Here is a 114,437-nt window from a genome sequence, read left to right as displayed (position 1 = left end):
GCAAGAAGGGTTAAATTAAGAAAACACCAATTCTTCAAGTACCTTAAAGATCCAAGACTCTTTAAGAAGTTTGGTTTGATTTCCAAGGAAAGCTTTAGTCTCTTCCTCCTACCCTGCCACCCCCGCCAGGGCCGTCCTTACCCATACGCAAACTATGCGGCTGCGTAGGGCACCAGGAAATTTGCCCCAAATTTCCTGGTGCCCTACGCAGCTGCATTCTGTTCCAGCAGCCAGCCCGATCCCCTGGCCAGCTGAGCCAGCCAGGAAAGCTGCCCCCTATCCTGCCCTGCGCCCACTCCACCCCTTCCCCATAGTCCCTGCCCCCGTCCCACCTCTTCCTGCCCCATCCCCGCCCCCACTCCACCCCTTCCCCTGAGCTATGTCCCGGGGGACTGCAGTAGGGGTTGGGCATGCCCTGCACTCACTGGGCAACAGGAAGTGGAGTGGTCCAGACCCAGCCCGCTCCACTCCATTGGCTGGTGCTGGAGGGCAGTTCCCCACTGCCCCCTAAGTCCCAAGGCTGGGAGCCAGGGAAACAAAGCAGAGCGGGCGGGGTCACTCCACTTCCCGCCGCCCTGTGAGCGTGGGGTCAGGCCCACCCTGCAATCATCAGGCGGCAGGAAGTGGAGTGACCCGGCCCCAACCTGCTCCATGTCGCTGGCTCGTGCTGGGGGCAGTTTGCCCCATCCCCCACAAGCCTGCTCCTGCCCCCACAGACCTTGGGTGCAATCGTCCGTCCCCTCCCCCCCGCAGAGGCCTGGGACCAGCCCCCCCCCACGGGGGTGCTGTATAGGGTACCACAATGTCTAGGATCGGCCCTTCTCCCGGGGTAAGTCTAGATTTAATTCTCCTTCTCCCCTTTGTAATCTTTGTAAAAACCCTCTGTGTTCCTCCCCTTGAAAATGCAGCTACTTTTTCTTTGGACAGTTTAACTTTTAAAATTGCTTTCCTAGCAGTTATTGCATGCACTGGAAGTACAGGTGAATTAGCAGATAACCTCCTAGGTGAAAAGCCAGTGATTCTTTTTCTACTTTTCTCCTAAAAGTTTTATTTGCATTTCACATGAAGTATAAATACACCTTTTCCCCCTTCTGTGAGTTACACCATTCCTTAGATTTTTTTTTGCATTCTAAGGGCACATCCACATGCCAACATTTAACTCTGTGTAAGCCAATTAGTAACATGGTCGGCTCTTAATATAGATTAGCATCTGTCAAAGGTTCATAGAATATCAGGGTTGGAAGGGACCTCAGGAGGTCATCTAGTCCAACCCCCTGCTCAAAGCAGGGCCAATCCCCAACTAAATCATCCCAGCCAGGGCTTTGTCAAGCCTGACCTTAAAAACCTCAAAGGAAGGAGATTCCACCACCTCCCTAGATAACACATTCTAGCGCTTAACCACCCTCCTAGTGAAAAAGCTTTTCCTATTATTCAACCTAAACCTAAACCTCCACCACTAAAACTCGAGACCATTACTCCTTGTTCTGTTATCTGCTACCACTGAGAACAGTCTAGATCCATCCTCTCTGGAACCCCCCTTTCAGGTAGTTGAAAGCAGCTATCAAATCCCCCCTCAATCTTCTCTTCTGCAGGCTAAACAATCCGAGTTCCCACAGCCTCTCCTCATAAGTCATGTGTTCCAGTCCCCTAATCATTTTTGTTGTCCTCCGCTGGACGCTTCCCAATTTTTTCACATCCTTCTTGTAGTGTGGGGCCCAAAACTGGACACAAGTACTCCAGATGAGGCCTCACCAATGTCGAATAGAAGGGAACAATCACGTCACCCCTAGGTCCTTTTCCACAGAACTGCTGCCTAGCCTTTCAGCCCCTAGTCTGTAGCGGTGCATTGGATTCTTCCGTCCTAAGTGCAGGACCCTGCACTTATCCTTATTGAACCTCATCAAATTTCTTTTGGCCCAATCCTCTAATTTGTCTAGGTCCCTCTGTATCCTATCCCTACCCTCCAGCGTATCTACCTCTCCTCCCAGTTTAGTGTCATCTGCAAACTTGATGAGGGTGCAATCCACGCCATCCTTCAGAGTATTAATGAAGATATTGAACAAAACCGGCCCCAGGTCCGACCCTTGAGGCACTCCATTTGATACCGGCTGCCAACTAGACATGGAGCCATTGATCACTACCCTTTGAGCCCGACAATCTAGCCAGCTTTCTATCCACCTTACAGTCCATTCATCCAGCCCATACTTCTTTAACTTGCTGACAAGAATACTGTGGGAGACAGTGTCAAAACCTTTGCTAAAGTCAAGGAATAACACTTTCACTGCTTTCCCCTCATTCACAGAGGGGGTTATCTCATCATAGAAGGCAATTCAATTAGCCAGGCATGACTTGCCCTTGGTGAATCCATGCTGACTGTTCCTGATCACTTTCCTCTCCTCTAAGTGCTTCAGAATTGATTCTTTGAGGACCTGCTCCATGATTTAACTGGGAATTGGTCCTGCTTCGAGCAGGGGGTTGGACTAGATGACCTTCTGGGGTCCCTTCCAACCCTGATATTCTATGATTCTATGATTTTTCCAGGGACTGAGGTGAGGCTGACTGGCCTGTAGTTCCCAGGATCCTCCTCCTTCCCTTTTTTAAAGATGGGCACTACATTAGCCTTTTTCCAGTCGTCCGGGACCTCCCCCGATTGCCATGAATTTTCAAAGATAATGGCCAATGGCTCTGCAATCACATCTGCCAACCCATTTAGCACTCTCGGATGCAGTGCATCCAGGCCCGTGGACTTGTGCTCGTCCAGCTTTTCTAAATAGTCCCGAACCACTTCTTTCTCAACAGAGGGCTGGTCACCTCCTCCATATGCTGTGTTGCCCAGTGCAGTAGTCTGGGAGCTGACCTTGTTCGTGAAGACAGAGGCAAAAAAAAAAAAAGCACTGCAAACATTAGCTTTTTCCACATCCTCTGTCACTAGGTTGCCTCCCTCATTCAGTAAGGCACTTCAGTAAGGCATTCAGTAATACACTTTCCTTGATTTTCTTCTTGTTGCTAACATACCTGAAGAAACCCTCCTTGTTACTCTTAACATCTCTAGCTAGCTGCAACTCCAAGTGTGATTTGGCCTTCCTGATTTCACTCCTGCATGCCTGAGCAATATTTTTATACTCCTCCCCAGTTATTTGTCCAGTCTTCCACATCTTGTAAGCTTCTTTTTTGTGTTTAAGATCAGCAAGGATTCACTGTTAAGCCAAACTGGTCACCTGCCATATTTACTATTGTTTCTACACATCGGGATGGTTTGTCCCTATAACCTCAATAAAGATCCTTTAAAATACATCCAGCTCTCCTGCACTCCTTTCCCCCTCATGTTATTCTCCCAGGGGATCCGGCCCATCAGTTCCCTGAGGTTGTCAAAGTGTGCTTTTCTGAAGTCCAGGGTCTGTGTGAAGTCCCTTTTGGTGGCACATTTTCACTGAACTGGCTCTCCTCTATTTAACACATGCTAGCCCAGTCCATCAACTTAAGATAAAATGAATCAATCAGCCCTTAAACTCCAGGAAAGTCTCCTTTATCAGGTCCTTGGAGGCAGCCTAGTGCAGGGCTGTTGTCCCTCTGTCATCCCAGGCTCTTCTGCCTCCCATCACGCTCTGTTTTCCTTCCTTTATAGCTGGGCTTGTTTTTCTTATTGGTCTCAGCTGCGGTGTATCTCTCCATGATTAGCAGTTCTGACAGCTGTGCTGAGATGTGGTCAGCCTAGTGGCCTGCAAGTGGAGGATGTTTAACCCACACACCTCCTAGGTGTGATGCTCTGTCCCATCGAGTGCCACCAAGACCACTTACAGAGAGGTTAATGAGTTTGCTCTACAACCTTAGCTAAGGGCCCTGTGGCTTTTAGCTCATGCAGTAGAGGCTCATGCATTTAGCTCCAGAGGTCCCAAGTTTGATCCCACCCGCCGACGACCGGGGTCTGTCAGTGTTACAAATGCTCTCCTCTGTGTTCTGCATGGGGTTTGTAAACCCCATTTCACAATGGCATGGTTAATACTGGATGAGTGTCTCTGGCAGTTAATCATATTTCACCCCTATTAGAGGCAAGGCTAGTTTGTGGCTCAGAATTAGGGCTTGAGTCGTGCTGGAATGTCATTCTGACACTTTTTGATAGACTTCCAGTACTAACATTTAGGAGTGTGTTCTGACACACCTGTGTGCACACTGTGTGCATATATAGACCTAAGTGGTCATATAATTGGCTTTCCTTTCTCCCAGTTCTCCTTGCAGTAAGAAATATCATAATGCATTGTCCCATGTGCAGCTGGTTCTGGTCTGCTGAAGCAATATATGCTAGCTGCCCAAACTTTCCTCAAAAGCACTGGCACAAACATGAATTGGCAATGAGGTGAAAGTAGTGATGTGACAGGGTCTATCAGGCATCCTCTGATCCCTGCTGGAGGCATCACCACCATGACACCAAGGAAAATCCACTCAGATCAGGTGACCAACAAGACAGTCCTCCAGAGGTCTAGAAAGGCCAGGAGGAAATATTGACCAATCAAGAACCATCAGGCTAGTTAAGAAGACTTGCCTGATTTTGCTCAGTGGCAGAGCTGGGTGAGTCTGGGACAGAGGAAGATCTCCTCAGGGCTAACCAGGGTTTTGGCCTACACACTTGCATTTTTAAGGGATATTTTCCCCTGTCTTTGTTTAAAGATGCAGATAGTCAAACCCTGAGTTGCTATTTTGATACTTGATTGTTTAGAGGCTGATGCCAAGTTTATGGCACAGGCTACACTACCCCAAGCAGGCAGCCAAACCATGCAGACTAAGCTGGGGAGTGGTTGCAATACCAGATGTGACCTTGAAGGGGCACTGCAGAGCAACCCCACCTCACACAAATGCACCTATGTAAAATATGGTGGCAGGTAAGTAAGCCCTTTCATTTTCAGTTTAAACTGATTTTTACAAAAAAATCCCAAGTTTTATCAAATATATTATTCAGTTTTTTCTGATTTTCACCTTACTTTTGTATCATTCAAATATATAAAAAATAACTTGTTTTATTAGGAAAATTCAATACATTGCATCATATATAACGATAATACATTAGTTTGTGTGTATATGCAAAGCTGCCTGTTGAAGTAAGGCTATGTATTAGTCTAGAAGATACACACAATGTATTGGTCTAGAAGATACACACAATAAACAAACAGGCACACACGCAATCTATGAAGTGTGTGTGCATCTGAATGTACTGATAAATCTTACACCCACCATGTATACATTTCAAGCTGCTAGCAGATAACGGTTTAAAGATTTGACACACTAAAATGGGAAGAAAAAAATCTGTATCAGAATACATTTCAGAACACAAGGAAATATTCAGAAGTTTAAAATAAAACAACCCCAAAACAGAAGAAAAGGATGAAGTTGAGTGTATGTGCTGCAAATGGTGTGGCCCAATTATTAAATGTAAATATTTATAGGCTAAAAGTTCTAAGTCTACAACAGTAAACTGTTTATTCAAATGAAAAGTTTTATTTGGGGGTCAGAGATATATTGTTTTCTTAAACTCAGAGGTGGCATTGTGTTTTAAGTTCTGTTTTAGTTCTGCAGCAAACCACATTGATGAATGGAATTCAAAGCATTCATCTACTGAATACTTCTCCCCCACCCATCTTTCCATCCAACAAAATAAACTCTGATATTTACCCAGAAAAATTATTAATAATTTTTTGCACTGATTTTCACCAGTTTTTGTTATGGTGATAACAAACACTGATAAATTCCTGGGAAAAATTAAATAAAATAAAAAGTGAAAACTAAGGACCTTACAGACCAGCTGCTGCGCTGGCCCAGACTGAACCCATGACTTCTGAGCAGATAATATGACTGTACTAACTAGTCACAAAATCACTGTTTTTGGTGGTTGTTGTGGTTAGGCCCTTAGTGTTCTATTCAGCTTCAACTAAAGGCTCAGACTATCAGACTCCATACCTCAGCCTTGGTCTTATCAAGTCCCATCACCCTTGCTTTGTGCTCACTCCCCATGGATAGTTCCTGCTCTCCTTGCTTCCAAGGTCAAACCAATTTTTAAATGCCACAGTTCTTAGGACCCCAACTCAAAAACTCATGTAGAAAGCAGATTTTGAAGCTCTGATCGTACCAGATGACTGCTTTGTGCAACAGATATGTTCCTGTATGGAATCTTGTATCTGAAACTGTTTCCTATTCAGAAGCCCAGGACTAGCTTAGGTAGTACTTCCAGTCAGTGTAAAACAAATGTTTTGGGGAAAGACTGTGATCATAGCACTGTTGGGAACACTGGGGCATGGCCACTAGGTAACTCGAGGGGATGGAAGACCACAAGTGTCGATGAAGCCCCCTCGCACTAGGCCCTGGTGTCCTTGCCCCCCCCCCCCGCCTGGAGGCACACACAGCAGTTATGCTGAGAATCTGCAACAGTATGTTGCAGAGTCAGACTGCCTGAAACTAAGCAAGGCCAAACAGGGGAGATATGGAAGAACAATGCTGAATAAAGCAGCTTTATGTATAGTTTAACAAATGATACAGAGAATCAGGGAACTAGCTGGGAACTGGATTGGCTGGCTATATGGATACTTGGAGCAGCTTGCTATTGGATAAGTATGCTGGGAAAAAGGATGTATAAAAGCCTGTGTAACTTCCTGCTCTGTTGTGCAGGATTTGAGATTTTATTCTCCCTGTACCTTTTTGCAGCTGCAAATAAACTTTTCTGCTTCTCCATCCCGTTGTGATTATTGGGTGTAGCACACCGGGTAACGAACCACTCAAGCTGTTGTTCAGCCTCTCGGCACTGGGTGCCGGCAACAGCACTGTGGCCTTCGCATTATTTCTCAGCAAGACGAACTTAGCAGACCTAGATAGCCTGAGGAAAATCTTCAGAGCCACTATTCTGAGATTCTTTTAAGAGACAAAATTATACCTGCATGAACTATAATGTATCTGTAACACCGACAGACTCTGGTCATCAGTGGGTGGGATTGAATCCGAGATCTCTGGAGCTTAGTGCATGAGCATCTGCTGCATGAGCTAAAAGCCAACTTGCTGTTAACTAAAGCTGTAGAGCAGACTCATTAATCTCTTTCTCTTTAAGTGGTCTTGGTGCCACTAGATGGGATGGAGCACTACACTCAGAAGGTGTGTGGGTTACATACCATCAGATATGTACTAATTCTGTCTAATCTATCTCTGCTGCACCCCACCCTGTAAACTATCCATCTGTTCATCCCTGCTTTCTCCACAACTATTCATCTGTCCCATGATTATTTCTGACTCACTGTGGCTGCGAAATAGCAAAGCACCAAGCGGGAGGGGTCAGGGGGAGAGATCATAGCTGATGCCAACAAGAGTCCAGAAAAGTAATGGTGCAGCTCCCTCTGCAGCTGGGGTTGAGGCTGCTTCATATACTGAGATCAATTCATGGTGATGTTCAGTTTGCCACAGAGTACCCAGGGGCTTGGCTACAGGGTACATACACACTACCTGTGACTGGAAGTCTCTGATTGCTGGAAGAGGGAGCTATTACACTTTAATATATGGAATTTTGTTTGGCAGAATAGAAAAAGAGGAGGGAAGATGACGGACAGTTACTGGTACATAATATATTTACTCTGAATTACAGCTAAATGATTTACTGATTCACTTTGTTTTTGCCACTGCCAGCCACATTCTAAGTTTAATTTAAAATAAGAAATTGGATATTTTAAAGCCTATAGGATATTATTAAAATTAGGCATCCCTAAACTCTTGGTGTAATTACCTTCTTATGCATGGGCAATCAATGTTTGCCAACAGTCTAAACTTTAATAGGCATATTTATTTGTATTTGTGCATTAAAATGGTCATCTGTGTCCATAATTTTTAACATTTTTATCTGAACTAGAAGAAACGCAAAGAGAACAGTGGATTTAGGCAATGTGTAGCTGTCTGTTTGCTAACAGGCATATGAAGCTATCCACTCAAGGTCCAACTCTAATACAGTAGCAGCTATAGGCAAAATTGATCACCATATAGATCACCTTCAACTGTCCTGAGACCATTATGGTCACTCATCAACAAGCCAGTTTTTGCACTGTTCCATCCCTGTAGAGTGTCTGCCACCTATTTCCTTCTCCCTTGGGGGGTAGCTCAGTGGTTTGAGCATTGGTCTGCTAAACCCAGGGTTGTGAGTTCAATCCTTGAGGGGGCCATTTAGGGATCTGGGGCAAAAAAAATTGGGGATTGGTCCTGCTTTGAGCAGGGGGTTGGACTAGATGATCTCCTGAGGTCCCTTCCAACTCTGATATTCTATGATCCCTGCTCATAACTGGGCATAAACCAGATACCTTGTAGAGGAGGAAACAAAGCAGCTAAGGGACAGAATGTATTACTGAGCTGAGTGGGAGGAAAGGGAAATTAGGAAAGCTTCCAACTCCCTTTCTCACATGGGCTAGCCCTACTCTGACATCTCTAAGGCTTTGTCTTTACTAGGACATGAGTTAGCTAACTCTGGGTAAAATCCTAGGGAAGACAAGGCAGTTTACACATGAGTTATCAGATCAACTAGAAGAGAGGGAAGAGACTCTATGAAGACTCACTTCTAGTGTCCTTGTAGTGTAAGCAGGACACTACTTACTCATTACCATTAGAAGGTACAGGAGAGGTTCACTACCCATGATTAACTCAAAAGGGTATTTAACGCCTAATCCAAAGTCATATTAAAGCAAATATCATTATAAAGAGCCTGGAGAAGAAACCGATCCATAGTAAATATAAAATCAGTTCAATGGAAGTGAATCAACTCCGGCTCCAACTGAAACTGTATTTAATATCTAGAGAGAAGGAACACTGCATTTGATTTTTGTATATCTTTCTGTTTTAAATCCCACCAACCTGCTCATCACTTTTTGTTGTCTGCCATTTCTAAGAGAAACATGGAACCATGGTCAACCTTGTGAGGTCAACGCAGTGTGAGTGTAGAGACATCATGGCAGTAAACAGGTTAGTGGCATATGGGTCTTGGCAGTTTTGGCACACCAGCGGCAGCGGTGTTCTCTGTGCCTTCGTTACCCTCGGGAGTGAGATTAGCTAGAATCACCACCACTTGTGGAAAATAGTGCCAATATTCAGTGCCATTTTCCTATACTTGTACCTACAGAAATAGGGAATGAAATTGTATTGTTTCATACAATCAAAAATCTTTCCCCCTCCTCCTCCTCCTCCTCTCCCCCCATGCACCCCCTTCCCCCCACTCCTGGCGCACCATGGCTGGGGCTGGAGAGTGGTACTGTGCTGCTGGTACCCTGAAACTGCTCAGGCCCATATGCCTGACAACAGATGGCAGACAACAAAAGAGGGCCAGGCGGATTTGTGAGCTTTAAAAAAAGTTGTGAAAATTAGGTGATGTGGCTGGCATTAGAGGATGGAAAACATTACATGATGGGAACATGATGCCTAGATCCCTCTGTGACTCATTCCTACCCCACAACATGTTGCAAAAATTTCCCAAATGGCATTGCGCCAGACAGTGGCACACGGGGAAACCTACCCTTAATGCACCACACTTCATTGTCACAAGCATTCCTGGTGAATATGAGAAGTGCCAATGTAAGCACTCAAGTATACCTGCGCACGAGCGATTTATTAACTTTGGTGGCTGCACGCCAATGTAACTTGCGTCGACCAAAGTTTTTAGTATAGACATGGCCTAAGAGAGGTTTTCCAAATCTTTTCTTAAGGCTGTGCCTACACTACAGAGCCTGTGCCTGCATAGCCATGTCAGAGTAGCTATGCCAGCATAACCCTATAGTGTAGATGCAGCCTACACCAATGAGAGGGGTGCTTCTGTCTGTGTTGGAATACCACCTCCCTGAATGATGATAGCTACATGTATGGAAGCATTCTTCCATTGACATAGTTGTGTCTACACTGGGGGTGAGGTTGGCATAGTTACATCCGTCAGGGGTGTAACCTTGTTGACCTAACTTTTAAGTATACACCAAGCCTCAAATGTTTCCCAACCCTTTACATGTTAATAAATGCCTCAACGATCAGCTTCCCCCTGAGTCAGGTTTATGTGAATTACCTCCCTTCCCTTTTGCATCCCTGTGACAATTAAACTGATTGCTTTCATGGAAAAGAAATGGGGAAAGCTTTTATTGTAGTGTTCTTTCAGTGTAATTAACCAGCTGGTAACAAGTCGAACCAGTACCTGTGACAAGCCAGCTTTCCGTTCGTATCCAGCAAGTACTCTATGCACTACTGTTTGGAAACCTCAGGTGTAAATTACTGAGGGAGAGGGGCAGGGAGGAGGGTTGTGAGATTAAAACTAGAGCTGGTGAATCTCAAAATTTCCATTCCACAGGAAATTCCAACATTTTAAAATCTCTTTTAGTCCTGAATCAGAATGAAAAAAGTAAAAATTTCAAAATTTCCTGCACAACAAAAGTTTTGAAATTTTTGTTTTGGAAATTTCAACACTACTTTATCAAAACTTTTATTTATATTATAACATAAAAGTCAGAATGATAACATTGAAATGAAGCACTTTGCAAGAGCCAGAAGAGGGAGCTGAGGGCAGCACACCTTCAGGGCTGTACTGTGACAACAGGGTACTCTATGACACCCCTTGGTCACAAACCAACAGCTATTTAAGGCTACATCTACAGTTAATTTCCTCGATCAGGTGTGTTTTTCTTCTCATAGTCATTCTTGACGTGGTCTGAAGCAGCAACTGGAGACAGACCATAAAAAGGTTTGTGACACCAGGGCTACATCAGGTAGGTCCTCTCTAGTTGTAGACTTCCAGCTTTCTTTAGATGTTTTAAATAACAAAATCTTATCTTTTTGGGGTGGGGGTGGGGGAAGGAAAGAAGGACAGGAAGGGAACCCCTTCCCCCTCAAACCACTCAAACTAAACAAGTCAAAAGGAACCAAACTCCCCAGTAGGCAACTTCAATCCAAATATTAAAAGTAAATGGAAAGGTTTGTTAAACTGAGAGAAATCCATTGGAGATACTTAACCACATGATAGCAGACAACTTTATCCTGACATAAAAAGTTAGAGCTTATGTAACATTAGGAGAACACAGTGGAAAGCTGATTATAGTTGGAGTTTATAGAGGGAGTCAGCATCACAAAATTGGTTTTACATCTGTTTCCCCTTGTTGATGGCAGAAAGACAGCCCATGTCCAGACTAGATAAGACATAGATATGTTTTAAGAAAAATTATATGATTATTTCCTGCATGTATTTTGTAATATCTTGTGGGGAGAAAAATTTTAATTTTTAAAAGTAAAAGTTACAGTAAATTATGTAGTTTTCAATATTTTACAACAAAATATGTAAATTTAAACATATGGTCATCTTTCCAAGTCAATTGACCCGGGCTCTGAGACTCAGCACTGCAGGTTTTCTTTGCGGTGTTAGACATACCTTTGGTACCAAGCCTACTGATCCCAAGGAGCCAGGGGCCACAGTTCCAGAGAGGATACATTTCTAGTACAAGAGTCAGAACTGCTGAGGTACACATCCACATCCCTGAGGTGTACCTGACTGAGTAATGTAGTTATACTGACCTAATCTCCTAGTGGAGACCATACCTGAATCAGTGCAAACTTGTGTTTAGAAAAAAGCCTTTGTTTCATAAAAAGTAATGGACTGTTCAACACTGATATATTTACAGAAGGATATCTCCTATTTCACCTACCTTTCTAGTGGATTTAATAGTGGCGAGGAAAGTAAATTTTAAAGATAAACCTGCTTTAAAAAATATTCACCCTAACCAAATTTGAGCCCTCCACTACCCAATATAACCAAAACCTGTCCATTCTGTCCGTACCACTGTGCACAGGGTTTGCTTTAGGAATTCAAGGAGGGCTGAAGAGCAGGGCTCCCAAGTCTCATGAATCTCACATAACATTCATACAGTCAGCAGCCTTGTCACACCTTCCTGCAGTCCAGCTGGGATGTCACACTCCTCTTGCAGTCCTATGAGATTTCCTCTGCAGTACGTCATCCCGCACACCAGGGGATGCTCTGGCAGTGCACAGCTACAGGTGGCCAGGTGTCCCCTTTCTTTCACCTCATGCTGATGTCGGGTTCTCGGCTGGACTGCAGCCAGCCAGGCAGCGAGTGGGGAGGGGCGTCTGCACACCCATGGCCGGCGACGGTGAGGAGAGTGCAGGCCTCGCCGGCACCAGCACCTGACTCCCAGCCCTACGCTTCGCCTCCCCCACCCAACTGCCCCGACTCCCAGCTGCCCCGACACCCCCACCTGCCTGCCTCCCCCAACACCCCCACCGAACTGCCCCCGACGCCCCCACCCAACTGCCCCCTACGCCCCCACCCAACTGCCCCCGACGCCCCCACCCAACTGCCCCCGACGCCCCCACCCAACTGCCCCCGACGCCCCCACCCAACTGCCCCCGACGCCCCCACCCAACTACCCCTGACGCCCCCACCGAACTGCCCCCGACGCCCCCACCCAACTACCCCCAACACCCCTACCCAACTGCCCTGACACCTCCCGCCCAACTGCCCCCTACGCCCCCGCCCAACTGCCCCCGACGCCCCCACCCAACTACCCCCTACACCCCTACCCAACTGCCCTGACACCTCCCACCCAACTGCCCCCGACGCCCCCACCCAACTACCCCCAACGCCCCTACCCAACTGCCCCCTACGCCCCCACCCAACTGCCCCCTACGCCCCCACCCAACTGCCCCCGACGCCCCCACCCAACTGCCCCCGACACCCCTACCCAACTGCCCTGACACCTCCCACCCAACTGCCCCCTACGCCCCCGCCCAACTGCCCCCGACGCCCCCACCCAACTACCCCCTACACCCCTACCCAACTGCCCCGACGCCCCCACCCAACTACCCCCTACACCCCCACCCAACTGCCCCCTACGCCCCCACCCAACTGCCCCCAACACCCCTAACCAACTGCCCTGACACCTCCCACCCAACTGCCCCCGACGCCCCCACCCAACTGCCCCCGACGCCCCTACCCAACTGCCCAGACACCTCCCACCCAACTGCCCCCTACGCCCCCGCCCAACTGCCCCCGACGCCCCCACCCAACTACCCCCTACACCCCTACCCAACTGCCCCGACGCCCCCACCCAACTACCCCCTACACCCCCACCCAACTGCCCCCTACGCCCCCACCCAACTGCCACCAACACCCCTAACCAACTGCCCTGACACCTCCCACCCAACTGCCCCCGACGCCCCCACCCAACTACCCCCAACGCCCCCACCCAACTGCCCCCTACGCCCCCACCCAACTGCCCCCTACGCCCCCACCCAACTGCCCCCGACGCCCCCACCCAACTGCCCCCGACACCCCTACCCAACTGCCCTGACACCTCCCACCCAACTGCCCCCTACGCCCCCGCCCAACTGCCCCCGACGCCCCCACCCAACTACCCCCTACACCCCTACCCAACTGCCCCGACGCCCCCACCCAACTACCCCCTACACCCCCACCCAACTGCCCCCTACGCCCCCACCCAACTGCCCCCAACACCCCTAACCAACTGCCCTGACACCTCCCACCCAACTGCCCCCGACGCCCCCACCCAACTGCCCCCGACGCCCCTACCCAACTGCCCTGACACCTCCCACCCAACTGCCCCCTACGCCCCCGCCCAACTGCCCCCGACGCCCCCACCCAACTACCCCCTACACCCCTACCCAACTGCCCCGACGCCCCCACCCAACTACCCCCTACACCCCCACCCAACTGCCCCCTACGCCCCCACCCAACTGCCACCAACACCCCTAACCAACTGCCCTGACACCTCCCACCCAACTGCCCCCGACGCCCCCACCCAACTGCCCCCGACGCCCCCACCCAACTACCCCCAACACCCCTACCCAACTGCCCTGACACCTCCCACCCAACTGCCCCCTACGCCCCCGCCCAACTGCCCCGACGCCCCCACCCAACTACCCCCTACACCCCTACCCAACTGCCCCGACGCCCCCACCCAACTACCCCCTACACCCCCACCCAACTGCCCCGACGCCCCCACCCAACTGCCCCCAACACCCCTAACCAACTGCCCTGACACCTCCCACCCAACTGCCCCCGACGCCCCCACCCAACTGCCCCCAACGCCCCTACCCAACTGCCCCCGACGCCCCCACCCAACTGCCCCCGAGGCCCCCACCCAACTGCCCCCGACGCCCCCACCCAACTACCCCCAACGCCCCTACCCAACTGCCCCCTACGCCCCCACCCAACTGCCCCCGACGCCCCCACCCAACTGCCCCCGACGCTCCCACCCAACAACCCCCAACACCCCTACCCAACTGCCCTGACACCTCCCACCCAACTGCCCCCTACGCCCCCGCCCAACTGCCCCCGACGCCCCCACCCAACTACCCCCTACACCCCTACCCAACTGCCCCGACGACCCACCCAACTACCCCCTACACCCCCACCCAACTGCCCCCAACACCCCTAACCAACTGCCCTGACACCTCCCACCCAACTGCCCCCGACGCCCCCACCCAACTGCCCCCTACGCCCCCACCCAACTGCCCCCGACGCCCCCACCCAACTACCCCCGACGCTCCCACCCAACTACCCCCAACACCCCTACCCAACTGCCCCCGACGCCCCCACCCAACTGCCCCCGACGTTCCCACCCAACTGCCCCCAACACCCCCACCCAACTGCCCCCGACGCCCCCACCCAACTGCCCCCGACGCCCCCACCCAACTGCCCCCGACGCCCCCACCCAACTGCCCCCGACGCCCCTACCCAACTGCCCCCGACGCCCCCACCGAACTGCCCCCGACGCCCCCGCCCAACTGCCCCCGACGCTCCCACCCAACTGCCCCCAACACCCCTACCCAACTGCCCCCAACACCCCTACCCAACTGCCCCGACGCCCCCACTCAACTACCCCCTACACCCCTAACCAACTGCCCTGACACCTCCCACCCAACTGCCCCCTACGCCCCCACTGAACTGCCCCCTACGCCCCCGCCCAACTGCCCCCGACGCCCCCACCCAACTGCCCCCGACGCTCCCACCCAACTGCCCCCGACGCCCCCACCCAACTACCCCCTACACCCCTACTCAACTGCCCCCGACGCCCCCACCCAACTGCCCCCGACGCCCCCACCCAACTACCCCCAACACCCCTACCCAACTGCCCCCTACGCCCCCACCCAACTGCCCCCTACACCCCTACCCAACTGCCCCCGACGCCCCCGCCCAACTGCCCCCGACGCCCCCGCCCAACTGCCCCCGACGCCCCCGCCCAACTGCCCCCGACGCCCCCGCCCAACTGCCCCCGACGCTCCCACCCAACTGCCCCCAACACCCCTACCCAACTGCCCCGACGCCCCCACCCAACTACCCCCTACACCCCTAACCAACTGCCCTGACACCTCCCACCCAACTGCCCCCTACACCCCCACCGAACTGCCCCCGACGCCCCCGCCCAACTGCCCCCGACGCTCCCACCCAACTGCCCCCAACACCCCTACCCAACTGCCCCCGACGCCCCCACCCAACTACCCCCTACACCCCTACTCAACTGCCCCCTACAACCCCACCCAACTGCCCCCGACGCTCCCACCCAACTACCCCCGACGCTCCCACCCAACTACCCCCAACGCCCCTACCCAACTACCCCCTACACCCCTACCCAACTACCCCCTACGCCCCCACCCAACTACCCCTGACGCTCCCACCCAACTACCCCCAACACCCCCACCCAACTGCCCCGACGCCCCCACCCAACTACCCCCGACGCTCCCACCCAACTGCCCCCAACACCCCTACCCAACTGCCCCGACGCCCCCACCCAACTACCCCCTACACCACTAACCAACTGCCCTGACACCTCCCACCCAACTGCCCCCTACGCCCCCACCGAACTGCCTCCGACGCCCCCGCCCAACTGCCCCCGACGCCCCCACCGAACTGCCCCCGACGCCCCCGCCCAACTGCCCCCGACGCCCCCACCCAACTACCCCCTACACCCCTACTCAACTGCCCCCGACGCCCCCACCCAACTGCCCCCGACGCCCCCACCCAACTACCCCCGACGCTCCCACCCAACTACCCCCGACACCCCTACCCAACTACCCCCGACGCCCCCACCCAACTGCCCCCTACACCCCTAACCAACTGCCCTGACACCTCCCACCCAACTGCCCCCGACGCCCCCACCCAACTACCCCCGACGCTCCCACCCAACTACCCCCAACACCCCTACCCAACTACCCCCGACGCCCCCACCCAACTGCCCCCTACACCCCTAACCAACTGCCCTGACACCTCCCACCCAACTGCCCCCTACGCCCCCACCCAACTGCCCCCGACGCCCCCACCCAACTACCCCCGACGCTCCCACCCAACTACCCCCAACACCCCTACCCAACTGCCCCCTACGCCCCCACCCAACTGCCCCCGACGCCCCCACCCAACTACCCCCGACGCCCCCACCCAACTGCCCCCTACACCCCTAACCAACTGCCCTGACACCTCCCACCCAACTGCCCCCGACGCCCCCACCCAACTGCCCCCGACACCTCCCACCCAACTGCCCCCGACGCCCCTACCCAACTGCCCCCGACGCCCCTACCCAACTGCCCCCGACGCCCCCACCCAACTACCCCCTACACCCCTAACCAACTGCCCTGACACCTCCCACCCAACTGCCCCCGACGCCCCTAACCAACTGCCCCCGACACCTCCCACCCAGCTGCCCCCTACGCCCCCACCCAACTGCCCCCGACGCCCCTACCCAACTGCCCCCAACGCTCCCACCCAACTACCCCCTACACCCCTAAACAACTGCCCTGACACCTCCCACCCAACTGCCCCCGATGCCCCCACCCAACTGCCCCCTACACCCCTACCCAACTGCCCCCGACGCTCCCACCCAACTACCCCCTACACCCCTACCCAACTGCCCCCGACGCTCCCACCCAACTGCCCCCTACACCCCTACCCAACTGCCCCCGACGCTCCCACCCAACTACCCCCTACACCCCTACCCAACTGCCCTGACACCTCCCACCCAACTGCCCCCCGACGCCCCCACCCAACTGCCCCCCAACGCCCCCACCCAACTGCCCCCGACGCTCCCACCCAACTACCCCCTACACCCCTACCCAACTGCCCCCGACGCTCCCACCCAACTACCCACTACACCCCTACCCAACTGCCCCCGACACCTCCCACCCAACTGCCCCCGACACCTCCCACCCAACTGCCCCCCGACGCCGCCACCCAACTGCCCCCCGACACCTCCCACCCAACTGCCCCCCGACACCTCCCACCCAACTGCCCTGACACCTCCCACCCAACTGCCCCCGACGCCCCTACCCAACTGCCCCCGACGCCCCCACCCAACTGCCCCGACTCCCACCTGCCCCGACACCCCCACCTGCCTGCCCCCAACACCCCCACCCAACTGCCCCCGATGCCTCCCACCCAACTGCCCCCGACGCCCCCACCCAACTGCCCTGACACCTCCCACCCAACTGCCCCCGATGCCCCCACCCAACTGCCCTGATGCCTCCGACCCAACTGCCCCCGACGCCCCCACCCAGCTGCCCCCGACACCTCCCACCCAACTGCCCTGACACCTTCCACCCAACTGCCCCCGTCTCCCCCACCGAACTGCCCCGACTCCCACCTGCCCCGACAACCCCACCTGCCTTCCCCCAAAACCCCCACCCAACTGCCCCCGACACCTCCCACCCAACTGCCCCCGACGCCTCCCACCCAACTGCCCCGACTCCCACCTGCCCCGACACCCCCACCTGCCTTCCCCCAACACCCGCACCCAACTGCCCCCGACGCCTACCACCCAACTGCCCCCGACGCCTACCACCCAACTGCCCCCGACGCCCCTACCCAACTGCCCCCGACGCCCCCACCCGACTGCCCCCGACGCCCCCACCCAACAGCCCCGACTCCCACCTGCCCCGACACCCCCACCCGCCTGCCCCCGACGCCTCCCACCCAACTGCCCCCGACGCCCCCCACCCAACTGCCCCCGACGCCTCTACCCAACTGCCCCCGTCGCCCCCACCCAACTGCCCCCGTCGCCCCCACCCAACTGCCCCCGTCGCCCCCAACTGCCCCCGTCGCCCCCACCTGCCTTCCCCCGACGCCCCCACCCAACTGCCCCCGACGCCCCCACCCAACTGCCCCCGACGCCCCCACCCAACTGCCCCCGACGCCCTACCCAACTGCCCCCGACGCCCTACCCACCTGCCCCGACTCCCACCTGCCCCGACACCCCCACCTGCCTTCCCGCAACACCCCCACCCAACTGCCCCCGACGCCCCTACCCAACAGCCCCCGACACCTCCCACCCAACTGCCCCAACACCTCCCACCCAACTGCCCCCGACGCCCCCACCAAAGTGCCCCCGACGCCCGCACGCAACTGCCCCCGACGCCCCCACCCAACTGCCCCCGACGCCCCCACCCAACTGCCCCCGACGCCCCCAACCAACTGCCCTGACACCTCCCACCCAACTGCCCCCGACGCCCCCACCTGCGTGCCCCCGACACCCCCACCCAACTGCCCCCGACGCCCCCACCAAAGTGCCCCCGACGCCCGCACGCAACTGCCCCCGACGCCCGCACCCAACTGCCCCCGACGCCCGCACCCAACTGCCCCCGACGCCTCCCACCCAACTGCCCCCGACGCCTCCCACCCAACTGCCCCCGACGCCCCTAACCAACTGCCCCCGACGCCCCTAACCAACTGCCCCGACTCCCACCTGCCCCGACACCCCCACCTGCCTTCCCCCAACACCCCCACCCAACTGCCCCCGACGCCTACCACCCAACTGCCCCCGACGCCTACCACCCAACTGCCCCGACTCCCACCTGCCCCGACACCCCCACCTGCCTTCCCCCGACGCCCCTACCCAACTGCCCCCGACGCCCCTACCCAACTGCCCCCGACACCTCCCACCCAACTGCCCCCGACGCCCCCACCCAACTGCCCCCGACGCCTCTACCCAACTGCCCCAACACCTCCCACGCAACTGCCCCCGACGCCCCCACCCAACTGCCCTGACACCTCCCACCCAACTGCCCCCGTCGCCCCCACCCAACTACCCCGACTCCCACCTGCCCCGACACCCCCACCTGCCTTCCCCCAACACCCAAACCCAACTGCCGCCGACGCCCCTAGCCAACTGCCCCCGACACCTCCCACCCAACTGCCCCCACGACCCCACCCAACTGCCCCGACTCCCACCTGTCCCAACACCCCCACCTGCCTGCCCCCAAAACCCCCACCCAACTGCCCCCGACGCCGCCACCCAGCTGTCCCCGACACCTCCCACCCAACTGCCCCCGACGCCCCTACCCAACTGCCCTGACACCCCCACCCAACTGCCCCGACTCCCACCTGCCCCAACACCTCCCCCCACCTGCCTGCCCCCGACGCCCCCACCCAACTGCCCCTGACACCTCCCACCCAACTGCCCCGACTCCCACCTGCCCCGACACCTCCCCCCACCTCCCTGCCCCCAACACCCCCACCCAACTGCCCCCGACGCCCCCACCCAATTGCCCTGACACCTCCCACCCAACTGCCCCCCACGCTCCCACCCAACTGCCCTGACACCTCCCACCCAACTGCCCCCGACGCCCCCACCCAGCTGCCCTGACACCTCCCACACAACTGCCCCCGACGCCCCCACCCAACTGCCCCGACTCCCACCTGCCCCGACACCCCCACCTGCCTGCCCCCAACAACCCCACCCAACTGCCCCCGACGCCCCCACCCAACTGCCCCCGAATCCCACCTGCCCCGACACCCCCACCTGCCTGCCCCCAACAACCCCACCCAACTGTCCCCGACGCCCCCACCCAACTGTCCCCGACACCTCCCACCCAACTGCCCCCGACGCCCCCACCCAACTGCCCTGACACGTCCCACCCAACTGCCCCCGACGCCCCCACCCAACTGCCCCCGACGCCCCCACCCAACTGCCCCGACTCCCACCTGCCCCAACACCCCCACCTGCCTGCCCCCAACACCCCCACCCAACTGCCCCCGACGCCTACCACCCAACTGCCCCCGACGCCCCTACCCAACTGCCCCCGACGCCCCTACCCAACTGCCCTGACTCCCACCTGCCCCGACACCCCCACCCAACTGCCCCCGACGCCTACAACCCAACTGTCCCCGACGCCCCCACCCAACTGTCCCCGACGCCCGCACCCAACTGTCCCCGACGCCCGCACCCAACTGCCCCAACACCTCCCACCCAACTGCCCCCGACGCCCGCACGCAACTGCCCCCGACGCCCGCACGCAACTGCCCCCGACGCCCGCACGCAACTGCCCCGACTCCCACCTGCGTGCCCCCGACGCCCCCACCCAACTGCCCCCGACGCCCCCACCCAACTGCCCCCGACGCCCCTACCCAACTGCCCCCGTCGCCCCCACCCAACTGCCCCGACTCCCACCTGCCCCGACACCCCCACCTGCCTTCCCCCAACACCCAAACCCAACTGCCGCCGACGCCCCTAGCCAACTGCCCCCGACACCTCCCACCCAACTGCCCCCACGACCCCACCCAACTGCCCCGACTCCCACCTGTCCCAACACCCCCACCTGCCTGCCCCCAAAACCCCCACCCAACTGCCCCCGACGCCGCCACCCAGCTGTCCCCGACACCTCCCACCCAACTGCCCCCGACGCCCCTACCCAACTGCCCTGACACCCCCACCCAACTGCCCCGACTCCCACCTGCCCCAACACCTCCCCCCACCTGCCTGCCCCCGACGCCCCCACCCAACTGCCCCTGACACCTCCCACCCAACTGCCCCGACTCCCACCTGCCCCGACACCTCCCCCCACCTCCCTGCCCCCAACACCCCCACCCAACTGCCCCCGACGCCCCCACCCAATTGCCCTGACACCTCCCACCCAACTGCCCCCCACGCTCCCACCCAACTGCCCCCCACGCTCCCACCCAACTGCCCTGACACCTCCCACCCAACTGCCCCCGACGCCCCCACCCAGCTGCCCTGACACCTCCCACACAACTGCCCCCGACGCCCCCACCCAACTGCCCCGACTCCCACCTGCCCCGACACCCCCACCTGCCTGCCCCCAACAACCCCACCCAACTGCCCCCGACGCCCCCACCCAACTGCCCCCGAATCCCACCTGCCCCGACACCCCCACCTGCCTGCCCCCAACAACCCCACCCAACTGCCCCCGACGCCCCCACCCAACTGCCCTGACACCTCCCACCCAACTACCCCCGACGCCCCCACCCAACTGCCCCCGACGCCCCCACCCAACTGCCCTGACACCTCCCACCCAACTGCCCCCGACGCCCCCACCCAACTGCCCCGACTCCCACCTGCCCCGACACCCCCACCTGCCTGCCCCCAACACCCCCACCCAACTGCCCCCGACGCCTGCCACCCAACTGCCCCCGACGCCCCTACCCAACTGCCCTGACTCCCACCTGCCCCGACACCCCCACCCAACTGCCCCCGACGCCTACAACACAACTGCCCCCGACGCCTACAACCCAACTGCCCCCGACGCCCCCAACCAACTGTCCCCGTTGCCCCCACCCAACTGTCCCCGACGCCCGCACCCAACTGTCCCCGACGCCCGCACCCAACTGTCCCAACACCTCCCACCCAACTGCCCCCGACGCCCGCACGCAACTGCCCCCGACGCCCGCACGCAACTGCCCCGACTCCCACCTGCGTGCCCCCGACGCCCCCACCCAACTGCCCCCGACGCCCCCACCCAACTGCCCCGACTCCCACCTGCCCCGACACCCCCACCTGCCTTCCCCCAACACCCAAACCCAACTGCCGCCGACGCCCCTAGCCAACTGCCCCCGACACCTCCCACCCAACTGCCCCCACGACCCCACCCAACTGCCCCGATTCCCACCTGTCCCAACACCCCCACCTGCCTGCCCCCAAAACCCCCACCCAACTGCCCCCGACGCCGCCACCCAGCTGTCCCCGACACCTCCCACCCAACTGCCCCCGACGCCCCTACCCAACTGCCCTGACACCCCCACCCAACTGCCCCGACTCCCACCTGCCCCAACACCTCCCCCCACCTGCCTGCCCCCGACGCCCCCACCCAACTGCCCCTGACACCTCCCACCCAACTGCCCCGACTCCCACCTGCCCCGACACCTCCCCCCACCTCCCTGCCCCCAACACCCCCACCCAACTGCCCCCGACGCCCCCACCCAATTGCCCTGACACCTCCCACCCAACTGCCCCCCACGCTCCCACCCAACTGCCCTGACACCTCCCACCCAACTGCCCCCGACGCCCCCACCCAGCTGCCCTGACACCTCCCACCCAACTGCCCCCGACGCCCCCACCCAGCTGCCCTGACACCTCCCACACAACTGCCCCCGACGCCCCCACCCAACTGCCCCGACTCCCACCTGCCCCGACACCCCCACCTGCCTGCCCCCAACAACCCCACCCAACTGCCCCCGACGCCCCCACCCAACTGCCCCCGAATCCCACCTGCCCCGACACCCCCACCTGCCTGCCCCCAACAACCCCACCCAACTGCCCCCGACGCCCCCACCCAACTGTCCCCGACACCTCCCACCCAACTGCCCCCGACGCCCCCACCCAACTGCCCTGACACGTCCCACCCAACTGCCCCCGACGCCCCCACCCAACTGCCCCCGACGCCCCCACCCAACTGCCCTGACACCTCCCACCCAACTGCCCCCGACGCCCCCACCCAACTGCCCCGACTCCCACCTGCCCCGACATCCCCACCTGCCTGCCCCCAACACCCCCACCCAACTGCCCCCGACGCCTGCCACCCAACTGCCCCGACGCCCCTACCCAACTGCCCCCGACGCCCCTACCCAACTGCCCTGACTCCCAACTGCCCCCGACGCCTAAAACCCAACTGTCCCCGACGCCTACAACCCAACTGTCCCCGTTGCCCCCACCCAACTGTCCCCGACGCCCGCACCCAACTGTCCCCGACGCCCGCACCCAACTGCCCCAACACCTCCCACCCAACTCCCCCCAACGCCCGCACGCAACTGCCCCCGACGCCCGCACGCAACTGCCCCCGTCGTCCCCACCCAACTGCCCCGACTCCCACCTGCGTGCCCCCGACGCCCCCACCCAACTGCCCCCGACGCCCCCACCCAACTGCCCCCGACGCCCCTACCCAACTGCCCCCGTCGCCCCCACCCAACTGCCCCGACTCCCACCTGCCCCGACACCCCCACCTGCCTTCCCCCAACACCCCCACCCAACTGCCCCCGACGCTCCCACCCAACTGCCCCCGACGCCCCCACCCAACTGCCCCGACTCCCACCTGCCCCGACACCCCCACCTGCCTGCCCCCAACACCCCCACCTGCCTGCCCCCGACGCCCCTACTCAACTGCCCCCGACGCCCCTACTCAACTGCCCCCGACGCCCCCACCCAACTGCCCCCGTCGCCCCCACCCAACTGCCCCGACTCCCACCTGCCCCGACACCCTCACCTGCCTTCCCCCAACACCCCCACCCAACTGCCCCCGACGCCCCTACCCAACTGCCCCCGACGCCCCTACCCAACTGCCCCCGACGCCCCCACCCAACTGCCCCCGACGCCCCCACCCAACTGCCCCAACACCTCCCACCCAACTGCCCCCGACGCCCGCACGCAACTGCCCCCGACGCCCGCACGCAACTGCCCCCGACGCCCCCACCCAACTGCCCTGACACCTCCCACCCAACTGCCCCCGTCGCCCCCACCCAACTGCCCCGACTCCCACCTGCCCCGACACCCCCACCTGCCTTCCCCCAACACCCCCACCCAACTGCCCCCGACGCCCCCACCCAACTGCCCCCGACGCCCCTAGCCAACTGTCCCCGACGCCCCTAGCCAACTGCCCCCGACGCCTACCACCCAACTGCCCCCGACGCCTACCACCCAACTGGCCCGACGCCCCCACCCAACTGCCCTGACACCTCCCACCCAACTGCCCCCGACGCCCCTACCCAACTGCCCCCGACGCCCCCACCCAACTGCCCCGACTCCCACCTGCCCCGACACCCCCACCTGCCTGCCCCCAACACCCCCACTCAACTGCCCCCGACGCCCCTACCCAACTGCCCCGACGCCCCCACCCAACTGCCCCCGACGCCCCCACCCAACTGCCCCCGACGCTCCTACCCAACTGCCTTGACACCTCCCACCCAGCTGCCCCCGACGCCCCTACCCAACTGCCCCCGACGCCCCTACCCAACTGCCCCCGACGCCCCCACCCAACTGCCCTGACACCTCCCACCCAACTGCCCCCGACGCCCCCACCCAACTGCCCCGACTCCCACCTGCCCCGACACCCCCACCTGCCTGCCCCCAACAACCCCACCCAACTGCCCCCGACGCCCCCACCCAACTGCCCCCGAATCCCACCTGCCCCGACACCCCCACCTGCCTGCCCCCAACAACCCCACCCAACTGCCCCCGACGCCCCCACCCAACTGTCCCCGACACCTCCCACCCAACTGCCCCCGACGCCCCCACCCAACTGCCCTGACACGTCCCACCCAACTGCCCCCGACGCCCCCACCCAACTGCCCCCGACGCCCCCACCCAACTGCCCTGACACCTCCCACCCAACTGCCCCCGACGCCCCCACCCAACTGCCCCGACTCCCACCTGCCCCGACATCCCCACCTGCCTGCCCCCAACACCCCCACCCAACTGCCCCCGACGCCTGCCACCCAACTGCCCCGACGCCCCTACCCAACTGCCCCCGACGCCCCTACCCAACTGCCCTGACTCCCAACTGCCCCCGACGCCTACAACCCAACTGTCCCCGACGCCTACAACCCAACTGTCCCCGACGCCTACAACCCAACTGTCCCCGTTGCCCCCACCCAACTGTCCCCGACGCCCGCACCCAACTGTCCCCGACGCCCGCACCCAACTGCCCCAACACCTCCCACCCAACTGCCCCCGACGCCCGCACGCAACTGCCCCCGACGCCCGCACGCAACTGCCCCCGTCGTCCCCACCCAACTGCCCCGACTCCCACCTGCGTGCCCCCGACGCCCCCACCCAACTGCCCCCGACGCCCCCACCCAACTGCCCCCGACGCCCCTACCCAACTGCCCCCGTCGCCCCCACCCAACTGCCCCGACTCCCACCTGCCCCGACACCCCCACCTGCCTTCCCCCAACACCCCCACCCAACTGCCCCCGACGCTCCCACCCAACTGCCCCCGACGCCCCCACCCAACTGCCCCGACTCCCACCTGCCCCGACACCCCCACCTGCCTGCCCCCAACACCCCCACCTGCCTGCCCCCAACACCCCCACCCAACTGCCCCCGACGCCCCTACTCAACTGCCCCCGACGCCCCCACCCAACTGCCCCCGTCGCCCCCACCCAACTGCCCCGACTCCCACCTGCCCCGACACCCTCACCTGCCTTCCCCCAACACCCCCACCCAACTGCCCCCGACGCCCCTACCCAACTGCCCCCGACGCCCCTACCCAACTGCCCCCGACGCCCCCACCCAACTGCCCCCGACGCCCCCACCCAACTGCCCCAACACCTCCCACCCAACTGCCCCCGACGCCCGCACGCAACTGCCCCCGACGCCCGCACGCAACTGCCCCCGACGCCCCCACCCAACTGCCCTGACACCTCCCACCCAACTGCCCCCGTCGCCCCCACCCAACTGCCCCGACTCCCACCTGCCCCGACACCCCCACCTGCCTTCCCCCAACACCCCCACCCAACTGCCCCCGACGCCCCCACCCAACTGCCCCCGACGCCCCTAGCCAACTGTCCCCGACGCCCCTAGCCAACTGCCCCCGACGCCTACCACCCAACTGCCCCCGACGCCTACCACCCAACTGGCCCGACGCCCCCACCCAACTGCCCTGACACCTCCCACCCAACTGCCCCCGACGCCCCTACCCAACTGCCCCCGACGCCCCCACCCAACTGCCCCGACTCCCACCTGCCCCGACACCCCCACCTGCCTGCCCCCAACACCCCCACTCAACTGCCCCCGACGCCCCTACCCAACTGCCCCGACGCCCCCACCCAACTGCCCCCGACGCCCCCACCCAACTGCCCCCGACGCTCCTACCCAACTGCCTTGACACCTCCCACCCAGCTGCCCCCGACGCCCCTACCCAACTGCCCCCGACGCCCCTACCCAACTGCCCCCGACGCCCCTACCCAACTGCCCCCGACGCCCCTACCCAACTGCCCTGACACCTCCCACCCAACTGCCCCCGACGCCCTACCCAACTGCCCCCGACGCCCCCACCCAACTGCCCCGACTCCCACCTGCCCCGACACCCCCACCTGCCTTCCCCCAACACCCCCACCCAAGTGCCCCCGACGCCCCCACCCAAGTGCCCCCGACGCCCCCACCCAAGTGCCCCCGACGCCCCCACCCAACTGTCCCCGACGCCCCTACCCAACTGCCCCCGACGCCCCCACCCAACTGCCCCCGACGCCCCCACCCAACTGCCCCCGACACCTCCCACCCAACTGCCCCCGACACCTCCCACCCAACTGTCCCCGACGCCCCCACCCAACTGCCCCCGACGCCCCTACCCAACTGCCCCAACACCTCCCACCCAAGTGCCCCCGACGCCCCCACCCAAGTGCCCCCGACGCCCGCACCCAAGTGCCCCCGACGCCCCCACCCAAGTGCCCCCGACGCCCCCACCCAACTGCCCTGACACCTCCCACCCCACTGCCCCCGACGCCTCCCACCCAACTGCCCCCGACGCCCCTACCCAACTGCCCCCGACCCCCCCACCCAACTGCCCCCGACGCCCCCACCCAACTGCCCCGACACCCCTACCCAACTGTCCCCGACGCCCCCACCCAACTGCCCCCGACGCCCCTACCCAACTGCCCCAACACCTCCCACCCAAGTGCCCCCGACGCCCGCACCCAACTGCCCCCGACACCCCCACCCAACTGCCCCCGACGCCCCCACCCAACTGCCCTGACACCTCCCACCCCACTGCCCCCGACGCCTCCCACCCAACTGCCCCCGACGCCCCCACCCAACTGCCCCCGACGCCCCTACCCAACTGCCCCCGACGCCCCTACCCAACTGCCCTGACACCTCCCACCCAACTGCCCCCGACGCCCCTACCCAACTGCCCTGACACGTCCCACCCAACTGCCCCCGACGCCCCTACCCAACTGCCCCCGACGCCCCTACCCAACTGCCCCCGACGCCCCCACCCAACTGCCCTGACACCTCCCACCCAACTGCCCCCGACGCCGCTACCCAACTGCCCCCGACGCCCCCACCCAACTGCCCTGAGACCTCCCACCCAACTGCCCCCGACGCCGCTACCCAACTGCCCCCGACGCCCCCACCCAACTGCCCTGAGACCTCCCACCCAACTGCCCCCGACGCCGCTACCCAACTGTCCCCGACGCCCCCACCCAACTGCCCTGAGACCTCCCTCCCAACTGCCCCCGACGCCCCCACCCAACTGCCCTGACACCTCCCACCCAATGCCCCCGACCCCCCCACCCAGCGCCCCCGACCCCCCCACCCAGCACCGCCGCCCCCCCCCACGCAGCTGCCCCCGACACCTCCCACCCACCTGTACTGACTCCTGACTCCCAACTACCCCAACACCACCCACCCAAGTGCCACTGACACCTCTACCCAATTGTCCTGACATCCAACTGCCCCGGCTCCTCCACCCAACTGCCCCAGTACTCCGCAAACTGCCCCGGGACCCCACAACTGCCCTAGCAGACCCCATCACTCCCCCACCCAACACCCTCCAACTTCCCCAACACCTCCACCCAACAACCCCAATACTCCTACCCAATTGCCCTGACATCCTCACCCCCATCTACCTGTCCTGGAATCCATCTGCCCTGGCATCCCCCACCCAAATGCCCCAAAACCCCACACAACTGCTCCCCAACCCAGCTACCCGACAGTCCCGCCCAATGTCCTGGTACCCCTACCTAACTACTCCTCCCCTACCTAATTGCCCCAGTTCACCCGCCCACGACTTGACACCCTCATCCATCACTCAAGTGTCCCACCAGATACCCTCACCCAACTGCTCCAACAGACAACCCCATCCATCCCATCCACCCACCCACCATCAGACACCCCTAATCCATCTGCCTCGACATTCCCACACATCACCAACACCCCCACAAAACTGCCCCAACATCCTCACACACCAACTGACATTCTCCACCCACCACCACCACCCAAATACCCTGACACCCCCACCTATCTCACCCACAACTAGACACCCCCAGCAAGCTGTCCCAGAACCCACCACCACACACAGCCCCATCCAACTGCCCAAACACAGCCAACACACCTGCCCCAACCACCCCCACCCAACTGCCTATCTGCACCGACACCCCCCTCCCTCACCTCCTTCATAGGCTTTGGGCAGCAGATTTGGCGTGGCCGTACTTCCACTATGATAGAGGGGTGGCCAGGCCAAATTTGAGTGCCCAGAAATCTGCTGCCCTAGGCAGCTGCCTAGTTTGCTTTCAACTAAAGCAGCCTCTGCCAGCACCCTGCACCCAACTGCCTAACTACCCAACACCCTACTACCCCAGACACCATTAACTCAGCCTGTCCCAATACCCCCACCCCACCCATCTGCCCCAGTCTTCTGCCATATAGCCCAAAACTACACAAGCCCCACCCAATTGCCCCACCACATCCAACTGTCCCACTCCCACAACATCCCTCCCCCACAACTGCCCCAGGCACTTTCCCACCCAGCCCACTAACATCCTCCCACCAATCTGCCTCAAGACCCTCTGACCCAGCCCACTGCCAGGCATTCTCACATGCCAACCAACTGCCCCTTCACAGTTCCACTGATCCTAGCATTGTCCATGCTTTTGTTTGCTTTTCTTACAACTATCTCCCACACTTCCCATGTGTGTGACTCCATCCCCAAACTGCACCTTACGACTATTCATTACCTTCTCTTTCAAAACCCTCTCTAACACCCACTTCTTCTGTGAAAGCTACAAGAAATTATCAAAGACTTAAGGATAGGTTGGGGGCATTAGAGATACAGTTAATATGTATTTATCTGTTATTTTTAAATAACAAACACCTATGTATAGAATATATATAAACATGGAACATATTTTGTATATCACTTGTAGTCTTAGACTCTGATCCTGAGAATGCTTACGAACATGCTTAACTTTAAGCATCTGAGTATTCCTATTGAAGTTAAGCATAAATTTTTGTGGGATCAGAGCTTTGGACTGGAAGTTGCTTGGGACAGAGACAGTGTCTTAATATGTGCTTAATTACAGTGCCCAGTACAATGGGACGCTATCTAATATAAATAAAAAATAACATGTATTTATTAACCATAGTATTAGCCATATCTCAAAGTCCTAGTTTATATAGGACAGTCAGTTAATGTTAAGAACACCATTTAAATGAAATAAAAATGTTTGGAACTTCTTTGCTAGTAGTAAGAATAAAGGATAATGTCATCTTTTTCTAGTGGAAAAGCTAAGAAAGCTGCTATGATTATGAAGAGTTTTGGACTTAGTTTGTTTCATTCTCTTTTTACCAGGAGATGCTAAGCAGAAGTAAATCCAGTATTTCAGAGCAGAAACTTGTAAACTATATGACCTATCTGACTTACACATTGGAAGAATTGACTGGTCTGGAGTACCTTAAGACTATCTGGATTAGGCGTTCTACTTCTTGTCGCAGTTAATTCCATTTATAATGCTGCTTGCATTTCATATCGTTCTGTTTGGTGTTCTCTACCTTTCCAGTCTTCTTCTTCATGTTTACAAGAGAAAGAATGACCTAAAGGGGGATTATTCCAGTAAGTTATGGGACAATGGGAGGCAAATGGTGGTATGCCTCTGGGACTTGTATGGAAAGTTATGGCATGGTAAGCAAGATGTTTTCTTTAAACATAAATCCAAACCCTCTTAGATAAAGTGAAGGCACTAAAGAAAACCCTGGTTCTCCAAACAAATACTAGCTGGCTACTTCCTACCCAACTTTGCCATGCTGGCTGCTCCTTTAACTATTCACTGTCTGGTTCAGTGTGACAAGGTCTTTTTTATGATAAAAAAAATCCTGTGTCAGTGCCCTGTCATTCACTCAGACATCTGTGTTCCAAACTGATGCTTAAGCCTTTCAGTATCGTGAACACTCACTGCTATATTTGAATTGAAATCACTTTCCCTGAGAAACTAAATTTTACAGACTTGAGAAAGAGCATTTAACAATCCTAGGGCTAATATGGTATCCCTCCAGTACTGTCTTTTAATGACAACTTTTACAGATCGTGCTCCATTGCATTAGCTTAATATTTCAAAGGACACCGATTCTTGGGTGATCCAGTGGTATCTAGCTTTGCAGCTGTATGCCTTCCAGGTGCAGGTATGGACATCTTGGTGAGATTGCTTATGGGGAGTAGAACACCAGCCATCCAAGTGGGGAGGTATGTAGTGGGTGGTACAAACACTTTGGGCCCCAAAGAAAGGTGCTCTTGGACCTGGTTCACCACACCAAACCCCCAGTTTCTGTAAAAAGCAAGGCAATATCCACCTAGATCTCTTTGCCTCTCGCAAGGAATGGCTAACCTTTCACCCCCACCCTCACCCCCGATCTTGTTCATGATTCCCAGAACCCCAGGTCTCTCAGGCAGGATCTATAGCTCAGTGGTTTGAGCATTGGCTTGCTAAACCCAGGGTTGTGAGTTCAATCCTTGAGGGGGCCATTTAGGGATCTGGGGCAAAAATTGGGGATTGGTCCTGCTTTGAGCAGGGGGTTGGACTAGATGACCTCCTGAGGTCCCTTCCAACCCTCATATTCTATGATTCTTCTATCCCAATGATCTCAGGGTCATATTCATGTTTCCTATCCTTCCCCACTTCACTGAATCATAAAGGCTGGAGTGCACTGAGCAGATGAGATGGCTTCACAATAGCTATTGTGAAGCCAAGACAGTTTGCTGTGCAGGTTTATTTCCCTCTTACACAGTTTCTTCAGTAACAACATCACCTTATAATCAACATTACTTTGATATCAGTGACATAGCAAACGAGAAGTTAATCTTTGGCACAGTTTCCTCTAAAACTTCCTGCTGGTATCTAGTGAGGAACTTATGTTAAATCACAGCATGATGGGTAGAACACTAATTGCACTTTGTGTACTTGACAGGTTATGAGCTTCATGGTGTGGAAAAAATCCCAGAAGGACCAGGGCTGATTATTTATTACCATGGTGCCACTCCTATAGACTATTTGTACTTTATGGCTAGATTATGTAACCAGAAGGGCAGACTCTGCCATTCAGTAGCTGATCATTTCACCTTTAAAATACCAGGTAAAGCACTTTCATTGTACTGGGCAGGTGAAGGGAAGGGAGGAGAGTTAAAAATATTTTAAATTCAAAGATACTTGGAGAAATTCATACATTAATACTAGAGATACGTACATCAGTATAGGCATTCAGGTTGCTTTCCAGTGTGTACTACAAAAAATAGTGTAATTACAAATGTTTGAGGGAGTCTGAGGTCTCCTGAAGTTCGTAATAGCTATTGGTTCACAGATTTCCAAAAACTTTGCATGTGGCATTAACATAAAGAAGAGGCAGTGTTCTTTCTTCTCTTAAGTATCCCACTTAATATTTTTGGTAAAATTAAGGCTGTTGTAAGTGAAAAGAATACATTATTAAGCTAGTTTTATTATTGACTTTCAAAGTTGTAAACTATATATAAATAGGGCCCTACCAATTCATGGCCCATGAAATCTGGTATCTCTTGTGAAATCTGGTCTTTTGTGTACTTTTACTCTATACTATATAGATTTTACAGAGGAGACAGCGTTTCTCAAACTGGGGGTCCCAACCCAAAAGCGGGTCTTGGGGAGGGTCATAGGGTTAATGTAGGGGGGCCGCCCAGCTCTGCAGGCAGCAGCGCAGAAATAAGGGTGGCAGGATATGGTATTGCCACTCTTACTTCTGCGCTGCCTTCAGAGCCAGAGAGTGGCAGCTTCTGGCTGGGCGACCAGCGCCAAAGGCAGTGCCTTGCCAGCAGCAGTACGGGTGGCAATACCATACCTTATTTCATATTAACCTTGTGACCCCTCCCGACAACCTCCTTTTAAATTTCAAATTTAAATATCAGAAATCATTAAATTTATGATTTTTTAAATCTTATGGCCATGAAATTGACCAAAGTGGACCGTGAATTTGGTAGGGCCCTATATAGAAACTATTCTACTAAATAAACTTTCCGTATCAGCATGATAAAATTGTATATGTTATATTTTACTTATGTAGGAATGTGTGTTATGTATCAACATTCTTCCCCTTCAGACATTGTCCCCCCTTGTCCTCCAAGTGTTCATATTAACTTTCACTTTCTATTCTATTCAATAGATGTTTTTATGCTGCACTCATCACTAGTATCTGAGTGCCTTCCAGCAGTGTATTAAGCCACGTCACTACATATCTGTCACATGTTGTTTGTTCTCTCATCATCTCCCCAGAGGGAGAAATGCGTGCAGCGGAGTGTCTTATTTTGGTAGGGTGTGACTTTTTATATATGTGTGTATACATACATACATACATATACACATATACATATATATATACACACACACACACACACACACACACATATACGTGTTACTATGTGTTTATATTAGAGAAGGCAAAGTCAAAGAAATGCACCTTGCACCTGAATTGATAATGTTTATGATAGTCCTTAGTTCCTGGGGGAGTTCATTCCAAAGTCTCAGACTCCCCCCAGAGAAAGTTTTGTCTCCTGCACAGACAAGTTTTACTCCTATTGTTGAGAATTCCATTGTGCCAGAGGAGTGCAGTCATCAGCCATGGTCTTCCTTCGAGAACTTTAGATGGTTTTTCACATATCCTGGGCCCAGGTCATGGAGTTCTTTGAAGATCAGGACTGAGACCTTGAACTTGATTCAATATTCTATTCAATATGCTATTGGAAGTCAGTCTAGAGAGTGGAGGACAGATTTGATATCTTCCCGGTAGCCTGTGTTGCTGAAGAGATGCACTGTGGCATTCTGTACTAGCTGGAGTTTCCTAAATGCTGACGTTTTCATGCCCAGGTATATTGCATTTCTGTTAGCTAGCCAGGAGGTGATAAAGGCATGAATAACTGAGGCCAGGTCTTCATAGAATCATAGAACTGTAGGGCTGGAAGGGACCTTGAGAGATCATCAATTCCAGCACCCTGTGCTAAGGCAGGACCAAGTTAGCCTAGACCATCCCTGACAGGCGTTTGCCCAACCTGTTCTTAATAACCTCCCAGTAATGGGGATTCCACAACCTCCCTTGGAAGCCTATTCCAAAACTTAATGACCCCTATCGTTAGGAAGTTTTTCCTAATATCTAACTTAAATCTCCTTTGCTGCAGATAATTCATTACATCTTGTCTTACCTTGAGTGGACATGGAGAGCAGTTGATCACTGTCCTATTTGCAACAGTCCTTAACATATTTGACGACTATTACCAGGTCTCCTCCTCAGTCTTCTTTTCTCAAGACTAAACATGCCCAGTCTTTTTAGCCTTCCTCGTAGGTCAGGTTTGCTGAGCCTTTTATCATTTTTGTTGCTCTCCTCTGGACTTATTCTAATTTATCCATATCTTTCCTAAAGTGTGGCATCCAGAATTGGACAGTTATCCAGCTGAGGCCTCACCAGTGCCAAGTAGTGCGGGCCAGTTACCTCCCATGTCTTACATAAGAAACTCCTGTTAATACACCCCAGAATGATGTTAACCTTTTTCACAACTGCATCACATTGTTCGCTCATATTCAATTTGTGATGCACTATAAACCCCAGATCCTTTTCAGCAGGACTACCACCTAGCCAGTTATTCCCTATTTTGTAGTTGTGCATTTGATTCACCGCTCATCTAAGTCTTTGGAAACCACCAGTAATAGAGTGGGGATGAATTTACCTGGCAATTTTTTATGTATGTCAGCACTTTTTCTGGAATAGGTATATTTCAAGTTTTCTTGAATGATATCTTTCAGCTGATGTTCTAAAAGACATCAGCTTGCACTGATCAGGGCTGCTCACTACCAAATTCCTCTGGTAATATTCTAGCCATCTTAGCTGTTTTATTCATTGTAGGACAAAGGCCTCTCTTGACAGTAACCTTGGCCATCATACTATAGTATACTGTACAACAGAAACAACATGTGAGGAGGAGACGTGGGGGTCGCATGCCCCCCCCCCCATTATTCAGTCACATGGTGCAGCCAGGCCCCCTCCCTGCAGGGCAGCTGAGCCAGTGAGCTGCGAGCTGCACCAGGCAGGAAGAAGCAGAGGTGAAAGAATAGCCTGGGAGCTGCAGGAGGGGCTGCTGCTTTCCGGGAGGGGGGCACTGCTTTCCGGGTGGGGATGCAGCCTCAAGGGGCGTGACTCCAGCTGTTCCATGGTTGTGGCCCCCGCCGCCATCAGCAGGCATTGGCCATCTCTGCTGTTCTATGCAATATAGGTTCTTATAGTGACCTCACCACCATAGTGTCTAAACGCCTTCCAGTAGTGCATTAAGTGGTGTGACTAACATCGCTTGCAGTTTGTCACATGTTTATTCTCTCACACTCTTCTCAGGGGAACAATTTTGTGTACAGTGTAGTGTTCTGTTGCAGTAGGGGTTTTTGTTGTTTTTTTTTTTTTTTTTAATCTACACAGTGCTATGTTGTTTATATTAGAGAAAGCAAGGTGGAAGAAATGCACCTTACACTTGGTGCTGAAGATGGGGAGGTCTGTGATAGTCCTTAGTTCCTATGAGAGTTCATTCTACAGTCTCAGACCAGCCCTCAAGAAAGCCTGGTTTGCACAGATGAGTTTTACCTTTAAGGTGGAATGTTTCATTGTGCTGAGAAGTGACACTGCTGACCACAGTCTTCAGCTGTGCCACTGAGCACCTTGAAGATAAGAACTGAGTCCTTGAATGTGACTTGATATTCTACGGAAAGCCAGTGTAGAGTGAAGGATAGGTTTGACGTGATCACTATAGCCCATGTTGCTGAGGAGATGTGCTGGAGCATTCCATACTAGTTGAATTTCCCTAAGGACTGATGGCTTCATGCCCAGGTTGTAGCCAGAACTTTGCTACAGTTTGACGTGCAAATGCCTTTCCATACAATGGTGGCTGAACATGTCAGAGTGTCAGTGTCAATTATATGGGAGGATTTTGTTATGCTAGACTTGTTGCTACTGACTATAACAAAATGTCTTGTTTGATCGATATTTAAAGTGTAGCCAACTATACAAAATTGGTTGACTGTGAGGACTAAAGGGGCAGATTGTGTGGACTACCAATAGGTGGCTTATTAGATTTGTCTTCATTACTACCCTGGTTGTCTGGTCATCCCAGGCACTGATGTCTGGATAAGAAACATCCAGTTCACACAATGTTCCAATTGTATATTAACAAAAATCAAACAATAACATAAAATATAAACAAATCAAATTAAGATTAATCAAGTTAGTATTAATTTATCAATCTAATTATCAGGTTAATTACTGCCAAATACAATCATTCCATATTTGCTTTATCTAATAATTTGGGAAGGTGGCATACCTTTTTTAGCTATCAGCCTTAAAATAACAGGGTACTATCAATCTAAGACCTGTTGATATTACAGTAAAAAAGCTATGTTAAAAGAACATTAAGGTTGAAAAATCAAGCAGTCAAAAGTCAGGAAATGTCAGAATTAAGGTTGCTCGTGCAACATTACTTTGTCCTCCTTGTGCGTACACATTATGATACAGTCTCTAATTACATGATCATATACTATTTTCCCACAAGACCTCTGCCTTATTCAGTGCACAAAATAGATTATGCTCTGAAAATGCATTAGAGTTGTGTAGGCTGTTGGTTGTAAGACCCTGTCCCTATTTGTTGCAGATTTTGGAAAGTGTGTTGTGAAGGAGGCAGGGGGCTGCAGAAAGAGAAGGGGAGGTCTCCTAGTTAAGGCAGCTGAATACCACTCTGGAGAATTAGATTCTATCCCTGCCTCTGCCACAGACTTCCTATGTGATTCTGGGCAAGTCATTTAAACCAAACTTTTCACAGGGGGTCACTAATTGTGTTTTGCATTTTCAGGGCACCCAGTTTGAGATCCTAGGACTGATTTGCAAAAGTGCTGAGCATTCACAGCTCATCTGAAGTCATTGGGAACTGTGCTCTGAACATATAAAGTGATATAGAATGCTAAATACTCTGAAAAATCGGGCCATATCTTTTCCAAATTGGGCACTTCAAATTAGTGGACACTTCAGAGCTTAATTTCTCTGTACCTCTGTTCCTCATCTGTAAAATGAGGATAATAATAGTGCCTCATCTCACAGGATTATTATGAAGATATATTCTTCAAATTCTGTGCAGCACTCAGATACTGAAGTGATGAATGCCTGTGATGGGTATACAAACCTGGCACTGGCCAAGTGAGGGTTAAGGAACAGCTCTGGGCCGGACTGTTCAGCCCCACCTCAATCTTCAATGAGTGGGATGGCCTAAAGGGGAGAACCATAGCTAAAGTAGTGGCATATCTGGGAGAAGACCATCTACCAGAGAAAAGGTTAATTAAGAGCAGGGATTGCTCAAACAATTACTTCCTGCTGGAGTCCTCTGAGGGGAAGGTGGGCCTGATGCAGAATGATTACTTTGGCACTATTACCAATGACTCACCTGTGGGGGCTGTGCAGGCCTATGACCTGCCAGAGGCTTCCTGAAGGAAAAGAATCTTGTGTGTTTGGTTGTTTTCCCTTAGATCTTTGATAGCCCAGGAAAGAGCAGACTTCCACAGGACTCAGTCAGAGGGCTGAGTCTCCCACACCCAGATCCATGCTGTTGACCAGCCAGGCATTGCTGACCAAAGGCTGGGTGTATTCAACACACTGTCACACCCTAAGGGGGCACTATGGGAGACCAACCCCAATAGCAATGCCATGAATTTTCCCAGGGCTTTTTTTATAATGTAGTATTCAGAGCAGGGTCTGAAGAATGCATGATGAGTACGTCATGTGGCCATTAACTGAATGATGACACAGCTAAAACAAAATACTGAATAATTACCTATCCAATGAGTCTATGCTGTACATGCTGAGGCAGGAGTCCTTTGGGAAAAAAATAGTTTGTGGTCACATAATTAGAGACTGTATCATAAGTATACTTATGGTGGGGGCAAATTAAGGTTTCAGAGGCATCCTTAAATGTGGCATTTCTTTATTAGTGCTTGACTTTGCAAACTTAGCATTTTTTGTATGTAACTCCCTGAGGTTTTACAAATGCACAATTCAAAATAAATAGAAATTTCATAATGAGTCATCAAATTCTGCACATAAGTCATCAGCATGGTTGGCTCCTTCAGATCTACAGTTTAGACTTCTGCCACTTGAGCTAATAGAGTAACTGATAGCAGTAGTAGGTTGTCATCCTTTAAGTGGACAAGCCACTAGAGGGAAATGAGACATACATTTTGCCAGGTGGTTTTAGAGATATTTGCTGACAGCAGAGACATATTGAGACTCAGGAATTTTACATTTCAGTCCAGGCTTTGGTGAGGAGTGTGTTATAGTGGTAACAAATCCTTCTACATCTAGCCTGAAACCTCCTATTTCTGTCCCCTCCAGCCGAGCCTTTCCCCAGCCTTCTCCACCTTCCAGCCTGTTTCAGTCCTCCCGCTCAGCTCCCTTTCCATCCCAGCTTCTGTCTGTCTCCCACCCAAACTCCTCACTCCTCTGCGTCTAGTCCAGCAACTTCCTTATCTTCCATGCTGCTTGAGCACCAGCAGTGGGGAGACTGAGAGTACAGGCAAGATGATATCCTTGCCTTCAATTTCAATCCCTAGCAACACAACAATTGCCAGTAGCTGGGGTGAGCAGCTCCAGGAAGAGTTCTGCTCAGCTCCAGGATGGAGAATACTAAATAGCTCTGAGGGGATAGCACATGTGCAGTCTAGTTAACACGTGGCATCCTCACTTACTTTGTCAGTCAGTCATGCACACAAAGGAAAATCCCTTGTTATGACTAAGCAATTGTTCTTTTCCACAGACAGGTATTTAACTTCTCTCTTTATATTTTGGTTCTCATTGACTATCAGCAATTCAACTTTAACAAAATTCCCTAAGACATAAATCTGGGGGAAAGGTTAGACTAATGCTATCAGAAAAAAAGGTCTGTTACTCTTACAAATCATGGGGTTCAGTTTTCACATGCAGGCTTATCTGCTTCACATGACGTTTAGCCACTTTTTTTTTTGTAAGGTAAGCAGTTCTTAATGTAAGGTGGTCTAGAGTTCCTTTATAATGTAAGCTGGACACATTTCTTACAGGTATTAAACTGCTTTTAGATATTTTTGGTGTGATGCATGGTGGAAGAGAAGAATGTGTTCAAATTCTGAAGAATGGCCACTTATTGGGTGTGTCGCCAGGCGGAGTTCGAGAAGCATTCTTTAGTGATGAAAACTACAACCTCTTGTGGGGTAATCGCAAAGGCTTTGCTCAGGTGGCTATAGATGCAAAAGTGGTAAGTACCACCTCCTGCATGTACATACAGACATATTTTATTCTTGAACATGGGATCCACAGACTAACAAAATAGTTGTTTTTAAGTATGTATTATAAAATAATGGATTTCTCTTGCCCACAGTGTCAGAGGGCGTTTCTTCGGCTACCCCATGAGCAGCGCTGACTAGCCTGTTTTCATGGCCTCTCACTCAAAAACACACAGACAGTCTGTTTCTTTTCCACCACATGAACCTTTAATCCTGGCTTTCTAAACAGTATTGGACATAGCACAGGTATTGAGCAGGAGGAGCCTGTCACAAAGCTTTCTTTACCTTCTGAGCTTTTCATGACTGCCTGTTCCTCCCAAATATATATCCACCCAGTTACTGAGTCAATTGTCTCATTAGCCCAGTAGTTACCACCAAAGGTCAGTAATCCCCACTAGGAACATACTGATTGACTCCAGTCAAACCTGCAGCCTTCTCTGTGCTGCACCTTCAGTGAACAGGGGACTACAGCCAGCACACAGTCACACAGTCTATACCTTCATGTTCACCCCTTTTACAAAAATATGATAAATTTTGTAAAAAGTATGCTCTGTGAGGCATCATTTGAAAACTCACAATTTGCTGATCATTATTGTCCTGGTAAAATATGTGTGGCAACATTGCATGTCAAGTTATAAGATTCCTCTCTATGGTATCACTGACATGTTCCACGTCTGGGGAGCAGCCACAAACCAGTTCCTCGGAGACAAAAGGCTAGCCGATTCCTCAGCTGGGTGTCAACAAAATCAAATGGACCATCAGCTGGTTAAGTGGTCATACTTTGGCAGGAAAGAGGATGTGTGAAAAAATTTATATCTTCACAAAGAAACAACTGGGGGTTCCTATCCTGAACCTCAGCTGGAGATGATCCTCAAGGAGGGGGAAAAATTATAAGAAGGGAGAGCAGCTGCCCAAAATTATCTCTCCCTTTCTTTCTAACCATCCACAACACCTGAAGAAAAAAAGAAATAGCTTTGGACTGGGAGAAGGATCCTGACTGAAAGAAATTCAGCTGGTAAAACTGCTGAAATATGTGGTGAGAGAGACCTGGGCTTTGAATTCACTTAGCTTGTTAAGTTAGGCATTAGTCACCTTTTACTTTTATTTTTTTGTAACCAGTTCTGACTTTTATGCCTCGTTACTTGTAATTACTTAAAATCTATCTTTTTGTAGTTAATAAATTTGTTTTATTATTTTATCTAAACCAGTGGTTCTCAAACTTTGTACTAGTGACCCCTTTCACACAGCAAGCCTCTGAGTGCGACCTCCCCTTATGAATCAAAACCACTTTTTTATATATTTAGCACCATTATAAATGCTGGAGGCAAAGTGGGGTTTGGGGTGGAGGCTGACAGCTTGCAACTCCCCATGTAATAACTTCGCAACCCCCTGAGGGGTTCTGACCCCCAGTTTGAGAACCCCTGATCTAAACCAGTGTGTTTGGACTGAAATGTTTGGGAAACTCCATTTGGGATAACGGAATTTGTGCATATCATTTTCTATTAATAAAATGACATTCTTTATATGAGCATGTATTGTTAAAGAGCGAGGTGGGCAGTTCAAGACGTAATTTCTGGGAAAGTCTAGGACTGGGAACTTGCTGGTGTTTCTCTGCAGTGTAATTCGTGAGTGGCTGGCTATAGTACTCATACACTATAACTGGGAGTAACTTACATGCTGCAGGCTGTGTGTGAGCAGACCAGAAGTGGTAACTGGCAGAGCAAAGTAGTGTAAAAGGCACCCCAGGGTGGAGAACTGAGGGGACACAGCTGTTCATGGTCCAGATTATACCCTGGGTAATGTCAGTGACATAAATGAAATTCAAACTCAGTTAACATTTTTAGTTTCATATCAAACCTGAACAAAGATAGCAACATAGCTTGATAAATACACAACCACAACTCTGTGGCAAGCACAACAGCAGGCTTGTCAAACTCTGAGACTGCTCTTGTGTACACAAGAGCAATCTGAATAGAACATTTCAGTGTTTCAATTAATCATCTCCAATCAAGTAATATATTACTTACCTGTCAAGCAATAGTCTCATTTGTTATATAGTCTTGACATTTTAGGCAAAACCACCAAAAAAAAAAAAATCCACCAGGATTATATCTCTGAAGCAGTCTCTTTGGAATGGTTCTGTGCTATTTATGGAATCTATTCTTTCTGCTTCTAAATGTTATGCTGATAACCAATGTTGTTTTAGTGTTTGTGTACTTGGGAACCCTATCCAACACCCCTTTAAATCAATGGAAAGATTCTTATTCAGAATTTCCCCATTTAAGTTAGATCAGGCCCATGGTACATAACTAGCTGTAGTTTTTCTAAGCAAACACAATACTACTTTCATTTACTAATACAAATTTACCAGTTTCATTTCAATTTAGTGAGATGATAACATTTGCTATGACCATGTGATATAGATGGAATGCCTCTCTAGTTCAGAAATGAACTACATTTTTAAAAATTAAAAAAAAAATGAACTAATTTTTAAAAAAATTAGAGTGAAATGTTGTCCAAATCCTCACCACTTTTTTCTCATTTATTAGCCCATCATCCCTATGTTCACACAGAATCTTCGGGAAGGATATAGGACACTTGGAAAAATATGTAAGATATAATACATATGTATCCCTTAAAGTTTAGAATTTTTTAAATATGTGCAATATCTACTATATGTCAGAAATATACTTGTAAAACTATGGAGACTTCTGTTTTAACTCTGGTAACTTTTTCTTGTATTATTATTGTATTAATACGGGTGCATACCAAATATGCATGAGATAAAGCAAGGGTAAGTAGAGGGTTTGTTTCAGCACCATCACCCAAGATTCTATGCTCTGCAAATTGTCTTGCTTATTTCGTCATGGCTTTGGTAAAATTGTCACTTGCAAACTAAGCAATCCAGGCATTATTTGGATTCAGGGACTCAGCTAGCTTTTAACCTATTGCTTACCATTTACAATTTGTTTTTAAACTCACAGGGTCATTTAGGTGGCTTTATGAATATTCTCGACTGCCAGTAGTTCCCCTATACGGAGGGTTCCCAGTTAAATTTCGCACATATATTGGAGATCCCATACCATATGATCCAAATGTAACTGCTGCGGAACTAGCTGAAAAGGTACAGTAATTTGATTTTCTGAATAGTCAAATCTCCAGTATTCTGTATGTAAATTGTTGCTTTTCAAGGGTAAAAGGCAAAAATAAAATGTCTGTTAGTTTTTTGTAAAGTAAATCTTTTTTATAGTCATGTCATCTGTTACATAGTGAACTGTTGCCCACTAACAGACTCCAGTGACTGTAATTGGTAATCTGTGGCTGCCATTGCCTCCTGACCTCATTGTCTTAAATTGTCATAATTCTTCATAGATTTGTACATTGTTTTAATTAGAGCAGGTAAAAAAAATTACGATGGAACAGTTTTGTGATAGGAAATGCTGATTCAACTAAATCAAAAACTTTTGTGGGAATGTATCGATTTCATAAATTTTTTTTTACAATATTTTCAAAGCAATTCATTTTGACTTGATTATTTTGCTATAGCTATAAAACATTTTCATATGGTTGTGTTGATATTTCTGAAAAAGAGTTTCTGGAAATTTTTGTTTGGCAGTAAAGTTTGAAATTTCTATTTTCTTCATTCCAATTGGGACAAAAGGCAATTTTGAAATGTCATAATTTCCTGTAGAATGGAAATTGAGTTTCAACCAGCTCTAGTTTTAATCTCATAACCCTCCTCCCTGCCACTCTCCCTCATAATTTATACCAGAGGTTTCCAAACGGTGATACACAAAGTACTTGCTGGTTATTTATGTAGAGCTCTCACCAATGCTGGTTCGACGTGTTACCAGCTGCTAAATTACGTTGAAAGAAGTAAACATTTCATTAAAAGCTTTCCCAATTTCTTTTCCATGGAAGCTATTAGCTTGTCACAGGGATGTTATCTGGTTTCAAAAGAGAAGGGAGGTGATTCACATAATTATGACTCAGAGTGAAAGGGTTTGGGAAACCTATTTTATACTATTCAGTGGAGTGGAAAACATGATGCAAAGGCAGTCAGTTTCAGGCAACTTGAATACTGTCTGCAGGCAACTGGCCTCTTTAAAGGGAGATGAGGCCAGCCCCACCTGTGCAATAATGAATTAGCATCTTCCCAGACTGAAGGGTAGAGATAAGGAAGCCAGCTGATGCTCTATTAAGCACCTGAGCCTTATAAAAGGACAGAGGCATCGGTCTGGGATTGGAACTACACAGAGCAGAAATAGGCAAAGGTTTCATAACAACTCAGCCTATCTCAGTGATTCTCAAAGCCGGTCCGCCGCTTGTTCAGGGAAAGCCCCTGGTGGGCCAGACCGGTTTGTTTACTTGCCGCGTCCGCAGATTCGGCCAATTGCGGCTCCCAGTAGCCACGGTTCGCCGCTCAGGCCAATGGGGGCTGCGGGAAGCGGCGCGGGCCAAGGGATGTGTTGGCTGCCCTTCTCGCAGCCCCCATTGGCCTGGAGCGGCGAGCCGCGATTGGCCGAACCTGCGGACGCAGCAGGTAAACAAACCAGCCCGGCCTGCCAGGGGCTTTCCCTGCACAAGCGGCGGACTGGCTTTGAGAACCACTAGCCTATCTGACACATCTACTATTTAAATTCTACCTCTAAACCTCATGAATACATAGCAGAGCCCTTCAAAATGTGTAGCAAAGGACCAGAATCCATAGTCTCTTTTTGCCTTCAGAAATAGACTATCACACCTCTGAAAACGATAAACATTTTTCAGTTCTTAATATATGGACCTACCGAATTCCAGCATTCCCAACCGTTACTGTCTGCCACTCAGTTGCTCCCTTAAATATTTCAGTTTTTCCTCCCAGGTTGCCTCTTCTGCATGGGGGAATAACTCCCTGACAAAATTTGATCAGCCACAACCTCATCCTTCTTCAAATTCCTCCTTAAAACTCTCCACTGCCACAATGCTTACAAAAGCCAGCATGCTAATCATAGCTAGTTAGATGACAAGCTATGATTATTACTCTTCACCTATCCTTTTCCTACACCCTTCCTATAAAACCAATTTTAAAAATGCACATAACTGTAAGCAAAGATGAACCAATTCTTCCTGTTATTCATTTGGCTTTGTGCATATCCCCATCCCCTACTTTTCATGTGTTTGTCTCTTTAGATAATAAATCAGGGCAAAGGTTCTCTCTTTTTCTGTTTGTACAGGTCTCAGTAATGATTGGGGCCTTTGGTACTAACATAGTATAAATGTTTACTACTACTACTATTTACAGATGGCTCTAACAATTTTTACTTCCATACAACAAATAATCTGAATATACATTATTCTATCTTCCCTTCAGATAGTCAGTAAATTCAGTACAGGCATGGTCTGCTCCCCTCCAGACTTTCCAAGCCTCCCTTTACTTAATTTCTTTCTCCATTCTCTCCTAGGTTATTTGCTAGTATGGCCTGACAAAAGAGTTCACATGCATAGCTAACACTGGGCGTGAACAGGATATAGGGCACAATCCCACAGTGAGCTCCGTGAGGGCACACCCCATTGCAGGATTGGGATCAGCATTGGAGGCTTTTAACAGCTAAATATCAAATACTTTCTCATCATGGGTTTTAAAGGATTTTGAGGGGGATTCCTCCCCTCCCCCCCAACAGCATTTTCCAGAGACTATTAAAAATACAGACTAATAACAGACTAACACAGCTGCTACTCTGAAACCTATTAAAAATATGTATCTTTAGCAAGCATGATAGTGATTCTGTGAGCTGCAGTGTTCTTATAAAGAAGTAAAATTCTCTGTTCCTTCTTCTTTCTTTCCCTTAACAGACAAAGACTGCAATCCAATCTCTAAGAGACAGGCACCAAAAAACACCAGGAAATATACTAAGAGCTCTATTGGAACGATTTGATAAACATCAGAAAGATGACTAGTGTGTTTAAATATGCTGAAACATTTACGCATTTGGTAGTAAAAGATCTTTATAATTGCATATGTTACTGTAACTTGTGATTTCTTTTAAGAAGCATCATCATTAATTCTTCAATAATTATTGCTGTGTCTCACCTGATGTGCTCTGGACATAAACAGTATCTTTCCTACCTGAAGAAACAGGCTAAAAAAATTTTTTTGTGTGTGTGGTGTTGATTTCCCCATATAAAGTAGATCACTTCCAGCTATAGTTGGTTTCCCCCCTTTGCTAAAGGCTTGTCTACACAGGGAAACTTTCTGGATTAGCTCCACTTGTGGATGCTCTATTTTAGACCAAAAGTCACCTTGTTCCAGAAAAATTTGTGTGCTGAGTGCTAAATAAGTATGCTGAGCAGACTAAAATTTAGCAAGAATGTTTGAAACGGCATTTGGTTGGCTAGTGCTCTTTTGCTCATATTTTTCCATTATTCCTGTGGTAATGCCTTTTACTGCAATGTTGTAATTTATGTTGCAGAAGATTTTCCTTACTGTGAATTTCTAGTTTGTAATTTATTTGTCTTTGACTTAAACTTGAAGGGTTGGAATTTAAGCAGTGAAGATCAATATTCTTTATGCAGAAATCGCAAGAAACTTAACTACAGTCACTTGTCTGTTTCCAATCAAGGGAAGACAGGTACCTATATAATGTTAGAAAATACATTAGATAGTAAGTATCCAATTATCCTATTGCTCTATGGAGATTTTACCCAAACAAGTAGGAATAACAACTGCCCCTACCCCTGGTCTGCCAAAATGATTACTAAAACCAGACCTTTGGTTTTAACATCAATTTTTAAATGTTATCCACCACAAAAGTGTCTTCTTATGGCTCAGTTTTGCATTCCTATGTACCCATGACTGAATGAGTTTGGGTTGAGAAAGAAGGAAGATCAAGGCCTTGCTGTTCCTTTGTAATGTATTTAAAACAAAGAAAGCAATTTACGATTTCTTTACAGTTTCTACTATCAAACTTAAATGTGCAGATCATTTATATCCTGCTTTTGTGCACAGAGAATCAAATTGCCTAACCATTCAAAATGTTTAAATATATTACAGATCAGTTCCTGCAAAGCATTTTGAAATAATTGGGTTTTTATCCCTTTTTGCTTCTTTGAGGTGTAGACAGTTTAGAAGAGTTAATTTTACCGAAAAGAGTTTGGATCTATTGGGTTTAAAAAAAAAAACCCAAAAAACCCTTAGGTCATAAAATGTCAGTTCTGGTTTTGCTGGAGAACTTTTTGCGGATATCTGACGTGTACTGTGAGTTCTTCATTAGAAGTTTGGGGTGTTCCTTTGTTGGAGTGTTTCCATTATGTTGTTATATAGGTGCAGGCAAAAAGAACAAACAGCTCCCCAACCCTGCCCTAGTGCTTTAATTAGTTTGACTTAAAAACCTTTCCCTGCTCAGCTTCCAGTGTCCTGCGATGTCAACATTACTTCTCCAATACCAATCCATTTTGCCTTTATTTTACACAGCCATTGATTTTTAGTATCTATTAATTTTTATTCCCTAAAAGGGCAGACAAATGTTTATCCTGTTATCCTTTGAAATTTAATTTTCATGTAATATCCACTTGATGAAAATGGCAAGAGTAAAATCTTATCGAGCAAAATTAGAAATACTGCATCTTTCAGTACAACAAGGTGTTTTATTTAGTATTTAAAATACGTCCATTGAGTTTAAAAAGTCAGTGGTCATTTTGCATGAAAACAAATGCAACTCAGAAGTCTTTAGATGTTTTGTCTTCTTCAAAACCTGATTTTTAAAGTGTGGAAACAGAACAGTGTTCTGGTGTCAAAATCAAATGCAATAACTCTTCTCTCAATGTTAAATGTACTTGTTTAGTAATTCAAATCAATTTTGTATGTACAATAGATAAAGCCCTAAATAAAAATAAAGTTTCAGTTGGAGCCAGAATTGATTCACTTCCATTGAACTGATTTTATATTTGCCATGTGTGGATTTATTTTCTAGATCATATACAGTGCTATTTACCAAATGTCACTAAAAATCCTGATCCAAAGCCCAGCGAAGTCAATGGAAGTCTTTCCACTAATTTCAATGGATTTTGGATTAGGCCTTAAGTGCACTTTTGAGTTAATCATGAGTAGTGAACCTCTCCTAGACCTTCAAGTGCTTCATTTCCACATCTAAAAGGTGTCTGTTTCTGCCCAATTGTGAGCAATGAGGGAGAAATAAACAGGTAGCAGACACTCCACAGGGACAGAACAATGAAGAAAAAACCTGGCCTTCTGATGAGTGACCATACTGGTCCCAAGACAGTTGAAAGTGATTTATCTGGTGATCTATTTAGCCTGTGGTTTCTAGCATATTAGAGTTGAGCCTTGAGTTAGGCTTCACATGGCCTGCTAGGAAACGGACAACTACACAACACCTAAATTAGTAGGAGGTTATATAAGGGTGCATCTCTTTGGCAGGGGGATCATCCTTCAGGATAGGTTGTAGATCCTTGATGATGTGCTGGAGAGGTTTTAGTTGCGCATCATCAAGGATCTACAACCTATCCCTCACTCTCATAGATCCTGGGAGACAGGCCAGTCCTCGCTTACAAACAGCTCCCCAGCCTGAAGCAAATACCAGCAACTACACACCACAAACACTAACCCAGGAACCTATCCTTGCAACAAACCTCGTTGCCAACTCTGTCCACATATCTATTCAAGGGACACCAGGATAGGACCTAACCACATCAGCCACACCATCAGGGGCTCGTTCACCTGCACATCTACCAATGTGATATACACCATCATGTGCCTGCAATGCCCCTCTGCTATGTACATTGGCCAGACCGGACAGTCTCTATGCAAAAGAATAAATGGACACAAATCAGATGTCAAGAATTATAACATTAAAAAACCAGTCGGAGAACACTTCAACCTCCCTGGACACTCATTAACAGACTTAAAAGTAGCAATTCTTCAACAAAAAAACTTCAAAAACAAACTCCAACAAGAAACTGCAGAACTGGAATTAATTTACAAACTGGAAACCATCAAATTAGGCCTGAATAAAGACTGGGAGTGGATGGGTCATTACACAAACTGAAAACTAAATTACCCCATCCTAATTTCCCCCCTACTGTTACTCACACCTTCTTGTCAACTGTTTGAAATGGGCTACCCTGATTACCACTACAAAAGTGATTTTTCCTCCTGCTGATAATAGCCCACTTTAATTGAATTGTCTTGTTAGAATTGGTAGGGCAACCCCCATCTTTTCATGGACTATGTATATATATATCTTCCTACTGTATTTTCCACTCCATGCATCTGATGAAGTGGGTTTTAGCCCATGAAAGCTTATGCCCAAATTAATTTGTTATTCTCTCAGGTGCCACAAGGAGTCCTTGTTGTTTTTGCTGATACAGACTAACACGGCTACCACTCTGAAACCTGTTGAAGAGTTGTGCATCATCTAACTCAAAGCATTTAGGAAGGAAACAGTACACCATAAATATAAAGAGAGAAGACAAAAGACCTATAACAAATGCAGAAATCACTGAGAGAGACCAACATGTACTTAAAAGGCACAAAGAACAGAAACAATGTGTACTGTATACAAAATGGACAAACAGGCAAGACACCTCTGCCCACTTAAAGAAGACTCTAGTTCTAGAACAAAACGTAGGGCTTGGCTACACTTGCGAGTTAGAGTGCATTAAAGCAGCCCTGGGTGCCCTAGCTCACGACCCATCCACGCTGGCAAGGCACGTAGAGCACTCTGACTCCACGGCTAGAGTGCTCCTGGTACTCCACCTGGGCGAGAAGATTAATGCTTCTTGCACCTTGGCTGAAACCCCTGGGCATCAATGTGAATGAGGTGTTGCATTACTGCGCTCTGATCAGCCTCCAGAAACGTCCCATAATCCCCTTAAGTCAAGTGGCCATTCTTCTCATTGTTTTGAATTCGCTGTAGGAATGCAGATATGCCCTTTGAAAGCTCCATTTCTAACAGCCGGCTGCTTATCTGCTCAGAGACAAAGCAACCATTAGTGTGGAATGTTGTGTGTGTGAGAGAGAGAGGTGGGGTAGAAGGGGGTCTGCTGCTGTCCGAACTTACAAGACAGCATGCTGACATGCTCTCAGCCCCCACCAAAACCCACTCTCTCCCCCCCCACACATACACACAACACATCCCCGTCACACTCCATGCCCCTCCCCCCATTTGAAAAGCACGTTGCAGTCACTTGCATGCTGGGATAGCAACCGCAATGCACTGCTCTCTGTGGCCTTTGCAAGAGCTGCTAATGTGGCAATGCCAGTGTGCTTGTAGCTGTCAGCATGAACACACTGCAGCACTTTCCCTACTGCGCTCTCTGAAGGCTGGTTTAACTTAAAGCGCTCTACGTCTGCAAGTGTAGCAATGCCCTTTATCTCAAGAGAGGAAATCACTGTTGTAGGGACTTGAGAAGCTACGCTCAACCTTGTTCGGGTAATAGAAGAATTTGTTCCTATCAAAAAATCTGGTAGCAATTACCATGCTGCACTGCGCGGGAGCAAGTCTGGCAGGAAAGCTACGCGCTGTGAAGCACATGGGGACCATTTCGGAGGAGTGAAAGGAGGCCTCCAGCTTCCTCCCCTAGTGCCCGGGGCGGGGAAAGGAGCGGGACACGGACTCTGCCCCAAGGGCCAGCAGAGAACCCTGCGCTTCACTGAACACGGGAAGCGCTGGTAACAAAAGGCTCAGCCAGGCATTTTCCCAGCCGACGCCAGGGAGCCCAAGTGCAGGCGGCAGCCCTGATGTGACGACACAAATAATAATCCTCTCCTTTTGCATCTAGGTACAGTTTCTGCCACGCAAAAGTGACCATCTTGGCTACTTCTCGGGACTTGCTACCACCTGGGCCAGGTTCCAAATCAGGAGGGATAGGGTTTTTGGTTGAAAACACTCACGATTTGCTTCCTCCTTGCTAATGTGCCAAATTGATTTATTGGATGATTGAGGCGTGCTGCTTCATTTTGTGTGTGAGTATGTGAAAAGGGAGGTAAGGTTTGGGGGTCCGGAGCATGCCCATGAGCCCAAGGTGATTCCAGAGTGGTCCCTTTGATTTTTTTCACTGGCTTCCTCCTTGCTTATTTCCAATGCCTTGGCTGCCCATGCATTTGTCACTGAGCCAGGGATGGTTGCGAATCAGGAGGGATGGGTCAAAAACACTCACGATTTGCTTCCTCCTTGCTGCTTTTATAATTTGCATTATACACATGGACACAAATACCAAGAATATTTTTTTTCAAATAAAAAACATTTATTATTATAATCTGGTATATAAATTAACACATTTATTTTGGTTGCATTATGTTTTGAACAAGAGGCATTTAAACACAATGGTTTGTTGTTGTTGTTGTTTTATTGTTTTTATTTATTTTGTTTTGTTGTTGTTTTTTTGGTAAAGAAGGGAACTATGCACATTTTTTGCAGTTGTACTCTTTCTTCTCATCAGTCAGATAGTCTTGACTTCTGGAATGCAGGGCATATGTACCCACCTCTTGCAAGAATCACACTGGACCTTTGATATGTAACAATTGAGAAAATGAAATCACAGAAGTTATAAGGTTACACATACTTTGCATTCACTCATGCTATTCCTTCCATATGTCAGCATTAGCTAACATATGCCTATCAGCATGATAAAAATGTTTACTGATGTGGAATTTTTACAAGAATCATTATCCTTAGGCAGTTTATGGCATTTATTTCTCATACAATTCTATGCTTCTTACCATCGTGCAATCCTCACTTTCCTTTTCACAGTTGACAAGCCTGCGGTAGATGCAGGAGTCCTCCACGCTTTCTGAAAAATAAATATAGCGCGATGAAATGATGAATACATTACGACCAACACTGAAAATGCAAATCTTGATTTATTAATGTCAATATTTTAATCCAGTCACTGGTTTTAACATACCTTTTTCTTTTTTGGGAGTCATATTTTCTCAAATTTTTACTTTACTGCACCTATATAAAAATACCAATTTCATTCAACTGGTCGATGAATAGCAACCATTCACCCCATTCAAATTTTTGTGTACTTAAAGATATTATTGATTCATAGTCACCATTACAGAACCAAACCTGTGAGATATCCCACTTTAGGAGTATTAAGATAACTGTCTGCTACGTGACATAATTCCACTCTTCCTGTTGTCTTCACAACTGCCTAATGAGTCCACAGTACATGGTAGAAAGTAATTACCTGACTCCTTCATTAGAAGAATTGCTATATGTCTTCTAAACGCAGTATTAGCCTCTTGTGTTGTTCGTGCTGCAAATACGTTTCTGCAAACTAACAACACTGATATTTAGAATAAACATCATAATTACCATAGGTGAGAGTGGCCTGGTCCAGCATACCGGTAAGAACCGGCCACCGGTACCAACCCGTACACAGCTGATGTTACACTTCCGCTGTGGCAGTGCTTTATGCTTTAACATCACTGCCCCCTTTATCCCATTCCCCCGCCCCGCTCCCCCCACATCAGCGGCCCTGCCATAGGGTCCGGCAACACTGTTGCATGCTACTAGCAGGGCTGCTGACAGCTGGGGAGCAAAAGGGGCCCTGTGTTCCGGCAATTTACAAGGGCCTGGTGCTCCTGGCCACTGCAGCAGTAGCTGTCAGGAAGGGCTGTCTGGTGAAATCTGGCCCCCCAGCACCGCACCTTCCGCCAGAGACCCCATCCCTTCTGGGAGCCACAAGCCCACCCTACACACCTTAGCAAGGACGCTGGTGCAGTGCCCACTGGTAATCTCTGGCATTTACTTTCACCCTGGATAATTACACATACATAACAAATGATAATGGCAATTTGGTGTTCAATACCTTTAAGATGAGTGGTCTGCAGTTGTGGCCATCACTTTGTCTGGGATGCTGAACAATTTTACTATTCCAATCAGATGAGGATTTTCTAGTTAATCATTTGATGAAGTTTCTGAAATTTTTAGAGAGTACATTAGCGGAGTGCATAAATGAGCTTTTCTTTCCTTTTTTTTTCCCCCCTCCGGTTTCTGGACATAGGTACAAATCAGTTCTATCTCTTTTTAATTAATGATTGAAATGACTTATTGCTCACATATATACACACTTGCTTTCATATTATTGTCTCACTCTTACACAGTGTATCACCTGATTTGCCATGCCCCATGTTGATAATAACACATTCTCAATCAGGCAACATGCTACTGTTTCATGTCCACATTCTGTGAAGTCGTTTCCCAGAGTCAAATCGCACAAGTTCACTCAAAGTCCATTACTAAGCATATTTAGTACAAGCACATGCTGTTTCAATTTTTATTTGTAGCTAACAGGAAGATATTCGTCTCACTATTGTTACCTTCCCTTTAAAAAATTTTTCAACGGAACAGTTCATGTCCACTGTAAAAGTAAGTATCTAATAAAACACCTCCAATTCCTCAGGCATGTTCTTTCATATCTCATCTCATCACACAAGGGGTCAATTATTAACAATTCCTTTTTTTCATCAAGGCTATCTGTAAGTGTAAATACATTCACCAATTACATTGGTAGTGTGATTCTTTCAAAAATTTTATACTGATTTATCAAAAATTATTATGCAATTAACATATTCTCGTTTGTAATGTCCCAGTAACACACATGAGGAAAGCATATTGTGAAATCATTCATCAGTTCAATACAGAATGTATTCTTCCAAGTTACATTAACAACGTAACTTGACAGTAGCATTTTATTTTTATCGTTCACATTCCACTTTCCTTTGCATGCACTGAACTCACTGAAAACCCGCAACACGGGAAATTATATCACTGCTAGCTATAAATGTTACAAATAGCGTATTTAATACCACATTTATTGCCCATAATCCAAAGTACAATACAAAACATCTTACCGCAAGAACCCAATGACCTGGTGTGTGGTAAGGAAGCAATAATATATCATTTTGAAGTAATTCACTCTGTATTTATTTAAAAAGAAATTAGAAATGCAATTATAGTTTCCAGTGAAGCAAACCATGAAATGTACATTATACTGAAATTCCCAATTTCATTACATGTATTACTATTAGAGTACTCCTCCACATCAAACATAGCATTGTATTTGCCGTTTCACACTATGTTTAACTCACTGAATGAAATTGTGTTTTGCTCATGCTATGTATGAAAGAGTGTTAGCATTTACCTTCACTTTCATTTGTGGAGCTCTGCTGAGAGAATGACAGTGGAAACTACTGATGAGATGGCTTGTACCTGTTGACAACAAACAACAAAGTTATTTATGCATTAATAATGCTGGCACATCACGAACATAATGAGTTTAATATAGACAGACATGCAAGGGATCCTTAGTGTTACAAATCAGATACGTAAGAGAGTCCTGTAAAAATAAAATGATTTGTAATCAATGTGCTCTGTCTTACTTAATGTAAAAACTGACTAAGCTGTTTGCATACTTGTGTTTAATTAATGGACCCATTCAGTGATGAGCTTTCAAAATCTTAACAACCGGTTCCCTCCTCACCCCATGAGGGGGTCGTGGCCCACCCCCGCCCCCCAGGACTCCTGCCCGGCCCCGCCCCCTGGGACTCCTGCCCCATCCAACCCCCCGTGTTCCTTGACGCCCCCCTCCCCAGGACTCCTGCCCCATCCACCCCCATCCCCTGTCCCCTGACTGCCCCCAGAACAGGGCAGGAGGGTCTCGTGGGCCACCGTAGCGGGTGCCCGCCCCACCCCGCCCCGCCCCTAAGAGCCAGAGGGACCTGCTGGGGGGCGAGGTGGGTAGTCCCGGCGGTGCTTACCTGGGGTGGCTCCCGGGAAGCATCCGGCAGGTCCCTCTGGCTCCTAGGGGTGGGGTAGCGTAGCTGGGGGAGAGCAGGGGGAGCAGCTGCTCCCCCCACTGATCACATCAAAAGTGGCGCCTTAGGCACCAGCTCCGTGGGTGCTCCAGGGCTGGAGCCCCCACGGGGAAAATTTGGCGGGTGCAGAGCCCCCACCGGCAGCTCCCCACACCCGGCCCAAGCTCATCTCCGCTCCGCCTCCACCCCTGAACGCGCTACCCCGCTCTGCTTCTCCGCCCCCTCCCCCACAGCTTCCCGCAAATCAGCTGTTCGCGTGGGAAGCTGGGGAGGGTTGAGAAGCAGGCGGCGGCTTCACACTCAGGCCCAAGGAGGCAGAGCAGAGGTGAGCTGGGGCGGAGGGGGCGCGAGGAGAGCTGCCCGCTGGTTCAGCTATCTCAGCAGGGCTGCTGGCCACGGGGCCAATGGGTGTGGATGGGCTCGGTGGGATCTTGGGAGTCATGTCCCAGGGATCTGCCCCGCTCCCCAGCACTGCTCCAGCTCTGAGCTGTCTCCGCTTCCTGGGACCTGTGGGGCCCCACCTGCCTCCCCAGGCGAAGAGCCACCTGGGACTGGTGCAGAGGCTGGGCCAGCCTCAGCCAGTGACAGGGGACAGTGTGGGGGGCTCAGCTGGGTGGGTCCTGCCAGGCATGTGGGTCCTGAGGGAGCCTGGCCCGGGCAGGCTCTGTTCCTGCTCCAGCTTGGCTGATTGCACCACTCCCAAGGGGCCGGAGTTATCCTGCCCCGGGACCAGCTCTGGCTGCGCTGTCGGCTCAGCCTGGCAGATACAGTCACCTCCCATCAGGGCCGGCTATTGTGGCAGGGGGTCAGGGTGTGGGAGAGTAGGTCTTTAATGGGTCTGGGGGGGTGCTGGGCAGTGGGGAGATCTGTGTGTGTTGAGGGGCTGTGCAGTGGGGAAGATCTGTGTCAGGGTGCTGGGAAGTTTGGGGGGTCAGCGCAGGACACTGTACAGTTGTGGTGGTGGGGGGCACTGGGCAGTGAGGGGATCTGTGGGGGGGCCTCTGGGCAGGGAGGTGAAGGGTACTGTGCAGTTGTTGGAGGGCTGTGGGGGGTGTTTGGCTGTGGGGAACTGGGCAGTGAGAGGAGCTGTGGGGGAGTTCCGGGGGGGGGGGGGACTGTGCTGGGCATAGTGGTCTGTGGGAGGGCACTGGGCATGGGGGTTTGTGGGGGTCTCTGGGTGGTGTGGCACTGGGCGTAGGGGGGCCCCTTCCCAGTGGTGTGGCACTGAGTCAGAGGGGTGCTGGGCAGGGGGGCAGCATGGTGCAGCATGGGCCCGCCCCCAAGAAGAAGCAGCAGCATGGCAGCCCAGGGCTGGGCTGGCCAGTGTGTGTCTGGCAGCTCCCGGTTTGTAAACAGTGGCCTTGTACTGGGCTGGGTGGAGTGGGGCTGTCCCTGCCGTGCCATGACCCATCTCCCATGCCCCCAGCTAGCCCCTCGCTCTGAGGACTCTGCCCCCCCGGCCCCATGTGCCCGTTGCCCCCATGGGGGCCCACAAAAGGTTAATCCGGCCCTTTTTGGGGTGCAGGCTCTGGGAGGGAGTTGGGGTGCAGGAGGGTTGCAGGCTCTGGGGAGTCTGAGTGAGGGGTGCAGGGGAGTGGGGTACAGGAGGGGCTGCAGACATGTGGGCTCTGGGAGGGAGTTAGCAACTCAGCACGTTATATAAGAGAAAGGAGCTGCAGTGATTTCATATGGACACAGGCACTGAGAGAAGACTCTTTTGCGTATTCAGGAGGCGAGGGGCAGAGTCTGAGGGCGGGCGCGTCTGCAGGCGATTGCCCCGAGTCCGCCTCCCGGCCGGAGCACGCACGCAGCCCCGGGGCACGATACAAGCGCGGGGCTGCGGCGCCTGAGCACAGACGGTCTCGGGATTGGGCGGCCCGGGCCTTTAGGAGCCCGGCCCCGGGAACCCGCCCTCTGCGCCGGGGCTGACGTGCAGCGTCCTGGGGGCAGAGCGAAAAAAGCCTCTGCCCCCCCCCTCCCCCCGCCTTGCGAGCACAGCAGGTGGCTCATACCATGGGGTCACTGTCCCCCCCCCTCCCTAAAGGGGGGTTTTGTCCCTCCCCCCCCAGGGTCTGGCACCCCCCCCGGGCTTAACTCCGGCTCCCACCCCCGATTTTCCCCCTTCAGCCCCTCTGCTGCCGCTACCTACAGTAGCTTGATCCCCGCCAGTAAACGTTTTGCCCCCTGCCCGAATCCTGACCCCCCCCCCCCCCCGCCGCGATTTGCCCCCCTTAATCCTTTTCAACCCCTCCAAAGGGGAGGCAGCCAATCGCCAGGAGAAGCGAGGGCAGCGGCAACCGCGACGGTTACTGGGCATGCTCAGTTCGGGAATGGGGCGAGGGAGCTGTTTGTGCGCGGTGCAGGGTGAGCTGCAGGCCGGCCCGCCCGGGCTCTCACTCCCCCGCCCCCCTTTCGGCCCTGAGTCCGGAACCACGCTCCTGCGACTCCGCCCGGACCCCATTGGGTGCGACACCCCAACCCCGTCGAGGCCGCTTCCGGCGGAAGGAACGCGAGGCCATTGCGCCCGCCGCGCCCCTGCTGCAAGCGCGGGCTGAGCCGCGGCCGCCGCGAGACTCGCACAGCAGCGCGTGCCCCTCCGCTGCGCCCCGCCTTTCCCGTTGGCCGCGGGCGGGATGCCCTACGAGCCGCGGAGCCGCCTCGTGGCGGAGCTGCTGCTGCAGGCGGATGAGGGAGCTGGCAGCATCCTGTGCCTCTGTTCCCGGGCCTTTGTGGAGTGAGTACGGGCCCCTCCCCCGGACCTCAGCTCCCTGGGGCGGGCCTAGGGGCGCTGGCCTGGTGGTTAGCGCTAATGCAGGGGCTGCCTCTTTCCATGGGTGGGTCTCTCCCTGTGCACCGGGGGGATCAGGGCTTCACCTCTCTAGTGGGGTTACGAGAAATGTCAGGTCAGCAGGGGAGGTACCTGTGTGCTCCAAAGCAGGGCTGGGCATTGGACCCGTCCAAAAATAATTGGTCAGTGGACTGGCCAAACAGTGGTCCAGTATTTTCAGTGTGTCAAAAATGATAAAATATGTTAAATTGCTATCCTATAACAACAGTAACAAAAAGAGCAAAATCAAGTCTACAAAATTAAGTTGACCTATGATACATTGATGTACAGCTACCGCAGTAATTACATTGTTTTTGCATGTCCACACTATGCTCCTTGTGTTGGTGGTGCATGTCCTCACTAGGAGCGGTTACCAATTTAACTGTCAATGTAGGGCATTGTGGGATGGCTTCTGAAAGTCCACAACAGTCAATCTAAGCAAAGTAGTGTCTACACTGACACTGCGTCAATCTAACTACATAGACTTCAGCACTATGCTTAAGTTATTAAGTTGGTGTGATGGGCAAGTTACATCAGTGGGAGCTATATTTTAGTGTATACACTTAGGTCAACGTAAACTCTGTAATGTAGACCAGGGCCAAGTCTTTTTGTTCTCCAATAGGCTCAGCCTTACTACAAACCGCAAGTTATTTAACTGTTTCAGAGTAGCAGCCGTGTTAGTCTGTATTCGTAAAAAGAAAAGGAGTACTAGTGGCATGCATCCGATGAAGTGAGCTGTAGCTCACGAAAGCTTATGCTCAAATAAATTGGTGCGTCTCTAAGGTGCCACTAGTACTCTTTTTTTTTTTTTTTATTTAACTGTGTTATTTTAACTCAGAAAAATCTCCAAAAAGAAAATAATTTCTTTACAAATGAAAGAATAATTATTATTCGCATTTTAGTCATGTTAGGTGGCATACAAATGAGAATATTATTCAAGACTGAGCAGTGTCAAAGAAAAATAAAATTTAAGCAGTAATAAAACAAACACCTAGCAACTATAAAAGAAAAAAGTCATTTTTAAATGCACGTATGCTAGGTAGGCAGCTGGTCAACTCTTCAAGCATCTTTCTTTTTTTAATCTTCATTTTCTTTGTCAACTTCAGCGGCTTCGTCTATATCTTTGTCCTCATCATTGCATTCATCGGTATCTCCTTCTTCTTTATCTGATGAATACTGAGTCAACTTTTCATCTACATTTTATTCTCCAATCTTACATTGTGATATGTTGTCACCAGCTTCCCAGAAAGAGGATGTCTTCAGTTTCTGGGTTTTGAATGGATGGTTCCCCAAATGGACCAGTTTTGTTTTGCACATGCAGTAATATATGTATGTGTTAAGAAAATCTGCCATTATAGCTATAGTGCAAGGAGGACACAGCCCTTTCCACCACAATGAAGGAGATTTGATTCTACTGCTGAAACTACACTCCATGTTATTTTATGACTGAATGGGCTACCTTTTGCTTTATACTTTCTTACCTGTACATTTGACTATCCTTTACAATTTGCAGAAGCCACTATGAGGTCACCAGTTGAAACAAAGTAATCATCAGTAAGGTCTTGGCCCTGGAAGCAAAGGTCAAAAAGCTAGGCAGCATTATCTGTGGGAATGATCACTTGATTTTTCTGTGGTTTTTTTTTCCCTTCAGCTTTTGTAAGTGGACTGTGTTTTCCCAGATATGTTCTTAAGGAACTCATTCTTGGCATCAGACAACATAGCACTATTTTCCGTATTCAGAGACTGCTGAATTGGAATTAATTTGCAAACTGGATACAATTAACTTAGGCTTGAATAAAGACTGTGAGTGGATGTGTCATTACACAAAGTAAAACTATTTCCCCTCCCCCCCAACTCTCTCCCCCCCCCCCCCCCCGTTCATCACACGTTCTTGTCAACTGCTGGAAATGGCCCACCTTGATTATCACTACAAAAGGTGTGTCTCCCCCCCTCCCCCCCCTGGTAATAGCTCACCTTACCTGACCACTCTTGTTACAGTGTGTATGGTAACACCCATTGTTTCATGTTCTCTGTGTATATAAAATCTCCCCACTGTATTTTCCACTGAATGCATCCGATGAAGTGAGCTGTAACTCACGAAAGCTTATGCTCAAATAAATTTGTTCGTCTCTAAGGTGCCACAAGTACTCCTTTTCTTTTTGCGAATACAGACAAACAGCTGCTACTCTGAAACCTGTCATCTTATAGGCAGTACATCAGTAACATAGAATGTTTGTATTGTCATTTATCAACTAAAAGTCCAAGCAGCTTTCATGTTACTCTGTTGTAGGTCACAACCAAAATAACCTTCCATGGATTCAATTTATTGATTATATTTTTAAACTGGTTAGCGATATATTGGGCTCTGTGGGGTGATGCTCAGTTGTTTACTGGAATGAGTAAACACTTGTTGTGGAGTTGTTATCATGAAGGTGATGACATCCTCATTACAAATATTGCTCCAGACGCTAGAGACCTGTGAGGAGCTTTTGCTATAAAACCAACTCTCTCTTCCTCACATAATTCTCTTTGACATTCAGAAGACTGCCTGCACGCTGCTTCCTAATAGGTACTTTGTAAATTGGACACTATTTATGAAAAAATTCTAGTATATAAGGATCTTTATATTTATGCCATTTCATATGGACATCCAACAAACATACAGTGAAATTTATTTTTCTGGTCCTGGGACATTCTATCCAAAAATCTCTTGATACCAGTTTGATGAACATTGGAAGACTTTCCAGGAGTAGAAGTTTTTGATGCTGAAGCAGATGAGGTAGCAAAATTCTTATTAGAAGTTGAAATGAAATTAGCTTCACTTTCATTGTCACTTATATCACTGTCTTCATCAAAAGATTCCATGCTTAATGATGGTGCTGCTGGAGACAAAGCAGAAGGAGAATGCACAGAAGAAAACCAAATTTTGATGCAGGCCAGTTTTTCTTTTTTTTGCTTGACTGCAATAATCTATCTTTGACAGCAGCTAGACATATACCACAAGAATTCAACAAATGTTTCCCCATTCTACCTACATGTGTCACATACTCAGAAAACCAGAGATTGCACGTAACCTTGACAGTTGTTGCATGTTCATGTCTATTAAAATAAAATGTCCCTGCAAATGATTTTGGCTTCCCCTGACTCTGCATAATAGATTATCAGGTATCTCTTAGAACTGAATAGCTATGCTTAGATTGAAATCTATTTCTAACTCCTACTGTTCTAGAAGATTCCAGACAATTGAAATGTTTTTGGGCATGCTGCCCTCTCCCTCCTAGGACCTTTACAGATTCCCAGATCCCATGGAGAGCAGATGGCCTCTCCTCCCCGCAGCAAACATAAGGGACTCATAAGCAGCAGTTGGAGGAATAGAGCAGGATTTCAGGAAGGGAGGGGCCTCTGCAGAGATGTGGTGTCAACACTCCTCATCAGCATAAAGCGTTTTATATTCTCAGCAAGATTTGTGTGGGAGGGCTTATGAAAGGGATTTTTGTTGAGGGGAGAAATGGGGGGTTATTTACATGGGCGTTTGGTGTGGGTGTGGAAAGTGTTCTGGGGGGGCTTAATAGCTGTGATACTTTAGTTAAGGGAGAGGCTTAATGGCTGCGCATCTTTTCTGTGTGTTGGAAAACGAGGTTTAATGACTATGAACGTGCTTCTTCCTCCCCTACTCCCTTCTAAGTTAACTTCTGTATATTTGTCTGGTCAGTTTAAATCATAAGCTCTTCAGGGAAGAGCCAGAGTCTTAACTTGTTTAATGTGCTGTCTGAAATGCCACGTACATAGATGGCGTTGTGTACAAATAAAGATATCCATATGTACAATGTTCATTAAGATTCCAGCCAATCAAGCTCAGCTTTCCCCCAGTTTACCTTTTTCAGCAACAGATAGCTGTAAGCTGGCGTGGCTGTCCCTCGGCATCCACATATGGCAGGGGGAGGTGGGGCGTGCCTCCTCGCAGTTTAGGTCAATTAGAGCCTTCTCCGAGCACAGGAAAAAAGGGGGGAATTAGCAGTTCTCAAGGGTCCTGTCCTTCAAATGGAGTGGGGTCATAAATAGTCTGGGCTCTAGCCTGTAACCAGGCAGAGCGGCAACAGTCTCTTCGCCCAGCCATTAAGCAGGGTGGGGCAGCAACCACCCAAGGCTCTGGCCTGCAATCAGGCAGATCTGTAGTACCAGCCCAGTGTAGGGGCTCATGTACAGGGTGAGTGTCACATGCAGTCTCTGGGGGCTCAGGTACGGGGTGAGCTGGGGAGCACAGGCCTCCTGGCCTACAGAGGGGGAGTACTGCCACCCCAGTGGTAGGATGGTAGGAGGGACATGGGCTTGCCCAACTCCACTGTGTCCCAATCCAGGGCCCTGTCAATGGTGGAGCAGTCCGCCACTGGGTGAGCAGGGATCCGCCTATGACACACTGACCTGATCTGAGGCTCACTCTCCACCAGGCTACTGCCTAGTTCCCCTCCATTGCATCCTTCTCTTCCCCATCTGGCATACCTGTGTCCAGGGGTCGTTCTCAGTCTCCCCAGCATACACTGCCAGGGTTAGCCGTAGCAGTTCCTCCACATCAAGAACGTTGCAGGTCCCTGGAGCAGCAGCAGCGGTTCTGCTTGGTGCTCGATGCCAGCAGTGGGGAAAAAATATCCATGTCCTCCAGCAGCTCCCTCCTAACTGAGCTGCAGGGCTGGCCTTTTACATTTCCCCTTCCTGTCCTGCCCCTCTGTGTCTGGCTTGCAGGTCGTGGCCCTCCTGATTCAGCCCACCAGGCAGCTTGCGGTGCTCCTTCCATGTCCGCCTCTGAGGGGGGGGGGGGCACACCTCCTCTCTACAGTGGCCTTAACAAGTGAGTGATCAAGACTAAGGCTGTCAAGCGATTAAAAAAATTAATCACGCGATTAATCGCACTGTTAAACAATCATAGAATATCATTTAAATATTTTTGAATGTTTTCTACATTTTCAAATATGGTGATTTCAATTACAACACAGAATACTAAGTGTATAGTGCTCACTTAATATTTATTTCTGATTACAAGTATTTGCACTGTAAAAAACAAAAGAAATAGTATTTTTCAGTTCACCTAATATGAGTACTGAAGTGCAATCTCTTTATCATGAAAGTTTTGAGTTTAGAGCCGGCAAGTCCAGTTCTTCTTGTTCAGCGAATCGCTCAAACAAGTTTGTTTACATTTACAGGCAGTAATGCTACCCGCTTCTTGTTTACAATGTTACCTGAAAGTGAGAACAGGCATTTGCATGGTGTTTTTGTAGCCAGCATTGCAAGGTATTTACGTGCCAGAGATGCTAAACATTCATATCCCCTTCATGCTTCAGCCACCATTCCAGAGGACATGCTTCCATGCTGATGATGCTCATTAAAAAAAAAAAAAGCGTTAATTCAGTTTCTGACTGAATGCCCTGGGGGAGAATTGTATGTCTCCTGCTCTGTTTTACCCACATTCTGCCATATATTTCCCTTTTTATAGCAGTCTCTGAAGATGACCCAGCACATGTTGATTTTAAGAACACTTTCACTGCAGAGTTCACAAAATGCAAAGAAAGTACTAATGAGAGATTTCTAAAGATAGCTACGGCATTCGACCCACGGTTTAAGAATCTGAAGTGCCTTCCAAAATCTGTGTGGGACAAGGTGTGGAGCTTGCTTTCAGATGTCTTAAAAGAGCAACACTCCCATGCGGAAACTAGAGAACCCAAACCACCAAAAAAGAAAACCAACCACCTGCCGGTGGCATCTGACTCAGATAATGAAAATGAACATGCGTCAGTCTGCAGTGCTTTGCACTGCTGTTGAGCAGAACCCGTCATCAGCATGGACACATGTCTTCTAGAATGGTGGTTGAAGCATAAAGGGACATGTGAATCTTTAGCGCATCTGGCACGCAAATCATCTTGTGACTTCGGCTACAACAGTGGCATGAGAGCACCTGTTCTCATTTTCTGGTGATATTGTAAACAAGAAGAGGGCAGCATTATCTTCTGTAAATGTGAACAAACTTGTTTTGTCTTAATGATTGGCTGAACAAAAAGTAGGACTGAGTGGACTTGTAGGCTCTGAAGTTTTACATTGTTTTGTTTTTGAGTGCAGATATGTAAGTAACATTTGTAAGTTCACTTTTACAACAAAGAGATTGCATTATTGCAGTACTTGTCTGAGGTGAATTGAAAAATACTATTTCTTTTATCATTTTTACAGTGCAAATATTTGTAAGCAAAAATAATATACACTTTGATTTCAGTTACAAGGCAGAATACAATATATATGAAATGTAGAAAAACATCCAAAATATTTAATACATTTCAATTGGTATTTTATTGTTTAACAGTGCAATTAAAACTGTGATTAATTTTGATTGATTTTTTTGAGTTAATTGAGTGAGTTAACTGCGATTAATCGACAGCCCTAATCAAGACATTTATGTCGGCTTGCTATCAGCACCATCATGCAATCAAAAGCGTAGTCTGCCACCTACATCAGGGCATTTGTGCTGGAAGATCTGACAATATTTGACTGGTCAAATAGTAGGCGGCCAAGTGACTGCTCAGTTGACCATCTTGCCAAGCCTACTGTGAAATGCAAGCAAGGCAGGATGATGCTAGCAATGAGCTTGGAATTGTGTTAGCAGCGGCATTGGGGGTGGCAAGGCATATTCCACTCAGCACCCTCTCAGAAGAAATCTGAGCACTTGGGCCCTGATACTGCCATAAATGACCACTGATCTTGCAAGGGGCACCCCATGAACAGTTGATTGCAGGCTTGGGGCATTTGGTTTTCCCTCTATCTAGTAGGTGGAGGAGGCCCTTATTTCTCAGTCTTTATAGCTTCTTAGCAGCTGCATTTTCTGTCCATCTTGTTCTTGCTGATTTATTCTGTGATTCATCAGTGGTGTTGCCTTTTCATGGTTGTTGTGTTTTTCTGGGTTTTTTTATGACCTTGATAATGATGATGTGTTTTAATGTTTGGGTTTTTTTTCATTTGTTTTATAGGGATCGAAAATTATACAAATTAGGACTAAAGGGGTTTTATGGTAAAGAAGACTATGACAGTACAGGTAAAGTATGCTTGATAATTAAAGACATCAGGGTTGATTTTAGTTCAAGTGGCTAAAATAATTACTAATTATGTAGTAAATATGTGCTTTGTGGTAATATGTGTAATTATGTAGACGTGATTACATTAGTTATTCAGGGTGCGGTAATGCTGTATAGTTACTAACCCATAATCATACTAATTTCTCATCCATTTCTTAGTGCTTTTGCTAAAGAGGACCTTTCCGGCCTAAGGATAACATAATTATTCCTTAAATGTACATTGTGTTCTGGCAACTGTTACTTCCTCTGCTCTGATTGGCTACCATCCTTAGCACTCCCCATCAAGATGCCTACATGAACATGATTCCCTTGACATGTGATTGCCTCCTTACTATCCTGTCACTCCTACCTGGCCTAAATACTAAATATTTTGTAAAGGAAAAGCTCTGCCTAGAGAGGAGGCGAAACTTTCCACACACATTGAGAAAGAGCAACAAAGTGGAGATTGAAAGAACTTGGAGTTGTCAGAGTGCTGGGGTCAGAAGTGGAGGCAGTCGTATTTCTTTTAGGTATATGGATGAGTTCTGGGGTCAGTCACCAACCAAAGCATAGAGGTGAAAGGAGAGAGAGCACATTTTAGTAGATGAACTTGAAGATGATCCTTGTTATCTGCATAATAAATATACTCTGGGCTAAGAAACTGATTTTTTTTAAATGCTTAAGAATCAATTTTTGCTACAGGATTACAAATGCCTGCATTTAGCCAGCCTCATTAATATGCAGTGCCTACTTTGGCAATTATTTTTGTAGCACTAAACATATTTGTAATTATGTCAATTTTTTTAAATGTAAAGACTGAGAGAAGAGCAAATGGTGAATTGATAGCTGGCTATATCCTTTTTGAGGTGATTTAGTGACATTCTTGGCACACCGTGTTTTGTAAAATTGCATGATCTTTGTTAACCCATTTATGGTACATTTGTAAAGTTACTGACCATCTCCCATGGTTTAATGCAGTGGTTCCCAAACTTGTTCTGCCACTTGTGCAGGGAAAGCCCCTGCTGGGCCGGGCTGCTTTGTTTACCTGCCGTGTCCGCAGGATTCAGCCGATCGCGGCTCCCACTGGCTGCGGTTTGCTGCTCCAGGCCAATGGGAGCTGCTGGAAGCAGCAGCCAGTACGTCCCTCGGCCCGCGTCGCTTCCAACAGCTCCCGTTGGCCTGGAGCAGCGAACCGCGGCCAGTGGGAGCCGCGATCGGCCAAACCTGCAGACGCGACAGGTAAACAAAGCAGCCTGGCCCGGCAGAGGCTTTCCCTGCACAAGCGGTGGAACAAGTTTGGGATCCACTGGTTTAATGATATGCCAAAAAAAGTCCTGTGAAGCATTTACTTTCTGTACTCTCTCCCTTGCTTTTAGATTTTTGGCCAGATACTATCAGGCAGTATGTGTTTTACAAATATTTAAACAGCTGGGACTTGATTTTCAAACTGGGTCTCCATTTTGTAGACATTGTAAGAATTATGCCTGTAGTGAATTGCACCCACAATTCTGTGTTCCCACTCCATTCATGCTTTTTTTGAGTGCAGTTCATTTCAGGGGCAACAATCATGTAGGCAAAAACAGAGGCCCTTATTCTGTTATAATCAATTGAAATAATTACATCATTAAAAAGTTCAGAATTCATGTATGTATTTCTTGGCTGCTGTGTTTAAAAAAAAAAATCAACAAAAAACCCTACATACCCTGCAGATATGTAGTCACTTCAGATGAGTTGGAGATAATTCGTTTTGCTGCAGTGATCAACTACAGCAAGAGATGGAGAGGGCTGTGCCTACTAAGCAGTTTTCAAATGTTGTTATAGAATGTAGCTGGGGAAAGAAACTTGAGGTGCAGATCTCCTGATTCTGCATCAGAAAGATACAGAGCAGAGCTGGGTAGGATTGAAACCAATTTATGAAATTTTGAATTAATATCGCTTGTTTATAGGAGAGGAGCAAATAGAGGAAGAGAAGGAGGGGAATCATCATCCCAACGTGACAAAAAACTCAAATAACAATCATTCTTTGGGCCTGGAAGAGGATGAACTGGACTCAGAGGCTGAACTCATGAGGAGTATGGGGTTACCACTTCAGTTTGGAGGACTGTCAGCTCACAAGGAATTTGTGGTAAACTCCAGTTTACTGTGCTTTTTATGCATCTTTGTATTTCCAGACTCTGAGCTAAGAAAGTAAATTGAACGCTGTGTGTGTGTGCGTGTGTGTCTGTATGTCTCTGCACACATGTGAAGAAGCTGGTCCACAGAGCAAGTTGTAGGATTAGGAACTGATTAATTTCTTGAATGAACAAATTTGTGAATAAACTGATCAAAACACAATATTAAAAACAGTGGTACACAAACTGTGGGACAAAGGAATTGAATGGGAAATGAATACACACTACTTTTAATTTATAGAACACTGGTAGGAGTGGTGCTTTATAAAGTGCATGTTAAAATAAAGTATGCTATGAGGGCTGTGAAGGAAGTAACTTCAGTGAAAGATGGGTATTCGTTCTCTGGAACCAACTTCTCAGTGGTTCTCTGAAGTGGCCATACACAATCTGAAGAGCAGGTTTGAGTTTCAGTAACTCTCATGTTTGACTTTTTTCAGATTCATAATAGAAAAGTTTGGTTCTAAAATATAGGTACTTCCAAAGATACTTGTGTGTATATATTACAAGTCCATTAGGTAACTCTGGACATCTTTTATCCAGCAGGCATTAAGAAAAAATGAGCAAGGTTTCCTTTGCAAAACTTGAATCACAGCATTTCAGTTCTAGCTGAACTTTGACAGCAACTGAAAATGGGTTTCCAATTTAACAACTTGAACACTGCTTGTTCTTTTGAAAGTCTCAGCCATTGATGCAAATGAACTTTGAAGCTCCTTTCCTCAGCAGTACAAAGCTGAGTGAAGCTGACTGTGATTCAGAAATAAGTTTGGGGGTGTACTTCTGTGTAGGATAAGTTTTTTGTGTAGCTGTTGGCCCTGGTAAGTTGTACTCAGTGTAAAAGAGGATTATTCTCTTCCCATTTTACTGCCAAATTAATAGTTTCATGGATTTAGCCAAAGATCCACAGTCGGCACTAGTGAAACAATTTCTTGATCTCTGTTGATGGCCTTTAAAAATGACTACTGGCCAAATTCATGGCTTATGTAAACAAGCATTCCTGCACCAAGTTGGCCATCTTATTACCTTTTGCCTCCTGTTAGTTGTTTCCCTGTCTCTTCTCCTTCACCATAGCTTTGTCAAGTTTACCTTGTGTTTTGGGCAGCATATGAAAGGGTTATATGCTGTGGCAGGAGTTCATTTCTTCCCCTGCTCTCCTCCAAAAGCTCCCTTAGTATCTTATACTAGTAATCTCATGAGTAAGACTATGATTTTGTCATGGATATTTTTAATAATAGTAATGGACAAGTCACGGGCAATAAACATGGAAGCCATGACCTGTCCCTGACTTTCACTAAAAATATCCATGACAAAATGGGGAGGGAGAAGGGTCCAGCACCCTGCCCCACTGCATGCAGCGGGGGCAGGGAGCTAGGAGTGATCCCTGACTGTGGGGTTGGGAGCCGGGGCAGGGGTGGGGGGAGGGGTGATCCTCCACTACCTTTGAAGGGCTGGGAGCTTAGGGATCCCCCACTCCCTGCAGTGACTGGGAACTGCAGGGTCCCCCCACCGCCCGCCGAGGCTGGGAGCTATGGGGGAATCCCCTGTCGCCCTGCGGGGCTGGGAGTTGGGGGGGAGGCCGCCGCCCGTGGCAGCTGGGAGCTGCGGAGGGTCCCCCCTGGCCACAGTGGCTGGGCTGCTGCAGGGGCTCAATGTCACAGAGGTTGTGGACTTCTGTGACCTCCATGACATACTCATAGCTTTACTCATGAGGGAAAAAATACTTCTGAGTAATGAGTGGAGGGCAGAAGCAGGAATATCCCTGAAGACCGAACAAGGAGGAAAGAATAAATTCTCCCTTGTGAGTTACTTGGTTCTGGGCATTTTTTAAAAACACATTTTATTTCTTTTTGATTTTTAGGCATCAGAAAATTCCAGAAAGAGAAATAAGATAGTGAAGAAGAAGAAGAAGAAGGAGAAAAAGTTGCAGCAAAAGCACTTGAATGAGATCATGCGGGAAACCTGGAAAGAAGATTGTGAAGACCATAACCAGTCTTTTTCAGATGATCCAGCTTTACATACAGAACAAACTGAGGAGAAAAAAACATGCCAGCTTCTGAATGAGGACAACTGTGAAAATAGAGATTGTCCTATTAATGATGCTTTACCCAGTGAGCTGAAAGAGAAATGGGAAAAATATTGGAGTGAGTATGGAGAAGGTCTTCTGTGGCAAAGTTGGCTGGAGAAGCACATGGAAGTAGAACTGTCTGAGAATGCACCTACTTCTGAGCCTTGGAACTCTCCTGACACCCAGGAAAAGTGGAAGCAGCATTATAACGAAATATACTGGTATTACTGGGAACAGTTTCAGTACTGGGCAAGTCAAGGATGGACTGTTGACAGCCCACATAACGATGGCACTGACATCAACGCATATAAACTCGAAACAGGTCTGCCAGGAGAAGTAGACTGTGTTAGTACAGATGCTGTGTCTCATCAAGTGCTGGACTCAGAACTTTCTTCTTATCCTCCCTCCAACATCAGCTGTAAAGAAAACCCTAGCTCATGTGATGAGCACCATAATGAAATCCTCTCTGGGATTAGTAACATAAATCTGGATTTGGAGGAAGTGGAGGAGAGCAAATTAACCCTAACAGTAATTTATGATGGCCATCAAATTCTGAGTTCAACTAGTAGTACAAGGCAGTGCCCTTGTGTTTCCAGCCAGAAGGAATCATGCAGTGGAGGAACCACGAAAAGTGCATCTTCTGAAAATAAAAGCACAAACCAATCAGGTCCGTGTAGGATTTGCTAATATTGATTCTGGTAATATTCCTCCAGATGTGTATCTCTTATTTTTAAAAAAAAAAAAAAAACTCTGGATGCACTAGAGAAGTGGTGGGATAGCAGTATTAATGCTTCCTTATTTTAAGTCTGTCTGCTATGCAGCTGCTATACTATCCATATACAGGAAAAGCTGTATTATCTGGCACTTTACAAACCAGAAAGCTCTATAAACTGGCATTTCAGGAGGAGGTGTGGGGCACGGGCTTTGGGAGGAGTTTGGGTGCAGGAGGAGTTTCGGGGTGCCAGATCTGGGAACTCCCACCCTCTTAGTTAACTGAAATTTTTGGCTTACTGGCACCCCCCCATTTCCCCAACATGCCATATAACAAAACTTTTACTATAAAAACACAGACCAATTGGCTTCCCCCTAGTATATATCTCACTCAGTAGGTTGGAGTAAATAGAACAGAAATAGATGTTTTAATAAATCTGGCCTGTGAAAGATCAATTTTGAAGGAAAGTCCTAATAAACATACAATCCTTTCTTCACTCCGTCTTCTCATATCTGCCCCCAAAATGCTGTACCTGAAAATTTGGGATTTGTTTGATTCAATGTATGTAATATCACAGGGCAGCCGTCTGCTTACTGCACTATAAACTATTAGCTATGAACAAATCAAGTTGGTGGTACTGTATAAGCCAGATGGGCAAACTATGGCCCGTGGGCCACATCCGGCCCGTCAAACCATTTAATCTGGTCCTCAGCTCCAGCCAGGGAGCAGGGTCAGGGGCTTACCCCGCTCCACGTGGTTCCCAGGGAAGAGCTGGCATGACCCCCCTCCAGCTCCTACGTAATACACAGAGGCGTGGCCAAGTGGCTCTGTGTGCTGCCCCATTTGCAGGCACCGCCCCTGCAGCTGCCATTGGCTGTGGTTCCTGGCCAATGGGAGCTGCAGGGGCGGTGCCTGCGGACAGGGCAGAGCCACGTGGCCGCACCTCGGAGCTGGAGGCGGGACATGCTTCCGGGAGCTGCTTGTGGTAAGCACTGCCTACAGCCTGCACACCTGAGGACCCCCCCCCCCCTCCAAACCTCCTGCCCCAGCCCTGATCCCCCTCCCACCCTCCGAACCCCTCGGTCCCAGCCTGGAGCCTCCTCCTGCACCCCAAACCTCCAGCCCCACGCCAGAGCCCTCAGCCCCCCAACCCGGAGCCCCCTCTCACACCCTGAACTCCTCATTTCTGGCCCCACCCCAGAGCCCACACTCCCAGCCAGAGCCCTCACCCCCTCCCACACCCCGACCCCCGATTTTGTGAGCATTCATGGCCTGCCGTACAATTTCCATATCCTGATGTGGCCCTTAGGCCAAAAAGTTTGCCAACCCCTGATATAAGCCATAGTTGACCAACACTGACTAGTGGAAATGCCAATTTATTTTGTAATATTGTCATGGACTACAACCAAAGTAGGGTTGATTTATCACATTGGGAGAGTGAAGCTACTTGTCACTGCAGGTTTTGGGCGGATTAGCTTGGAAGAGGGATGTGCTGATCGCTGGGAAGATGCAGTATTGTCTGGCAGCTGAGACAGAATGCTGAGAGCTGATTCCAACTTTCTAGCATTCGTGTGTCTTGGAGTGTAGGGAAAGTATCCCTTTTCCTTCTTCCGCCATTACTTCTGCCTGCCTGCACTCCTCAGAGGCAGCCCATATAACCCTTTTGTACTGCTCTGTGTTTTCTTCTGCTTAAGAGGAAGGGTGGAATATGCAAGAGCAGCGGTGGCTGAGGTGTTAGGAGAAACACCTGTATTATGCACTGCTGAGGAGTGTAGATAGCGGATAGATTTTCCCCCTTCTCCTGGCAGCTTCACAGAAACACCAGAGGCAGGAGCTTGGAGCCAACTCTCAGCAGCCTCCCCTCTCTCTCCTTTCCTTCTGAATGCCCTCTATTCACCTTAAATTGCTACCCCCAGCCCTGGGACTGCCAGTGGGTTGTTTGAGTGTTGCTGTGAGTTCTTTAGCCAATGTCACTGCACTATCCTGGCAGACTTGCTCTCAACCATTAAGATGAGACATGGGATGAAAATCCTAACTTATTAACTTGCAGTTATTTTTTAAAAAGGACAGGGAAGCCATGTGGGCATTGTCCTGTATAGACTTTTCATATATGGAAACCTTTGAGTCTTTAAAATTGATGTTGCCAAATATGTAAAGGTCCTTTAAAACAGCAGAGGAAACATAGCTGTTGGTATGTTGAGACTTAAGATGGAGAAAAGCAAGGGTACATGTGGTTTGGTAATCACTTGTTTGTCAGACTCAAGTACATAATAGTGTACCTTTTTCAAAAAAAACCCTCCAAAATATTTAGTTTTTTGTAGACTGGAGAAGAAATGATTGGACAAACAAAAACAGTGCTGTTTTTATGCCTCTTTAGATTCACAGGAGCCATCTAGACCAAATTCAGATGACAAAAGAGGATCGCACAACAATGATAAGAAAGAAGACGAAGAAGAGGAAGAGCCACCTGAATATAAACATGCAAAAGTCAAGAGGAGGCAAGTAATAAATTAGTTTTTTCTATTTCTAAAATCTGTTTCTGTGTGTTCCTCTGTATTAGAACGGCTCCTAGCACAATCGGGCACTGATCCCTGATTGGATCTGTTGGCTATTCCTGCAATGCAAATAATAATAATTGGCTTTCCTACTTCCTTACCTTCCCATCTGAGAGCATGGAGCTTTTATGTTGGTTGGAGGTCTCTCTTTCTTTATTCCAAGGAAAGAATTTAGAGCCCTGACTTCCAAACTCTATGAGAGGTGTATGTACACACTTATCACCAGATTGCTAAATTGGATGGGGTGCACCTTCTGTTGAGAATGGACTTGTTTATTTGTAATTGGCATAAAAACCTGCTTTTTTATTTTTGGGGATGGTGAGAGAAGGAATGGGAACGGTATTAAGTAGTTACTAGTTTAGGTGTTGATGCTGATATGTTAGTGTCATTCTAGTAGCATAAGAACAAGAAATGCTTATGCCTTGAGGTAGAAAAAGCCTATTGTCTCCATTCATATGGACAGATTGCACTTGTCTAGCTTGTGACTTGGAGGATATAAATGGAAAGGTCACTGTGTGTGATACTTACTGATGTGTATATTAAAACTTCATTAATACTTGGGTTCTTCATGATGTAGCCTTTAAAACCCAGAAGATAAGAGTCAGACAGAGTTAATGGGAATTTTCCTCTCTTAGTAGGAACTGTAATAAAAATGGTGACTTTTTATAGAAAGTAACCGACGTCTGGGTTTCTTTATAGCCATGAACTGGATGCAGATGAAAATCCTGTTGCGGATCCTGAGGAAACCTGTTCTCTTCTGGGATTCAAGCATGGTACAGGACAAAAGTAATGACTTATAAGCAAATTCAGTGTTCCCCCACCCCCCAAAAATTAGCTCCTTTTACGCACTAGTTGGCCCATACCTATTATTTTCAAGTGTACCAGCAATCTCTGTTCCTTTTGACTGTTAAGTTATTTGAAAGTTATTTTGAAAATTAGTGTTTGTGCTTAATAAAACTATAGGTTTGTCTTTGGGTGATTGTAGGAGTGGAAAGGAGGGATGCAAAGTGTTAAAGGTGAATTAGAGAATAATAGAAGTGCTTTGAAGTGAAGGTAACAAGTAACAAAGGTTTAAATTAGATGGCATCCTAAAGTATAACTCCTTTTTTGTTAAAATGCTTGTGGTTTTATAAATATGAATTAGTCTCTTAAATTCTCTGGTCCTGAGGGCTCTAATTGTTAATCAGTTTTTAAAAGTTGGTGTCTAGTTAGGAGCCAGATAGGAACTTATTGCGTCTTCATTATATTAGGACAAAGCTGCTGTCCTGTTGATGCAGATGTTGACCGTGTTTTCATGATTAAATAAAACAGTTTCCATTGGCTCATGGCATGGTCTACAAACTTTGGGGGAGGATGTTCTAGTTTGGATCCATCCAGTATGGAATCCATTTTATTTGGCTCTGGGGCTGCTGTAAGATAAGGTGTCACTAACACACACTGTGTAATATGCAAATATTTTCATATTATGGGGAGATCTGGATAGTTAAATTTGTACTTAGGCTGAAAAGTGTAATTTTAAGGTAATGTTTGGCCTGTCAAAACTGACAGTCTCTCTCAAACATTTCATAACAGCTGAATCCCACATATTTAAACTTCTGTTCTTAATCCATTCTTTTTGATTGCAGATATGGGGGAATTTCAAACTTTAGCTGCAGAAAGGTCCAGTATCTGGACAAAAATGCAAAGCTCAAATCCCAGTTCTTGGACATGCGCAAACCAGTGAAGAGAAAAAACAAACACCTCTTCTTCACAGAAGAGTCAGAAATGTTGTCTTGCCAAAAAAGTAAAACTTTGAGTAAGGTATAAGTATTTCTTATAAGTTTATTTATTAGCACTGTTATAGCAAAGCGCCCTAACCGCGGTATTGTAGATGTATCCGTGTTTTTTCTGATAACTATTATTGAACTGTGAAAACAGGAGTGTTTAGGCCAGTAAAAATCAAATGAATACACATTATTAAGCATCAACCTGTGTCTCTTTATTGCTTACACGTCTTTCTTTAGTCAAAAGCACTCTAGTCAGGAAGCATATCAAAACAGTGAAAAACTCTTCACTGCGTTGTTTTGAAGAATGTCACTTTTTAAGAATGTCATCTTAACAGCCATCTTATATAAACAGCTTTCGTTACCTCTATATTCCTCGTTTGTTCAGTAATGTGTATATATGTTTCTATATATAGACCAGTGGTGGGCAACCTGCAGCCCGCGGGCCGGACGCAGCCCATCAGGGTAATCTGATTGTGGGCCACGAGATATTTTGCTGACGTTGACCATCCGCAGGCACACCCCCAGCTCCCAATGGCCGTGGTTCTCTGTTCCCGGCCAATGGGAGCTGTGGGAAGCGGTGCCTGCAGGCGAAGGGGCCGCAGGGACATGCTGGCTGCCACCTCTCACAGCTCCCATTGGCCGGGAACAGAGAACTGTGACCACTGGGAGCTCTGGGGGGCAGTCTCTGCGGACGGTCAACGTCAGCAAAATGTCTTGCAGCCCGCAGTCGGGTTGCCCACCACTGCTGTAGACCACTGAATTACCTGCATTTTTAAATGCATGTGTTTTGCATTTTGAAACACATGCATTAACAGTGAGGAAAAAATATTTCTATGCTATAGTGAATTGTATACACCAGCATAACTTTTATATTGCACATAAAAATACCCCCAAAAAAGTTTATCCATTCTCCTGTCCATCACCAGGACATTTGCTATATCGTTGCTGTGATCACCCAAATCATTGATTTAGGTTTCAGCCAGACTGAACAGAAGCTACTAGATTGTTCACTATTGTAGACTGTAGCCATTGATGTTTAGTCATCACTTTTTCTCCCTTGTTATATTATTTTGATAACTTCAGTATTCTTGTTGGGTTTGTTTACCTGTACTTACTTTAATGTAATCTCAACCTTAACTCTATTTGAACAGATTTTTTGCCTTGGAATTTGTAACCTATTTAGAGAAACTTGTTTACAAGTGATTTTTCTAGTTAACAACCTCCTTTTTAAGATCTGTTATCTCACATTCTTCTAGGGCTCACGGGCTCTTCTAGGGCTCCAACTCTCCTATTGCAAAATTTATTTTCTAGTACTGGTGGTTAGTGGTGTGTTGGACCTTAAACTTGTCACTAAACTCACTGATCTAAGACTGAGTATTGCCCACCCTGCACCTGAGGCTAGTGTAATTCTAGGGAAAATTCCACTTTGGTGGGATTAAGAAAGAAATATGTGGCTATTTGAAAATAGCCATATACTTCCTAAGGTTTACATGAGGGGGGCTGTCTCCTGCTGCGGTAAGCCCAGTCTTGCAAAGACAATAGCAGTAATGTTAAGGTTAACCATATGTGGAGATCTTTGAAGGATCAGGGCTCCAACTGTTAACATTAGATAAGGTGTTCTGGTAGTTTTTTACCAGGGCATTTCACGTTGAAGATTTCTCTCTTTAGAAGAGAGAGAGAAGAAACTTATTTTGATGGAATTTCTTACTACGCACAGCCTTCCCTAGGTACAATTCAACAGATGAGGCAGCTAACATGGAGCTAATTTACATGCACTTTGTAGCCTTCTTAAATGCAGTTCACAGGATGAGACAAGTTAACTAAAAAGCTGTAAATTTGGCTTACACGTGCCAGCAAGTTTTTTATACTGTATTTTCATCTGTAATGAATTCTGTGAAATTGGATTATTGTACTACTTATATTAATTAATTGCATGGATTTTGTCTCTTGCATACACAGAGAATGCGTATCTAAAGTTGTAAAGGAAAATTTGTATTATTATGTAATATCTGAAGAATTACTCTGATCATATATTGATTCATTGGCCCAAAGAAGCAGTTTTCACATTCACTTTTAACTGTGCAAACTTAACATTTTCAACTGTTTTTTTTTAGGGTAAATAATACGTTAATATGAACTATTGCTATATCAGTGGAAGAGACTTTTAAACTAGTGGTTCTCAACTAGGGGTACGTGTACCCTTGGGGGTATGCAGAGATCTTCCAGGGGGTACATCAACTCATCTAGATATTTACCTAGTTTTACAACAGGCTACATAAAAAGCACTAGCGAAGTCAGTACAAACTAAAATTTCATACAGACAATCACTTGTTTATACTGCTCTGTATTCTATACACCAAAAAGCAAGTACAATATTTATATTCCAGTTGATTAATTTTATAATTATATGGTAAAAATAAGAAAGTTTTTCATTAATAGTGTTCTGTGACACTGTATTTTTATGTCAGATTTTTGTAAGCAAGTAGCTTTTAAGTGAGGTGAAACTTGGGGGTACACAAGACAAATCAGACTTCTGAAAGGGGTACAGTAGCCTGGAAAGGTTGAGAGCCACTGTTTTAAACTACTTTGTTTCATCGTGATGATGGTGCAATCTAATTATTTGTGATACTTGACCATTCCAGGTAGAGAAGTTCCTAAGACAGGTTAGTGAACCTGTGGAGGAGACTATGTCCCAGGAATCCTTTGCTCAGGATAAGGTGCAGGGCTCCTCTACAAGCAGTGACTCAGAGGAACAGGAAAGTTCACAAAGTAATAATTTCAGTGCGAAAAAGCATGACCCGCTATCTTCCAGAATTGTTAGTTATGAACTTGGAACAAATAACCTTGAAGAAGAGGAGAAGGAAGATGCAACAGCAAGTGGCTCTATCTCTCAGAGCTCAAGAAGACAGGAATGTCATTCTGGACGACAGCTAGTTGCTCTGGATATTCCAGATTATCTTCAAGTGGAAACAGAAAGTGTGAGTCAAGGTACGTACAGTTTTTAATAACTGGAGGCAAATTGGTTATAAACTTTATCCTGTGAGGTTTCTTTACCAAGCTATTTGTCATTTTATATTTACTTAATGAAGCTTACTATATTCTTAAATGTTTGCAGTCAAAATCTTGCAAACTGAGATTTGGTTTGTGCAGTGCAGGTGAAGATAGCTTTGGCATTTTTTCTGAATAAATTTTGACCTTGCCACTGTTTTTAATAATGATTCTTTGGGGCTTGTTTTAATGAACAGCAGTTCGTCAATCTTCTTTACTCCCAGTGAACTCCCTCATTGCAGTTGCATTGTTTCAGTAGTGAGGCAGAGTCCTTAGCAGGGATTGATTCAATTAGAAAAGAAATGTCTGGACTGTCAGAGTTTGGATTCTTGGATATGTTATTGCACTGAGCCTCAAGGAACATATAATGTATCAATACTAACATTACTTTATTTTCTAGAAAAAAAAAATCCAGTATTTTATGAGCTTTTTTTTATTATTATTTATTTATTTAACACTTACTATACTCCAAAGGAATAGAATTACTGAGGATTCCATATACATTCCATTATTTCTGTGGTTGTAGTTTTACTTATTTTAATATAAAATTGGTATTACATAATTCTTCTGTGTAAATCAGCTTTGATTCCTGGTTTAAATACAAAGCATAATTCAGTTGCTTATATTTGGTCACTAAATTGCCCTTTGATTTGGTTAACAGTTGTTAATTATGCAATGTCAACTATCTTGCCGTCTGCTGAAAAGAATGGTAAATCTGCTGAGGTTCACCCCTTGGCCAGTTAACCAGTCAGCCTAACAGTTAAGTCAGGGAAATAAGTACAGGAACCAAGCAGCCAAGGTAAGTAGACTTGACACTGGGGAGCAGGAGGATTTGACACTGTGGCAGGGTGGTGCTCCAACTGTAAATTCACCCCAAGTTCTTAATGCCACTCTGAGCTCTCATTCTCTTCCCTTTGCCCTGCCAATCCAAACCTTCCACAAGATACTTCATCAGTATTCCCCTTTCTGTCTTAATAATAGGTTTGTGGCCTAGTTATATCTGTACTGCAGATTTGGTATGGAACCACTGCAGCCTGCACAAACCTAACCATGAGTGTCTCTAGCTCACGTTACCAACCCACAGAATCCTGCAAATGACCCCATATGGAATCCAGCAGTGTGCTTAGATAGTGTTATAATTGTTGCCGTATATCTACTTACATACTACAACCCTCACCCTTGGAATGAGGGATTGCTGGAATGATGCTAACTTTGTAATTTGGTGTTTTCAGTTGTAGCTGAACCAACCGAAAGAAGAAATCCCCAAAAGAAGAAAAACAAGAAGAAAAAAAAGAACAGAACCACACCACCATCTTTACCTGCTGAGATTGCTGCTGATCCTGAGCTGACCAAATACTGGGCACAGCGTTACAGACTGTTTTCTCGGTTTGATGAGGGGATTAAATTAGATAGAGGTATGTTATTAGCTGAAGCACGCAAACATTTCAGCATAAAGGTATTTAAACCTGCACTTTCATCATCTGATAAGAAACAACAAAGCAGAAGTGAATAATAATTTACATCAGTGTGGAATGTATGAACAAATTATAGTGAGCTGGTGCAGATTAGCATAGCTCATTGATTTCAATAGAGCTATGTTGATCTCTGCTGAGGATCTGCCACATATGTCAGACCTGATCTTTTCTGAAAATTGTGCTGCCTGTAATTATACCATATTCTGGTTGGTTAATTTGTGTCAGCAGTGATCTTCAGAAATCAGATGGCAAAAGGTGTAATCTGTATATGGCCAAATAAACTTCCGATGTTGAAATATGTTGATTACATGTCATGTTTGCATATTAAATGCTCTAAATTTAGTCAGTTGCTAAAATACAGCTTTACATAGATCAGTATGGGTTCTCCAAGGGAAAAAGTCATAAATTTGCAGAAAGACTAGCGATTGTAAAACAACTTCTTGTGGTTTTTTTTATCATCTTATTTCAAGCAGTCCCCATTTTCAAGCAGTCCCCATGTAAATATAAGGAGAAATATTAGGCATGTGGAATTTCAGTTATAAAGATCCATGTTCTGTCTTCTCTGCCATTTTATTTCAGCTCTGTTTCAATTTTAACAGAAATTCTGTGTGTGTTTGTAACAAAATGGCATTGTTGTGACTGAAGTGTAAACCATTATTTTTTCATCACAGTCTTGTAGAGCTTGATCCTATAAGGTGCTGAGCCTTTTGGCTCAATCTAGCACTGAAGTACATGTTTAGCTGTAATTACATGAGAAGGCTGACTTTAGTGGGACTACTCCTGGACTTAAAGTAACCCACTGTATCGAATTAGTATTCAGAACCTTACAGGATCAACCCCATAGTACCCTAGTAAAATGCATGGTACCAAAGTTGCTGGGCTTAATTTAATGTTCAGCCTCTGTTTAGTTCTTTTGAATGATTGATTTTGGAAACAATTGACAAATTTTCTCTCCATCCCTTCCCACACTGCCTCCATCAGAGGGTTGGTTTTCTGTCACACCTGAGAAGATTGCTAAGCATATTGCAAGCCGCATCAGGCAGTCCTTCAACTGTGATATAGTAGTGGATGCGTTCTGTGGAGTTGGAGGAAATGCTATTCAGTTTGCCTTGGCATCAAAAAGAGGTAATAATCTGTTTGTATAACGTGATTTCCCCACCCCATCCTCTGTTCTCTCTGCAAGCAGTCTTGATACTGGCTTTCTGCATGTGTTTTACCTTATTCATTATGTTCTACTGCGATATATACTATTGATGAATTTTTTTACTCCAGCATAAGCATGTCATTGTTTATATATTTGAAAAAAACAGGGCTGCTCTTGTATTTCTGCCGGGCATATTTTAATCAGTTTATTTTAGCCAAAGATGATCACTTGTTGCATTATTCAAAGTTATTTTATTTATCACGTGTTCTAGTAAAATAGCTAACCTGTATGATGTGTATATCCCAATCCCAAGTAGACTCCCATAGCTCTGTAGGGATTCGGCTGGGATAATTTAATATAAAAACAAATAACACAGGGGCTACAATACTGATTAAAATTAAAATGAATAATACAAATTAATGACGACCCTCCATTTTTTATTTGAATGAAGCTGCTGCAAAATTTCCAGTCTCCCACATCAGAGTGATGCAGAATCTAAGGAATTTGCTCCGGAAGTTAGCTCCATCTTGTAACAGACTTCCTGGGACAATGCCTATGACAAACTAAGGGGCATCGTTGACTGGCTCTGAGCAAAATGCCATCTAGTCCTCCCTAGCCAAAAGGAGCTGAAAAGAATTTGGGAGGAAAATGCTCTTCACTCTAACAAGTTAAGAAAAACAGTGTATAAGATATGTTCACAAGAATAGTTTTTCTCAAGAAATCATTTATCAGGTTTAATAATTCCACAGTCCCCAAGAATCTTTTAGGTTTTTTTTATTCAGTTGATCTGATTCTGATGAGGCCCAGAAAGTTAAGCTAATCAGCAGTGTATGTGTCAGGAGAGCAGCTTACAACTTCTTGTTTCCATGACAACTGTGCAGTATGCAATTTGTATGCCACTCATAAGCACATTACATATGGAGTATAAAATACTGCCAGTAATAGGAGCACATGCTGGTGCAGCTGAGCCAGTTGCTGCAAAGTAATATTAATCTAAAATTAGCATATTTTTACATTGCTAATCTATTGCTACTGCACTAATGAAGTGAAAGCAACTTCTTCAGTGAAAACATATAATAGTCAATATTCTGCTCCATGGCATCTGTCACTAAACATTCATGGGTGTGAAGCAGATTCATATTCTAGTGCTGAATATTTTCTGGGGAGGGAAGGTGATGTGATCTATGCTAAATCTGGCAGCTCACGTTCAGTTATTTCTGTAACAATTCTTTTAATCTAAACTTAGTTTTTTTCTTTATATTTTGTGGCTGAGTTTTGTGTAAATGTTTATACTATATCAGGAGCACACAGTTTCAGTTTACTTTTCAGAAGAGTTACTGATTAGTGTCATCTCTTGCAGCCTGTCTTTCATTTATTCTTGGGGTAAGATCAGCTGCCAGCCAAGTAGTTTGAGCCATGTATCCTAGCGGGTTTTGCTGGTGTCAAGGAAAGGAGTCTTTGCCCTCCCAGAATGCATTACCTACCAGGGCTCCAGCCCAGTGTTGAGTTGGTGGATCAACATAGTAGCAGATGCACAGTTCCAAATACCCCAGGTCAGGAACGCACAGGAAGCCATTGCAGAACTGTGCTTCACAGCATGTTTTGGGTATATACAACCACAGCCAGCTTTCCCAAATCTCACCTGCTTTCCCTCCTTCGTACAGTGTGAAACTCTACTGTTTCTGCAGTGTCTGGGAACCTCCGCTTTGCAGTGTTGGAGGGTAAGAATTTGCCCCTCTGAGGAAATAGTTTGGTGTGCTTCAGCAACAAGATTGAGATAATTGGCTGTTGGTATATGCCAAAAGGTATACATATTTATAGAAGTCACGATTGGGAACACAAAATTAGTGGGTTTATAAATGTGTTCTGCACCTGAGAACTACAATATAGCACCTTAACCAAAGGAACATCTTGTTTTGGCAAGCAATATGGACATCTGTCAGCTTGTGTGTTTCATAGTGTTAATTCTTTTTCCTTTCACCTTATTTTCAGTGATTGCGATCGATATTGACCCTGTTAAGATCAGTCTTGCCTGCAATAATGCAGAAGTGTATGGAGTAGCCGATCAGATAGACTTCATATGTGGAGACTTCATGCTGCTGGCTTCTCATATAAAAGCAGATGTTGTGTTCCTCAGCCCCCCGTGGGGGGGTCCTGACTACGCCACGGCAGAAATCTTTGATGTTAGAACAATGATATCGCCTGATGGATATCCTTTGAAAGTCGTATGTTCACAGCAATAGCTCTCACACATTAACAAGAGCTTCACTTCTTTTAGCAGGATAAAACAATGCAGGATTCTTTGGCTCTGTCTTGTTCTGTTGATAGTTTGGGCTCCTTTGAACTTGATTTAGAATTGCAGGTGCACAGCACTCTTGAAAATCAGGCCTTAGATGTGTGAGGTTGGATACCCAAAACTGAGGTGCTCAGAATTAGTGGACACACTTACAAAACTTGGTCCTTGGTGACTTGCCCATGCAGAGAGTAGTGTTAGAGCTGAGGTTAATGCTCAGGAGCACCTAGGTTCAAGATCAATGTGCAGTGGATGTAGAACACGTGTCTCCAAAAATGATCAAAAATAGTTGTTGATGTCGCTTTTGATCTTTTTCTTCTTTCAGTTAAAAAAAAAATGAAGTATATTTGTTTGAAAACATGATCTTGTTGCTTTGGATTTTTCATATGTTCCTTGCCTCTGTTTTTTTCCTTGAGGCCATGATCTTAAGTGACATGATCTTCTTCACATTAATCAGTTGCGGTGTTGCAACCAGAGGATTATGGGCAGATTTTTTCTCCTTCTGTAATAGAGGATTTGGTCTTACGGATTCAAATGAGGAGTAAGCAGCAGGAACATATGAAGACTCTTAAGCAACTGTTGCCTTTTTCTCATGCAACTGTACTTAATTATTAAAAATAAAAAAAAAACAAGTGGGTGAGAGTAGGCAAAGTTGTCTGAAAAGCAGACTTCTATTTCAAAAAAATTAATGAGACTGTGGTAGGTCTTTAAATCAGTGCATCACTGTTAATGGCATTTGTCATGCTGATAATAAAACCAAGATATTCTTAGTATTTTGCTTTGTTTTGATATCCGGCTTTTTGGCAAACAAGAAAACTTTTTTTCATGTAGGCAGCAATGCATAAAGCATGTGATAAGACCCATCTGCGGGCTATAGAAATACATCAGCTTTCTAAATTATAGTAAAAAGCCCCCAAACAAACATAGTGCCCTAATTACCTATCTGCATGTTTATTAGGTGATATGATTTGTATCAGATTTTTAAAAATACAGGCAATCTTTAATTAAATATAAATAAACTATACATCTATTCTTAAGATATTTTGTTCAAAATTGAAAAAAATAACCTGTTTTAAAAGTGTAAAACAGATAAATTCCGTTTTAAAAGCTAGAATTTCTACTAGCATTTCCCCATTTATAAATTATTTATAAAACATTCATCGAGTACTCCTGAGCTCCTTTCCAGTGTATTAAAATATTTCATATCAAAATATAAATTGATGTAACCAGACAACTTTCCCTAACTCAAAAAATTACCTACAAAAACACATGGGCTGTGTTTCAGAGTTAGTTACCTATTTTCTTATTGTTTTATGAAAAGTACATCCTATTTATTTAGAATCTTTTTCCAGACTGTCTAAAACATAGCAGATGACTGTATCCTAGGAAACCAATCAATAGCACAAAGCAGTCTTATTGTTACTGGATCATTTCTGTACTGATATTTTGTGGCATCCTGGTGGCCTCTTGGTAACTTTATATTGAGTGTGTGTGTGTATAACTTTAAATTAATCTTTTATATATGCGTGAGTAATTAGAAGGATCAAGCCATGATATGGGATAGAAAATAGCCAGCAAACGAAAAATGTGCGACAGTTTTAACAGGTACTATTTTCATTTTAAGAAACCATTTTAGTGAAACACTGACACATGAAACACTTCATAACATCTGGGCAAATTTATGGAATGTGAGGAGTTTATCCATTTTGGTAGTGCTAGGTCTGACATTTCAAAAGAGTATCTAATACGTAGCGCCAATAGACTAATTAGAAGAATGTAATGTCTCTAATCACTAGATTGGGGATATTCTAACATAGCAAATGAACCCATGTGAAGCTTTTATTTTTTCCTTTATTGGTCTCTACATTTGAAATTTTCAGGCTGTCCCAGAAGATCACAAACAACATTGTGTATTTCCTGCCACGCAATGCTGACATTGACCAGGTAAGTTATCATTCACAAGCAGCTTTCAGAAGCAACTTTGCTGATATAAATTGATTTTTGTAACCTTATTCAAATGAATCAGTTGTTGTAGTACAGGCCTATAGTTAATAACTTTTACCTTTACAACATATCGGGAAACTGGATAGTGAATAACTCATGTCAGTTTGTTTTTCCTTACTGCATTCTAGAACAACAGTACGTTACTCTCTCAATTTTGTGTGCCGCTCTCCTCCAAACTCCTATATGCTTCTGTCAGGGTGTGTAACTAATACTTCTTCATATCAATCAATCCAGTTATAGCATGTGTCTTTAACTAGCGCTGGACTTGAGGAGAGTTGTTGAATAATAAAGCTCAGTATTCAGATTTTCAGTACATAAAGAAAGCTGAAGAAAATCATTATACATCCTGGAATACCAACTTGAGTAGTGTCTTAGGTAATGTACAAAGTAAACATGTTTTGGGCTCTAGAATATCAGTGTGCTGCTAGAAGCAGAGCTGACATTAGTTACCTATGCAATTGCTTGTTCACATATAGGCAGCCCATGAACATAAATTACTAGATGATCCAGAGATATGAAAGATCATATAAACAAAATACTTGTTCTACCAGCATACACTTACTACAGGAATTTTCATTATTAAATTATGTCATGTGCAATGTGAAATTCATTGGCCATTATGAAGTGAGCTGTAGCTCATGAAAGTTTATGCTCAAATAAATTGGTTAGTCTCTAAGGTGCCACAAGTACTCCTTTTCTTTTTGCGAATACAGACTAACACGGCTGTTACTCTGAAACCTGTAAAGTGGAACAGTTATTGTCAGTATTAGTAGAAGCTAAATAATCCCTTTTGGTTGGGATATACTAATAACATTTGGTAAATAGGTATAGTGAATGTTCTGCACTGTATCTCTTCCAAGTGATTGACTTAATTTCCTCTCCTTACAGTATGCGTTAATCTATACAGAATTTGTAGTATAAGGCCAGAAGGGACCACTGTGATCTAGCCTGACCACTTGCATAACACAGGCCATAGAACCGTCGTGAATAAATTCCTGTTTCAAGTCCAGTAGCTGTGGTTGAACTAGAAAAATATCCAGTCTTGATTTTAAAATCTCCAGTGATGGAGAATCCACCACAGTCCTTGGTAAATCTTTCCAGTGGTTGATTATCATCACTATTAAAAATGTGCACCTTATTTCCAGGTTGATTTTGTCTAGCTTCAGCTTTCAGCCATTGGATCTTTTATATCTTTGTCTGCTAGATTGAACAGCCCATTGGTATCAAATTTCTGTTCCCCATTTAGATACTTGTAGATTGGCCAAGTCATCCTTTAACCTTCTTTTTCTTTGTTAGACTCAAGGATCTCAATCTATTTAGTATATCACTATAAAGCGTGTTTTCCAATCCTTTAATCATTCTTGTGGCTCTTCTCTGAAACCTCTCCAGTTTTTCAGCATCCTTCTTGAATTGTGGACACCAGGTGTGGACACACTATTTCAATAGTGGTTATACCAGTGCCAAATACAGAGGTAATATAATGTCTTTACTTCTACTCCATATTCCCCTGTTTACACGTCCCAGGTTCACTTTAGCCCTTTTGGTCATAACATCACACTGGGAGTTCATATTCAGCTGATTATCCACCATGACCCCCAAGTCGTCTTTAATCACTGTTTCACAGGATAAAGTCCTCTATCTTGTACATATGGCCTGCATTCTTTTTGTCTTGATATAGACCTAACATTTGGCCCTACTGAATGCATGTTGTTTGCTTGAACCCAATTTAGCAAGTGATTCAGATTGCTGAGTATTAGTGACATGTCCTGTTCATTATTTACCATTCCTGCAATCTTTTGTGTCATCTGCAAACTATCAGTGGTTTTGTTTTCTTCCAAATCACTTATACAGATGTTAAGTAGTGTTGCACCAAGAACCAATCCCTGTAGGACCCCACTAAAAAAATACCCGCTTTATGATAATTCCCAGTTTAGCTACATTTTGAGATGTTAATCAATTTTTAACCAATTTAATATGTGCCATATTGATATTGTAGCATTCTAGTTTCTGAATTTAAGTTTAGTGCTGTACCAAGTCAAATGACTTACAGAAGTTTATTACATCAATGCAATAACCTTTATCAACCAAACGTGTAATTTCATCAAAGAGAGATTTTTGTCAAGTTAGATCTTGTCAAGTTAGTTCTCCATCACTGGAAATTTTAATTCAAGATTGGATGTTTTACTAAAAGATATGTGTATCATAGAATATCAGGGTTGGAAGGGACCTCAGGAGGTCATCTAGTCCAACTCCCTGTTCAAAGCAGGACCAAGAATTGTTTTGTGGAAATCCTGTAGCTTGTGTTACCCAGCTCAGACTAGGTGATCACAATGATTCCTTCTGGTCACGAAATCTATGAATCATAATAGAAGTCTTGGGCAGAGTCAGGAAAAGAATCCAGCCCTCTTCTGTCTCACTGTACTGCCTTAACTACAAGAGAACGTCCATACTCTGCTTAGAACTTTGTCTAATTCACTGTCCATCCTGTGCACTGAATGAGGCATGCCTGCTGTAGAACAGACAATTTTTAACTACATCCTCATATACTATTATGATGCATGGTGGCTGAACCATTTGAGCTGAAACTTTAAACTAAAATCTTCACCTTGAGGCAAAGAGCAAGCACGGAAAACTTCTGCCTGAAAAATTAATCTTTGGCAGAGTTTTATGAGCAGTTGAAAATGGAATCATATAGTGTTAGGCTCCCTCATCAATAAGCATCACTACCAGCTCTGTCTGTAATGTGAAAAGGTGTTTGGTAAGTGTGACCCAAGGTGCCTAGGGTAGCCCACACTGAAAAAGGTCAGGCTGCAAAAAGGAGAGTAGATTCTCCTAAAGCTGGTGGTTAACACTGTAGTTAGATTCACCAATCAGTCACAGACTGTGCTCCTGATCTCCCACACTGGTTATCAAGAAGCTGACAAAAAGAAATTACACAGCCCCCTTTATTGCATTCCAGTTTCTGACTTCCAGTCAGCAAATAGGTCCAGCAAAGTGAGAAGTTATTTAAAACTCTATTCTAAACTGTATTTAAAACTACACAAAATGTTCTTCCGATCCCCAGAGGGCCAGCCACATTACCAGATCAATACTAGTTTGGATCTTACCCAGAATACCACTCTGCCAGCCAATCCTTTAGTATCTAAAACAAAGGCTTATTAAAAAAGAACAAGAAGAGAGTTGTTAAATGGTCAAAGCAATCAGAGAAGCAGGATGGAAGACAAAATGGAGGTGATGCAACTGCCTTTTTGTACAAGCCACATGGCAAAGGATATATCCTCTGTCCCAAACACAAGCTCACAGCACATGGGCATGGAAAAGTTCTTGGGAGTCCCCTGTCCACAGACATGTCCTGCTGACTCAAAGGCATAGCCCCTGGCTTCTCTCAATGGGTTCATTAATACACCTGGATTACCCTTGATGGGCCATCAAACGGGCTAGATAGTGCTGATGCCAGTTTGTCTGAGGGTGTCACCCAGAAACACAGCACAGGTTTGAGATGCAGGTATATTACATGTATTTATAACTCATGGTACAAAGATGATACATATAAACAAGATTACCATACTTAGCAAATCATAACTTTTCCACTGATACCTTACATGGCGTATCTTGTAAGAGTCATTGCAATTTTATAATATTGGTATCAATAATATAAATGACAAGGAGTCCGGTGGCACCTTAAAGACTAACAGATTTATTTGAGCTTAAGCTTCTGCGGAGCTTCTTACCACAAGTGAGGTAATGAGCCAGCCACTCCCAGTCCCTATTCAAGCCCAAATTAATGGTATTAAATTTGCAAATGAATTCTAGTTCTGCTGTTTCTCTTTGAAGTCTGTTTCTGAAGTTTTTTTGTTCAAGTATAGCTACTTTCGAATCTGTTATAGAACGTCCAGGAAGATTGAAGCGTTCTCCCACTGGTTTTTGTGTGTTACCATTCCTGATGTCCAATTTGTGACCATTTATTCTTTTATGTAGGGACTGTCCGGTTTGGTCAGTGTACCTGGCAGGGGGGCATTGTTGGCACATGATGGCATATATAACATTAGTAGACATGCAGGTGAATGAGCCTCTGATGGTGTGGCTGATGTGGTTGGGTCCTCTGATGGTGTCACTAGAGTAGATATGGGGACAGAGTAGGCAAAAAGGTTTGCTACAGGGATTGGTTCCTGGGTTAGTGATTCTGTGGTGTGTAGTTGCTGGTGAGTATTTGCTTCAGGTTGGGGGGCTGTCTGTAAGCGAGGACTGGCCTGTCTCTCAAGGTCTATGAGAGTGAGGGATAAGTTGTAGATAGTTGATAATGTGCTGGAGAGGTTTTAGCTGGGGACTGTACGTGATGGCCAGTAGTGTTCTGTTATTTTCCTTGTGGGGCCTGTCCTGTAGTAGGTGATTTCTGGGTACCCGTCTTGCTCTGTCAATCTTTTCTCACTTCCCCAGGTGGGTATTGTAGTTTAAGAATGCTTGATAAAGATCTTGTAGGTGTTTCGTCTCTCTCTGAGGGATTGGAGCAAATGCGGTTGTATCTTAGAGGTTGGCTGTAGACAATGGATGGTGTGAGGTATCCTGGATGGAAGTTGGAAGCATGTAGGTAAGTATAGCGGTCAGTAGGTTTCCGGTATAGGGTGGTGGTTATGTGACCATCACTTGTTTGCACTGTAGTGTCCAGGAAGTGGATCTCTTGTGTGGATTGGTCTAGGCTGAGGTTGATGGTGGGATGGAAATTGTTGAAATCTAGGTGGAATTCTTCAAGGGCCTCCTTCCCGTGAGTCCATATGATGAAGATGTCATTAATGGAGCGGAAGTAGAGGAGGGGCGCTAGGGGACAAGAGCTGAGGAAGCGTTGCTCTAAGTCCGCCATAAAGATGTTGGCATACTGTGGGGCCATGCGGGTACCCATAGCAGTGCCACTGACGTGAAGGTGTAAGTTGTCCCGAAATCTGAAATGGTTGTGGGTGAGGACAAAGTCACAAAGCTCAGCCACCAGGTGTGCCGTGGCCTCATCAGGGATACCGTTCTTGACAGCTTATAGTCCATCCTCATGTGGAATATTGGTATAAGGAGCTTCTACATTCATGGTGGCCAGGATGGTGTTTTCAGAAAGATCACCAATGCATTGTAGTTTCCTCAGAAAATTGGTGGTGTCTTGAAGATAGCTAAGTGTGCTGGTAGCGTAGGGTTTGAGAAGAGAGTCCAAATAGTTAGATAATCCTGCTGTAAGAGTGCCGATGCCTGAAATGATGGTCCATCCAGAGTTTCCAGGTTTATGGATCTTGGGTAGCAGATAAAATACCCCTGGTCAGGGCTCTAGGGCTGTATCCGTGTAGCTTTGTTCCCGTGCTGTAGCAGGGAGTTTCTTGAGCAGATGGTGTAGTTTCTTTTGGTACTCCTCCGTGGGGTCAGAGGATTGTGGCCTGTAGAATGTGGTGTTGAAGAGTTGCCTAGCAGCCTCCTGTTCATAATCCGACCTGTTCATGATGACTACAGCACTTCCTTTGTCAGCCCTTTTTATTATAATATCAGAGTTGTTTCTGAGGCTGTGGATGGCGTTGCGTTCTGTACGGCTGAGGTTATGAGGCAAATGGTGCTGGCTGTTCACAATTTCAGCCTGTACACGTCTGCAAAAGCACTCTATGTAGAAGTCCAGTCTGTCATTTCGACCGTGCAGAGGAGTCCACGCTGAATTCTTCTTGTAGTGTTGGTAGGAGGGTTCCTGTGGGTCAGTGCATTGGTCAGTGGTGTGTTGAAAATATTCCTTAAATTGGAGACGACGAAAGTAGGCTTCCAGATCACCGCAGAATTGTATCATGTTTGTGGGGGTGGTGGCGCAGAAAGAGAGTCCCCGAGATGGGACAGACTCTTCCGCTGGGCTAAGTGTGTGGTTGGATAGATTAACAATATTGTTAGGTGAGTTGAGGGTACCACTGTTGTAGCCCCCTGTGGCGTGTAGGAGTTTAGATAGTTTACTGTCTCAGATAGCTTACTGTTTCAGAAACAGACTTCAAAGAGAAACAGCAGAACTAAAATTCATTTGCAAATTTAACACCATTAATTTGGGCTTGAATAGCGACTGGGAGTGGCTGGCTCATTACAGAAGCAGCTTTGCCTCTTCTGGAATTGACACCTCCTCATCTATTGTTGGGAGTGGACTACATCCAGCCTGATCGAATTGGCCCTGTCAACACTGGTTCTCCACTTGTGAGGTAACTCCGTTCTCTTCATGTGTCAGTATATTTATGTCTGCATCTGTAACTTTCACTCCATGCATCTGAAGAAGTGAGGATTTTACCCACAAAAGCTTATGCTCAAATAAATCTGTTAGTCTTTAAGGTGCCACCGGACTCCTTGTTGTTTTTGTGGATACAGACTAACACAGCTATCCCCTGATACTCAATAATATAAATGGTCACCCATATTCCATACATCATCAGAGTAAGTACTAATGCAGAAGGATTATTCCGGAAAAATTGTGCCCATCCCAGTTTATAAACAGCAGGGTTTTTAGAATGTTTTGTTCAGGATATAAGAAGACAAACAAATTGGTTTTTAGTTTTCATTCTTTCTTCCCCTCACTATTACTTAAATAACATTACGTTTGTTTAGTGCTGGAGTGTACAAGGTGGCAAAACACAAAAAAGCAAAAGAAGTAGAATAGGCAATCCCATCCCCCAGAGAACTTCTAATGAGATTTGTCATACAGGATCAGGCCATTGGTCCTTCAAGTCTGGTATCTTGCCTACAGGAGCGGCCAATTTCTAATTTTATTTTTTAACTGGGGGGGTGGAAAAATCCATAATGTACCAAGCCAATTTGTGCTATGTTGTACACGGCAGGGCAATTCCTAAATGATCCCAATGGAGGTCAGTTGCACCCTGAATTATAAGGTTTTATTACCTCTATATTACGATGAGCAATTACAGACATTGTTGTTGGCCATATAACTATTCATCCCCTTTTTGGTTCCACCTACAATATCTGGCTCTGCAACCTGTGATGTTCATTCTGTGTGGAATTCACAGTGTGCAGCATAAAGTGTTTCTTTTTAATCATTTTTAAATTTAGTCTGCCATTAATCTTTAATTTAGTGCTTGTTTTATGTGAAGGCTTGGAAGGATTAGGTTTTTACTGGTAAATATCTATGAACATCGATTTCACTGTACACATACAAACTGATGAAGAGATATTTCTGTTGATAATCAAAATTTAGGCAATGTAAGAAAAATGCTGCTTGAGAAGCTAGTTTAATGTAAGGCTGTTTACTTTGTCATCATCATGTCAACATATACAATTTGTGTTTTACGTTATAAAGCTTCAGCTTTTTGAACCTCAACATCTGTTGTTCTAAAATTATTCTTATCCTGATTGTCTGCCCTCCCATAATTTCCCACAACTGTGAAAATTTAAAATTGATAACAATAAAAGCTGAAAATAGTGTGTCAATTATTTTTAAAAATTGAATTCTATCAAGGCCATTTGTGTGACATCTGTAATTAGGAAGCACTAGTGTATATATACTACTGTATCCCTTGATAATCTTTCATAATCTTGTTGCTGTTCAAAAAAGAAAAAGGAGAAAAATGCAAGAACAGATGTTTGACATTATATTTGTAGAAATGGAAAATGCTTCACTTCTCTCTCTTACCATTTGGGAAGGTTATCTTCCATATATGCACGTAGAATTAATACTCCTTATCAAATCTTCTCCGTGTGCTGGCCAATGTAGTAAACGTCCTTACCCTAGATGGCTATTTGGAGCCTACTGCCCTAGTAGATGGCAGGCAGAAACTTCCAATATAAGCAGTATCACAGCATGAAACAAGAAGCGGGAGAGGAAGTACAAAAAAAGCTCAAAGGGAATCTTCGCATAGGATCGCTCATTTGATGAATGAGAGTGGTCAGTTCTTCAGTGCCCTAGCACTGTCACACGTTGACACTGTCTGCTGTGTTAGCCATGCACAAGACTGTAGAGTATTAAAACATCTGGAGGCTGAAAGAGGCAGATTAATGAAATAAGATGAAATGCATGGGCGGCTAGTGACTCGACTGTTGGGGGAGGCTAGCCCCCAGCCCCTCCCCTTGTGCCCAATGCCCCGCCCCTCCCCATCTGCCCCTCTCTTCTGCCCTTCCCTGTGTCACAGGAGCCCAGAGCACCCCCACCGCGGCCCCCAGCACTGGGCGGACAGGGGGCAAGGTCCTAGTCATGGTGTGCTGGGCAACAGTGCTATGGGCCCTGCCTACGATACCCACTGCCCATGGTCAAATGTTACTTTTGAGGAGAATAAAGATGGGGAAAACAAATAGTTTGTTGGGGAAACTCTGATTTGGACATTTTAAACAATATTGGGTGACTAGATTCTGACCTTCTAGGTTTGCAAAGAAAACTTTAAAAAGCTAAGTTTGATTCGTACAAATTCTTTACAGACTTTTTCTTAAGATTTGTGTTTTCCAGAGTCAGAAAAAGGTGTGGTTTTAATTTGGTTGCTCTCATATTATTTTATAATAATAATTTAGGCATTTAGGTGCCAAAATTTCTTTTCAGAATGGAAGTTAGGCTCCTAAATCATTTAGGAGTTGCAACACTAAGTGCCACAGCGCCTAAATACTTCTAAAAATCTGGGCCGTACCCCCTAGTTTAGACAATGTACTACACCTTCAAAAGCATTTTATGTGTCTATAGTCAACCTTAGGGAAGAGCTGATACACTTTTCCCCCAGTCTATATAGTCAAGTGTTTGGGCCTTGTCTACAGACAAATTGCACTGATTGAACTAAGCTGATTTTAGTTAAATTTGATTTAGTTAAAGGTGCAAACCCCTGGGCAAATATACTTTTTCTGATGTATCCGGTTTTAAACCTATATAGCTTACACCTGTAAACTTACCAATGCAGCCTAAACCAATACAAACCAGGTGTAACCATGGTGCAACTTTTCCTATGTCTACACGGGGGGAAAGGGGTATTTTTCTTTTTACAACTAGATAGCCGTGTTGCTGGAAAATCCTAGTACAGATAAAGCAAGTGGTAAGTTTATTTTGCTCTAGCTGGTCAGGTTGAACTCCAGGCTCATTTCTAGGATTCATCTTGACCAGCTACATTGAGGTAAAACAGACACTTTCCTTTTCTATACTAGCTGTGTGTTTAATAAAATAACCCCAAACTCTTAGAGTCTAGTGTCGATGGGACTGCCTTCGTGTGCTGAGTAGGCCTTACTGGTAAAACTCTTTTGCCTTAAATTTGGGGCTTGTCTACACTACTGCTTAAGTTGATGTGTGAAAAAGCCACCCCTCTGAGCAACGTAAGTGGACTTAAAGCGGCATCCACACCGCGCTGTGTCGACAGGAGATGCTTTCCCACTGATCGCTTCCGTCTCTCATTGAGGTGGAGTAATTATGCCTAGGGCTCCGTGTTTTGTCCTGGAGGTTGTGGAAGTCCATGACTTTCCGAGACCTCCATGACTTTTGCAGGGGCCAGTTTGGCTGATCCCAGGGCACAGCCACACCAGCCACTGTTCTAGCAGCCCCCGACAGCAGTCCCGGGGTAGCCAGATCATCCGCAGTCCCCAGCCGGCTGGAGCAGCTGTGGTCCACTGGCCCTGCACCCCCACCCCTGCAGCGATGCCCCACTCCCTGCAGCAGCCTCCCAGCCCACTCCACCCCAAGATTTAGTCACAGGTGTTTTTAGTACAAGTCATGGACAGGTCACGGGCTGTGAATTTTTGTTTATTGCCCATGACCTGTCCATGACTTGTACTAAAAACACCTGTGACTAAATCATAGGTTTAATTATGCCGATAGGAGAGCACTCTCCCATCGGCATAGCGTGTCTTCCCCAGACACACTACAGTGGAGTACACTAGCCCTAGGTAAGGTGCAATTTATCAAATTGTTTCTCTTCTGTTAATTCATCTATCTCTAGAGGGAGCAGTAGTATTAATAAAACATGGGGAAAAGTGTTAAAGAAATTTACAAGAAACTTCAAATCAGCGGCACTGCTATGGGTACCTGCATGGCCCCACAGTATGCCAACATTTTTTATGGCTGACTTAGAGCAACGCTTCCTCAGCTCTCGTCCCCTAATGCCCCTACTGTACTGGCGCTACATTGAGGACATCTTCATCATCTGGACCCATGGAAAAGAAGCCCTTGAGGAATTCCACCATGATTTCAACAATTGCCATCCCACCATCAACCTCAACCTGGTCCAGTCCACACAAGAGATCCACTTTCTGGACACTACAGTGCTAATAAGCGATGGTCACATAAACACCACCCTATACCGGAAACCTACTGACTGCTATTCCTACCTACATGCCTCCCTCTTTCATCCGGACCACACCACACGATCCATTATCTACAGCCAAGCTCTATGATACAACCACATTTGCTCCAACCCTTCAGACAGAGACAGACACCTACGAGATCTCTCTCAAGCATTCTTACAACTTCAGTACCCACCTGCTGATGTGAAGAAATAGATTGACGGAGCCAGAAGAGTACCCAGAAGTCACCTACTACAGGACAGGACCAACAAAGAAAATAACAGAACACCACTAGCCATCGCTTTCAGCCCCCAACTAAAACCTCTCCAACGCATTATCAAGGATCTACAACCTGTCCTGAAGGACGACCCATCACTCTCATACATCTTGGGAGACAGGCCAGTCCTTGCTTACAGACAGCCCCCCAACCTGAAGCAAATACTCACCAGCAACCACACACCACACAACAGAACCACTAACCCAGGAACCTATCCTTGCAACAAAGCCCGTTGCCAACTATGTCCACATATCTATTCAGGGGACACCATCATAGGGCCTAATCACATCAGTCACACTATTAGAGGCTCGTTCACCTGCACATCTACCAATGTGATATATGCCATCATATGCCAGCAATGCCCCTCTGCCATGTACATTGGTCAAACTGGACAGTCTCTATGTAAAAGAATAAATGGACACAAATCAGACGTCAAGAATTATAACATTCAAAAACCAGTTGGAGAACACTTCAATCTCTTTGGTCACTCGATTACAGACCTAAAAGTGGCAATTCTTCAACAAAAAAACTTCGAAAACAGACTCCAACGAGAGACTGCTGAATTGGAATTAATTTGCAAACTGGATACAATTAACTTAGGCTTGAATAGAGACTGGGAGTGGATGGGTCTTTACACAACGTAAAACTATTTCCCCTTGTTTATTCCCCCCCCCCCCCCACTGTTCCTCAGACATTCTTGTCAACTGCTAGAAATGGCCCACCTTGACTATCACTACAAAAGGTTCCCCCACCCACTCTCCTGCTGGTAATAGCTCACCTTAAGTGATCACGCTGGTTACAGTGTGTATGGTAACACCCATTGTTTCATGTACTCTATGTATATAAATCTCCCCACTGTATTTTCCACTGAATGCATCCGATGAAGTGAGCTGTAGCTCACGAAAGCTTATGCTCAAATAAATTTGTTAGTCTCTAAGGTGCCACAAGTACTCCTTTTCTTTTTACAAGAAACTGTTTTGCTTTTTTTAAATCCCGTCAAATTTACCTGCCTATGATTGTGATCTTTTGTTACAAGAATAATTTTTCATGTGTTGCATTTTTAGGTCAAATTGAAGATGAACAGCCCCAGTAAAATATGAAAGACCTGTTTTTAACTTTTTTAAAGAAGATTCTATTTATGCTAATTATAAATCTTAATTTCCTTGTTTTTAAGCACTCTTTTAGGGCTGTCGATTAATTGCAGTTAATTCATACGATTAACTCAAAAGAATTAATCGCAGTTTTAATCGCCCTGTTAAACAGTAGAATGCCAATTGAAATTTATTAAATATTTTGGATGTTTTTCTGGCCTTTTATATATATTGTAATCTATGTTGCAATTGAAATCAAGAGTATATTATTTTTTATTACAAATATTTGCATTGTAAAAATGATAAAAGAAATATTATTTTTCAATTCATACAAGTACTGTAGTGCAATATCTTTGTCCTGAAAGTGCAACTTACAAATCTAATTTTTTTTTGTTACATAACTGCACTCAAAACCAAAACAATGTAAAACTTCAGAGTCTACAAGTGACTGAACTTCTTGGGGGACAATTGTATGTCCCCTGCTCTGTTTTACCCGCATTCTATATATTTCATGTTATAGCAGTCTTGGATGTTGACCCAGTACATGTTGTTCATTTTAAGAACGCTGTCACTCTAGATTTGACAAACACAAAGAAGGTACCAAGGTGAGATTTCTAAAGATAGCTACAGCACTCGACCCAAGGTTTAAGAATCTTCCAAATCTGAGAGGGATGAAGTGTGGAGCATGCTTTCAGAAGTCTGAAAAGAACAACACTCCAATGTAGAAACTACAGAACCTGAACCACCAAAAAAGAAAATCAGTCTTCTGCTGATGGCATCTGACTCAAATAATGAAAATGAACATGCATCAGTCTGCACCTCTTTGGATGGTAATCGAGCAGGACAGCATGGACGCATGTTCCCAGGAATGGTGGTTGAAGCATGAAGGGACATATGAATCTTTAGCGCATGTGGCACATAAATATCTTGCGACGCCGGCTACAACAGTGCCATGAGAACGCCTGTTCTCACTTTCAGGAGACATTGTAAACAAGAAATGGGTAGCATTATCTCCTGCAAATGTAAACAAACTTGTTTGTCTGAGCAATTGGCTGAACTTCAAGAAATAGGACTGAGTGAACTTGTAGGCTCTAAAGTTTTTTACATTGTTTTATTTTTGAATGCAGGTTTTTTTGTACATAATGCTACATTTTAAAGTTTTTAACTTTCATGATAAAGAGATTGCACTACAGGTGACTTGAGAAATACTATTTTTGTTTTTTTTTACAGTGCAAATACTTGTAATCAGAAATAAATATAAAGTGAGCACTGTACACTTTGAATTCTGTGTGGTAATTGAAATCAATATATTTGAAAATGTAGAAAACATCCAAAAATATTTAAATAAATGGTATTCTATTATTGTTTAACAGCGCGATTAATCGTGATTTATTTTTTTAATTGTTTGACAGCCCTACATTCTGTATGTGTGACATACTTCATGGTGCTGAATCTCCTTGCATCACGATTTTAATGCACCGAGTATATTTTCTCTTTTTTAAAAAAAATAAATCCAGAACTAGCATTTTCAAAGTATCAAAACTATCAATCAAACGATTTAACAAGACTTGGATTGAGAGATCACTTTAATTGGCTGCTAGTTGTACGTTTACATACCGTAGCACAAAATTTCAGCCGGAAAAACTCTTCCGGAGAAACAGGTTTAATGAAAAGGATTAGAGTCACAGCTTCAGAGAGACTTCCTTGTTCTCTTTAGGGTATTTGTTTTGTTTGTTTTACAGTTTCCAAAATCAAGCGCAGTGGAAACTCTGTGTACATTCAGATAGTTGAAGAACCCCACTGACTTCTTCTGGTGACTTGTTCACTTACAATGTTTTTTCAAACCAAGTAGTAAAACCATCAGGATCGGGGAGCAGAACTTGCCCCTAAGGTAGTAGTGCTGGCTCTTTTCATAGCTTGTTTTTTCTTTAGGGGATTTTGCTACTCTCTCTTGAAATGTTGCAACCTTTTATACTTGCTGAGAAAGAGCATATTGTTGAGCATATTGTACTTGTAGGGGGAATTCTGTGCCAAAAAATTAAAAATTCTGCACACTATATTTGAAAATTCTGCATATTGTATTTGTGAAAATAACACAATATAATTATGCCAGTTACAATTATTTTGGTAATTTATTTCAAAATATCTGTCCGCAAGTATGTCTGTACCAGAATCTTCTTTTTTTGTCTGCATTGTTAATTTTTTTTTGACAAACAGATTCCTGATTATGCATATTAATATAGAACTTTGTATAATTCATTTAAAAAAACGCCCTCCTTATATTATATGTTCTATTGAGATTCTGCATGTGACACCTCTGATTAAAACTGTAGGATTTTTAACCTGGCAAAAAGAAAGCAAATTGGAATAGCTTAATAAAACAATGGGAGAACACGTAGTGCAAATCATCCACAGTTGGTAAAATTGGTTTTCCAATCAAGTATCAACTTACTTAATATGATTTTTTTTACCAGCCTACCCAATCTTGATAGAGGCTAATTACCAAGAAACTTGTGAAATTTGGATTATCACTAGCCACTCTGACCCTGGTTAATTAGTTTCCATGATATTGTATTCTGAGCACTTGAGTATCCTATTTTTAATTTTAAAAATAATGAAATCACAACAAGGTCAGTAGTTATGAATGAATATTTACTTTAGAAAAAACATTTTTTTCCTTTTAGCAAAAAGACAGTTTATAATATGTGTTATCATGTATTGTCCTTATTTCTTAACACGGTCTGTTTTCAGTTCTGTAAATAGGGCATGCAATTATAAAACAATTAAAAACAACTGTTACAAAGTGCCCTTAGTCCAGTAAACAATTTTCACAGGTTAAAAACAATTGGGTCAAGTTTTGTAAGAGTATTTTTGGCAGCCTCCGTTTTTGGGTGCTCAGCTTGAGATCTTGAAATCCGATTTTCAGAAAGTGCTAAGCATCCGCCTTCTGAAAATTGGGTCCCTTTAAGGCAAGTGTTCTCCAACTGTGTCCCGCCTGGGGTGGAGTGGAATATATTCTGGGGGCAGGGGCGTGAGAAGTGTTGGGTGGGGGGGAAACGTACGGCACACATTTTACCCAAAGCAATGAATGATTAGCAAAGCTGATGCGTCCAAACATATCAGGTCCTCAGATGGTGCTGTGCATTTGACTCTAGATGGACTGTGCATTTTGATGGATTTCTGTTAAGCTTGCACAGCATTATACAAAGTTGTCGCCATCTGTATGTTTTGCTAGGATGTAGTGTGAACATTTAATCATAAGTATCAACGGCAATCGTAGTTTTGCTTTTCCTCTTATTACAATGGATGATTGGCTCTGTTTGAATTAATGCGTTACTGTTTTTAATATTTAGTGAGAGTTGCATGTTGATTTTTTGTTTTATCTGTGTATGTACTTACGTGGTGGGGGGATAAACTATTACAGACACAAAGAAGGGGGACATTTGAGAACCACTGCTTTAAGGTGTTTCAAATTGGGTATCCAAAATCACTAGTCCCTTTGGAAAATCTTGGTCTTAACATACAATAATTAACCTGCTGTAAATTGTCTCCCTATCACTGGATTTTATTCAACCAACTCTGTATTATTTCATTAAAGGTGATTGCAATCTGTAAGTGTCAAGACTAATGACAATTCTGGGTTAACAACCATGAAAGCACCCTTGTTACTCCCAACAAGCAAACTTTCATTGGCCGTCTAAAGTAATCGGCACTGATTCTTTTCAACATGAAAATGTTACGGGGTGGGAGAAGGAGCAGGATTCTTTTCAGAAAGCATCAGTAATAATGATTTCCCATTTTGCCCTTCTTTGTTACAAAAGGTGAGGGTGAAGGTAGCCTCAAAGCAGTGTACGAATGCTGATTTATGTTAAATCATTACATTGTTTCACAGAGATCTCTATTAGAGCTGTTTAGTTGGTAGTTAGAAGATAAGTTTTCTCAGCATTCATCTGTTAGGATTTAGTTTATTCCTCTGTAAAGGTTAAGTCACAGATGGATTTTCCATACAAAAGCCATTTTCCCAACTAACTTTGTGTAACTTTGCTATCTTTTAAGCTGTATAGAAAGCTGGTTTATCCAGATATTTTCCACATCTGTTTGTAATTCCTTACTTCCTTGGCAACTCCTAGTGCCCTCCCATTCCTTCTGTGGTCATGCTCCGTCTGTAGTTTGCCGTAACATCTCTGCAGCTTTCACCATCTTCAGAAAAAAACGTGTAGTCTAGAAGGGAATAATGGGGTAAGTGTGTTTTGCCCGTCTGTGACAGGGCCATGCTCTGTCCTGATGCCCCAGAAACTGACCCACTTTCTTCTTGTATGTAGGCTGCATTTTATTCTAAACCAATTCACCAGCCCCAGTAGAGTGCAACATCACAGTTTTAACCTTTGAGATCTCAAAGTGTTTCTTTCAGCCCTTCTTTGCTAGGGCCCTAAAAGGAGAGGTCTCCCTCTCTCTAAGGAGTGCCTTCATTCTAGACTCAGCTAGTCATGTCCTCCCCCGCCCCCCCCGCATAACACTTCCTTCTTGGCTTTTATCAGATTGTTCAGGTCTAATTGTTGAGGTCTAATTAGTTCCTTACCTCCCTAGTCTCTCCTTCTGATTAGCTAATTATGCAATCAGCAATTACTGGGGGAACCAATTCAGGCTACAGTGATCAGAGTGCTGACCCACCTGTCACATCTCAACACTCTGTCACGCCACCAAGTCAGTCTTAACTGGCTTTAGAGTGCACTGCTTCGAATAGTGCAGTCTACACTCTCACTGCGTTGACCAAAGTAGGTTGACCATTTGGTTTGAAAAAATAAAATTAGGTGGCTTGTTCTCTGGCAAAAGCAGCAGGGTGCTTTGCACAAATTTTCAGATGAGGTCTTTCACCTTTATGTTATTATCCTAATAAGCCAAATCAATCAAGATAGTGTTGAGCTTCTATTTGATATGTTAAGACGAGGCAATACAGGATATAGTGGTATTGTTAAAACCTTTCCAGTAACTCTACAAATAAAATATCTTAATATTGTTCAAACAAAAAGGAAACTAGTAAAAACTTATTTGAGAATCAAAGTGGGTTCCAGACAGACACATATCTATGTAAATCGAGTAAATGTGTGGTTTCAGAGGGAAAATGTTTCTATGTTAAATTGTAAGGCCAGAATGTGACTCTTTCCTGGGGTTCTGAAGGGTTTCTCATATGTTGCCTTTGTGCTGATGATTCATATTGTTCACTAAAGATCTTCTGAAGCTTCTTAACTTGCTATTCGTTATTTATTCATTGTAAGATATTTGCACCAGCAGTTTATCAGTAAATACTGAAGTAACTAAAGAACAGTGGTGTAAAATATTCATCAAGAGCAGGGTGGACTTTTGCTTTTAAGCATGAAGAGAGCCTATTTTAATGTCTATATCAGTGGCTTCCCAATGCAATTTTAACAGAACTTTGACTTCCATAAACTGAAACGTAATTTTTTTTATTAAGGAGAAAGGTCTTTTCCTGTTAGTTGCCACAAAAACATTCATCAAAATTTATTCTGTTCAGCTGACTTTTTTTTTGGTACAGCATTTTAGTTTACTATTATAGAAGAAAAGGAGCAGTGCTGCTTTTGTTTTTTTGGGTAACATCTAATGACTTTCTTGTGCTTTAGCTTTTAGCACTTAAGCAAATCTCATTTCTCTTTAACTCTGCTTTATAAAAAGTCTTAAACGTCACAAGCAATTGGATAAGGTGAGGAAAAATGAACACAAGAGACTTTACTGGAAGGGGAGCTATTAATTGCTGACTTGTTGGCCAAATAAATCATAATTATGTAAAGCTGACAGACCCAACAAAATATTCATGTTTGGAATAATAACCAGAACAGCATGACAAAAATTGTCAGGATGATGGTTTATAAAATGGCTGCAGATAAGTTATTACTCAGTGGCTGCACAGGAGTTCCCTCTGAATTTAAGGGAAAGATTTAGGCAAACTGCCCAGGGATGTCCGCTAAAGTCTTGTGCAAAATAAAATCCAATTCTGTTTCATTAAACATGCAGTGAAAGCAGGATTTCTTTTACAAACATAAGCCAAGACTGTAGCTGTCCACAACATTTCAGTCCACATTTTCCATGGCAACATTAACGTCTAAAGCATGAAATATCAAATTCTAGGCATGCACCCACTGCATTTTTTCATAGACTATTTTTCCATAGAGTTTAAGTCGAGAAAGGAGCATCAGATCATTTTGTATGACCACCCAGTATATCACAAGCTATTATATTTCCTCCATATACCCCTATACTAAGCCCAAAGGCTTTTCTTAGAATAAGGCATTTCAGTCCTCAGGATACTAAACTGGCAGAGAACAGGACAGACTAAAGTATCACCAGTGCTTGAGGCCCCTGTAATGACAGGAAATTGATTAGGTGAGATATGTCTGCATGATCCCAGCGGCCAACCTCACTCCACAATGCAAGGGAAGGAGGAGAAACTCCCAAGGGCCCTGCTAGTCCTTCCCAATCTAAATCTGGCAATCAGTATGTGAGCAAGAAGCACCATCCAGGCATCTAGAAAGAGGAATTTCTGAACCACCTCAAGAGCACTGGTCCATCCAAACAGTGTCCTGTCTTCAGCTGTGGCCAATCTCTGATGCCTCAGAGGAAGGGGAGAACAAGTAAACCCAGAACACACCTAGCCAATTATGCGTTGGAGAAAAAAATTCCTTCCTGACCCCTGCAGACAACCAGCTGAAGCCTGAAGCATGAGATTTGATTATAGTCTATCTCATGACGTACAAGGCATAGAAAAGAATGTTGTGTAATTTAACCCAGCTTTCAGATGTTGTATGACATGCATTTCTATCTCTGAAGCCTTGTGATGAGTTGGTCCTTAAAACTGCTGCTGATCCCCTTTGGTTAGCAATGCTTTTTAGACAAGGTCCAAGACTGAGACATGGCAAAGCCTGACCCTCTGACCTATATAGAGAAATATTTCTTATAACTTCCCTTCTGAATAGTTAAAGGCAAAGAGTGAGAGACAGTGAGATCTTATGTTAATTTGAATGTGCTGTGATTGGCACAGTAGAAGAACTTAGATTCATAGATTTTGCCAGGTAACTATACTTACTGTACTTTGCTTTTAAAATGTCTCATCTATAAAATAAACTCAGGTGCTCTAGTATTTAATGAAGACTCAAGACAATAGAATCACAGGATCAGTTCTGGATTTCAAACTTGCTAAATTTCAAGGTGCTTGGATCTGAGATTTTGGTTTGGGCTTATCTCAGTTTTTAAATAACACCAGAGTTTTGAGGGGTTTTCATACATTGTTGTTGTTGTTCTTCGTTGGGTCTTTAAAGTATTTACATGAAAAATGCTCCCTGCAAGGATGGTGAGTAATTGGAACTTGGTTGTGTTCTGTGTAAAGCCCAAAGCAGTTAAAGAATATTAACTTTCCTTAGCAGGTTAGGATTTTTGTTAGTTTCTAGGTTGTTAGAATATTAATTTTAATTTGCTATCTACATATTGTATAAAGTGACATGGCTGCCATAGCACTGTTGTAAGATTGTTGTAAAATGGCAGTGTCAGCAATCAAAGAAGTTGGGCATTTTAGGGGAGTCTATGCATCATAAGTCCAGCTAGTGGAGGAAATTGATGCCTAGATTAGCTGCTTTAAGGAATTTAGGTTTGAAGAAAGTACGAGAAAAAGAGGAGGACAGAGAAACACTCCATGCTGGATCGTGTACTCTCAGCATATATAGTAAGTTTGCACATTACCTTAATTGCTAACCTAAAAAGAGCCATACTTTTTAATCATTATCTAAGATAGTGTAGCTATCTAGATCTACTTTCCTGCTCATATTTCCTTTTTCACATCCCATTATATTATATTTAATATGTAACTAGAGTAGAAAGGAGAAATGTCAAAAAATTGGTTTGTTTTTTTTATTTTTAAAATAATTTTATTAAGAATCATAGGAGGTGCATGTTGATATTTCTAAGAATAATGGGAGATGAAAGAACAGAATAACCAAGGGGGGAATAGGGATTGAGGAAGGCAGTGATTGCAGTTTTTAAAAGCATTTGTCAATTAGTGTGTAGTTAGTCTTGTGTAATGCTGGGTTTTTTGGGTTTTTTTCCCCCTATAACTGTCAGGGTTCATTGAACCCTGCTGATTTAGAATTGCCAGCAAGTATCTTGTACATAATTAGGTCTCCAGTAATTTGTACATAAACAAACATAATTGGAAAATGTTCTTAGATTTTTTTTTCCTGCACGCAGGTTGTTCCATATGAGTCAGCAGCACCTCTGTACTGAATTCTGTTTGTTTCTCTGGACCTCCCCTCAACAAAGAGAAGGTTGAGGAATTAGCATAGAGAGTAGATGAGCAGGCAACCTGTGTAGTTCATGGCAATCTGGAATCTTGAGACTTTTATACTACATTTTGTTTAATTTCCCTATATTGCTTATACTTGTATATTTAATTGGCTTCAAGGAATCTTGTCACACTTTGTTTAAAGTATTTTTAGTGATTGACTGAAATTGTAACTATACTCATCCAGGATCTAATACTATGAAACTATAAATAGCCACATACACTGTAATTGTTCAAATGTGCTTCAGTATGTGCTGCCTTTCTTCAACGCTTATGTCCTGCATTTCAGCTAAGTCCGACATTTTATTTTTCTTTATTTAGTTGTGTAGTTTCCATTTGGTTTATTAGGAAGCTGGAAAAATTAAGGAAATCAGTCCATTCTTTATCTTTATCAGACATTTTGATTAAATGCTTCTGTTGTTTAGTAGGAATTCATTAGTCATGCACAGAAACATTTCATGCTGCAAATTCTATTCCTAGTGTGCTGAAATTTATATTGAAATGCCTTTTTGCTGGCATTGTATAGGTACCTGCTCTCATACTGAGTAGTCTCGTCCAAAATATTGATGTAATAACTTAAACAAATCTAATTACAAAACATATGTATTCCAACAATTTTGAAGGGGGTGATTATTGCTTTTTCTTAAACAGAATTCTTAAAGAAGAGTAGCACAAAACTAACATCCTTAAATTTGTTTTGCCCTTAGATGTAAACAACTTTGCCATTAAAACTTCAAGTAAGAAAAAATAAGTCAGAACATTTAACATTCCTGACCACTTGCCAAATTCAGATTCTTGTGCTATTTATAAATACCTCAGTCAGCTTCTGTTTTTTTGCCTTAAGTATTCGGTTGCATTTTGACAAGAACAGTGTTTTTTCTTATTAACATTAAACTGTGGGATGAAAAAGCTTTTAAGGCTTTTGTTTTTGTCTGCTGCTGTAAGAAAGAAAATAAATGTGTTTCAGATTAATATGTGATAATTATTGATTTCCATAAAAAAGTTCAAAGTAGAATTTAAATTAATGTTATTTCCTCTCTATTACAGTAGCTGTTTTTTTTACTAATACAAAAATAAGAGGAAGTTCAGCATGTTTAAATATAAACTCATGTATAAGTCTCAAAGGAGTTTAGAAGAGGTAACAGTGCATACTTAACTTTGCATTTTAGCAGCTGCTGCCTAAATATCTAAAGATCAGTTAAAATCTACTGCAGGCTTGTAGTTCATGACCTTAAAATTTTAGTCAGCATAGAATCACTTTGTACGTTTGCTTTCTTGGGAGCAATTTCAATGCAAAACTGATGCAAAGACAACAAAGTGCATCAGATTGGGTGCCACTCAGTCGTTTAACAGCTGCAGACAGACTGCAGCACATGTGTGGAAGCACATTGAAATCAAGGAGGCCCTGTATCCACACAACTGCCTGCCCGTGCACATTGCCAGATCAGGGTCTTCAAGGGTACCTTTTCTTTTTTTCTTTGAAGATACATTTTCAGTTACGTTCCCTATATTTTTTCTTTCCTTCTTGTGGTAGTCCATCCCATGTACAGCTGTAATAAACAAGTATTTCCTATTGCTCATACTTGGCACACTGTAAATATGAAGTAGGAAGAACACAATTACTGAATGCTATAGTCATAGAATGAGAGCACCTGCTGCAACAAGTTCTCTTTGCTACTGTCCTGTAAATATTGCTTTAAAATTAGTTGACCATTAAGGATGTTCAAAGCATAGTAGCTGAACATCAGCAGATTCAGTAGACTTTTTGCCATTGACTTCAGTGGGGCCAGGATTTCTATCTGGAACATTTAGCAGCAGTTAATTTGCTAACTGTTTTATTCTAAACATTATGTGAGACTTAAAAAAAAAAAAAAAGTCTAGTTAAGGGTTTTTTTGTGACACATTTTTCTCATCCCATATTTTTTCTTGAGCAGTCAACTCCCGTGCAATCTTTCATCCTTTTCTTGATTAAAATTTAGCTCTCATAATCTACAAAAATTATGGGATTTTGGTGCCTTCCTGTTGCTGTTTGCTGCAAGTGAGATGGGCGAACTGCAGTGCTCTCAAAACTGAGGGTCCTGTACCCCAGGATTAACATTTCTGGTAACCACTTTTAAATAACACTGAAGTGTGAACAATAGCAAGCATTTTTCCTCATATGTAGTCCTACTGTTTTAATAGCTATGAAGAGGGAAGATTTTTCAGAGGCACAAATGGCACGTAGACACTAATCAGCCATTGTTTTGTTTGTTTGTTTATATGTTTAAGGAGGGATTTTTTCACTGTTACCAAAAAGTGTGTCCCTGTTTTAATAGATTTCAGAGTAACAGCCGTGTTAGTCTGTATTCGCAAAAAGAAAAGGAGTACTTGTGGCACCTTAGAGACTAACCAATTTATTAGAGCATAAGCTTATGCTCTAATAAATTGGTTAGTCTCTAAGGTGCCACAAGCACTCCTGTTTTAATAGTAGCCAAGAAAACACTTTTGATTATGTTTGGTTATGTGGAGATGAATGAAAGATGTGTTTTGAAATTGCTTGTTTTTCTGGGAGTAGACTATTTGTTTTTATTCTTTTTAGGTTGCTTCCTTGGCTGGACCAGGAGGGCAAGTTGAAATAGAACAAAATTTTCTCAATAACAAATTGAAGACAATAACGGTTTATTTTGGTGACCTAATCAGACGAGATGTATCCTGAACTCAGTGCATATATACCTAAGTAAGAAATGGATCACGGTGTTCTAAACTTCCTAATAATATAGACTTGATTTCCCTTTGTCTCTAATTGATGGCTTTGGTTAAATTTCTTCTGTTTAATTTTTTTCTCCTTCCTTTTTTTGTTTAGAGAAATATGTTTTCATCCTGTTCATTGCAAATATGTCAATAAAATACTTTTATAATAAGATTTTTGACATTGATGTATTTCTTTAATTAAAATAACAAAATGAAACTTTAGTAGTTTTCATTACCAAAGATCTTATTGTAAATCTAGGGAAAGCTGCCTTCAGAATAATACATGTCACAATACCAGTCTAAGAGGAGCTCAAGGCTCTGTTCAAATATGCACGCAGAACCTAAATTATATTTTATAATAGGTATTTTTGTGTTTATCAATTTTCCAGCCCTGCATAATATTCAAAACAAATTGAGAGAGATCTAGTACTTAGTACAAACTAATTCTGGAAACAAATAATGAAAATGCAGTTTCTCTGAAAAAATAAAGAGTTTATAAAGATCTATGGTCCATGCTTAAATAATTAAACAGAATAAGCTACTATATGGGAAAATCTAAAAAAGACTTACCAAAGTCAGAGTTAAGCAGCTCTCAGTTCAGCTGGAAAACATTTATGTGGTCACTGTTCATCACCCTAGGGTCCACAGACCTGTTACAAGGGGTACTTCAGCCTGCGTGCGGCTTGTGGGCAGGACCAGACTTGTCAGTTGCTGGGAGCAGGGCAATGGCCTTCCCCCTGAAATTCCCTCCAGTGTATTTGCCTTCCCAGTGGCCAGTTGTTCACCCAGCCCTCACTGCTTCGGGACCTTTCTGAAGGAAATTTGAAACTTTATTTCAAATTTCTAACTAACAGTGTGACTCACTGATGCGTCTGATTCCCAGTCGTGTCCCAGGGCTGCGTTTGCCTTCTGGGAAAACTGTCCTCTAACTCGGCTTCCTCTTCTGAGGTGTTTGCAGTGGCTGTGGCCCTGCAGGCTTCAGAGAGAAAAGCCATAAGCACAAGGAAAGGTCTGTGTCTTACTCCCTTTTATTGAATGTCTCATTGGGGAGCTCAGCTGGCTCTGTGGGCAGAATGTGGTCCCAAGCCAGGTAGGGTTGGCTTGGCCTCCTGCCCTGGGAAGGAAAAGAGGCAAGCAGGATTGGAAATGAACTGGTTCCAGGGCAAACAACCCCCCTCACCCATCTCTGAGGGGAGAGAATCTAGAAGGGCAGTGTGCCAGATGGAAGGTTGCACCTGAGTCCCTATAGACCACATCAGCAGCCACATTCTGTGGTGCTCAGCCATCTACTCCCCCTTCCCTCAGGCTGTAGATGGAGGGCACTGGACACCCCATGGGACACTGCCAATGCCAGGAAGTGTGGTAAGGGGCCTTTGGGCCCAGCTCCCTCTCCTTGCTACCACTTCTATATCAGACCTCCAGGATCTCTATTGATATACCTAACTGAGACCTCTAGGGGAAATGGAGACCCATGTGGCCCCCGTACAGTAGAAAGGGGTAGAATCTCTGAGTTGATTCTTGAACACCAGTATCTTCCCTGAAAGATCCCAAGGGGACCTTGTTGGGGAGAGAAGACGATAAATCTAGCTTCTTTCAGGCCAGGGGATTGCCATCCATTTATTTTTCTGAAGGAATGTCTGAGCCAAATGTTGCTTCTCTCTCAGAAGCAAGATCATAGGGACTGTGACACACAAGCCCATTTGTGTTCACTACTGTGTGTCCGCAACTCTTGTCAGGCCCGACATACTCACTACACATGCCACACTGTTGTCATCATCTATATCTAAAAAGATGTCATGTAAGGCAGTGGTTCTCAACCCAGGAGAGAACTCAGGACTGGGAGGGTGTTGGTGTCACCCTGCAAGCTGGTGGAAGTCAGGGTGAGGCCATTGTGCTGTGTGCACACTGCTGGTGTCAGGGCTCCGAACCAAAGCTGTGCAGCACAGAGGCACCCAGGGTTCCACAGCAGACAGTGGCAAAACCCCTTCCTGGTCTGGGTTGAACCCCAGGATGTCACAGGAACAAATTCCAGAAAGACTAAATCAACGCTGGTTCTTTTGTTCACCTTCATGTAGTGCAACATGGTAGATAATTCTCCATGAATAGTCCCCCTGCTCACCTTAGAGTGCAGTATGGCAGATTCACAGAGAGAAGACTAAGCAAGAGATCTGTGCTAATTCCACTGGATTCGCAAGATTAGCTGTGTATAGTACATCAGTAGATCGTCCGCAGGTAACACAAGTCAGTGCTAGGGGAATTTTGGATAGCTATTGCAAAAAGCTTTATAGCCAAAATAAATAAAGAGAGAAAACCTCAGTTAAGTCTAGTCTACGCTAGCAATAGGAGCATATTTTGGTGTCCCTGAAAAGAAGGGGGGAGCTAAGAGGTTGCCAGAAATATGAATATTAGCAAGCGAAAGTTGCAGAGAAGAAACACCAGTGTACTAAAGTTAGGATCAAACCCAGCAAATTAAGACTACTCAATAAGATCAAAAGCTTTCTCCTCCAGAGGAAGTGCAGCTGCTGAAGCAGACATTTTTACACAATACAGATAACATTACTGAAAGTGCTTGTACCATCAGTTTGTTTCTTAAATCAACCTAATCACTGGATATTGAACGTTATTACTGTGAGATGGGGCGGCTGCCCCTCACTAGTATGTAAGGGGTTAAAGCCACTCTGGGGAGGCTGCGCAGGAGGCAGCCAATAAGGAAAACGCTTGTAATGCCAGCCAATTAGGAGAAGGTTTATTGGAGGAGTCAGTCAGGGCCAGGCTGGCTCATATAAGAAGGGGCTACTGAGCAAAGCGGAGTTTTGAGGGAGGAGGATGGGCTGCTTAGGGGGCTGGAGCACCATGGACAGAGCAGCGCTGGGCAGGGTCAGCAGCGTATCAGAAAGCTCCAGGTTGATGGCTGCCAGACTGAGGCGCTGACACAAGGGCAGAGGAGCTGCTAGGGCTGTGGGGGAAGTGGCTCAGGGAAGGAGACAGTGGAGTTGGAGGAGGGAGCTGCTGGCTATAGAGTCCCTGGGTCAGGGCCCGGAGTAGTTGTTGGGCCCGGGCTCCCCATTTCTCCCCCCCCGCCCGCCCCGGGCACTGAGGAGAGTGGCCAGTGCATGGACTGCAGTCTGCCACTGAGATGAGTGGCTAGAACCTGAACTGCAGATTGCCACTGAGGCAAGTGGTTGGGCTGAGGCCTGTCAGCCCCCCGGAGAGGGGGAAAGAACCAAGTGGGACACAGCCAGAGGGCTGTGTCGAGAAAAGGACAACATGGTCCGGGGAGTTACGTGGGTCCTGGACGAGAGATAGGAGTGACAATGGGTGAGACACCACCACTAGAGGAGGGCGCACTGGCAACCCCGAGCCAATTCCCAGGTTGACCAGCAGGAGGATCCACTGTGGTGAGTCAAACCCAGTTACACACTGTCTATTTTAGATATGAAACTAAGAAAAACTGATGTGTAGTTGCAATTGGTGTGATTTTTTTTTCCACTAAGGCCAGGCCCAAAGCCTCATCCTAGTGCCCAGTCTGAGTAAGAGGGGACGTGCACTGGGAGGTTGTGGGAGGAAATGCTCAGCAACAGCTACCACAGTGCCTTGGCATTTCTACCTCGCTTGCCTTGCCCACTTCCACCAAGCTCTGTATAGTATCACAGATGACAAATGGGTTCTAGAGATCCATAAGTCATGACTACCCAATCCAGTTTCTGTCCTTTCCTCTTTCCCCATCCCTCTTTTCAGAGACCTGCTGGATCTCCCCTTTGAGCCTCTCTCAGAATGCTGTTTGTGCTACCTCACCCTTAATATGGTCTTTGTGGGTGCCATAGCGAGGCGAGTGAGCAAGCTTCAGGCACTCACGGCTGAACCTCTCCATACATAATGTTTCACAAGGACCTGGTCGTAGGAAGAGGTCTCAATAAGTTTTTGTTCACATATAGTCTTAGAGTTCCATTTGAACAAATCAATTAATGTACCTGTCTTCCCTAAATCTCCTGCTGTGCTGGAGAGAAGAAACTGCACTCGCTGGATGTTCCCAGAAACTTACTTTATTATATCAATAGAACTGAACTTTTCAGACTTGTCTCCTCATCTATTTCTAGCTTTAGGTGGCCAAACAAAAGTTCAGCCTCCTTCATCACAGAGACTATCCAAGTGGATAACTCGCTGTATCTTGACTCATCAATTGCCTAGTGTACCCCTCCCACAGAATATTAACGTTCACTTTACAAGTGCTCAGGCAACAGCCACCAACTACTTCAAGAATGTGCCAATATCTGAGAGATGCAAGGTGTCAATAAGGAGTAAACCACTGACCTTTGTCAAGCTCTATGACTTGGACGTAGCTTCCAGACCAGATGCCAAGTTCAGGAGAGCAGTATTGTCAGCTGTTCGACTGATGCAACTGAAGGTTCTTATTCCCACCATCCAGAGGGGATGCTTGCTTGCCAGTCATCTACAGTGGGATCCACATTGAATCATACTATAGGATAAATAACTCTTCTTCAAGTAACTTTTTAAAAAAAAAAACCAAGGAGGAATCCGGTGGCACCTTAAAGACTAACCGATTTATTTGGGCATAAGCTTTTTTGGGTAAAAAACTCAGTTCTTCAGATGCAAGATGTGGTTCTTTAAGATGATGTTGTTCAGGTAGATCCCAGGACCTACCTTCTCTCCCTACTTTCAGAGTCTTCAGCAAACACGGGCTTTAAATTGTGAGGGAAATGAGGAAGGGTTCTGCTCTTTATGCCCTTAATCCGGGAGCACCAAGCGATGTCCATGAGCCCTCATAGACCTCACTTGGTGCTCCCGGATAAGGAGCATAAAGAGCAATGCTATTCAGAATACTCCAATCTGATGCTAATGAGCCTCATGTGGATCCAGAGTGGAAACCACCCTGACGACAACATCTGGAAGAAGATTTACTGTTGGGTAAATAACCGTTGTATCATGTGTCAGGGGTTTTAGATTTACCTGGAAATAATTTGCTAGCAGTTCACCAGCCTAGTTTGTATCTGAATGTTTTTTTGACATTACTCTATAAAGAGGGGGATAAGAGCTGTGAGAGAAGCTGGAGTTGTATGGCTATTTAAAGGTGAACTGTCACGCAAAAAAATAAAAATTTGGGGGCAAGTATTCTTTTTTTGTACAGTGCCTTGCACAATAGATTCCTGGTCCATGCACACGCAAACAGGGCTGACGTGACCTTTGGATATATAAACAGGGGAGTAGTCACTAGGAGTAGGGAGGTGATTTTTACCTCTTTATACAGCACTGGTGAAACCAGACTGGAATGTCTGGTATCCGCATTTGAAAAAATTGACACAGGCACAGAAAATAGCCCCAAAAATGATTTGAGAGACTTAAAGAGCTCAGTCTGTTTAGCTTATCAAAACAGATTGAGGTCAGTTAATTACAGTGTAAAAGTAGTTTGACAGTGAGAAAATACTGGGTACTAAAGAGCTCTTTAATCTAGTGGTGAAAGGCATAATTAGAACGTATGGCTGGAAGGGCCAATGCTCCTAGATTCGGACTTTGTGTAATACAAAAACCCATACTCCTTACAGTGAAAGCCACAAGATCAGACATCACCACCTCCCAAATCCATTTGGCAGCCAGAGCCACCTCTCCACAAAGCCATTATTTGCTTCCTCTCCTCTCGGAACAAAAGCATCTCCTTATTGGATTCCCTTCCACTATCACTTGTTTCCTTGTGTCTTTCTGCATTAGTTCTTTATAGACCTGCCATCAGCCTCTCTGTCTCTACTAGCTCTTCCCCTTTCCTATTCCAAATTATCGCTTTTGACAGCCCCATCACCCCTTCTGAATAAGTCACACTTGGCCTGTGCTCACTTGCTAATTCTCATCCAATCTGCATCCTGTTGCTCCACAGGAAGGTTCTGGGGAACGTGGTCTTTGTACACCTCTCTGACCACATGAAGAACATTTGAATCAAGAGAGGATGAATTCCGGCCAGAATGCTTGTTCGCTTCCTAAAACAACTAATGCAGTTCCCAGGGGATCCAGAATGATACAGCTGGACGGATCTTTCAATAATGGATCTAAATTTGTATTCACTAGATTCCTATCAAGCTCGGAATCAAATTCAGAATTGCTTTCCTCTGTTTAAAAACTAAAATTTGCTTCAGTCTACCTCTGACTTTATATCCCTCTCAATCCCCACACCCTACTTTTATTTTGACCACCTCCCTTTCCTTTCCCTGTGATTCTCTCTCTCTACCCTCTAAGTACTGAGATTGGGGTGGGGGAATAGACTTGAGATTCATATTTAGTCTGAACTAATTCACCTAATTGATAGTTTTCGTCTGTCTAGCTCAGGCATTTCTAACATGCCTGTCACTGGGATATCTTAGTGCTGTACAGTGTACTAGAGAGGGATTTTCAGGGGCTGGCAAATTTTAGATTTCTATTTCCAAATGCAACTAGTTTAAAACACTGTAAAAATGCAGCTAATATACATTATTCCTGATTAAGGACTGTAGTGAGCCAGCCAGACTCCCTGGCTCAGTACTGTTCCATGCTTTGGTTTGGAATGGGGCTCTAAAATCCATCACACACACTCCCCCTCAGCTCCAGAGTTGCAGACGCACTTTTGTTGACAGACCTCTCCCCATCTCATGAAAAGAAAATGTCAGTTTCAGCTTGATGTACTTTGAAGTGGAACAATTGCAGAGACCAGTACCACCACATGATTCAGGAGTTGTGATCTTTTATGGACTGTAGCCATCATAGGGGTGAATGGACAATTGCTAGCCAGAACAGGTAGAAATGTAGGGCCTCTGCAGCCCACTTTACAGATAGGGTCTCCTTCTTGATAATCAAATGCGCAACTTCCCATGGGAACAACTTCCTGCTAAGATATAGGACAGAATGTTCCTCTCCTCCCACTTCTTGTGACAGTATGGGTCCAAGGCTGACAAATTCATCTGTTTGCAAAATAAAAGGGCTTGAGAAGTCAGGGTGAAACAAAACAAGTTCCTGGATCAGTGGCTCTTGTAATACCTGGAAGGCTTTGTCACAGGCTTCAGTCCAGAGGATCTTCCTTGATTAAACGTCTTTCTCCAGGGGCAGCAATCAGGCAAAGTCAGGGATGATCCACCTACGGTTTCCTGCTAGCCCCAGAAGCAGCACATTTGTTTCTGTGTAGCAGGGAATCGAGCATTCTGACAAAGCCTTCACCTTTCCCACCAATGGGCATAAACCCCCCCTCTCCCCGCTTTCCTCACCCCTCCCCCGCACTGTTTTTCAGGTAGTTCACAGTTGGCCAAACAACATTTAGCAGGATTGGCTGTCAGTCCTGCTTCCTGGGGTGCTTGTAGACCACTGTGAGACGTCTCAGGTTGTCCCCCCAGGTCTCACTATAAATGACAAATATAATTGAAATAAGTGGCCACGTACTGCCTGTGTGTTCATAACACTTTTTCCATTAATTTTCGGAACATAGTGGCGGCCCCATACAGACCAAAAGGCGTGGTTGTAAATTGGAATAAATCCATGGGTGTATAGAAGGCAATCTCCTGGGATTTGGGGGTCAGGGGGATCTTGGTCAGATTGAGAGTGGATATATACCTGGCAGCTTCCAACCTATCCAGCAAGTCATTGACACATGGCATGGAATAAACGAACTTGGATACTGTGTTCACTTTTCAAAAGTCAATGCAAAACCTTGTTGAACTGTTTGGTTTGGACACCAGTACTATCGGACTTCACCGCTTCCTGTGTGACTCCTTGACAGTAATCTGGGTCAACATATTCTGCAGTTCCTGCCACACTGTTTCCCACATTCTTCCATGCTTTTCATCCGGGTTTGGATTTTATATGGTGAGACACCAGGTGAGGCCAACCTTGGGTTGCGGAAAATATGGACGGGAAGGTTCTGAGGAGTTGATGTATTTTCTGGTCCTGCTCCCGTAGTAACGCTTATCTGATCGTTATTGTCTCTGGGTGGGGAACCATCATAGCCTGGGGACTGAGCTCAGGAGGGAATGGAATGACAAAGAGTCCCTCCTGCTCTTTCCACACTTTCAGCAGGTTAACATGATATATTTGAGCAGTGTGATGCTGTATGGAACATGGGTGACCATTTATGATATTGTTGATACCAATATTATAAAATTGCAAGGAATATGACCAGAGATATGCCATGTAAGGTATCTGAAAATGTTATGATTTGCCAAGTATGATGATTTGTTTATATGTTTGTATCACCTTTGTATTGTGAGTTATAGATATGTATGGTATATCTGTATTTCCAAACTTGTACTGTGCATCTGGGTGACACCCCTAGACAGACTGTCATCAGCACTGCCTAGCCTGTTCAATGGCCCATCAAGGGTCATCAACTGTACAATGGACCCATTGAAAGGAACCAGGGGGTACTGCTTATGAGTTAGCAAAGCATGTAGTATGCCTGTGAACAGAGAATCTAAGGCTTTTCCATGCCATGTGCTGTGAATCATGTGTTTGGGACACAGGAAGTTCAAGCCATATGGCAAAAGGAATATAAAGGGCAGCTGCATCTTTTCCATTTTTGTCTTCATTCCTGCTTCTAACCTCTAGAGTAACTTTTCTATTAACAAAAAGAAAAGGAGGACTTGTGGCACCTTAAAAACTAACAAATTTATTTGAGCATAAGCTTTCGTGACAAGTGGCAATTCTTCAACAAAAAACTTCAAAAACAGACTTCAACGAGAGACTGCTGAATTGGAATTAATTTGCGAACTGGATACAATTAACTTAGGCTTGAATAAAGACTATATTTTCCACTGAATGCATCTGATGAAGTGAGTTGTAGCTCACGAAAGCTTATGCTCAAATAAATTTGTTAGTCTCTAAGGTGCCACAAGTCCTCCTTTTCTTTTTGCGGATACAGACTAACACGGCTGCTACTCTGAAACCTTTCTATAAATGAAGCTCTGAACAAAGGACTCAGTGACCCATTCTAGTTGTGGATGTGTTCCAGAGGGACTTTCAAGCCAGCAAACTCACCAATAGTGCTAAGAACCTGACTCTCCCTCGACCCCTAACAGGTATTCTCTGCCCATTGTCTGACTACACCCTCAAATCTATTAAACTTTGCATTCTGACCCCCATTAACCTGCAGTGAGACCCATTTTGGGGGGGAAGGAAAGGGGTCCCTTCTTGTGGACTCTAGATTCCACCTCCCAGACCTGCCCTGA

At 46.2% G+C, this 114,437-nt stretch overlaps 2 protein-coding genes and 1 long non-coding RNA gene across 6 annotated transcripts; 2 read left to right on the top strand and 1 right to left on the bottom strand.

Moving 5' to 3' along the window:
• Positions 1-29,732: 29,732 nt before the first annotated feature.
• On the top strand, positions 29,733-44,930 carry LOC140905910 (DGAT1/2-independent enzyme synthesizing storage lipids-like). The gene is made up of 6 exons (XM_078851291.1): positions 29,733-29,904; positions 31,185-31,349; positions 38,369-38,544; positions 41,122-41,182; positions 41,557-41,696; positions 44,408-44,930. Exons 1-6 carry the CDS (start codon positions 29,733-29,735, stop codon positions 44,510-44,512), a joined length of 819 nt encoding a protein of 272 aa, XP_078707417.1. The 3' UTR covers positions 44,513-44,930.
• Positions 44,931-49,837: 4,907 nt separating this feature from the next.
• LOC140906699 (uncharacterized) lies at positions 49,838-54,797 on the bottom strand. 2 transcript variants are annotated; one of them, XR_012157208.2, is made up of 8 exons: positions 53,340-54,797; positions 52,724-52,791; positions 52,434-52,499; positions 51,389-51,497; positions 50,765-50,854; positions 50,477-50,526; positions 50,292-50,362; positions 49,838-50,077 (listed from the first exon to the last, which is right to left on the bottom strand). It is a non-coding gene; the product is annotated as an uncharacterized LOC140906699 (long non-coding RNA). The 2 variants fall into 2 exon arrangements; XR_012157209.2 differs by lacking the exon at positions 52,434-52,499.
• Positions 54,798-55,859: 1,062 nt separating this feature from the next.
• TGS1 (trimethylguanosine synthase 1) lies at positions 55,860-105,406 on the top strand. 3 transcript variants are annotated; one of them, XM_073331138.2, is made up of 13 exons: positions 55,860-56,130; positions 63,231-63,295; positions 65,261-65,439; positions 67,341-68,214; positions 70,637-70,757; positions 71,514-71,600; positions 72,440-72,614; positions 75,223-75,568; positions 76,861-77,043; positions 78,085-78,228; positions 80,240-80,458; positions 82,408-82,484; positions 105,092-105,406. In XM_073331138.2, exons 1-13 carry the CDS (start codon positions 56,030-56,032, stop codon positions 105,206-105,208), a joined length of 2,688 nt encoding a protein of 895 aa, XP_073187239.2. In that variant the 5' UTR covers positions 55,860-56,029; the 3' UTR covers positions 105,209-105,406. The 3 variants fall into 3 exon arrangements, with proteins under 3 accessions (XP_073187239.2, XP_073187241.2, XP_073187242.2); XM_073331140.2 differs by having other exon boundaries at positions 80,240-80,472; positions 82,421-82,484; positions 105,092-105,180; XM_073331141.2 differs by lacking the exons at positions 55,860-56,130; positions 63,231-63,295 and adding an exon at positions 63,761-63,844.
• The last annotated feature ends 9,031 nt before the right edge of the window (positions 105,407-114,437 follow it).

This window comes from Lepidochelys kempii, chromosome 2 (genome assembly GCF_965140285.1).
Source record: "Lepidochelys kempii isolate rLepKem1 chromosome 2, rLepKem1.hap1, whole genome shotgun sequence".
Classification (NCBI taxonomy): domain Eukaryota; kingdom Metazoa; phylum Chordata; order Testudines; family Cheloniidae; genus Lepidochelys; species Lepidochelys kempii.
This window is presented reverse-complemented; position numbering and strand designations above follow the sequence as displayed.

Bases quoted from the DNA above. Each gene is read 5' to 3' on its own strand.
- TGS1 (XM_073331138.2), top strand. From the start codon at position 56,030: ATGCCCTACGAGCCGCGGAGCCGCCTCGTGGCGGAGCTGCTGCTGCAG. The intron at 77,044-78,084 runs GTATGTTATTAG...TGCCTCCATCAG, and splicing joins GGGGATTAAATTAGATAGAG to AGGGTTGGTTTTCTGTCACA. The intron at 82,485-105,091 runs GTAAGTTATCAT...TATTCTTTTTAG, and splicing joins GCAATGCTGACATTGACCAG to GTTGCTTCCTTGGCTGGACC.
- LOC140905910 (XM_078851291.1), top strand. From the start codon at position 29,733: ATGCTGCTTGCATTTCATATCGTTCTGTTTGGTGTTCTCTACCTTTCC. The intron at 29,905-31,184 runs GTAAGCAAGATG...TGTACTTGACAG, and splicing joins GTATGGAAAGTTATGGCATG to GTTATGAGCTTCATGGTGTG. The intron at 38,545-41,121 runs GTAAGTACCACC...CTCATTTATTAG, and splicing joins TGGCTATAGATGCAAAAGTG to CCCATCATCCCTATGTTCAC.